Below are 144,179 nucleotides of genomic sequence, written 5' to 3' on the forward strand. Positions count from 1 at the left end.
TAACAAATGATCAAAACATGTTTTGATGTGCATTAAAAATCACACTTGTCACTCAGCCACCATCTTATGAAAGATACAGATTGACAATACTCAGATAAATAGTTCTGAGCAAGAAGGGTTTGTCAATAATGAATATAATTTTAAGTGTTAGAAAAAGTTTTACGACAGTTGGCCTATTTGTCTGGAGTATAACCTTGTACAGAAGTGACACATTTAGAATAAACAATACAGGAAAGAAGAGAATAGAAACTTCTGAAATGTGGTGCTACAGAAGCAGGTTGAAGACCAGATGGGTAGATCAGATAAGTAATGAAGAGGTGCTGGAGAGTAGAAATTTATGGCACAACTTGACTAAAAGAATGGTTAGGTTGATAGCATATGTTCTGAGGCATAAAGAATAGTCAATTTGCTAATGGAGGGAAGAGTTGATTATAAAACTTGTAGAGGGATGCCAATAGTAACCAGGTTCAGATGTAAGTAGTTGTAGTAGCTACATACAGGATAGATTAGCATGGACAACTGTATCTGACCAGACTTCACACTGAAAACCACAATAACAAGCTGAATTGCACACTGAAAGCTGTGTGTGTGAGTGGTTTGATATTGTAATGTGTGCCCATGTTTGTAGTAACCAAGTGATACACGATCCAATCAAAGTAACATTAATGTGGCTCTATTCATAAACCTTTGAACACTAATGGAAATAAGCCTCTTGTGACTCCCTACATAACAAGAAAAAAGAATCATACAGAAGGTGCAACAGTGAACAGCTGATGTGAGTGATCCAAACTAAAAGAACACCATGAGAGTTAGTCAGCACTGCTCCATGCATGTGTAGACATGGCCCCTAGAGGCCAGCCCATGCTGATATAATTGGCAACTGATTTAAGTATACACGTGTAGTGACACTACACTCGCGCAGTCACACTCACATGCACTAATAGCAGGATAGGGCACACCTTTGCCTATGCAAAGAGGGCCTTCAGGTGATGGAGGAGATGCCAGCAGCATGACAAGAGACACATCCATTGGATCCAGGGTGGTAACAGCCAGTGCTGATGGCAGGTTTGGAACTGTGCCAGGCAGGCAGTGGAGCATAGGGCTGGAACATGTGGAGATGTGGGCAGGCGTGAGGGTGGTGGGCCCGTACAGTGCTTGATGACAACACGGTGGAGGAGGGTTCCATCGCCATCTCTGCATCATCATCAGCAGGCATGTTCCAATGTGGAGGAGGTGGGGCTGGACCCACTGACAACGATGGCTGAGATGATGAGGGGAGGAGGACAACGGAGGTGGCTTGACGGGAACAGCAAGCTGTGGCAACAGGCCCAAAGACAGAGACGGAGGACCAAGAAGCTGGAACCCAAGGGTGCCACATGTGGATGAGGCAGCCAATGAGATGGGGATGCCTCTACAGTAGGCAATGGCGGGCTCCATGTTGGAAGATTGTGGTGTGGGCTGTGGTGAGGGGGGGCCATACCCACAAACTCGTAGCTTCAGGCAGTGAGTGATGGTGCTACTGATCAAAGTGGTGCATATCACAAAGATGGCATCCCTGGCAGTAGACAACAGTGACCAGTGGCTGCCAGCTGTGAAGCAACACAGCCGGGCTCCATTCCCCCATAGCTGTGGAGCGACAGGACCTCAGAAAATGCAAAAGGGCACCATCTGGTGAAGAATCCACAACAAACTTTCTGATTTGGGTCTTGAACGTATGCATGAGTTGTTCTGTCTCGTCATTTGATTGTGGGTGGGATGGCAGAGCCATAACATGATGAATACCATGACAGGAGCAAAACAATTGAAAGGTGTAGAAATGAACTAGGGCCCATTATTGAAAATTAGGTACAACGCAACCACACAATAGAAAAAACCTTCAAAACTGTAAAAATTGTGACCTCACCTGACATGATGCACACCAGAGAATGTAAATAAACTGGGACAATATGTCCACAGCCAAGAGCAACAGGGATTCGAGAAGAGACCCCAAAGTCTACACAAATGCATTCCCATAGCTGGTGTGAATTGGGCTAGGGGAACAGAGATGCCATGGTAACTGCCTGTTATCTGGCACACTACTCACGAGCCACAACAAAATGCGCAATTTCGCCATCTATCAAAAAACATGTCTCCTAGATAACAGTTTAGTGCACAAAACTCCCCAATGGCCCTAGTGGAGAAGGCACAGAACCTTGCACTGTAACATGGCGGGAATGGCTACTCTGGGAGTGCAGTCTTCCATGGACAACAGCGAAACACCATCAAAAACAGAGATGCAATACCGTAAGGAAAAATAGTTGCACAGGGGGTCTGAAACCCGACCTGGCAGTTTATGTAGCTGGCCCTGTTGAACAAATCAAACCACTTGGTGGAGAACTGGGTCAGTGGCAACAGCAGCTGCTATGCGCGACTTTGTAATTGGAAAAACCTTGACTGCAGCCTGCATTTCAGTATTGTGATGCAAGGAAAGCAATTCTTCATGATCAAAGAAGGTATCTGGATCCAGAGGAATACAGAACAAGGTGTCAGCATTGGCACGTTTGGACATAGATTGAAAATTAATTTTGTATTTGTAGCAAGACCAGAACAGCATCCAGCATTGTAGGTGGTGTGCTGCCTTGTCAGGCAAGGAAAAGTGAGGGTTAAAGAAGGAAACCATGGGTTTATTGTCAGTAATAAGGTGAAACCTCAGAGCCATACAAAATAAAACATGAAATTTCTGGAGAGCATAAATTATGGCAAGAAGCTCTTGTTTCACCTGAGAGTAATGCTGCTGCACCGTGTCAGAGATTTAGAAGCAAAAGCAACAGGTCGTTCAGAGCCATTGCCATACTAATGAGCTAGGACTGCGCTAAGGCCATACTGTGAGATGTCAGTTGCCAAAACTATGTTTTGGTCTGGATAGAACGTAGCTAAACAAAGGGCCAAGAATACTTTGGACTTAAACATTTGAAACGCACATTTGCAATTTGGGCTCTGGCAAAAAGGTAGTCTTGCATGTAACAAGGCATGCAACAGGTGGGCCAATGTGGTCACCCCTGGCAGGAATTTATGGTAGTAGGCTACCTTCACTAGGAAGGACCGAATCTCCTTCCTGGATGAGAGGCAAGGCACAGACATAATAGTGGAGATGTGGTTTGGCAGAGACCGAACCCCATCCCACAAGACCTCGAACCCCAAACAAACAATAGAAGGTTGAAAGAAATGAGATTTCACGAGGTTACTCTGTAAGCCTGTGGACTGTAAGACAAAAACAAAGCGCACAGATTTTTTAAGTGATTGGCTGTGAAGGAACCCGTGACAACAATATCATCCAGATAATTAATGCAACACAGAACAGGCATAGTCAGTTGCTCTAAAAATGATTGGAAAATGGCAAGGGCACTAGTCACACCAAAAGGAAGGCACAAATACTGGTAGAGACCAAAAGGAGTATTCAAAACCAGAACTTTCCAAAACTCTTCATCCACAGGAACCTCAGATATGCTTCAGACAAATCAATTTTAGAAAAGTGCTGGCCACCCAATATTTTCACCATCAGTTCCTCCAGGCATAGGAGAGGATATGCATCCATGACCAGATGTATGTTGACAGCAATACTGCAGCCACCACAGAGGCAAAGTTTCCCAATGGCTTCCAAACTGAAATCCGTGGAGATGGACATTCGCTAGCAATAACAGGTTGGACCACCCTTAGAGATTGGAGTCTGTCCGATTCTGCTTTCACTTTATCTTTCAAGAGGACAGGAATAGGATGCACATGACAAAAATTAGGCCAAGCCATGGATTTCAAAGAAATTTGAGCACACACTATAAAAACAAACAGACACTGTCTCTGAACACGCCTATATCTTTCCTCAAACCTTCCAGAACATCCTGTGAGCCAATACAATACTAGTGTGACTTCCTATTTTGTATTCTACATAACATTTATAATTTGATAAATATTTCTTGTGAACATGTATTTTTTCAGAGATTTTTAAGAATGATAGTTTTTGATAACATTTATAAAATATACATTATTCAACCTGTAAACTTTTTGTCATATTGGGATGTCACTTACCCGTATTGATATTATAAAAATAAAAAAAATATATGAATAATAACATATGTTTTGTCTGCATTTAAAATAGTATGGTAAATAATAACAAATAATGTAGTTTTCTTATTAGAGCATTTGCTGTTAATTATTTGCCAACTATTATTCATAGTGTATCCTCACAATATGTGAACATATTGATACATAAGTGAAAAAATATATTTTTAGCAAAATTGTGCCTGATGACTGTAAAACTCTGTGAACATCCACAGCTTTGGATAATATAATTTACAAATGAAAATGAATCCAAATATGGCCAGAATTGAGGTGGTATAGCATAGTTTGTTAACTGAGCAAAAGTTCTGTTAGAATGCAATGGGGACTGCATGGAGAATGTGTAAGGGCTTCTCAGCAAAACTTCTGCAGCATAGTGAAAACAACATTGGTAACATGTGGGTAAGCATTATCCTGCAACAGAATGATGCTGTTCGTGAACATTCCTTAGTGTTTGGTCTTTATGGCATGCTTCTGTTATAGCCGTGAGTGACAGGCGAGCAGTGCATGGTAGAGAATAGAGATGCGAAGTCACCAGGTGAGGGAGTCACTGGAGGTATCACTAACAAAGAACAGACAGGACAGACAAACAAGTAGGGGATGACAGACACTACAACCGACCAGGATACAACACGAGGCAGGCAAGAACTGAGGTAATAAACACGGCGAGACAACAACAACACAGGAACACTCCAAACAATGACAGTATGTATCTCACTCAGAGAGGCTCACAGCCCATGCACATGCCAGAGCACAGAGATCCCTAGTGGGTATCCAGGTCCACACCCTTTGGCATGCATTCAACTTCCACACATTCTGAAACCAGGCTACAATTTTTGCAAAGTATTCATGACCACTGTGTGTTACTTGTGGCCCATGTTCCAGAAAGTCATTGAGCAGCAGGATATTGCAGCCAAAGAAAAAGGACATTATGACTTTCGTGAAGCTGGCATGCACAGCCAGTGAGAGTGAATCTGTGTGTGCCCCATTGTTGGCTCTGCCACTTGCTCTATGATGCAAAATGGTGGCACCATGTTTCATCCCCTGCAGAAAATGGGACAGGAAACAGTATTCTTCATTGTGTCACCATTCCAGGTGCTGCAGTATTATTGATATTATGTTCAACTTCTCCTCCCCTATCAGGCTGTGTGGAAGTCACTCTGTCTAGTTTTTCTGGAGCTTCAGATGCTCCATAATGATGGCATGAGCAGTACTGTGACTGATGCCCAACATGAGCTGAATGTCTTCATTTCTAATGGCAACATCAACCACAGCAGTGGCAGAAGGGGTAATGACATGATGAGCTTTTCCTGGCTTGACTACTGTCCTTCGATGAGACCCAAGCTTCTCGAAATCATTTATTCCACATAACATAGTTGTTCACCATACACATTAGATATTTGAGCACGAATTTCACTTCCTGACACTCAGTCGGAAGCCATATTACACTTCAGTGTTCCTCCTTCCCAGTCTCCATAATGAATTCAGATGCCCACACAATTCTCTGACCTCATGGCAAGCACATCTGACAGACAAATGGCACAATGGTGAACATCCATACTCTTCCTTCCTGAGTCCCAAGAGAGGGAGCTTCTATACACACACCTACCTGTACTGCCAATGTCTGTGCCAAGTTCATCATATAGTCTGTCTTGTTTTCATTTGCCTGCCCCTTATATATGTTCCAGTCATATTTATGTGACCACCACCTGTGTATGACCTGAAAATGCAATATCCATTCATAGATGACAAGTGGCAGAACTAGCAATGGATGGTATATCTAAATGTGCCCGAAGCATGTGGAAAACAGTGCAGTCGTTATCATAATGTGGAAATAGAGCAATTTATCTTATGTCCTAAAGGGCATGATTATTGGCTGTCATGTCAAGGGTGGAAGCATTTCCAAAATGGCTAAATTTGTAAACTGTTCAAATGCCGCTCTGGTTAAAGTATAGCATGAATGACAAAATGATACTACCCAAAACGGGCAAAGAAGACAACTATGGTGCACTACGGGCCATAGATGACAGGGGTGAATGACAGTTGTGGAGATGTGTACAGGTGAATGGATGTGCAACTGTTGAGCAACTGCCTGCCCAGATGAACCAGGGGGCTATCAAAAGTATCTCTCATCAACCATTCAGCAAATGTTGCTGCATATGTGCCTCCACAGCAGGCACCTGGTTCGTACACTCAACCTGACTGCTGTTCATTGGCGATGAAGGCTGGATTCTGTATGCCAATACTGCAACTGTTCATCTACTGTGTGGTGACAGGTGGTCTTTTCAGATGAGTCATGTTTTACATTCAATTAGACAGATGGATGCCGGCATGTATGGCATGAAACATTTCAAAGCAAACACCCTGCAACTAAGAGGAAGTCTTATGGTCTGGGGAATGTCATGTGGTATTCCTTGGGTGATTTCATAATTTTGGAAGGCACAATGAATCAATGCAAGTATGCATCTATTCTTGGGGACCAAGTTAACCCTTACATGCAGTTTTCTTTTCCTCTGCATGATGGCATCTACCACGACAAAAATGCAACATGTCACGCAGCTCACAGTGTACGTGCATGGTTTGAAGAGTACTAGATGAGTTACCACACTCCCCTAGCCACCAAACTCTCTCAGTTTAAACCCAATCAAGAAGCTGTGGGACTACCTCAATTGAGCTGTTCATGCCATGGATCCTCAAACTGAAAAACCTAGTGCAGCTAGCCATGGCATAGCTCCACATCCCTGTCAGTACCTTCCAGGAAAACAACCACTTTGAGATAATCCATTGCTGCTCCTCCTATGCTGCTCAGCTGCTGTTATTCTCTGATACTTCCCAGAAAGCATTTTAACTCCACACAGACCTCTATTAGCTGTCTATATACTGGCAAATTCAAGATCTATCTGATACAAATGTATCTAAATTGATAAAAAATCTACTCACCAAGCTGTAGCGTGAGAACATATGTATGAAGGTTAAGGACATTTGCAGACTTTTGGAGTCAGTTTCTCCTTCTTCTTGCAGAAGGGCTGTAGAGGAAGGAAGAGAGAGGAAGAAAAAGGATTGGTGAGGTTTAGGAAATGGTGAGAGTTTGGAAAAATCACTCCGAAACCCAGGTCAAGAGAGACTTAGTGGACGGGATCCAAAGAAAAGCCTTTTTGTCATATATTATGATTTTTCTGGTGTCGGAAGGCACAGAAGTTGAATGCGCACTAGAGGGTATGGACCTGGATACCTGCTAGGGGTCCCTCTGTTCCAGCGTATGCCTGCACCATGAGCCTTGCCGTGTGAGTGTACCATTCTCCGTACCATATGAAGTCAAGGCCAATCGCGTTTCCCATGGTCACGTATTTAGGTGGCCACATGGTGCTACCCCAGCAGTCTGGTACCCACTGTAGTTCCAGTGTGCATCTCAGCTGTACCGTGTTCCAGTTCCGTGTGTTTAGATACATACCGCCATTGTTTGGAGTGTTCCTGTGTCATCGTCTCACTGTGTTTATCACTTCAGTTTATGACAGAGCAAGCTGGGAATCTCTTTACTTCCTCTCTTGTTTTGACATCTGCCTCCTTAAATTCATTTTATTTTCATTTTTTGACTAATTACCAATAACATGTATGAATATAATCTGCATTTGCATAGAAGAGAAAGACTGGCCCTCAGTCGTAAGAAATATAGCACCAGATCTAATTTTGTGCTTAGTTTTGTGTATGTAATAAATTCCCTAATTCATTTCGACCTTTCCTAGCTAATACTTTTGTTATAGGGTGAAACAAGTAATTGTTTTGTGACTTAAATGTTGTTGTTGACTTAAGTTTTGTTTGTATAACTATATTTATTAATTTCATCATTTAAAGAAATAATTTGGCCTAACACTTGTAGTAGAAAAACAGTTAAAAAAAAGAAGTTTATGAGGTATTCAGTTAATTGAATGAGTTTGTTTTAATTGTAATTTCTGTAACTTAAACATCAAACAGTGTATAGTTTCAGTACCTATTATTGTTCATGGCCGATTTTCAGATGAGAAACCTGTCTTGCTTAGACCAACAACAATGCATCAACTTAACCATGAAATAAGTATAAAACAAATAGACCATGTGTTAAAACACTCACAGTGTCTCTCCCCCACCTGGCGGCTTTGTGTCTCCATTCTCTGCTGTGCACCACTCGCTCACAGCTATAACATTGGCAACGAGGTAAAAGATTTGGTAGCATGGAGGCTAAGTTAGTCTGTCTCCTGGAGCAACAGCAGAAGCTCATGCAACAACAGCAACACCAGTTAGACATCTTATGGCAATCCTTGCAGTTGCTGACAGTCAAAGTCACGGCTTGGGATGCCCTACCACACCAGCTCACAGGTATCCCAGTTACTGATGCTTCCCCATGTCCACCATCATTTCCACCCTTTAACAACGCTAAGGAAGACTGGGAAACATACTTGCAACATCTGAAACAACATTTCACAGTGTTTCAGATCATGGATGACTCCATACAGCAGTTGTTATTCTTGTCCTAGGCTTCACTGGAGACGTTCTTTCTGCACTGCAAGTTGCCACCTTTGTCAGACCCCATGGCTCTCTCCTTTAATGAGATATGTGTGCTGCTGACTAACTACTATTCCCAGCAATACCATGTCTTGGCATCTCGGCTTGAGTTCCACCAGTACCATAAACAGCCTGTTCAGTCATACCGTTCTTGGGTCACGGACTTGCAAGGTCCCAGCTGCAAATGTACTTCACTTGCACCAATCAGCATTACAAGGCATTGTATGTGGACTCCTTGATTCGTGATGCTGTCATTCAACTGGCACCCGATGCAGAGGTTCACATGCTTGCTTTGAAACTCGATAACCCCTTGCTGGAAGACATTCTGTGCATAGCCCACTCCTTTGAAATCGCACAAGCAGAGAATGAGCTTCTCATGGCAGGGCCACAGGTGGCAGCATTAGAGTCCTCCCTGCAGGTGCCTCCCTGAGCCATCGGTGTGGTACATACCACAGAGAGCAACATCGTTGAGACTCCTCCTTGTCCGACATCTCTATGGCTTCAGAGCCCTTGGCCACCCCTCATCGGTGGTCACACGGGTCACTTTCATCTTGCCTGCAGTGCTTTTCCACTCACTCTCAAACAGGCAGTACTCATCGCTGGAAGACATGCATGTTCTGTCTGCCGCAGCCACTCAACCTGCTCCTGCCCCTCACCCACAGGGCATCAGGATACCATGCACACGCTGCAATCACTCACCCCCTGGATGCCCCATTGACGTGTAAGTTGTTCCTCACACTCCAAATTTTTAATGTGGACATTCGTTTCCAGGTCAATAGGGGGGTCAATGCCTCCTTGATCAATTTTATTTACACATCAAGTTCCACAGGACCAAATTGAGGAGCAAAACTCCAAAGTCATGGAGCATGTCAGTACATGAAATCACAACATAAAAATAATAACAGATAAAAATAAAATGTTTATGAACCCAAAAAAAGTGAAGCCATAAGTTTAAGTAAATGCTATCAACAGTGTAACATAACAACCAGCTTAATTTTTCAAGGAACTCCTCAACAGAATAGAAGGAGTGACCCATGAGGAAACTCTTCAGTTTTGATTTGAAAGCACGTGGATTACTGCTAAGATTTTTGAATTTGAGTGGTAGCTTATTTAAAATGGATGTAGCAGTATACTGCACACATTTCTGCACAGGAGTTAAGGAAGTCCTATCCGAATGCAGGTTGGATTTCTGCTGATTATTAACTGAGTGAAAGCTGGTTATTCTTGGGAATAAGCTGATACTGTTAATAAGAAATGACAGTAAAGAAAGTGTGTATTGAGACGCCAATGTCAAAACACCCAGAGTAGTGAACAGGGGTCATCAAGAGGTTCACGAATTTACACCACTTATTAACCAAACCACCCATTTCTGGGTCAAAAATATCCTTTTAGAATGGGAAGAGTTGCCATATGTCATAAGCGAATGAAAATAAGCAAAGCAGACTAATTTTTGTTCTGAATGATCACTTACTTCAGATACTGTTCAAATAGTAAAAATGGCAGCATTAAGTGTTTGAACAAGATCCTCAACATGGATTTTCCACGACAGTTTACTATGAATCTGAACACCTAGAAATTTGAACTGTTCAGTTTCACTAATCATATGCTCATTCTGTGAAATTAAAATGTCGGGTTTTGTTGAATTGTGAGTTAGAAACTGTAAAAACTGAGTCTTTCTGTGATTTAGCATTAGTTTATTTTCTACAAGCTATGAATTTATGTCATGAACTGCACTATTTTAAACTGAGCCAATGTTGCACACAACATCCTTTAGTACCAAGCTAGTGTCATCAGCAAACAGAAATATTTTAGAGTTACCCGTAATACTAGAGGACATATCATTTATATAAATAAGGAACAGGAGTGTCTGCAACACTGATCCCTGGGGCACCCCCCATTTGACCATACTCTACTCAAACCCCATGTCACAGCCATTCTCAACACTGTGAATAATGAAGGACCTTTTGCTGTCTATTGTTAAAGTAAGAGGTGAACCAATTGTGAGTTACTCCCTGTATTCCCTAATGGCCCAACTTCTGGAGCAATACTTTGTGATCAACACAATCAAACACCTTAGTTAAATCAAAAAATATGCCTAGTGTCTGAAATTTTTTGTTTAACCCATCCAGTACCTCACGGAGAAAAGAGAGTATAACATTTTGAGTTGTTAATGGCTTCTTAAGCCTAACTGTACATTTGCTAGAAAATTATGTGATACAAAATGATAAATTACCCTTACATACACAGCCTTTTCAATAACTTTAGCAAACACTGATGATGGCATAGAAACAGGTCTAAAATTGTCTACATTATCCCTCCCCCCCCCCCCCCCCCTTTTTATAAAGTGGCTTTACTACTGAGTATTTTAATTGTTCAGGAAACTGACCATCCCTAAAGGAAAAATTAAAAATATGGCTAAGTACAGGGCAAACATGTGCAGCACAGTACTTTAATATTCTGCTAGACACTCCATCATATCCATGAGAGCCTTTAGTTTTCAGTGACTTAATTATTGACTTCCCCTTGTCTGTATCACAGAGTAGTATGTCAGACATCAATCTCGGAAAGGCATTTGCCAAGAGAGTTATATGATTCCCTTTAGAAACTAAATTTTTCTTTAATTTTCTAGCAGTGCTCAGAATCTGATTGTTAAATACTGTGCATATATCTGATTTATCAGAAACTGAAATATTTTTACTACGAACTGACTTTATATCATCGACCTTGTGCTGCTGACTAGACGCTTCCTTCACAACTGACCACATGGTTTTAATTTTATCCTGTGAATTAGCTATTCTATTTGTGTAGCACATACTCTTTGCTTGCTAATAACATTTTTAAGTACCTTACAATACTGTTTGTAATGGGCAACTGTAGCTTGATTGTGACTACTTCTAACATTTTGATATAATGCCCGCTTTGTTCTACATGATATCCTTATCTCACTAGTCAGCCACCCAGGGTGCCTTTTACTGCTATTACAGCGTTTGGAACGTTTTAATGGAAAGTAACTCCGAAAGCGCATGAGAAATGCGTTAAGGAAAGCATTGTATTTGTCATCTATGTTATCGACACTGCAAATATCCTGCCCCCTTGTTCCTTGATGAGGCTTAAGAAACTCCCTATTGCCACTGGATTAACTTTCCTACATAATCTGTAATTATATGTGACATTTGTTTGAGTACAAAAGCCTTTTGGTGTTAAAATTTGTGCGTCATGGTCTGAAAGGCCATTCACCCTTTTTACTGACAGAATGCCCATCCAATAATGAAGAATGAATAAAAATATTGTCTATGACTGTGCTACTGTTCCCCTGCATCCTAATTGGAAAAAACAGCCTGCATCAGTTCACATGAATTTAGGAGATCTACCAACATTCTTTTTCTTGCACAATCATATACAAAATTAATTTTGAACTCACTGCTTATAACTAATTTTGGGTACTTCCTATACAGTGAATCAAGAACCCTCTCTAGCTTGAGCATAAATGCTCTGAAGTCAGAGTTAGGGGACCTAGCCTATAAACAACAAAAATTAGAAGTTTAGTTTCATTAAATTCAACTACCCCTGCACAATATTCAAATATCTGTTCAGTGCAGTGCCATGATTTGTGTATAGACTCAAATGCAATACTGTTTCTTACATACATGGCCACTCCCCCACTCCACAAGCAACTCCTTGAAAAACAGCCAGGTAATCTGCATCCTGGTAAAGGAAGCCTCTGAATTTTCAAGTTATTTAAGTGGTGCTCTGTTACACCAATAATTTCAGAGTCAACATCTATAAGCAGTTCACTAACTTTATCTCTAATACCTCTTATATTTTGATGAAATATGCTAATTACTTCTCTACTCGGAAACGTTCTATCCTCGGAAGGTGAGCCCTTAGTTAGAGGGACTTCCTTTAAGCAGGTATACCTATCAGCTGACTTCAGTCTAAAAAAGGAGCAGATCTAACACCAACTACTACAGGAATTTTTCCATGAGTAGCTCCACCACCACCACCACCACCACCACCACCCACTAGACTGTCACCTACAAGCTTAGCCAGCCTCCCCTTCCCATACCTATTGAGGTGTAGGCCATGCCTAGTGAAACCCGATCTACTGATAGACCCAACTGGCACCAGGGCAATGTGACCCATGCCCTCTGCCATCAGAGTCTTCTGCAGCCCCATTTAACGTGCCTAACAGCCGCATTAAGGTGAGGCTGATCATGATGCTGAAACAGTTGCACGAAATGCACATTAGTGCCACCAGTTTGAGTAACTATCTTTACCAGGTTACCACCTATATCATATTCCCTGTCTCTATCAAGACTATTCCCTGCTCCACCCACTAGCACTATCTGATCCTCCTCCATAAAATTCCTACATAACTCCCCTGTTGTCAGTCACCTGAGCCAACTCTGCACTAGACTTCACACTGCTGGTGACCTGGTAATCACTCACCAACACTTCCTGCAACTGCTGGCCCACACCTCTACCATGTGAACTACCTAGCAGCAGAACCTTCTTTCTGTTACACTTTGCAACTGACTTAGGCTTCCAGACTTATGAGGACTGCTGCATGTTTCCTACACCTACACCTCTCCACTCAGCTCCGACAGTTGGTCAAATCTATTACATATACACAAAATATAACTGTCTAAATACCACCTTCTCCTAGCTGCCTTCTTGCCAACTGCCAGTTCCCATTCCCAGCACCCTTCACCCTTCTCAACGTATCTAGTTCTTCCTTGGTGTATTGTAACTGCATCTGAAGGGCACAGATCATACGCTCCTGCTCCTCTGTCAACTTATTTCTACTACAGATTCTGCATTCCCAGGAGAGGATCTCGCTAGAATGCCCACTGGCTTCCCATTGCATCCCCCCCCCCCCCCCCAATGAAAATACTTTGAACAAATCCCACACTGTAACCCACAACTTACAAACCTATGACAGAGCCCACACTTCTCATCATGGTAACTGAGTACAGCTACTGAAAAAAACTAAATGTCTACATTACCTAAGTTCAGTTACACCAGCTCAACTATTTATAGAAATAACAATAGCGGTCTCAAAATTCTCTCTCTACTAAGAAAGCAACAACTTTTATTAATATTACTAAACCACAACTAATACCAATACCAACAAAACTTCACAAAATTTATTAGCTAAAACCAAAAATGCAAGTGGCCACTGGAACATTCAATGAAGTTAAAACAGTGAATGAAAATTTTACTGAAATGTTTCATCAGCTGAAAACTAAAGAACAAAATTTACCAAACAACTTCAATGCAAAGAAAACTCGAAAACATACAGCTTGCGACATATACCCGCCTGAGTTTCCTGGAGCTGTCTCCCAAGTCTCAACGATTTTTCGCATGTGGTGACTGTTCTATCACACTCCATGGACAGTTCTTGGTCCTGGCCACCTATAAACACATTGCCCAGCTCCTGATCTTACTGGTAGTTGGCCATCCCTTGGGCTCAAGCACTTTTGGACAAAATGCTTTCACACGGTTTGGCTTTTCAATTTCTGACGAAGTTAAGGACATTTCCAGGGCCATCTCATTCCAGGAACTCGGCGATCTGTGCTTGGCCTATGCCTGTCCATTTCAGTCTGACTTAGGGTGTGTTCCAGACTTCCAGGCACACATTGCTCTCTGGCCAGATGCTCAGCTATGGCTCTTCCGAGCTCAACCCATTCTGGTGGCCTTGTGTCTGGCAGTCAAGCAAGAGCCCAATCAACTTCAGGCTGCCGGTATCATTGAGCCCTTGAAAGTGAGTGCTTGGGCGGCCCTGTAGTGGTGACCAGGAATCCCAATGGCTCCCTTTGCCTATGTGGAGATTTTAGAGTTACAATCAATGCACAGTTCCTGGTTTAAACTTATACCATTCACCAGCAGGAAGACCTTCCTGCCAAACTTGTACGTGGTGAGTACTTGTCTAAGATTGACCTGGTGGAGACTTACTGCCAATTACCATTACATGAGGAATCCCAGAACTTGGTTGTCATCAACACACCTTTCAGATTATATAAATACAAGTGGCTTCCATTTGGTATTTCCTCAGTGCCAGCCAGTTTCCAGAGGTATCTGGAGCAGCTCACACAACCCATCATGGCTTCTGTCAAGTATCTCAATGACATCTTGGTCACTGGCTGTACACGCCATGAGCATTTGGAAAACCTCGGTACCTTATTTCACACCCTGCAGTCTGCAAGTTTACTCTGTCAGCTGGAAAAGTGTAGTTTCTTTCAACCAGAAGTTGAATACCTGGGGCCCTGGCTCAGTAAATATGGCATTCATCCATTGGATCACGTATGTTGTGGCCATCAACTCCCTTCCCACTCCAAGGATTCATCTGACCTCCAGGATTTTTTGGGCAAGGTTAACTACTACTAAAAGTTTTTGTCCCAGGCTGGTGACGCCACAGAGGGGTGCCTTTCAACTGGACTCCTGCCTGTGATCAAGCTTTTCTCTTCTTGAAAACTATGCTCAAGTCTGCCCCTTGCCTCACTCCCTTCTCTCCAGACTGCTTATTGGTTGTGGTGGCTGATGCTTTGGCCTACAATGCTGTGGAAGTCCTGGCTCACAGGAATGAGGATGACTCAGAACAGCCCATTGTGTATGCATCCAAGACACTATCCCCAGCACAGAGGAACTATTCTCAGATTGAGAAAGAGGCAATTGTGTTTGCCATTCAGAAGTTTCACATCTAACTGTTTGGGATGAAGCTCACTTTCCTCACAGATCACAAGCCTTTGGTCAGCCTATTTGGCCCACACACACACCTCCCAGAGCAAACTGCTCAATGTCTCCAGTGCTGGGTGCTGTTTTTACACAATTACACTTATGTTATCCAATATAAGCCCACCTCTTAACACTCCACTGCAGATGCCTTGTCACATATGCCCTTGGACCCTGATCTCAAGTTAGACCAGCTTTCACATTGATATGGTCCACCAGGATACATTGGACAGATATTCCATCACAGCTGCACAGGTCATCTCTACCACAAGCTGGGACCCCATTCTGCGGCAAGTTCTCCGCTATGTGACCCATGGTTGGCCCACCTAACTGACTCGCCGGTTGAAAATTGAATTCAGCCCCTGGTGGCACCTCTCACACAAGCTCTTGGTTGTGGCAGGTGTCCTCCTGTTGGCCACGGAGCCTGACGCCCATCATCTCACCCAATTTGCACCACCACATCCTTCGCTTGCTACATCGTGGGCACTGGGGGATGTCCTATATGAAGACGTTGGCTCACCAGCATGTTTATTGGCCTGGCATTGATGGTGAGATCGAATGTTTGGTCCGTGGGTGCATGGTTTGTGCAATCATTTGCACCCTGCCCCATGCCTCGCTGGCCCTGGGACCACATCCATCTCAATTTTGCGGGCCCATTCTTGGGATCAACGTGGTTACTCATTGTGGATGCATACTTCAGATACCTGTATGTTTTGCCATGCCATCCACTACGACTGATGCCATACTTATGGCCTTGTCTCAGGTTCTCACCATCAATGGGCTGCTTCGTACCTTGGTCTCTGACTTGGCCCCCAATTCACGGCAGCCTTCTTCCACACATTCTGTGATGCCAATGGTATCAAACACGTCCACACCCTCCTGTTCCATCCATCCTTCAATGGCACTGGAGAACAACTGGTCAGGAAGTTTAAACAACAGCTGACAAAAGCAGTCAAGTCCTCTGCCACCATGTTGGCCCTCACCTTATTCCCAAGCAATTATCGCACCACACCGACTTTTGGTCATAGTCCAGCCAAACTCCTCCATGGGCAACAATCAGAGACCCTGCTCCATCTGCTGATGCTGTCGCCTTCTGAGCCCCACTTCCGACCTTCTCAGTGCTACACCCTGGGCACGTCTGTGTGCTCCCGCTTGTATGGGGGGCAAGGCTGCTTGGGCTCCTGCCACAGTCGTCGTGACCCATGGGCAGTGTGTGACGACAGTTCAGAGGCACAAGGGGCTTGAGTGCCGCCACCATAACCTACTCTGGCCTCGTACCCCTTTGTGGCACCTCACATCCCCCAATCCCCCACCTTCTTCTGGTGTGCACAAGGCCCTTGAGTTGGCCCCACTGCTGACGGGCACCGGCTCCACCACAGGTTTCGGGGGGGAGGGGGGATGCAGGGGCGGCAGGGGGGGAGAGGAGGGGGGGGGGATCTGGTGTCGGAAGGCACGGAAGTTGAATGCACGCCAGAGGGTATGAACCTGGATACCCACTAGGGGTCTCTGCACTCAGGTGCGCGCCTGCACCATGAGCCTTGCCATGCGAGTGAGCCGCTCTCATACCACGTGAAGTTTGCAGCCAGTCGCGTTTCCCATGGTCGTGTATTTAGGTGGCTGTGCAGCGCTACCCCAGCAGTCTGGTACTCGCCGTAGTTTGCACGTGAATCTCGGCCGTACTGCGTTCCAGTTCCATGTGTTGAGATACATACTGTTATTGTTTGGATTGTTTCTGTGTTGCTGTTGTCTCACCATGTTTATCACCTCAGTTCTTGTGTGCTTGCCAAGTGTTGTGTCCTGGTCGGTCATAGTGTCTGTCATCCCCCACATGTTCCTCTGCCCTGTTTGTTTGTTGTTAGAATACCTCCAGTATCTCTGCCGCCTGGCACCTTCACATCTCCTTTCTCTGCCTTGCACTGCTCACCGGTTGCTCACAGCTATAACAATTATGAGATACAAAAATTCATGCTCATGTAGTACCGAGGACATAAGAATCTTCCTTAATGGTAAATTCCACATGGGCACATTTGCTCATCACCCCCACAGAAAACATACATCCATAAGTACAGTGGCATTAACAGTTCATTTTTAGATGCAATATGTCCAAGAATGATCTAGTGGCCAAGAGTCAAAGACAGTGAGCAAATCTGACAATGGAAGTACCCCAGATTGAATGGCTAAAATGGAAAAAAAAAGATTTTTGAATATGGATATATGTCTGCTCTGCCACCCACCAAGGTCTTTACTTGTGAAACTTTGCATTTGTGTACAATCAATGTTTGATCCGAAGACTTCAGAATCACAAGTTGCTGGACGTAGAAAGAATACTATGTGACTAGCAGATTCTCAAGGGATATCAGTGAAGTATTTTTGGCAAAACCTAAATATTTGATAGAACTGTATATGTTAACACATGAAGAACTTATTGTTGTACTTCACAAAATGAGAATTTCTGTGTTGTAATACATTCTTCCCTTACTTCTCGCTGAAATGTAAATATGGAGTTTCAATTGAACGATTAAAACACAGTGTAAGGAAACAGGGTGCACAGTTGACAAGAGCAACATACATTTTGGTAGATCCACTCTGCGGGAATCTAATATCAAAAGCCACAGTGATCACATTATGAAATGATGCAACAGGAATGTCTACTAAGTGGCCAGACATTGCTATGTATGTGACAACATAGCTGTACATCATGGTGCATTTAGTCTAACGCTGTCCACTTCATTCATACCCTGGAATTCCCGATGACTTGTTCACTCCCACACCCAGCTTAATTAACTGGTTGAAAAACATGGACTTAAAGGTTTAATCATGTCTTATATCATAAGTATATTGTTTAAAATCATTTGCCTTATATCAACTGTATATTGTATAAAATCACCATACGATTAAATAAATGGTGCAGAAGGTTAGTTGTAGGTAACAGAGTGAAGACGGATAATAAAATATCAGCCACCAATAAACTGTTTGGTCTGCGAACCCATTCTAAAACACAATACAGGCTGCAAGCGGAGAAATCCAATGACTTAAGTGACTCTGAAAAAGGGCTAATTGTTATGAACTGGTGCCCAGAAATGAGCATTTTGGAAATGGTGAAGCTATTTGCATGCTACTGTCATGAGTATCTGTGGAAAGTGGTTGAAGGATGGTGAAACTATGAGTAGGCAACAAGGTATTGTGACATTCTCACCTCATTACAGACTGTGATGAGCCCGTGCTATAAAGTAGGATAGGCAGTGAACTGAGACAAAGTACAGTGTTGGTGCAGGAAGAAGACAAGTGTTCTGGAGCACACAGTGAAAGCCTCTAATTGTTTCCATGTTGACCCTGTGACATCGTCAATTGCAATTGGGGTGGGCATGGGATTGTGAAGATTGGCTCACGGATCAATGTAAATATGTCGCTTGGTCACATGAATCACTTTTATTGCTACACCAGGGCGATAGTCATGTCTGGATAAGTTGTTATACAGGTAGACAGCTGCATTAAACAAGCACAGTACCATGGTTGCAGGCTGCTGGGGGCAGTATTATGCTGCAAAGGACTTTTGCTTGGAATTCCACAGGACCTGTGGTAGTAATTGAAGGCAGCATAACAGCAGTGGGCTAACTGTACGTTAATATGGGCCACCTTCATCCCTTCATGCTTGATGTCTCGCATGACAGTGATAGCATCTTCCAATGTATAAGGTGACAACTCTCACAAGGCCATAATTGTGTTACAGTGGTTTGAGGAGCATGATAGGGAACTTATGTTGGTGTCTTTTCCACAAAATTTATCTTTATCATGTGACTAGGGCCTCCCGTTGGGTAGATCGTTCGCCGGGTGCAAGTCTTTCGATTTGACGCCACTTTGGCAACTTGCGCATCGATGGGGATGAAATGATGATGATTAGGACAACACGACACCCAGTCCCTGAGTGGAGAAAACCTCCAACCCAGCTGGGAATCGAACCTGGGCCCTTAGGATTGACATTCTGTCGCGCTGACCACTCAGCTACCAGGGGTGCACAGGAAATGAGTGACTTGTGCATAGTCTTCTTATGGCATATACCTCTGGAGCCTACCAACTACTTGTCGAATTCCATACCACATGACACTGCTGCTGTATAACATTCCAAAGGTTGACCAACATGCTACTAAGCAAGTTGTCATAATATATTTGACTGATCAGTGTATATAATTGTCTATTACACAATATTGTTTCTCCAGTGACATGTACATCTGTTGTCATTAGATCTGTTAACTTTCAAACATTGATTGTACACAAATACAGAATTTTACAAACAACTGACTTTGATGAGTGACAGGACAGACTTACTGCCATATTTTAAAAAGAATTTTTATTCCTTTTTAGCTGTTTGAATGAGGTGTGTCCCCTGTAAAATCATCACTGTCACTCTCATCGGTTGAGTGGACTGATTTAGTTAACTGTTGATATACTGTGCAGTAATATGAACTACTGACATGGCTTTATATCCAGAGATAAGGATTGCACCTTTCGAATAACACCGACCTGGCACCTAAAGACTTTTTAAAACTGAAGAAGCTGTGTTAGTACTTTGCTAACAATATTAGGATCTACAGTAACCCATTGTGGATTCATGAAACTACCAGGCCATTGAATAGTATAATAAAGAATACCATCTTGATGTCTCGGGGTAAAATTTACAATGGATACAATATTATATTAACAGTCAATATATTTATGGTATGAAACAGGTTTTACTTTGTGACTATATATAAAAGAAAGACATGAGTTCAGTGACCTTTTCTGCAAAAAGAGATGCAAAGGCAGTTATTTAGGTAAAATATTTATTTTACAGCTTTAATAAATATCACAATTCTGCATTTCTGTGTCTTTTTCCAACACAGCAGATCTATACAGATTAAAATTAACACATGACTGTCTATGAGTTTCACATGTTAAACCACTTTAGTAATAATGTTGGTAACTTCATCATATTTTCTGCTGCTCAGCCACATTTGTCATCATACTTTCTGCTGCACATTCCTCAGTTCTGAAGCTCTTTAGAGGAAGAGCTTTTCACAGCCATGTATTGGAACAGTTTTGATTTCATGTTTCACATAGTTTCTTTGACTAACTACATGACTGCAAGTGTCTATAATACACCATGATTTTAACTTGGAAATTGTCAGTCTTCTTTGATGGCAAAATGTAAAATTAACTGAAACCTAACTGGTTATCTGTTGGCTCTGTTACTTGAGGTAGAGCACGGAAGACAAATGCACACTGGACTTTACACACATGGTCTCCAAGAACAGCTGCGTGACTGAAAGATCTTGCAAGATTGAAGCAGTTGCCGATCTTCAGAGACTGGCAAATTGGCTGTCAAAATAAATGTAATATTAGACATACAATGCAATATAGTGTTGATTATTCAGTGGAAGGGTTATCAAATTAGCTGCAGATATTTTAAGTTCTTTACATTATATTTCACAAGTGAACAAGTTAAGCACACGCAACTGTCATGTGTTGTGAAATGAACAGAACGTAGTCTCATTTGCAAGAGAAAAAGCAAGTCAAACAAGTACAGCAACTGCTTAGGATAGTTTTTCATAATGCACATCATGTCTGGTTGTGATAAGTCTGACGATTAAGTAACATAGCATCCATTCTTCACTGTGTGATAAGGAGAAGAAACAAGATGTAGACAACGATAAGTAAAAGAATCTTCACAAGACTGTAATTGCTTGGCAGAAAAGCTCTGTCTGAGACTTTGTTCTTTAGGTGATGCAGGTGACAGAATATTCTTGGTAGAACAAGCTCAGAATCTAGGCCAAAGAAGGTAACATGCATGGGAGAACATCAACCAAATTATGAATATAAATGGAATTGCAGAACAAATTGTTTAACATGACTGAAACAAAAAAATCAGAAGTAAAAACAGGATTTCATTTCTTTCCTTGACACAAATAAGTCAAATAGTTACCATACCCTTTAGCATTTTGATTCATTAAGTTTAAGACGTCACCTGTGAGATGATAGAATTAAGCAAGAAACAAACTGTATAACCGCATGGACTTGTTTCCATTTTCAGACATCAATAGTAATAATGAAAAATACTGTTGCAAGGTCATGTAATTGCAGTTTAAACACAGAGCTACTAATAAATAAAACATTTACATTATCTGAAATATACATGTCATTTTCATCATTAAAAAACTGATGTATCTCTAGCTTATGTATTCTATCATCCATTACAGTTATCTAAAAACAATTCATACTGGAACTAAGCATTAATTAAAAAGAATATTACTTGTAATTGTCTGTACTTAGGAGACAGAATTTTCATGGACTTGATAACTATTCAGTTTCAGTGCAGTTTAATTTAATTTTTTCTGTAAATCTGTTGATGAGCAGATGGTGCTCATTAATCATAGTATCTAGAATCAACTAGAATTCACAACAAACATGAAAAATTGACCAAGTAAAGGAGCTAGTTTTACGCTCTTTCATTACCAAAAATGAAAGTTAAGCAGCTGCAATCGCTCCTCTGGAAGTTCTGTCTTTATTACTAGTGACTTGGCTGTGTCAGTTCAATTGTTGTCTGCCAGGCAGAGGATGCAGAACCAGCAAAGATGGTTAACCCACAGTTTCCTCGGAATACAACAAGGCCAAAAACCTCATGTGGCACAACTGGGAACCTCTTGTAGTTGTGTATGATGCATTACACATAATGAACAATACTCGGCAAACCATACTATATTCAAAAAAATCTGTTTTGCAGAGTGTCATAGTGACCAATCAGTTGCTTTGTCGGAGTGCTAGACTTATAGTACAGAAAAGAAAAAAGTACAGATCTAAGAAAATCATTGTGAATCTATACTGAATTAATAAAAAGTTTTATTGTTCCATTGTGAGATTGGGGGATTAAAAGATATCAGTCTCTTAATGGGCAGAAATATTGGAGATGCTGACTGGTGAAATTTTCTCAAACTAGCCATGTACGTGGTACATGAGTGGTGAATGAATGATATAATACTGTTGGCGAAAAAGTGAATCCAGATCAATTTACAGCTTGAATCTATGGTATTTTCCTCCATACTTTGTTAATTAACAGACCAGATTTTGAATGACACAAGTAAGGTTTGTTGCGTTTGTTGTTGGATGTTGCCCAGATATGTATTATAACTGATAATCATAAAAAACCTATTACAATTAAATAGAAATGCATGCAGACATACCCCTTCTGTGGTGCATGTGCACATGACGCAAGGAGATATTCTTTCAGCTGTCCCAACATCTATTGTAGTGTGCCCAACATTGCATGAAAGTCTGTCTTTCCACTGCTCCAGGTCTAAAGATGGCAATGCACTGCACTTAACCCTGGGGTTCCTGTTACAAATATTGTACATATTACTTGTTTGCCTTTTACAAAGAAAATTCATTAAATTTTACTACAGTAAAAGGCGCAAGTTATTCATACTTACAAGAAAGGTTCGGTTAAGTCAAGTACAGATCGCTGAATGTAGTCAGTATTCTCAGCGTTATCACATATCAGCTTAGCAAGTGTTGCTTTTCTGATCTCTGACAACTGGGCTTCTGTAAACCGCACTAATGGATCATCATTTTCATACCTGGAAACATTAATGAAAATTACCATAAAAATGTTGGTTCTAAACTTACGTATTATAATTACTGGAAATGCATGGCTTACCAAAATCTATCACACCGTCTAAGTAATCTGAACTGGTGTCCAATAATACAGGCAAAAGTTGGTCCTACAACTCCACCGACAAGAGGAGTCTCTGCCAAGCCACCAGGAAATAAATCAATATCATCCACATGCAGATACAGCCGCCGAAGCCTTTCAACTACTGGAGATGGTATTTCCCGTTTCAGGTCATCAAAATCACGTGCTAATGACAGGTTACATAGTTGTCGATACTGGTTGTAACCAGGTATACCATGATCTCTACCTGAAAAGTATTAGAAAGCATATATACAGTTGTCGAGAGTTTGTTTCTTCATTTAAGCCAGGAAAAAGTATTGTAGTTTCAATAAAGTACAAACAGTAACTTTGTGTGTACCTCGTTGTATGTTAATAGCAGCTAGATCCATCCCCGAGTATGGCATACGTCTGTCTTCAAACAAGTGGTTTGTAACTTCATTTGTTATGAACTGATCAAGTGTTTCCATGGGAGTTGCTGCTAGGCCTCTGATTAGATCATCAATCATTCCAGCTTGATACAGTACATCGGGATTAAAAAAAGTATCCCTTAACCGTACACCGGGTCTCCTCTCCACATAGCCTGTATCCATTCTGAGAAGTGACGGCCGTAATAAACTGTGCCCAAACCGGAAAGCAGCAGCTGCAAATTCATTCACGATTGTGGCATCGCATGTTGGATCGTAGCCTGAAATTTGTAGACCGTTAAGTTATCAGGTGATATATGATACTTTGTAATACTTCTACTTACAGTTCAAAGTTATAATTAGCAATTATGATGTGTTCACTATGTTGTGTTTTCCTACCTTTGAAATAGCCTTCTGGTTCAAGGGAAAGCCCATGTTTATGTAACCCTTCCCATCCAAAGAGACGTGGAAGAAATTCTCTAAATGTTATATGTTGAGTAATGGCTGACAATATACGTCGTGCAGTATGATAGAGTTTTTCATCATTCCAATGTGGATTCAGAATAGCAAGTCTGTCAGCAAGTCTGTTGTGCTCTCTTAAGAAAAGTGTATGTATTGCTGCAAGTCCAGGCTGTTCACTTGCCCTGGCATCACCTATTCAATACCACAAATAATTAGCCATTGCATGTGCATTTAACATCATTATTGCAGTGTACAGTGAGATAAGGGATTTCACTTTTTACAAACTACTCTTTTGAAACTGTGCATTTAATACACTTTTGTATGTTGTGAATTAACTAAAAAATCATACAACTCAGTAAGCTAATGAGTAAAGAAGAATCACCTGCTCGAAAACAAATTTTTGTTGTTGACTTGCATTCTGGATGTGTTGTGATCTGTGGTAAGAGTGGTTTACCTCGATTTGGATTTTTTGTTACATTCATCTTACCACCAGTGAATGTCCTAAGAGCATTAGCATCACAGACATCTGATCCATATACAAAGGAAGCATCAATGTATGCAGTCACCTGGTTCAGCTGCTCTCGGTACCCTGTTTGCACACATACAAATTCTTCTGTTTTCATTATGTAATATTGAGAGAATATTAAACATTAGCAGAAATGTAGATAAATACCCAGTGTTAGCTGTCCAGGCATTGAGCGCGTAACAGGAATGCACATAGCTTTCCCAGTGGTAATATTTACTTTAGGAAAGTAGGGGTCCCCTTCAGGTACTGGTATGGGAAAACACTCTGGATGGACTGTCTTCATGGCATCACATGGTTGGCAGTCGAGAATGGATTCTCCAACAAATCCTTGAAACACACATTACAATAGCATGTCATAATTTTGATGACACTTCTTTACCTTTCACAGGTATCAATGTACATACTGCTACATACCTTTTTAGTCTCCATTAGTAGTAAACAGTGGATGAACACAGCTACTGAATAAGGTGTTTCATTTTTATTTTTTTAAATTATTGCTTTCAAATACTGATTTGCAAAAATCAATGCCCTTTATTAACACTACCTAATCACAGATTTCATTAAAACTAGTCAGTTGATTTAGGATCCAAAATCTGTAAAAATCAAGCCATTATTCATTTGATTTTAAATTTCTAAATATGAGCAACAACCATAGATGAACTTGTAATTATCATTAATCCTGAACCCTAACAATATATTTGGATCTTCCCACCTGGTACTAATTTCCATGAATTCCAAAGATAGGAACTTTCACTTCAACACTTCTCCACATTCCAACAACCTCTTGCATTTAACCTCTATTAACCCTTTCCACTCCAACAGCGAGTGGCACTCAACAGTGTGAATTTTGTTTTCCATTCTGATGTTGAGCCTCATTTGAGAAGATTTTTTTGTAGCTCACACATGCTCCACTTTTTACACTGTACTAGGCATCAGTGCTCCCATTTAGGGAAGCCTGTGTTAACTTGGTCTCAAATGGTAGCAGTTGTGTCAAGAGAGAAGGTTTCAGTTATTACATTCAAGATAATAGGTGTGAAGCGGCTAGTTCTTCACACAGAGCCCTTTCTGAGGTACAGATTCTAGAGCTTTTAGAGGAATGATGCCTAATTGAAAATGAGAGTGAGAATGATTTTGACAACAATGATTTTGATGATGACAGTGATTCATTTGTAAAAAATCATCATCATCATCATCTCAGCCTTTTACCACATTATGTGGGGTCAGCATTGCTTTGCTGGATCCTTCTCTTCCATAAATGCCTAGCCAGTGCTGCTTCTCTGAGCCATCCCTTCTCCTGTAGGTCCCTTGCTACCTTGTCTTTCCATCTCAGTTTCAGCCTTCCTCTTCTCCTTGATACTTCAATTTCTTGGTCTTCAACAATTCTCTCCACATAGTACTCCACTCTTCTCTGCACATGTCCATACCATCTTAGCCTACTTTCTTGGATCTTCTTCCCCATGGGCCCCACTTTCACTGTTCCCCTGATGTACTCATAACATTCTCATTTCTGCCACTTCCATCTTTTTCTCGTGGGCTTTTGTAATTGGCCATGTTTTGGTAATACACAGCATTGCAGGCCTCAACACAAACTTGTAAAGCTTTCCTTTCATTCTGCAGCTAACCTTCTTATCACACAGTCCTCCACTCAGTTTCCTCCAGTTCATCCATCCACTATTTATACTGTGCTGTATTTCTGCATCCAGTCCTCCATCACTTTGCACCAGTGCCAGTTGTTCTCCTTGCAGGTTAATATGTAGATCTTTGGCATCCTTTGTACACATATACTCTGTTTTCACCCTGTTAATTCTCATTCCCCTTTCCTCTAGAGCTTTTCTCCACTGTTCAAGCTTGTCTTGAAGTGCCTCCTGGGTTGGTTCATAGATTACAACATCATCAGCAAACATCATGCTCAGAGGTGCCTCTTTTTTCACATCTTTGACTGGCACATCCATGACAAGGTCGAAGAGATATGGGCTGAGCACAGATCACCGATGTAGTCCTACTCTCACTGCAAATGCCTTTGTTGCACCTGCATTGCTCTTGGCTTGTGTCATTGCGCCTTCATACATGTCTTCTACCGCCCTGATATATTTTTCTGGCAGGCATTTACTTCTCAGACATCTCCATGTCTCTTACCTCGGCACTCTGCCATATGCCTTCTCAAGATCGATAAAGGCCATATGCAGTTCGGCTTGTACTTCTCTGTGCCTCTCCATCAGTTGCCTTAGTGCAAATATTGTGTTGGTTGTTCCTCTCCCTGGCATAAATCAAAACTGTTCTTCACATACCTCAGTTTCTAGATGCAACCTCTTTTCAGTTATCCTTTCCTAGATCTTTGTTGTGTGGGACATCAGTTTTATCCCTCTATAATTACGACAGTTTCGGATATCCCCTTTCCCCTTATATTCATTTGTAAATAATTAGAGTGAAATGCTGATCGAAACACTCCACCCTGAAAAGTTTCAAAATATATCACAGAATAAAAAGTTTTTTATTGTACCACTTATTTAAGTAAATTTGAATGAAAGAGTACTTTCTTTAATGTATAGACTAATGGTTCGTCAGGGGCCTCACGTTTCCACAAAGAGACTTGTGCAATTCTCTGTGATGTGCTTGCTGCCCAGCGGGGAGGAGGGCAGTGACAATTTAAGTAAGGATGCATGTCCTTATTACAGAGTGCAAAGGATTAACACCCTTCCTCCTCATTTTTCATTATGATTATTTTGTCATTATATTTTAATACATTTCATTTATATGTCATATTTAATTAATTTCTTCACTGTTTTTATGTTTTCATCTGTGTTATCCTCCTTCCTCTCTTTCTCATTGGTCTTTTTTGTCCCTCCAAGTTGTTAATTACCCTATTCATTTGTCTTCCTCCTAATTTATCTGTACTTCTTACTCTACCCTCTGGATCCCTAGAAAGACTGTGCACAATGCTCACCAGTGTACTATCTCTGAGCTACTTGCTCTGATACTTCCTCTTTTACCTTTGGCTACCCTTGTTCTCACTACAGGTGGGTCGCTCTCGTCCTGAGGTCTGAATGATCTGCCCTTCATTTCTAACCTTCCGTACCCTGTCCCTCTCTTGTCTCTCTTCCCTGAGGAAATAACTAATATTTTCAGTAGTGTCATGTACTTTTACATATGTACTGAAAGTACTATATACCTCATCTCCTAAAGGTAAGAACTCACCAACAGTTCTGTCTCATAATTTATTAGTTTTCTTGTTTGAATTTTTCCATTTGATGCAATCTATCTTTTTAAAACAGGTGATGATGATATGATAAGAACTAGAACATAAACTAACAACATATCTTTTATTGTGCAAACCTATTGAGAGGAAGAAGGTTACAAAATTTAACGAAGAAGGTTACAAGATTTAAAAAGTTAAAAGGAACAGAAATACTGGGAATAAAATAGTAATCTAGACTGATGAATAGATGAAAAGGAAGTATTTTCAGTTTTGTTCAGAGAGAGAAAGAGAAAGGTTTGTGATTCTACTTTAAAAGCAGAGGAAAGGTTACTGCAAAACATTAATATGCTGGTTCATATTACATAACAAACACCTGAATTGTGTAACACTAATATGGGAAAAACAGGGAGATAAAAATAAAAGAAAAAAATTGACAGAAGAATAAAATATCCATAACTTGGTGTAGAAACTATTGTATTACGGGCACTCACCTTTGTTGACAGGTGTGTGAGTAAGATCATGATCCAAGAGCTGACCAAACTGCATGAACATCAGAGAGTATTTAACATGTGGTTGACTAGTGTCAGGATGAACGTTCACTGAGATAAGTCGTGGACTTGGCAATGGTTTTCCAGTAACTGACATAGCTCGAGGACTTCCAACACCTGAAGCCAAAACAATAACCTTACTTTGTTTTTCTTTCAGAACAGTGTAGTTCATTTTGAAAGATATACAAAATTAAATCATATTTAGAGATTCATTGAAAAAGTTATGTTGCAACTCAACTGTGAAATTTGCTATCTTATTAAATAATGGTCTAAATCTGTTCAACGTGACAATGAGTTGCTTTAATACTTATTAATTCATTTGTTAATGTATAAAGAAACCACTTTGGAGGAAAACCTTCAAGAATGCAGGACAGTTTAAGGTATACATAAAAGAGAGACATAATTGTCAGAAAGACTCCCCTACACTGTACTAGTGATTTCCTACCATATAAATGTTACCCTTTTTCTCAGGGACAGGTGTATGTATCATGTTCAAATTTATGTCACATATTAAGTTATATGGTCCCTTAGCTGTATAAAAATTTTAAGCTTCTAAGTCAATTCACTCAAAAGAGAGGGCCATTTATGTCACATATTTTGATATTTGAAAGCTCACTCGTCAAAACCTACCTGTTGACCTAGAATCATGAAATTTGGCAAGAAGCAGGGTTTTGCAGTGCAGTCAAAGGAAAAAATCTGAGCAGTGTAAATTTGCAATTATATCACATGAAAAAATTTTTCTGTAATTTGTTACTAGACTCACTGTCTGTCCGTCCGTCCATTAAGACCCCTTTTTCTGAAAAACAGGAAGATGTATCAAGTAGAAATTTATGTCACATACTAAGGTCTGTACTCCCTTGGTGGTATTATAAACGTTAGCTTGTAAGTCAATGTAATCAAAAGATAAGGTCATTTATGTCACATACTTCGATACTAGCAAATTCACCCATCAAAAATTGCAGGGTACTTCCTGTTGACCTAGAATCATGAAATTTGGCAAGAAGCAAGGTTTCACTGTATAAGTAATAGAAAAAATCCAAAAACTGCTAATTTGTAATTATATTGCACAAAAAAAAATTTCATTTATCTTTTGTTATCCGTCGTCAGTCTTGAAACAGTCAGTAGTTCTGTATTCAGGATGAATGAATCCCAATGGTGAAAGTCAAACATCAGGCAAGGAATGATTGTATTGTTCAAATGATGCATTTTGGAATTTATCCATAATCAGATACCCAGGAGCAATTGCTGCATGTAGATATAGCATTCCAAGTTTTGTGTGAAAAACATAATCGCAGATCAAAGTTATCATTGCTTCACCATGTGTTACACTTTATCAATGGTGTAGTACCTCTAGATACGCAGAACTTAATATGTTTGGCCTTCTTAAAATGGAGAATGAGATCATTCATAGAAAATCACTCAGTAATACTTTTAAGAACATTGATTTATGTACATATACTAGTGTCATCTGCAAAAAGAACTAATTCTGCTTGTTGTATATTAGATGGAAGGTCATTTACATATATGTGAAACAATAGCGAACCTAAGATTGAGCCTTGTTGCACTCCGTAAATGATTTCTCCCAAGTCAGAAGAATATCTCCTGTTTACATTGGTTATACATTTCCATCTGCAGTACTTAAAATTTTGCCCCCTGTTTCAAAACATAAATAGATATCTACTTTAAATACCGTCATGATAAGCCGGAGGTAGTAGTCGAACAAATGCTCTTAAGGATTTTCCAAGTTCTGGACGTCGGAGATTGTTGCACCAGCCAGTAGTACTGCGATATCGGCTTGTGTGGTCACATGGCAGAGTCTGCTCATCACAGCGGAATACGCGTGGTATCTCTAGAGTCTCAGAGAGGTCAACATTTGGCAGCACAGCCATCAACTCTCGCAAGTCATGTGGTGCTACCAAGCTGCGCCCTGACTCCTGATCTTGAAGTTGTCTGTAATTCACACAAATTATTAATTTTTCCCCAAAAATGCAAAGTTTCAGAAATGCATTTCATTAAATTTAAGAAAAGTAGCAGAGGTGTAGTTTGGATCTAACTTTTAAAGTGATTGTTTCTAAATTCTCACAAATATAAGGTAAGGCATTTAGTATTTGTACTTCAAATTAATCAAAGGCTCATAATTATTCACAATATGAAAATAATGGAGGAACATTTGTTGAAATACACACATGAAAAAAAGTTTTGAATCACCCTGGTTTGCAGAACTCCTGAAGATAGATGTTTGCTGTAGACACTGTATCACAGACACAGTTCCTTTGACTGTTCAGTGATGTCACTAACACCCCCCCCCCCCCCCCCCCCAAGATGTAAACAACAATGCATGAACAGCGTCTATTAGATGGAGGCGGTCCAACAGCCAATCAGTTCCAGTCATTCCACCAGGAAGAAGGTACACGGCTCATGTTCTCTATAGTTCAACCATGTCTATACGGTCAATACCGCGGTTTGATCATGTTCACATTGTTACTTTGTGCCAGGAAGAGTTTTCAACAAGGGAAGTATCCAGATGTCTCGGAGTGAACCAAAGTGATGTTGTTCAGACATGGAGGAGATACAGAGAGATAGGAACTGTCGATGACATGCCTCACTCAGGCCACCCAAAGGCTACTACTGCAGTGGATGACCGCTACCTACGGATTATGGCTCGAAGGAACCCTGGCAACAACACCACCATGTTGAATAATGCTTTTCATGTAGCCACAGGACATTGTGTTATGACTCAAACTGTGCGCAATAGGCTGCATGATGTGCAACTTCACTCCCAACGTCCATGGCTAGGTCCACCTTTGCTACCACAACACTGTGCAGTGCAGTAGAGATGGGCCCAACAACATCCCAAATGGACCACTCGGAATTGACATCACATTCTCTTTACCGATGAGTGTCGCATATTCCTTCAACCAGACAATCGTTGGAGACGTGTTTGGCTGCAGCCCAGTCAGGCTGAACGCCTTAGACACACTGTCCAGCGAGTGCAGCAAGGTGGAGATTCCCTGCTGTTTTTGGGTGGCATTATATGGAGCCGACGTATGCTGCTGGTGGTCATGGAAGGCACTGTAACGGCTGTACGATACGTGAATGCCATCCTCTGAACGATAGTGCAATCACATTGTCAGCATATTGGCAAGGCATTCGTCTTCATTTACGACAGTTCGCGCTCCAATCATGCACATGTGAATGACTTCCTTCAGGATATCAACATCGCTCTACTAGAGTGGCCAGCCTGTTCTCCAGACATGAACCCTATCAAACATGCCTAGGATAGATTGATAAGGGCTGTTTATGAATGATGTGACCCACCAACCACTCTGAGGGATCTACACCAAGTTGCCATTGAGGAGTGAGAAAATCTAGACCAACAGTGCCTTGATGAATTTGTGGATACTATGCGACAACGAATACAGGCATGCATCAACGCAAGAGGACATGCTTCTGGGTATTAGAGGTACTGGTGTGTACAGCAACCTTGACCATCACCTCTGAATGTCTCTGTATGGTGGTACAACATGCAATGTGTGGTTTTCATGAGCAATAAGAAAGGCAGAAATGATATTTTTGTTGATATCTATTCCAATTTTCTGTACAGGTTCTGGATCTCTCGGAACCGAGGTGATGCAAAACTTGTTTTGATGTATGTATTAACAACTAGGGTAAATGTGACTGATTTATAAATTGAATACAAGAAAAAAAAATCAATCGTATAACACTTTTGAAGACCACTTACACTCCACTTAAGAAACAAGTATAAAATAAGATATGATGTATGGGCTACCTTTTTAGCAGCTCTACTATGTAGCTTGCCCTGCGAACCTCTCAAACTGGTTCCTTCCATTTGCTTCCTGTAATTTCTTTCTGATTATTCCTTCTTTCTTTCACTTACCAGTTGCCTGCATCTCATTATTTAATCTCAGTCTAGCGACACTTCTGTTTTCTCTCTTGCACCTTCTCTCTCTCTCTGTTTAGGATTTTGTATGCTCTTTCTTTGTCTGTGTATCCTGCATAACATTTCTTTACTTTTCCCCATTTACCATCCATCTCCTTCAATCAATGAAGAAGCTGCTAAGAAGTTTCAAAAATCTAGAGAGTCTACACTTTATTTTTTATTTAAATGCCTGTTAGGTCCACTTGAACTGTTTCTGTTTCAGTAGCCAATTAGTAGGTGTTCTTTCCCTGGCTCACAAAGAAATATCTGTTTATCCTGATTAGTACTCAACAGTCTTCGGGGGAGGAGGAGAGAGATACAATTGAGAATGGAGGAAGAGAATGAGTGGGAAAAAATTTGGTGACAGGAATTGTGCTTATGGAGTATGTAACTGGGTTTGGACTTCGGTGTAAGTTGCTGTAATCCTGTACGTAATACTTGGATATATATCACGGCACCAGGCCACTTAAAATATTCCGCCAATGGCACCTGCATTGGCTGGCAACAAGAGGCCACCTGTGGTGGGCCACATGACTTGTGCACACGGCAGAGCATCTGGCGTGCTGTCTACCAGAGCCCTCCTCTCTATAATTGCAGTGTAGAGCACGCACTCACTCTCATATTGTGTTCACACATATTGTAAGCAGCTGCTTATATCAGGACTTAGATTGTTTCTATGTTTGTGTTTATCTTCTCAACTGTTGTTCGCAAGTATGTGGAAGAAGAATAAACTTCGGTCCATTGTGACCGTGCTGTTGTTTGTGTCTTACAGTACAATACATAAGTGTTGAAAAATTAAAACATATATAAAGAGATGTGTGTGTGTCTTCCAGCATAGCTCAGAAGTGCTTTGAACAATTTCAAACTAATGTGGTACATACGAGTTAGGACACCCCTATGACATCTGGGGATGAGGGTGGGGGTAGGGAAAGAAAAGGGTGATATGTAAGCATAGAGCTGGAATACATGAAGCAATTTCAATCAAACACATTTGGTTATAAATCTAGGAAAAATACTGTGGCAGTAGGGCAACCCTAGGAGCAAGGTGGAAAATGTGTTATTTGAACATTTCTCTGGAGCATCAGAAGCAATTTCAACCAGACTCGACACACTTGGAGTAAGAAACCTCTAGCACCCCTAGGGGTGTGAAATGGGGACTTGTAAAAGAAACAGAGAATGAATAATATTAGTATCAAATCCACAGTGTCAGGAGTTTATAGACTGATCAGTGATAGTTATGATGAGGCTTAACCCCAAGGGGTGACCTGTAAAGCATCAATCTGGAATACTTGGAGCGTCTTCAGACAACTTATGACTTATTGTCTGGAAAAAAGCCTATGGGACTGACATTTCATTCCTTTTTCCTACATGATACATAATAGGATAAAAAATAATCTGGAAATCAGCTCATATAAAATAAAATATAACTGTTGTTTGGAGGATAATACCATACAGATAAACAGAATCCAAATTTCCCTTAATGCCATGCACATCAAATTGAAGAAAGAATGTACTGACTGGAAAACAAGAAAAAAGGACATAAAAATTTTGGGTTTAGTGAGATTAGTGTTAAACACTTGGGCAAAATTACTTCTAGGAAATTAAGAATTCTATTTAGTTGGAGTGTAATTAATTTGTATTTTAATGTTTTACAGTGATTACTGAGAGAACAGGATGAAAAATATGATGTTCATTCAATAATTAAATGGACTAACGTACACAGTGAAGGCAGCACATAATACAGAGAATTGAAACTTTTGTAAATGTTAGTTGGCAACCCAGTGAAGAATGCTGTAGTTTGAGCAATTAACATTTATTTAAACATAAATTCTAATGTCTTAGGATGGCATGCTCATGCTCACTCAAAGAGAATACTTTTGAAGAACAGCTTTCTGTAATCCAGTTTTTACTTTAGGAAAGTGTAGAACTATCAAAAACACTCTCAGATGAACAAACAATATGGCAGCAGTTGCATGACACATGTGAGTTTTTATGTGCAGGTGAAAAAGTTTAGAAATGGTGACAAAAGCATAACTGACAAGTACTACTCCAGTACTGATACCAACCCTGGCATTGCTAGCTCGTACTCATTCACTTACTGAAGAAGACCAATGACTTACTGTTCAACATACTGCTAAAAATGATAAGTTAGTGTCGGTACAACTCATTTCATCATTAAAAACAAACTGAACTACCATAGGATTTGTGCGACATGATTTCCCAGAGAGTTTATTATTCATCGCAAAGAACACAAACACTACAGTTGCACTAAGCTCAAAAATCATTTTAGTAGTAAAGTCATATGGTAGGAATGGTTGAGAGACCCTGAAAGGCAGGATAGGTTTTACCTATCATTTGCACCCATAGGCACCTTTCCCTAATGAAGTATGGAAGCTGTTTACAAAGAGTATCTGTTAAGTGTAGTGACTGATGAGTGTGAGTGTAGTGTCATGTTTGCGTTTAAGATGATGAGAGAGACCGAAGGTGACCCCCAAGTTTAATGTCCCAATCTGATAGACGGATCATCATTGACAGTGTCACATGCCTTCACTTCATGATACGCCATGTAGAGATTTGGAATTGAATCCGGGACATCTGGTGCAAAGACTGATGATCAACGACTTCACGCCACCACCCCTCCTGTTCCCTCTACTGTAAATGCAAAGGGGAAAATATCAACAGCGCATGGCTTACCTGGATGGTCATCCACCCAAGTACTGGCCACACCTGATGGTGCTTAACTTTGGTGATCTTACAGGAACCATTGTATCTATCTTGGCATGGCTGTTAACATTTCCATAGTGGCAAGGTGATACAATTCTCTACAGTATTTTACCTGCAATCAAACTTGTATATATCATTTTGAGGCGGAATCCAGGAACTGAGGCATATAGTGGGAGCTCTGTGAATCACCCACCTGTAAGAAATTCAAACTGCAACCACTGGCTAGTAAGGTCATATTAACCATCTTTTGGAGTGCTCAAGGTCCAATTTTCTGTGATTTATGGAGAGGGAGTAACACAATGTCAACAGCCTATGCTATTTAGACAAGATTGAGAACAGCATCAAGATTTGAAAATTTAAAACTTTCCCGGTGCACAGACTGTTCTACAAAATTTTGGGAGAACTGCCAGATGTCTGTAACTTGCTGGTACGATATTTTGGGTCTTCTGGCCACCTTCAGATTAATACTGACAAGCAATATGCTAAGCTTCCCTATTTAAGATACCACCGGCACATGTGTGGTGTTCCTAGTTGGCACTGTGCATGCTTTGCTTCAGCGCACGTGCTTCTCCTGTACCAGATGTAGAAGTATGAAACCAGAATTTGGTTGCAATAATTACATATCTGTGGTTTGAAACTGATAAACAATATTTTATTCAAAATTATCAACATTGCTATTTATACATTTCTCCCATCTCTCTGGCAGGCTATGAATGCCATGCCAAAAAAGCAGTTCTTCTTTTGAACTGAACCAGTTAGTGAGCCATTTTCATACATTCTCATATGAACTGAAGCATTGTTCAGCAAGAGCATGCCCCAGTGATGCAAATAGATGTTATTCAGATAGAGCCAAGTCTGGAGAATTAGCCGCATGCCTTAGTATTGCCCAACTGAATGGCTCGATCATTTCATTCACCCATTTTGCTGAGTGTGATTTGGTATTATCATGGAGCAATATGACTGTGTTGCCTTTTTCCATATTCCAGCCATTTTCCATGTAATGCTTGATTTAAATCAATCATTTTCTGTTTGTAGCAATCAGTGTTAATGGTTTCATTAGGTTTTAGCAGCTCATAATACGTGACAACTTTCAGATCTCACCAAACACAGAGCATTGTATTCTTTCCAAAGCGATTTGGTCTCGCAGTGGGTGTCAATGGTTTGCCTGGATTCATTCATGTTTTACAACACTTACAATTCTCAAGATATATCTATTTTTCCATCACCTGTCACTATTTAATGGAGAAACAACTTTCTTTTGTATCTGACAAGCAGCATTTCATAAGTGGTCTTTTGATTTGCTTGCTGTCTTTCATTCATTTCATGCGGAACCCATTTTCCCACTTTCTGCACCTTTACCATAGCTATCAACCGAAGATAAATGGCTTTCTGCATCACATTCAATTGTTTCATGAGTTCTTTCTGAGTTTGAGTATCATCTTCATTCAATAATACATGCAATTTATCGCCTTTGAACTTTTTCAGTGGTTTCCCACACTTGTCATTTCTCTCACGTCAAAATCACTACTTTTGAATTCTTTGAATCACTCAAAACACTGTGTTTGCCCAATAGCATGTTTGCTGAAAGCTTTGACAAGCATTCAATGTGATTCAAATGATAACACAAAACCAATGCTGTCTGCAAATCGTAGTTCGTAGGCACAAAATTTGACATGTTTACAGGTTTGAAACAGATTGTATCTGTTGTATCTGATGTATGGAACTTATATTACTGTATGTTGACATTCGTCGTCAGCTGTTACAGGAAGCACATGGCTTGGCAGACGCGGTCTCATGGGACCTACATTGATGGCTAGCACCATCTATAGGGAAATTCCGGTTTCATACTTGTACACCAGGGTGTATACGTGGACAAGGAAAAAAAATTCCCGGATTTCCCGGTTAAAAAGACACTTTCTCCCAGATGAAAATACACTTTTTCTGTGTTAAGTGATAGTATATTCTTCCTTGGCACTGTAAAAGTCATCAGTCCTTTGAATGTTTATGGTTTTATATACCGACATATAATTTCCCGGCACTTTAGAAAACGAAACTCCGGGGGAAAAAAAACGTTTTGAAAGACCTTTTATGTGCAGCAACATGTACCCTGCATATTTTCATATTACGAAGGTATAAATTTGAATTCCACCAAATAACGCATGTCACTTTCTGAAGCATTGAAATTGATATTGCAATGCGGTTTTGTAAGCGTCAAAGCTCATTCACGTGATCTTGCTAGCTCATGACAGCAATAGGACACGTGATGTAGTCAGCCAATAGCAAGATCACTTAAGTAGCGCAAATACACAAATAAGAAAAGTTAATGACTTAAATTAATATACATAGCATTCACATATAATATTGGTCTCGAAGATTAATAAGTTGGAAGAGAAGCTAAGCTTCCACATATAATGTTGATCTTTTTTGCGGGTGTTGTACTTTAAGATACACACACAAATGTGCCAGTAAAATTTTTAATAACGACACAAATGTCTCTTCTTCTGGGCTCGAAATACTTCTAAATGGACATCCTCAAAGAGTTGATTTTTAAATGAGTCAAATGCTTTGTGATTTAAAAAATTCATTGTACATTCTCACACATAATTCACCTTGCGTAAAAGGAAATCTGCTTTGAATGTAATGCTTTTCATACCACCATTTGCAATATTTTCCCGCGACCCGTTAGAAATAGGTTCGTTTCAGCATTTGCAAGAAAGCGGCAGGTAACTGGCGTCACCGCGCTTGCGCAGCTACGATGACGCAGGAAGCCCATATGTTTGTACGTGTAAAACATTAAAAGATCTTACATTATATCATAAAAGAAACAAGACATCAAAGGATACTTCAAGAGTGTTGGGATTTGGCAAACCATACTAAAGTGTATAATTCAGCTTAAAATGCACATCCGTATGTAAATTTTCTTGGAGTACCAGTACTCATGTTTGGTTCTTTATTATAGCATAATACCATATGTGCACTTGAAAAGCAGCGAACAGTTGAAACTAGCCAATAGTGTGAAATTAAACATTTTGTTCCAAATAAATTGACTGCCTCAGTAGAAAGGATTAATAAAAGCCAAATCTCTTTAGCAAACCAGCAAAAATAACTTCATTGTTCTGTAAGGCGATTAATGCTTGACTGTCAAAGGTGGAAATAAAATCTGAAGCTATTAACATATTTTAGCCTGCCGTAATTATGTGAATGTATTTTAATTCATTTGATAGCTCCCAGCCACAAAAATCCGTTTCGTTATCATTTAACATGAGAGCAATAAATGAAGAGGAAACAACAAAATCACTGAACATAAACACAGGTCACATGGAGATGACCCACCTCCCCACAGGAACTTGGACTGCTCTGTGCACCAGCCCCGGATCTACGATATTTCCGAACTGGGGCAATATTAAGTAGTGGCGCCCAGCCACACTTCCATAACCAGAAGCACGAGAAGGTACTACTCATATGCGACTCAACTGTGAATGCGCAAGAGCCCGCCCGCAACTGCTCAAACGAATCTAATGTAAACAGTTGTCACGTCACGCTCATCGGAGGCAATTTGTTGTTATAAAGCATTGCATAGTGTTCCTAAAGCCTTTGATACACTACTGTTGGCAGACGCTTGTATGAACACTGTTTTGTTGTTGTATACGGCGCATTTCCTTTGCAACTTAATTTTTATTTTCGTTTTTTTTTTCTCCCGTTCATGTTTTGTTGCTGTAGTATCATTCTGCAGTAATGGGATACAATAATATCCTTTGTTAGAGTATTGGTTCTTACCAGTCAAAATAACAAAAATTTAACTGAAAACTAAAACAATGAAAAATTCCCAGAATTCAAAACAATTCCCGGGTTTTTCCCAGTTTTCTCCCGGATGGAAAAATTCCCGGGTTTTTCCCGGATCTCCCGGGTCATATACACCATGTACACCTGGTAAGTCAGTACGCTGATCTGCATGCCCTACGGGGTGAAAGCTCACTTCTGTGATATCAGAACAATTGTATGTGCATTGTAGGAGCATGGGATGCTGCCAGTTATACAGAGCATGAAGTTTTTTTTATAATTGGGTCCCACACAGAATTTAATTGGAAACCATTGTCTTAGTTCATAAGGGAGTCAGACAACCACATTTCCACTGATTCATTGATGTCTGAGCTCCAAAGGTTAACCTATGGGCCACAATTTTTGTTTCATTATATTTCACTGAAAGACCAGTAGAAATACAGTGTTCAGTGATGACGGACTTATCTACTTGGAGAAGGTGAATATGCCACTGGTGTTCTATAGTGTGATCCTGCACAGTGTGCATTGTTTGCCAAATATAAGATTTGCCACATTCACACACAATCCTGTAAACACCTGCTTTATGCAACTCTAAATCATCTTTAACAAGTCCAAAAGAGCTGATATTTTGGAAGGAGGTCTGAAACATTTCCATTAGATGATAGACAAGCAGTCATTTTGAAGGCCTCATCCTCTTCCTTGTTCTGTCATTTATACATCTGTAGCACTCTCTGTACTTGTTGAGACAAATATCCGTTGTTCACAATCACAGTTTCCAGGCATTCCAGTTGGTTTGGAGACTCTCAAGAGTTTCTTCACCTGAACTTGACACAGGAAAAAATAAAATTTATGATGCAGATGGGGGAAGATGGTTGCTTGCCATTTTTAGATGTCTTGGTGTGATATAAAGGTGATGGCACAATTGGGCATTCAGTGTTTCAGAAGGCCTTCATATATAATCTACATCCTGCACAAATGATGGGCATTGTAAACGCCTTGACCCATCAAGCCAATACCAGCTCAGATGCTGATAGTCTGCAAACAAAACTTGAATCCCTTCAAACTGTGTTCCTGAACAATGAATATTCATCTCCACAAGTACAGAGAGCACTAAATACGTACTAACAACGGAATGAGGAAGAGGACGAGGCCTTCAAAATGACTACTTATCTACCACATATTGGAAATTCAACAATGGAAAATCCAAGATGGAATGTAACAATATTATGAAAAGGATAGTTGCTACTCACCATATACCAGAGATGCTCAGTCATAGAAAGACACAACAAAAAGACTGTCAGAAAATCAGTTTTCAGCTAACAAGGCCTTCATTGGAGATAGAAAACACACACACACACACACACACACACACAAACACACATGACCGCAGTTTCTGGCTAGAAATGTTTCAGCTAAAATAGGCAGAATATTAAGAAGACAAAGTAGTCCACCCTGGTAGCTGAGAGGTTAGCATGACGGAATGCCGCGCAAAGGGGCCCAGGTTCAATTCCCAGCTGGGTCTGGGATTTTTCTCTGCTCAGGGACTGGGTGTTGTGTTGTCATCATCCTTGTCATTGTGTTGTGTTGTCTTCATCCGGCCACCCCTTAAATTCACCTTGCCAAATCCACTATAACCATGCCAACCCTGCGAGGGTGCGGGCCGAAGGCACAAGGAAAAGAAGATTATGAAGACATAAAGTTGTAGTAATGTTTCAGTGCTTTTGAGATCTGTTAAAGATGACTTATGAGTTGTAGAAAGCAGATGTTTACAGGATTCTGTGTAAATGTGGTAATATTAGAGAGAGGAAATGATGCACACTGTGCAAGATCGCATTATAGAACATCACCAGCATACTTGCCTTCTCCGAGCAAATAAGTATGCTATCGCTGAACACTATATTTCCACTAATCATCTCGTGAAATACAATGAAAGAAAAATTGTAGTCCATACATCAAACTTTTGAAGCTCAGTCATCAATGAATCAGTGGAAATATGACTGACTGAATTCCTTGTTAATAAAGATGGTTGCTTCCAGCTAATTCTGCATGGGGCGTGATTATATAAAAACTTTGTGCTCTTTGTAGTTGGTGTCAACCTACAATCTTATGATGTGAAGACAACTTGTTTTGCTATTGAAGAGGCAAGCTTTTATTATGGAGTGCATGCAGAGCAGTACACAGGCTTACAGCGGAAGTGCATGTCTTCAAGCAATGCATGTGCAATGCCAACTAGGAATACTACACATGTACTGGTGGGATCTTAAATAGGGGATCTTAGTGTATTGCTCATCAATATTTACGTGAATACAGCCAGAAGATTCTGCAATGAAATACCAGCAAGTTACAAGACATCCAGCAGTTCTCCCAAAATTTTTTATAATCATCAAGACTCCTCTGAAGACAAAATGTCAAAGATGGAGAGGAAAGGCATGCTTCTCCTTGAAGAGAACACTCAACCTCATACGACACAATTGATGTTGGAAACTACTGGTGAAGTAGGCTGGGAGCTCCTACCTCATCCTTCTTTCAGTGCTGTCCTTGCCCCTTTAGATTTTTAATCGTTTGATTTAATGAAAGCAGCTTTTACGCATGACATCAACAGTAACAAAGAGGTAAAGAAAAATGTACATAACTGGCTTCAATACCAAAGTAAGGAGTATTTTAATTTAGAGGTTAAGGAGACTTGCAAGAAAATGGGAGAAATGCGTAGAAGTAGGAAAGGATTACATAGATAAATAGACACAAAACTGCATTGATTTAATAAACTCTTTTTTTCTGCTGGTGAAGCTATTTTTCTGTTTTATTATTTAATGAGCCTCATAGCATGCGTCTAGCATGCAAGACTTGTGGTGGAAATGAATGTACAATAATTCATTATTTTAAACTCAGAATAGAGTACTGATTCCTGAAAGATCTGGACAAACTCAAAAGGTAGATATCATGTACATTTGGAGCTCGATTGTTAAGGGACATGCAGCCTGTCAGGAAAATAGTTGGCAGAAAAATGCTGCTCATGTCACCATGAATGTTGCCTGATGCCAGAGTTCACATGGGATGGATTTATGGTTCTCAGTTCGCACCATCACACCCACAACAGGTTACGATCCTTTGGTTTGGAGATGGGTGAGGATTTTAAACCAGAGGCACAGGTGATTCTGCAATGACCTCACATGCAGATTTGTTGAGCTGTGCTGTGAAATGGGGAGTTGCAGGGCCACCCTTAATAGTCTAGGAATTCACTAGACACAGGCGCATTCGCTTAAACTGCACATGTTTATGTTTTTTAGGCCATGGTCAGTTATGTGCCATGTTCAGAAAGTGTAATGGATCAGTTACATTACAGGAATGTCTGCTCTCTGTACATCTCCTCCACCACCCAGTCTCTGTTCATCTCCTCCTCTCCCCTCTCTCTGTCCAGCGCCTCTTGGTCTATCCATCTCCTCTTCCCTTTCTCTTACCATTTCCTCCTTCCTGTCTCTCTGTCCATCTTCTCTTCTCCTCCCCCCTTCCTACCCCACTCTCAGTCCATCTACTCCTCCTCCTGTCTCTGTCCATCTTTTAGTCATCCCTTTCTCTGCCAATCTCCTCCTCCCCCTTCCCCTCTCTGCACATCTCCTCTTCTACCCTCTTATCCCTGTCTCTGTCCATTTGCCCCTCCCCTCCCTTTGTCAATCTCTTTCTCCCCCCATACCTGTGTCAACCTCTTTCTCCCCCATACCTGTGTCAACCTCTTCCTTGCCCATCTCCATCTTTCCCTCTCTTTCTCCCCCCTTTCCCTCTCCACATTATCACCACCACACTAATAGGAGGTTTCTGGATCTTATGCCCACAGTATTTCTTTCCAGGTAATAAGTAATGTGTGTACCAAGTTTGATTGAAATCGATGCAGGGGTTTTGAAGGATATTTTTTACCCACAGCTTTGCCCACATACTGAGACCACACTGGTTGCATAGGCCTTAATGGCCGAAAGCTTTAATTGTGTGAATCTTTTTGTTGTGCCTATCGTGATTCAGCATCTCCACTATATGGTGAGTAGCAACTTTCCTTCTCTCATATGTATTTCACACATATTTCTAAGCATATTTCGCCTATATCTCTAATGAATTTCACCCTGCAGCTCAATGTTTATGAAGTCATATCTCCTGAACTATTTGTCGTTCAATGATATAATTTTGCAGGTACATCCACTGGTATACGTGGACACAATCTGCAAAATGTGTTTATGAACAGAGTTAATAGTAAAGAAGTAAAATGTCATGCATGATGTGACAGTTTTTCACACATCTCAGTTTCTATGATGTCATATCTCCTGAACTATGTTTCGTACAATAAAATATTTTTGCAGGTACATTCAGTAATATATATGAATACTATCTGCACAACATGTGGTGGACAGAGTTATTAGCAAAGAAGTAATTAATTAAAAAGTCATGCTTTATGTGGCATTTTTGCTGTATGAACAGTGAAAACGTAGTAAGCTGTAGGCTTTTTTTCCTTTCACCATTTTGTGCGGTGTGTGAGTGAGAAAAGGTCTTGTAAACATTTTAAATAACACAAAGTTTGTTGCATGTCACTAAGTGTTCTCATTTTTAAATATTGGATGAATATAGTCTGGCTATTTATGCATCATGAGTTACGCTTCTTTTTCATCTCCACTCCACACTGTTTTCAAATATAGATCGTTCTTACCACCATAGTGGTTCTTTAGATACAGCAGGTGATTTATGTATGAAGTTTGGTTGAAATTGCTGCAGTGGTTTATGATGAGATGTGAAACATACATGCACACATACACTTTTATAATAGGTATAAATTAGTTATTTGAACGAGCTAAGGCCCACAATTTATTTTTATTGATGGTAATAAGTCCACAGCTCATGGTCTTGCGGTAGCATTCTCACTTCCCGCGCAAGGGTCCCGGGTTTGATTCCTGGCGGGGTCGGGGTATTTTCCTGCCTCGTGATGACTGGGTGTTGTTGTGTCGTCTTATTCATCCCCATTATGGTCAGAGGAAGGCAATGGCAAACCACCTCCACTAGGACCTTGCCTAGTACAGCAGTGTGGTCTCCTGCATCGTCCCCTACGCTCCTCGGAGTATGGGACATCTTACTTACTTAATGGTAATAAGGCCTATGCAGTACCACAAAATGAGAAATAGCTGTATTCAGAAGTAATTATCATCAAAAATCTTAAATTCTCATTTAAATATATAACACAATGTGGTCAAACTACTATCATTAGATCTCTTATTTAGTTTCAACATTGTTCTCTAAATAAGTTACTCCATAGGACACTCATAGGCAACAAATTCTGAGAAGAACATTATAGCACTTTTCAAACAGGTGCTTACTTCCACTGTGTTTTTTATTCAACAGCTAGTACTTTGAGCAAGTAGACTAGACTGCTATGTGGTCATTCTGTCTCCCAAAGTGGCCAATAATATTCTGAGTAAGTTATCTTTTAAAATCTTCTTGCTGTTGGTGATGCCTGAATGAATGGCAAGGTATGTAGTGTGGCAATATGGAGCAGAAACACTACCCATACTCCTTTAGCAGATAAATTTACTCCATCTAGATATTTAGTTTATGATTATGGAATTTCAAGTAAGTAAGCAAAGGATAGACTGCTAAGCACACCTTACACAGATGACCACCAACTCCGGCAACCCAGACGACAACGGCATTCTGGTCCGAGCTGCTGGAGCTGGCAGTCATGTGTGCGTGAGGTATGCTAGCTTTTGTGAATGAGTAGTGTGTGTTTCTCTTTCTTTTTTGCCGAAATCTGTGGCCAAAATCTAATCTGTAAGGGTCTTTTAATTGTGACTATCTGCAAATTAATGTGTTATCTTTATGGTAATTAGCAATCTGTCCTTTTCCTTACACTACTGACATTCCAACCTGGTGTTTCCATTGTTCAATTTGTGATGGAGATGGAAACAAAGGAGACACATTACTTGGTGTTTTGATATGAAGGAAAGCCAATGGAACTCGAGGGCATCATGCATCCCGGTTGGGGCACACATTTTCATCTGTCCCTGTTGACGTATGTCAATGCCTGTAAGCAGCTAAGGGTGTTCATTTCATTGCAATTTCATCATGCATATGACAACTCACATCAATCTACATTTGAAGGCTATGAGTTGTCATGATGATACAAATTGATAATGTGTTGCACACACTGGTATATAGAGCACATCATTTCTTATGCTGACAGCCTGTCAGGCAAGCTTCAGCAATGAAGATGGTTTTTGAATGGGCTGATATTCAATTAAATAAATTCATCATGCACTCCAGTCCAGTGAACAAAATAAGGAAACACAGCCCTCTTACCATACTTCAGTGATAATTCTTGAAGAACTGAACATCACACAATCAATGAGAAACTCAAGATTTCTAGTCTGTCCTTCTGGTATTGCATTTGCATGCCAGATAAGCTTATCAATAGGAATTTGGGATTCCAGCTAACTACACTCTGGAGTACTGTGCTTGCTGCTATCAGGTTGCAATAAGAAAAACAAGAATTTCTGACAGTGGCACAGTCACAGCATGACAGATGTTCTCAATAACTACCAATTTTGTTACAACAACCAAACACAGTGATTCCTCAGAGTAGCACCAGCGATCCTACGCATATGCAGAAGACCACAGTTGAGTTCCCAGTAAAGAGCTGTCGACATGCAACTCTGTCACATGTGGACAACTTCTGGACAAGGTCTTCACATGAAGACTACCACAATGTGGACACAAGCAGTTGTGTTAATTTGAGCAAATTTTGTCGAACTTACACAATATTATCAGGTGTAATGTTTGAGAATTATGTATTCGATAGATCTGCCGAACATCTTACACGGGACCAGAGTATATACAAGTATGAGAAAATTAAGTGAATAATGCCCCTGATGTTTCAGTGTTGTGTCATGGCAGATGACTGTGACGTAGGCAATTAGCAGCATGTTGTGTGAACATTGTCTGAATGGTGCTCATTAGTTACACTGAAAATTTGACACTCAAAAAAATTATCGATGTCCTTCAGCCACAACATTTGCATCTTAGCATCTCTCTAGCACTCTTATGAAAAAACAATACTTCCATCTGAAGGGTATCACATTCAGTTCCCTTCATACTGAGGTAAAAGACTGACTCCACTTTTGCTACATGTGTGTTGCACTGACATGGAACAGTGTGTCACTGAAGCTCCTTTAAATACTGATTGGATTTAGAGGAATGTGGGGAACTATATTTCTGTAAAAACAGGAATATGAGACTTCTGTTTAATGACTTGAATCATCACTATCATTGATGTTATTCAAAGTAACTACAGAGTTCTCCATTCATTTCCTCTAGTTTTCCATTTATTTTAGTAATACATAAATATGTAATGTATTTCTTACCTTTGAAGAAAACTATTGACAAATCTGCTAGATGCAAACTGTAACAGCAGTGATGTAGTTCCTCTAGTTTTCCATTTATTTTAGTAATACATAAATATGTAATGTATTTCTTACCCTTGAAGAAAACTATTGACAAATCTGGTAGATGCAAACTGTAACAGCAGCGATGTATTTGCAATCTCTGCTGCTTGTCTCTTTGGCCGGTTAAATCCATAGGCTGTGCCAACAGGTGACAGTGGATCTGCTACTCGCCCTTGAAATAGATTAAGAATGCCTGATGCATATGTCTGAAGCTTTGCTCAAAAATCAATTGAAAATTTACTAGAATGTTAAGCACTGGACAGATTTGTTCCTTGGTTGAGTCAGAGCTGCCTTTGTTACAAAAAATATTTTACTCACTTTGTTCCCACAGATCAATCTCTTGCTGCATGATCTTATGAACATCTCTCTTTGCCCTGGCAACTGACTCGGCTAAGAGTCTTCCAGAGACAACAAAATGAGGACTTGTGGTACCCCAAGCACGTAGATCCATGTGGTTCATTACATCACTTTTGCACCCACACATGGCATTCCTATAAGATAATTTTACTGGTTTAGATAGCATATTTATGAGTGACTATTGTATCATCATCGAATGAGGTAACTGTTACTACTTACAGGAACTGATCTTTGTCTAGAAAAGCTTCTGGTTGAATTTCTCTTAAGCCATCACTGTTGTCACAAATAACTCTTGCAAGACTCACTTTTCTTATTTCATTCAGTTGCTCTAGTACAGCAAAGAAGTTACTGTCTTAGCATAATTACTTTCACAACATGAAAACAGGAAAACAGTAATACATCATAGATATGTAGTTACCCTTTGTGAAAGATGATGGTGGCAAGTCATTTTCATACCAATAACGATCACCACGCCTGAGATAGTGAAACTGACGTCCCAATAAACAACCAAATGTTGGTCCCACAACAGCTCCTTCTTTGGGAGTCTCACCAAGGGCACCCGTAAATAGATCAATGTCAGTTACATTCCTGTGAACACACAAAATGTTCCCGTCTGTGAAAATCAGTATGCAGCCACAGAAAATGTAAGATTACTTCAAAAATCTCAAAGGGACCCATGTAAATTAAATGATGTGTAAATTAACCTGTAAACCTTCTGTAGAGCTGAAATAACTGCAGGGGACATTACATCTGCTAAGTCACGAAAAGACCTCACATCAGGAAGACTGCAGAACTTTCGCCATTTCGTGTAATCAGGTAATCCATGATCTCTCCCGTGTTGTATTATTTGTGCAGCCAGATCTAGGCCTGGACCTATCAGATATAGGGCACAGAAAAAATTAAATATCTCTAATAAGCAATGACACTATTTTATATGTAATCATTAATAAAAAGTGGACCTTTGCTTGGATCTTGAAACATATGATTAGTCATCACTTCATTAATAAATTCATCTTCTTTCTGTGCAGCACCATGTAGCATACTCTGCAACATTTTATCCACTGCTCCCACTTCATATAACTGAAATGGTGCATAAAATGAAGATGCTATTGATTTCTCTCCAATTCTCCTTCCTGACTGTAATAAAGAACAAGGTAAACACAATTAAGTGACGTTTCCTCCTCAATTCTTGTTCAACAAAATGCTTTATACCACATTCACAGCTGTCAACTGGTAATGTAGTTTTGGTGTATAGTCTTATAGCTAAAAGAACGTGTAAATAGATACCATGTCTAACCTCATCAAATAATTTCATAGTCTTGGGCATCAGGGAAGCTATGAACCACATTGCAGCTGCGGCAACACTGTTGGCAATGCCAGCATTCAAATTGATGTCATAACCTGTGAAGTGTCCTGAAGCTTGAGTTCTTAGCCCATATTTGTCCATGATGTCCTACAACAATATATTACTACAAGTCAAAAAAATTATACTATAATGTACAACAGATAACAATACCACTTTTATACATTTATATTTGACTGTTTAATACACTTTGTTACTGTAATAAATATATTATGAAGTAATGATACGAAAATTAAACTGAATATCGAAACTGCAGAGAATAAATTGATAAATGTGAACCAATTAAGATTTGGCTTCCAAATCTGCAATTCTCTCTTCCAGGAATGAGACACAGGAAACAAATGTGAATTTACAATCAGTATTTTAGTAATTGTAGCAATACTCTGCCTCTTTTAACTTTGGTTTATTTCTTGACTAGTTACGCAAGACAGCAAAATCTCAGGTTTGTGCTATTTAGAGTAAGCATCTAATTTCAATGTACAATTACGATTGGAAATATATCAATTTTCATTTGTCATTTGAAATATAGTAATGATATTTTATTACAATGAAGATAATACAAAGTCATTCTAACCTGTCCGAGGACCATAGGCAGGAACTCAGTATATGAGATGTGCTGTATCTCTGCCCCAACAATTCTCCTGGCCTCCTGAAAAAGTGTCTCATCACCCCAGTGCGGGTTCAGCCGGGCTAGTTCAGCTGCTAGGCGATTATGCTCACGTAACCATATTGTGTGCAGGGTTGCCAGGCCAATATGTTCATTTGCACGTTTGTCCCCAGCTTTGAAACACCTGTGTTGGAAAGCAAACAAAATGGCTTTAAGCTTAATTGTACACAAGACTTGAGTTGTTTTTGTCTCATTGTGACCGGTACTTGTTGTTAACAATCATCACTAGAACTGTAGAGCTGCTGACAGTCTCTAGCATTCACAGTGGCATAGCTTTATTGTTTTGGGGGGTCGGATGGGAGAGTAGGATTGCGGGGGGGGGGCTTTGCCTTTCATTTTACTGTAGCTAAAAATTAATTCTATTGATCCATAGTAATTTAATGCACAAAATTATAAAAATTAAGTTTTTCATTGGTTTACATTTGTGTTATCAGAACACTAATGACATTACAAAGACAGTTTATTGAAGTTATGAATTATATCATGAAATTAATTTTATAAGCTTGTCAAGTTTTAACAATTTTAATAAAACATAATCCAATTGCTAAGAGAATTTTCTGCACTAATTCTATTAAGTGCCTATTTTTATAGGCTAGGCCCCCATTAATTTACATTGAAGTATATAAAAATATGCTTTTGTCTGATACTTAAATACACATAAATAACACAAATGATTAAACCATTTACTAGAAATTCAAAGTACAAGAGGAAGAAGGCAGTCTCTTTGTTTTGCCATATATCACTTATCACAGTTTCGACATCAATCCTTTCTTCTCAATGAATTGTCGTCTTGGCATGCACATTAAGACGTGCCTCGCTAGTTGTATTCCTTATGTATGTTTTCATTCTCTTAAGGGTGGAGAAACTGTGCTCATTCATGGCTACTGTCACTGGTGAGGTTGCCAAGAGCTGTAAAAACTGTAACACATTAGAAGGACCTGATGGTCGCAGAGAGACAAAGCTTCCATTGTGTTCTGAGGCAACTACTGCAGTTGATTCAGACATTGAAGATAAGAGTTTCAACTTAGCTGTTGTCATTGTTAAATCAGTGACTAATGGATCTGAAGCATAAAATGAACGGGGTTTTGTAATTCCATCAATGATACCGGTACCAATGTCTTCAGTTTTTCATGGTAGAAGACAATTAAAGCTATTAAAAAGTTCGCGCAGTGTCAAGAACCAATCCTGCAGTGACATAACGAAGGCATCCAGAATGGGTATGAACACTGACACTTTGTAGTAACCCTCAACATCATTATCAGTATCTTCATCTGCATGATGTCCTTGCTCATTAGAAATGTGTGATTGCTTGATTTCAGCTCTGCTGGCCAGAACTAATTCCTTAGATTCTAAGCAAAGCCAGCTTGAACTACAAGGGGGTACCCAAAAAATAAATAAATACATAAATAAATAATGGAATAACATTGCCCTGGGCTGAGCTTGTGTAGTATGCATTTCTGCTGCTAGGCATGTATAGCACAACTCGTTGTCAATTCAGTGTCGCCTGTGTTGTTGACTTGGCTTGTTCTGTTCATCTGCAGTGATTGTTTTTGCTAGCACTGTTTTGCTCTTGTTTGTTTTTTGTGATGGCAAGTTTAAGTGAACAACATACAGCTGTGAAATTTTGTTTTCTACTCGGTAAAAATGTTGCTGATACTGATTCAGTGTTGAAAGCAGCTTACCAAGATGATCCTATGGTATAAACTCAGGTGTATGGTTTGCTTGATTTAAAAATGGCGACATGTTGACTGATGACAGACCTTGTTCTGGACATACATCAACTGCCAAAATGCCAAAATATTGAAAAGATTCGAGAGTTTGTGCTCACAGACTATTGACACACAGTTGATCAACTGTCAGAGATTAGTGGGTTATCTTGGAGCTTGGTTTAGTGAATTTTAATGGCAGGTTTGGTAACGAAAAGGGTTGCTACCAAGTTTGTTCCTCTGTTCCATAAAAACACGGGAGAACTGCCGGATATCAGTAACTTCCTGCCACGATATTTCGGCGCAGAGTCTTCTGGCCATCTTCAGGTGAATGCCACTGTAGTAGTACTGGCGAGTACGTGCTGAGCTCCGCTATTTAAAGCATTCTAAGGTGACATTGCGCATGCGCTGCTCAGCGTGCGAGTTCATAACGGCTCCGTGCGCTGCGCCTCGCGCCCTCCACTGCGAAAGCCTGGCGTATCGGTGTCAGGTCGATTTCCATCTTTATGCAGATAACTACGTCGACTACGAAGTTTCTCTATAACAGGATTCCAAGCAGAGTTCAGCTGATAACCGCTATCTCAATTGATGAGAGTCTCGTTGTCAGACAATCTTATTTCCACAGATTCATTGATAATCGAGCTCCAAAAGTTTGATGTATGGGCCAAAATTTTTGTGTCATTGTAATTCATGGAATGGTCTATGGAAATACAATGTTCGGCGATTGCGGACTTGGTGTTGTTCCTCTGTTCTGACTTATAATCAAAAGGAATGTCAAATTGAAACATGTCTTGCTTTGAAACAACAGCTTGAAACTGATCCAGGTTTTCTGTCAGAGTTCATTACTTGTGATTAGTCATGGCATTATGGCTGCAACCCAGAAACAAAGTAACAGTCAAACCAACGGAAGATGTCGTCACACCATCCAAAAAAGTGCCGTCAAGTCAAATCAAACATCAAAACAATGCTGATTTGCTTTTTTGATGTCAAGGGTGTAGTTCATTCAGAGTTTGTTTGACCAGGTCAGACATTCAATCAAATATTTTATTTGGAAGTTTTAAGAAGATTGCAGAACAGTGTAAATCAAACAAGACCTGATTTGAGATAGACAGGAGACTGGTTCTTCCACCAGGACAATGCATCTGTACACACAACCCTCTCTTGTTAGACAGCTTTTGGCTAAAAAAAAGTGTGATTCCACTGCCCCATGCACCTTACTTACCTGACCTGGTTCCATGCCACTTTTTCTTATTTTCACAAATGAAAAGCGGCATGAATGGACACCGATTTGAAAACATTGAAGAAGTCAAGAAAAAATGAGGAGGAGCTGTCAGCCATTTCTAAAGACAACTACCAAAAATGTTTCAAACAGTGGAAACACCAGTGGGACAAATGTATTAGTCGTAATGGAGAATATTTGGAAGGGGATAAGGTTCTTTTGTAAACAATTTTTCCGTTTTTCTCTGACTGCCAGCAGTTTCATTTTCAGATCCCTGGCAATGTGGGTTAATTCTGCAAAATCTATATCTTGGTGCAGAAGCTAAAGGCAGATGGACTCACCAAACACAAACAATTCAGAAAGTATAGCCGAACAGATGACAAAATCTCCCATGGTGATGGCTGCTAACAGAATCATGGCAGTGTGAGATGTGTTGTTGTCAAATTCTTGAATCTTCATCTAGTAAGTGTTGCATGTTTCAAATTCCTGTCAAACATTGGTTAACACAGTTAAATGCATCATTTAATATTTTTCTATAATTTGGTGGCCAAAGAAATTACGTATGACTTCCAGTGTTTCTTGTGACTTTCTGATAAGTGGAACGTTGGATGTGTCAGTGAGTATAAAATAGAAATTACAAACTGCACAATGAGAATATACAGCTGAAGGACTGTTGTGTTATATGAATGGACGAGCCCTAAAGGCATTTCCCAACATGGATGCAGCATCATCATAGCCCTGTAATCGTAAAAATGACACATCAACAACAAATTTTACCATGTTTTCAATTGTAGATCTAGCTAATCCTTTGCCATTCACATCAAACACTGGAACAAATTGTAGGAAATCTTCACAGATCTTGAGATATAGGGAAATATAAAGAGCTCAAAGAAAAAGTTGCTCTATTCCATCAACATCAGCTGTTTCATCTGCAAGAACTGTGAAAAATCTGCAAGAACTGTGAAAACTTTGGCATCATTAATGCACAGAATAATTCTTTCAACTATAATAGACCCAAAGTCTGGCATTACCAGCCAGAGTCTGTGGTCCTATGTGCATGAATTCCATTTGTGTGTGTGTGTGTTTTGTCTAACTCTGATAAAGACATTTTTGGTGACAGTCTTTTTGTTGTGCTATCTGTGACTCACCATCTCCACTCTGTGGTAAGTGGCAATCTATCCTTTTCATAACTTTGTCATTATTTCATCCTGGATTTTCCATTGTTCAGTGTTTTACATATTTTGTCTTGCTCACCATCATGTGAACAAAATTGTCACTATTGATTACAGCAGCCTTATGGTTAGTGTTGCTTGCATATACATTGAAATATTCAAGAGCTTGCTTCCCCTTTAAAAACTTGAAGGTTACCAGGGCTCCAACATTTTGATGACTACCTTTAGCTGAACTTGTCTTAGTGAAAAATGGACATTACTTCTAGTAGGCCCTGTCCACTTTGGCAGAGTATACTAACCATATAACTTAGGCTGAACTTACAATATTGGCCACTTTGCAAAGTGAGGGGAAATTTGTAAGTTGCATCAGACACAATAAAGGTTTTGGAAATGTTGTAGTTTCATGTGGTCATCAACTTATTCATTATTTGATAGCGATCAGTTATGTCATACTTAACAACCTAGTGGTGGACTGTCTGAGCTTAATGTGTCAATGAAAGATGTTGATTTTTCTTCAGGATCTGACAAGGGTGATTTTGAATTAGCAATAACTCTTCTATTGTTTGAAACGAGCAAGTGGTGGCAACTGTGGTTCATCATCCATTTTCTCGGTCTGAGAGGACAGAGTTTCTTCTAGTTGAGGGGTTTTGGAGGAGCAGTTTAAAATGTTCCCATTTTTTGTTTTCTAATGCATTGTCTTAGCTCTCAGACTCTAGATTTCACTATACTAGCTCCAATAACACTCGTTTTCGCAACACTGTTGTCTCAACAGTTTAACAACTGGTAATGCAGAGAATCATGTACGAAACAAACTAAAACATTTCCTGGTCAGTGCATGCTCCAACAACATGTCCACCACCTCTATAGTGCACATTGTTCCTGCATCCATTAACATTCAATTATGAGTTCGGTAATATGCTGAGACTGAGCTAGTAAATTTTGTATTTAATTCTCCATTGATGTTAAATTGATATGTGTTACTAGAAGAAAACTGAAAATATGTACTGTTACTATGTTATGGAACATGTTGAAATAAATAAGCTTTAATGTTTTAAAGAACTCTACTTACTATTAACCAGTCTTAATGTACAAAAACGCCAGTTATCAGTGATTCTCATTTGTGCATGTATTCATTTGGAAAGAGTCTGTCGTTAGCATACAACCCGCTTCTTTACATACTGAAGCAGAGATATTGTTAACCCTTGTTTTCTACTCTAGTGTTACGATATTGCGAGCAGCTATGTAAGAAAAACATGTCTATAATTTTACGTTTCAGAGGGGGGGGGGGGAGGGTTTAAACCCCTAATTGCCTGCCCTAATGACACCACTGGGCATGCGTATTTATTATCCATCCATGGAGTCTTAGTGGGTTTCATCCTTAATAATACTGTTACCAAAAAAATAATATTTATTGTGTTCTTATTTGAATGGCTATGATCATTATCATAGCGTTCACACAGTATTTTCTGAAATAAATGTCTATTGGAACTATGAAACATTTAAGTAACAAATATGTACACACTAGCTACATTAGTTATATGCTCAACTGTTTTTAGAACAAATAATAATAGAAATTTTAGTGTCATAACTTACTTGTACAGACCCTCATTACGGCAGTCCAGATTGCTTTCATCAGATGGCATAAGTGCCCTCCCACCTCTGCTGATCTGTGTCTTCATTTGGCCTCTGCTAAATGTTCTCAGCTGATTTGCTTCCTCTCTTGAGCTACCATATATCATGGAGCCATCAATAAAAGCAGTTACTTGATTCACCTGTTCTCGTGGTCCTAATTGAGTTTTTAAACATTTTATTTGTCTTTTCAGGTATAAATTATTAATCTTATAAAGTAATAATATAAGTGGATGATTCCTGGGTATGTTATGACAATTCAGCAACTGCTATGAGATAAATTTGACATTGATATTTCATTTCAAAAATTCTACTACCAATGAAAGAGAGGGAACAATTTTTCACAATACCCAAATTGTATAAAAAGTGCAGTTTCTTGAAAACCAGTGACTTATGATGTTACTACTAGTTATCTACAGCTACTTAGAGCCATAACAATTACTGTCCAAGGTCTGAAATGTTACAATTTTTACTACAGGGTGTACAACTTTGTTTCCGACATTTTTCCCCCAACATCTGAGATCTTAATGAAACAAGTTGGTTACACATGTATCATTCAAAGTATTTTCCATCGCTGGCCACTACTTTCTTCCATCTTTCAGGCAGTGTATGAATCCTGCGTAAAAAAAATTGTTCATCTTTTGAAGCGATCCACGAATCGATCCAATTTGTGACTTCTTCACGAGATTGGAAGTATTGGTCTGCCAGGCCATGCGCCACTGATCTAAACAGGTGATAGTCAGAGGGAGCTATGTCTAGAGAATACAGCGGGTGGGGTAGGACTTCCATTTTAACATTTTCAAGTACGTTTTGACCTCTTTTGGAATGTGCGGTCGAGTATTGTCATGCTGCAAAATCACTTTATCCTGCCTGTCGCTGTATTGCGGCTGTTTGTCTTTTAATGCTCTGCTCAAACACATTAATTGCATTCGATAATGAGCACCTGTGATTGTTTCATTTGATTTTAACACCTCATAGTACATGACGCCAAGCTGGTTGCACCAAATGCAGAGCATGATCTTGGAGCCGTGATTATTCGGTTTGGCTGTCAACATGGAAACATGGCCGCGATATCCCCATGATTTTTTATGTTTAGGGTTATCATAATGAACCCATTTTTCATCCCCGGTCACAATGCAATGCAGAAATCCCTTCCGTTTTTGCCTCTGAAGCAACTGTTGCAAACACACAAACACCGTTCAAGTCTATTGGTTTCAGCTCACATGGGACCCAAGTTCCTTCTTTCTGAATCATGCCCATAGCCTTGAGACATTTTGAAATGTCTTGCTGTGTCACTTCCATTAATTGTGCCAATTCTTCTTGAGTTTGATGTGAGTCTTCACTCAGCAATCTCTCCAATTCTGCATCTTCAGGAACATTCTCTGTTCCACCACTATGCTAGCCTATGAAGTAAAAATCTCTGTCCTTGAAGCATTGAAACCACTCACAACATGTTCTTTCACTAACAGCATCCTTACCATATGTACTTGAGAGCATTCGATGAGACTCAGCCACTGCTTTCTTCATACTGAAACAAAACAGTAACACCTCCCACAAATGATGAGAATTAGGCTCATAAACTGACATTTGCAATCAACAACAACTTTGTGATGCAGACACAAATCGACTAATGTTTGAATGGGGTTATGTTGACCGAGGTCCACGCTAACTGCCTGATGTCTGTGACCTGTTTCTTTTGACCGCTACTTACCGTTTTTACCACCAATGGCAAACGGTGGAAGCAAAGTTGTACAACTTGTAGTCAAAAAATAGAAATTCTTTGAAGTTAATTTATATTCCTATTACATGCAGCAAATTATTGCAACATTTCAGCATTTCGCTGACTGTAGTATAGTTAGAAAAAATGGACTTTAAAATAAACAATAAAAATACAGAGCTACACCTATAAAGATAAAAAATCTAGCCACTGAATAAAGCATGACTATGGAAGTGCTAATTTGTAACCATTGTGGGAAAAACAAATATTGGGGTGGTGGTGGGCATGAGAGTTGAAGAGGAGAGTTGGGGGAGGGAGAGGGGTGGTTAATGCAGTGAAATATGGTAAGAGTGGGAATTGGATGATATACAAAAATAATCAAAACCAGACAATATTTAAGTCAAAATCACAATGTTCAGGTTCTGTAGGCTGACTGATGACAGTTCTTATGATTTTTAATCCTAGACATGGGGTAAGGTCGAAAATAACTCTGTAGATCTATACTGAAATTTTTAGAAATGAATAAAATTTGGCAAAGGCTCTAGAAGGAGCCATACATTACATAAATTATTTTCCTATGTTTTTATGTCCCAACAAATGTTTCATCTCCCTTTACACCTATATACGAGTAGTACTCACAAAGTTTTAATTCCCATACCCAACAAATAAGTTACATAATTATTTTTTAATTTATTTCTTAGGAGGTACATTCTGCAATCCTGGTACCCATTGGGAACCCCATGCCACAGTACCATAGCATGTCACCAGAAAAGCCAAAAAAATGGTGCAGCCTGCTAGTGAAAGGGTATACAGCATGGTAATTCATTTTTAGCAGTAGTGCTGATGCTGCAGCTGTCTCAAGCCAATCACCATGAATTATTTAACTATGTAGATTGGACTGACACAGCTGCAAGATTTCTGCTGCTGCTATACAGCTGTAAGATTTCTGCTGCTGCTGAAAACTAGCAGACAAATCTCCTCTGCCATAACCACACAGTCCCCAAATCCTCCAATCACTGGCACATATCAGCCACTAAGAAACACCCATCCTCATTATGAAATATCATATCAAACATGAGTAACTTAATCAAGCCCTTTGCCAGAGCTTTGCCAACCTATCACTGGGCCCTAGATGTGAGGAATATCCTATCCACAGTCCTCCCACCTCACCTAATCTGGTATTTCACTGCTCACCCACTCCACAGAATAACCTGGTTCAGCCTTAGGCTATACCGTATTTACTCGAATCTAAGCTGCACCTGAAAAATGAGACTTGAAATCAAGGAAAAAAAAAAAAATCCCGAATCTAAGCCGCACCTGAAATTTGAGACTCTAAATTCTAGGGAGAGAATCGATTGCTTATTTTTCTTTGATCTGATAAGTGCTGTTTTCTTTGTTATAGGTGTTCACATCACTCTAAACTGAAAATGTGTTATTGTACTGTGTCATGCATTGTTTGTCGCATTCTGATAATGTTTGTTTACGACCTGTCGCCACTCGCAGCATGGCTTGCTTTTGTGCGCGCTACCGCTGCTTATGATAAGAAAAAAGAGAGGAATTGTTTCATTAGCGAAACAATGGTAAGAGACTGCTACTTGTTGTTACTTATTCTGCTGCTTAATATCTGCAGCATAGTGCCCAGAGTCGATCGCGGTCCTCTGGTTTGGAGCCGTGTGGAGGGTCTAAACCAGAGGCTCAGACGACTCTGCGACTATAATGGTTGCAAATTCATTGACCTCCGTTATTGGGTGGAGAACTGTAGGGCCCCCCTAGACAGGTCAGGCGTGCACTACACACCGGAAGCAGCTACTAGGGTAGCAGAGTACATGTGGCGTGCACACGGGGGTTTTTTAGGTTAGAGGGACCCCCCCTTGGGCGAAACGATAAAATACCTGACGGCTTACCAGAGAGGACATTATCATCGTTGATAAAGAACGTCCATCCTCAGAGACCAAAAACAGGAAAAGTTAACGTAATATTGGTAAACTGCAGGAGTATCCAGGGCAAGGTTCCTGAATTAGTATCTCTTATTGAAGGAAATAGTGCGCATATAGTATTAGGAACGGAAAGTTGGTTAAAACCGGAAGTGAACAGTAACGAAATCCTAGACACAGAATGGAATATATACCGCAAGGATAGGATAAACGCCAATGGTGGAGGAGTATTTATAGCAGTAAAGAATTCAATAATATCCAGTGAAGTTATTAGCGAATGCGAATGTGAAATAATCTGGGTTAAGCTAAGTATCAAAGGTGGGTCAGATATGATAGTCGGCTGCTTCTATAGACCACCTGCATCAGCAACCGTAGTAGTTGAGCGCCTCAGAGAGAACCTGCAGAACGTCGTGAAGAAGTTTCGTGATCATACTATTGTAATAGGGGGAGACTTCAATCTACCAGGTATAGAATGGGACAGTCACACAATCAGAACTGGAGCCAGGGACAGAGACTCTTGTGACATTATCCTGACTGCCTTGTCCGAGAATTACTTCGAGCAGATAGTTAGAGAACCAACTCGTGAAGCTAACGTTTTAGACCTCATAGCAACAAATAGACCGGAACTTTTCGACTCCGTGAATGTAGAAGAGGGTATCAGTGATCATAAGTCAGTGGTTGCATCAATGACTACAAGTGTAATAAGAAATGCCAAGAAAGGAAGGAAAATATATTTGCTTAACAAGAGTGATAGGGCACAAATCGCAGAATATCTGAGTGACCACCATCAAACGTTCAATTCTGAGGAAGAGGATGTGGAACAAAAATGGAAAAAATTCAGAAACATCGTCCAGTACGCCTTAGATAAGTTCGTACCGACTAAGGTCCAAAGCGAGGGGAAAGATCCACCGTGGTATAACAATCATGTACGAAAGGTACTACGGAAACAAAGAAAGCTTCATCATAGGTTTAAGAGTAGTCGAATCATAGCTGATAAGGAAAAGCTGAACGAAGCGAAAAAGAGCGTAAAGAGAGCAATGAGAGAAGCATTCAACGAATTCGAACATAAAACATTGGCAAACAATCTAAACAAGAGCCCTAAAAAGTTTTGGTCATATGTAAAATCGGTAAGCGGATCTAAATCCCCTATTCAGTCACTCGTTGACCACGATGGCACCGAAACACAGGACGACTGAAGAAAGGCAGAAATACTGAATTCAGTGTTCCGAAACTGTTTCACTGCGGAAAATCGTAACACGGTCCCTGACTTCAGCCGTCGCACGGACGCCAAAATGGAAAATATTGAAATAAACGATATCGGAATTGAAAAACAACTGCTATCACTTAGTAGCAGAAAAGCATCCGGACCAGATGAGATACCCTTAAGATTCTACAGTGATTATGCTAAAGAACTTGCCCCCTTTCTATCAGCAATTTATCGTAGATCGCTGGAAGAACGTAAAGTACCTAGCGACTGGAAGAAAGCGCAGGTCGTTCCCATTTTCAAGAAGGGTCATAAATCAGATGCGAATAATTATAGGCCTATTTCGCTTACGTCAATCTGTTGTAGAATAATGGAACATGTTTTGTGTTCTCGTATTATGACGTTCTTAGATAATACAAATCTCCTTCATCATAACCAACATGGATTCCGCAAACAGAGATCATGTGAAACTCAGCTCGCCCTATTTGCCCAAGAAATTCACAGTGCCGTAGACACTGGCGAGCAGATTGATGCCGTATTCCTGGACTTCAGGAAGGCATTTGATACGGTTCCGCACTTACGTTTAGTGAAAAAAATACGAGCTTACGGAATATCGGACCAGGTTTGTGATTGGATTCAGGATTTCCTAGAAGAAAGAACACAACATGTCATTCTTAACGGTTCAAAATCTGCAGATGTAGAGGTAATTTCGGGAGTACCGCAAGGAAGCGTGATAGGACCTTTATTGTTTACAATATACATAAATGACTTAGTTGACAACATCGGTAGTTTCCGTGAGGCTATTTGCAGATGACACGGTTGTCTACAAGAAAGTAGCAACATCAGAAGACTCGTACGTACTCCAGGAAGACCTGCAGAGGATTAATGCATGGTGCGACAGCTGGCAGCTTTCCCTAAACGTAGATAAATGTAATATAATGCGCATACATAGGGGCAGAAATCCATTCCAGTACGATTATGCCATAGGTGGTAAATCATTGGAAGCGGTAACGACCGTAAAATACTTAGGAGTTACTATCCGGAGCGATCTGAAGAGGAATGATCACATAAAACAAATAGTGGGAAAAGCAGGCGCCAGGTTGAGATTCATAGGAAGAATTCTAAGAAAATGTGACTCATCGACGAAAGAAGTAGCTTACAAAACGCTTGTTCGTCCGATTCTTGAGTATTGCTCATCAGTATGGGACCCTTAGCAGGTTGGATTAATAGAAGAGATAGACATGATCCAGCGAAAAGCAGCGCGATTCGTCATGGGGACATTTAGTCAGCGCGAGAGCGTTACGGAGATGCTGAACAAGCTCCAGTGGCGGACACTTCAAGAAAGGCGTTACGCAATACGGAGAGGTTTATTATCGAAATTACGAGAGAGCACATTCCGGGAAGAGATGGGCAACATATTACTACCGCCCACATATATCTCGCGTAATGATCACAACGAAAAGATCCGAGAAATTAGAGCAAATATGGAGACTTACAAGCAGTAGTTCTTCCCACGCACAATTCGTGAATGGAACAGGGAAGGGGGGATCAGATAGTGGTACAATAAGTACCCTCCGCCACACACCGTAAGGTGGCTCGCGGAGTATAGATGTAGATGTAGATGTAGATGATCAATAAGAACCAAATAATAGACTACATATGATAGGAGATGTTCTGAACGAGAGTTTAGCTAAAATGTTTCGCCATTTGAAAATCTTTGCAGACGCCTCTTTTGTACATTACATTCTGCACAGAAATTAGAGTCATCTTAGATTTAAAAATCTAGTCAATTGCCGTGCTTCATTTCTGACTGTATCACTATTAGGCATAAGAATAACACGAATATAAACATGACCTGATATGTATATTCTTCCGCGTTTGCTGATGTCTCACACTAGTTTCGTAGTTTATTAGGCAGACAGGATTTAAATGAGATAGCGGCAAACACGAAATAATACATGGCAAAATGTTTATATTCGTATTATTCATATGGCGAAAAGAATACTGCATATGATTCACAATTCATAAAAGTTCCTATTAGCAACCACGTCTTCTCACAGATAGGAAAAAATTCAGAATGTAGTTTATTTAGTAATTCTATGGAATGTAGAGTTGGCCATATTGACGAACATCCCAAACAGTCTTGCCAGTTGGATTTTCATAGTACATTGAAATGCTGCTACATTCAAAGATGAACAATACGGAATTTGTATTTACTTCATTGGATAATGTATGAAAATGCAGTGGTCGAAACTCGGGGCGGAGAAAAAAGCTTGTCTTACACCTTTTTTAAATTTATTTACTGACTCAGAGGTTTTGGTGCCAGTATTTATCTTTGTGCCTGCAAAGCATGCCTGTGTAGCACTACATATATTCGACGGCAGACGTTAGTTGTGGCGGCACCTACCAACATTTTTCAGAACTTCTGCTTAATTTGTTCTGCTTAATTTGTACTCGATTCTAAGCTGCAAGCGGTTTTTTGGATTACAAAAACCGGAAAAAAAGTGTGGCTTAGATTCGAGTAAATACGGTACCTACTCCCAACACCTTAGCACATGAATCATTTCTGTGGAAGATCCAGGTGCAAGGCATCTGCTAGGCATGCATTCAGCACATCCCATTCCTATCCTATCATAGGCATATCCTACATGATCTGAGACAGCGTCACCTGCAAAAACACTCACATCATACACTAGCTTAGCTATAATTTTTCTTCTGTAATTTATATGCATATGACCACCAACTAACTGTCCAGGCAAATAAATGACGAACACCAAACTGTGCCCAAGAACATAGCTGATTGTCCAATGGCAGAACATACTGTTGACACAACATCCTTGATATAAAAGACTGCTTCACCACTCATGCGGATCATCCACCCACTCTCCTCCCACCCTACACTAGACTTATATGAATTACAACATGTACTTTCACTTCACAGTGCTCTTGATCTTGATCTGTGCTCGATCCCTCAAAATCGCCACACTCACCCCTGTAGCATTGCCCTGCCTCCTCTCCCATCCCTCATCCTACATTCACTCTCTCCTCTCCACAGTCTTTTTCTTCCTTTTTTTTTCTATCTCCACCTTCAAATTGGCTTCTTTGCTTCATCACATGCCACATGCAACTACCCTGCCTCAGCCAGGATGATCTCACTGTAGCCAAATCACTATCTTAACCCTTGCTGCCTCTCCTTCCCATGCATCAATGAACCTTCTCTCTTCTCTCCACCATTTTTCTCTTACATACGAGGATTGCCCAGAAAGTAAAGCACCGAATTTTTTTCTCAGCCAAAAGCAATGCTATGAATGCAAAAGGGTATGTTGTATGATATGAAGTCTCCTGAGTAAGCGTGCCAAGTTTCTGTCACTTCAGACAGATAGCATAGCTGCAGGATAGTTTCAAAATGGTGTCTGTAAGTGATGTACATTACAAGCAACGTGTTGTCATTGAATTTCTCACTGCAGAGGAAGAAACTGTGTGGAATATTCACAAATGCTTGTGCAAAGTCTATGGAATATATGCTGTTGACAGAAGTACAGTTAGTCACTGGGCAAGGAGGGTGAGGTCATCAAAAGGCAGTTCAACAGAGCTCCACGATTTGCAGCGGTTGAGAAACCCTCCACAGCTGTCACACCTTACATGTTGCACTGAGATGATATCATTTCCAAGGACAGATGTGTTACAACTTGGCAGTTGGTGCTGCATCTGTCAATCAGCAAAGGAAGTGTGGATGCAATTATCCCCACTCCGGGATATTCAAAACCGTACGCACGATGGGTCCCATGGGGTCTAATGTTGGATCACAAATCGCACAGAAAAAACATTTGTCTTCATTTGTTGCAAAGTTTTGAAGCTGAGCAGGAGGCCTTCTTGTCCCAGATTGTGACAGGTTATGAAACCTGGGTTCACCATTTCAATCCCGAAACAAAACAACAGTTGATGGAATGGTGCCATTCCCACTCCCCACAGAAGAAAAAATTCAAAGCAGCTGCTTCCGCCAGTAAAGTCATGATCACCATTTTCTGGGAATGTGAAGGTGTGATTCTCACTGATGTGATGCCAAGAGGCATCCAGAAGCATATGTCAACATATTAACAAAACTCAATACATGCTTCCGGCAACTTCGGCACCACAGCAACCCAGGAGATGTTTTGCTGCAACATGATAGTGCTCAGCCCCACACAAGTCTGAGGACTGATGAACACATCACAAAACAGGGTTGGACAGTGTTACCCCATCCACCCTACAGCCCTGATCTAGTCCCCTCAGACTTCCACTTGTTTGGGCCATTAAAAATAATGCCACACGTGGAAGACATTTTGAGGACAATGAGGAGGTGACTCACACAGTGAAGCACTCGCTCTGCCACCAGGACAAGGATTGGTACCGACAGGGCATACAAGCCCTTGTTTCACACTGGAGAAAGGCCATAGAATGGGATGGAGATTACTTGTAAAAATGGGGTTTGTAGATAAAACACCATTCTTTTGTGTGTGTAATTCTCATTATGTTCAATAAAGAATTGTTGAAGAAAAAACATGCAGTGCATTACTTTCTGGGCAACCCTTGTACTTCACAGGACACAACCCCTCACTTCAGCTGAGCTGTTGAGCAGATACAATTATGCCAGGTGTATCACTTAACACATTTTGAATTAAAACAGCATACATTTTGTAATTGGACCAAATGTTGGGAGGAGGAGAAGGGAGATTGGAGTTTAACATCATGATGACACCACTGTTAGTAGAGATGGACCAAATGTTTTCCTGTTTAGAAGACTAAAATCATTACAAGCCAACAAGACTGTAGACTATAGCCACAACAAATTTATATTAATTTTCTAATGAACTTCTATTTATCTCTCAGTTCATTCCTAGTAACTGCTTTGCTTTTCTTTATGTTAAATCATAATGATTTTATAAGGCTTGCAGTTAAAATTTGTATAAATTTATTCAGTTTGCTTTGTGAAGAAATTTCTGTTTCAGGCTTGAGAATCTATTACTCACCCAGTGTGCAGCCAATTCGTGGTGCAGCTCCTGAACGAGAGTACTCTTGACATTTTTCGCCTGTCTTACTATATACTGGGTCATTGTCAGGAAGGCGAATGGGAAAACATTCTGGATGAAAGTCACTGATACTCACACCACAGCATTTCAGACGTTCACCTTGGTAACCTTTAAAAATGAAGTGAACATTTTTGACTGAACAGTACAGATAAGTCATTGAGAACAGCTATAATTTTGAAAACGAAGGTCAGTATTGGGCATGCTGAAGTACATTTTAAAATGGGCTGTTTGACAGGTAGTGTTAAAATTATGCTATCAGATTTGTAAATGACATGAGCAAAGAAAAAGTCATAATTCATAACAGATATTAAAGGCATTCACTTTGTTTGAATTGCAGTTCTTGATAGCCTATGACTTGGGATATAAAAACTTGGGTTGTGGCTCAAGTTATTGAGTTTCTTCCTTGGAAACGAAGTTAGTAATGTTGTATTTAACAGGATATAGAACATTAATTTACAGAAGGGCAACTATTAGCCCTCTGAGCCATGTAAAAAGAGAACTACAGTACAATGCAAGAGCAGCCTTACATATTATATGTACCCCTCTGAGCCATGTAAAAAGAGAACTACAGTACAATGCAAGAGCAGCCTTACATATTATATGTACATTTACAGATGTACACATTAGTACATATTAGTCCTCTGAGCCATGTAAAAATAGAACTACAGAACCACATGGGAGCAGCCTTACATATTATATGTACACTTCCTTCAGTAAAGATAAAATGTTATTATTATAAAGCAAATGTCCACACATCAGTAAACAATCCAAAATATTTAACTGAAAAGGCCTGAAATGTGCCATGCACAGATTATTGTTAATAATTACATCTCTCATATTCTACACAAGGCAGAAGGCACAAGATAACATTTTCCAGAAATTGATAACATACTATGGACTTAATATCAATTTTTAAAAATTTGACACTTTTTTGTTTCTGCTATACACGGAGTAACAGAAATGTGGAACACAAATTGCAGGACACATTCCTCACAGGTAGACCAAGAACTTATGTTGTATGAACATGGGTCTGGAAATGCTTTTTGTTTCCATGTTACAACTCATTTTCTCCAATTCATTAACAGTGGGAAAACACAAGAACAGGAACATTAAAATCATGGAGCATATGCACTCTTGATGACATCTCGTTATGTTATGCACCACCAGTGTTTTGTTTTATATGTTGCTGTTGCCATGCGACGTATGTCATTGCTTATTTGCTGGTAACATCAACTGTTTTAGTGATCAATACGGTCATTGCAAGATCATGGATTACTACATAATCATAGATTTGGCTCATGTAGTGGCAGTGTACACAAACACAGAGATGACAGATGCCTATTTGATGTATGGATTAGCTGACAGTGATGATACTCACGCTCAACGTTCATACCAAGAGAGATTTCCAGGACAAAGGTGCCACAACAGGAAAACATCTAAAACAATTAATCATCAACTTAAGGAACATGGGGCATTTAATCCTGATACTTGCAACTGGGAAGGCCTAGAAGGACGAGGACAACGCAATGGGAGGCAGCAATTCTTCATACAGTTGATGACGAAGTACAAGACATGTAGCTGCAACACTGAATGTTCACCACATGACTGTCTGGCGAGCGTTATATGAGGACCAGCTGTATCCATACCATTTACAGTGCTTACAGGTACTATCAGCAGCTGATTTTTCTGCATGTGTACTCTTCTGCGAATGATTTATTCAACAAAGGGTCAACCCTAATTTTAGTGCAAGGGTGCTATTCACAGATAGGTGTCATTTCCACAAGATCAGATTGTAAATTTCTGCATGGGCAGATGTCAACAAAAATATTCTGCCAAAGTTTGTTCCGGCATTTTGGTGACATTTTTTACAACAGGCTCAACAGATAAAGTTACCATAATTTCCTAGTGATTTTTATACCGGTACTTGATCTGTTATCAGATGTGCCTTTAGCTGTGAAACAAAACATGTACTTCAGACACAATGGTTGTCCATTGGCTTCTAAATAACAGATTTGGTGACTGATGGATAGGTAGAGATAGACCAATTGCCTGGCCTCTACACTCTCTGGACCTAAACCCAATGGACTTTTGTTTGCAGGGGCATTTGAAAGTCCTTGTGCATGGAACCCCAGAAAAAGATGTTCAGAGTCTCTGTGGCCGTATTGTGGAAAGCTGCGAACCACATGCTGTACTCTAGGGATATGTCAGTATTGTAGAAAGCTGCAAAACCACATGCTATACTCCAGGGATACGTCAGTAATGCACACAGAGACCATATTGAACATCTCTTGTGAGAAAGAGTTGTATGCGGTATGCCGGTGCGTTCTGTTCATGTGTGTGTCCCATGATTAATGAGTGGAAATAGGGGAATAAAGCATTTCCAGACCCATGTTCACATAACATCATTTCTTCATCTATATGTGAGGAATGTGTCCTGCAATTTGAGCCATACATTTCTGTTACACACTGTACATCATTACACAAATATAGCAGAAGCCCTTAAGTTTAATCTGGAGCAGAAAGGAATTTATTGGCTGCAAACTAATGCAATGCAAAATAAACTGATTCCTACACTATCTTATCCACTTCTTAAATTCTGTGAAGTTATACCATCAAAATAAGAGACTGATGGCGTACCTTTGAATTTCCCACTGCATTAAAGATACAAATACAAAATATTTCAATTATTCTTCTAGATGTTTTCTGAGGGACTGTAAACAGTGTCATAAGTGTGATCACAGCCTGGATTCCAGCCATTCTGTGAGGTATGGACGGAGTCATACTCATTTTAACAGTTTGAGTTTGACTCTTTGTGCCTGATATGGCATTTGATGTGTATCTGTTTTCCTTCATCTGTGCGTTATTCTGATTCCCTCAGTCATGTTGTGTCATGTTGGTGACATGATCATTGAGAACTTAATGAAAGGAGGTACATCTACTGGTCCTTGGTGCATCTGTTATGAGAAGAGTGGGTGAATCACTGGGACAATATGCCTCTTTCGAACAATTCATATGCCTCTTTCGAACAATTCATACTAAGTTACTGTTATGTGCCATAGTATAATTCTATGTTGTTGATGTTATGGCTGATCATAAAAGTGGACTGGGACTAACAAAATGACATTTTAATTTGTACTTATTGTTTCATATAATGCTTGAAATCACTATCTGTCAACATTTTTTGCAAGTGCTTATACTGTTAACCTTCAAATGGCAGCTATCACATCATGATTTCATATTCTGCTATTTGGTTTCTTTCATCCTGACTGACATTTATAAATGCCCTTGTTCTCAGTGTATGAGCTTTATTTGCACTCACAAACAATGTAATCTTCCTGACATAGGAAATATCAGATATGGATGGAATCATTCATTGTGTGAACATGTGGAGCTACACTACAAAAGAGTGGTAGCTCGAAAGCTAGTTAAGCCTCTGTTCTGTGTGCCATACATCACCAGCTACAGGTGAGTGATTGCATTTTCTTGATTTTGTTTCTCAATGTTTGTTTTAACAGGAATCCCAAAATCTAACCACCCACGTACTTAATGCTAGGGGAGGAGGGAGGAGGGAGGGGGGGGGGGGGGAGGGCTGCAGGCACAAGCTACACCTACAGCTACATAAATTGTTGCTGTTTCATGGGGAGACAGAAGCAGAGTATCTTCTGAAACAACATACATATCTGTTAGCAGAGTCTTATTTCAAACTGCAGATGTTCTGCTGTATTAACCAGTTATGAAAAACTAAACATCTATACAAGTATTAAGTATTCTGTTTCAGAATAAATGAACATAACAGGCAAAAACACTGTAATAATACCCCACAAAGTCAATGAGATAAGGATCCCTACCTGTCATCTGTGGGGTATGTGACATATCGTGAGCTATGAATTCTCCCCATACAGCGGACAGAGTCATTAAATGAGGATGTGGCAGATCAGCATCTTTGTGAACAGCTAAAGACACTTCACGTGGGCTCGGCAGTGAACTGGAATCTGCAAAATGGAAAACAGAAATGTATTCTCTAAAGATAAAATCCAGAATTAAATTATGTGTTATGAAGGTGTAGACACAACATTTCCACACAATGCACAAGGATTGAAGTAAGTATCATATGGCTGGCAATGACATGTCATTATATTTGATAAAACATAATTTTTTTATTGTGAGTTGAAGTCAAATAAACAATAAAGAGGAGGAGGAGCAAAAGAAGATGAGGAGACATAAGCAAAGATAGAAAGGAGAAGTCACTATGAACACACCAGGAATAATAGTAAAATGAAGAACTTTTGTTTCGAATTCCAACATGCCTTTCAAAGTAGTGCTGGTAGTCATATTCTTAGATGTGTATAGTATTCAAGAGTTTTCATGCACAAAGATATTAATAATATGAGAAATAATTAATGTAAATCAAAGTGAAAATCAAAGGAATTAGGTGATGAGAAATAATTAGTGTATATCAAAATGAAAATCTGAGGGATTTGGTGATGAGAAATAATTAATATAATTCGAAATGAAAATCAGAGGGAATAGAAGAAAATAAAGTAGGGAATTGTCAACAGATGATACAATTCTCTTAGGTCTTTCTTCATAACTCCAAATCTTTGAATTTCTGTCTGCCCCTTAGCTGTAGGGTTAGTGCATCTGACTGCCATGCAGAGGGTCCAGGTTTGATTCCCAGGTGGGTCAGAGATTTTCTTCACTCTGGGACCGGATGTAGTGCTGTACTCATCAGAATTTCATCATCATCAACATGTGATCACCTAATGTGGCGTCAGCTGAAAAGATCTGCAACTCGCCACCCGAACTTCGCAAGGTGGGTACTCTTGGCCACCAATGCCCAATGTTGTTTGATGGTATCAGTGAAACATCTATGTGTTTATTTTCATTTTTTTGGGAGGGGGCATGAGTGTTAAGGGCAGGTCGATTGTGTGTGTGTGAGTGAGTGAGTGAGAGAGAGAGAGAGAGAGAGAGAGAGAGAGAGAGAGAGAGAGAGAGAGAGAGAGAGAGAGAGATCCGAGTTGCTACATGAGAAATAAATTATTTTGCAATGAAACTGTCACTCATGAAGCAAAATATGCAACTTTCCAAACAATTCATAGTAAATTACTGTTATGCACAGTAGGATATGTCTACATTATAGGTGTCAGGCCTTAGCCCTTGAGCAGGTGCACCATATTTCCATTAATTTAGCAGGCGTGTGGGTTATTTTATAGCCTTGTACATCATTTACACAACACAGTCTCAAACTTTGAGAAAATCATGTTTATTTTGGGAATACAGTTAATAAGCATTTTAATTCTATATTTTTTTTGTGAACTGACTGATTATTTGAAATTTTTAGGGTAAAATTTAATTATTTCATGAAATGTTAATACAAAGTAATTCACTTGTGGTTTACTTACTTTATTTTTCAGCTTTGTAGATGTCCCCTACAATTTAAGCCTCATGAAGATAAGCCACAGATGGAAAAAAAGACTTTAAGTCATTACAGTTATTGCAAGTGTAAAGCAACTGTCAAATGTTTCTTACAAACAAACTTTTTGTGTTTATCACATATAATGGTTGTTGATACATAATTTGCTCAGCCTCAAATTACACACCTTCATGTTTCTTGTTTGCTAATTCTTGGGAAGCAGATGGACATATGCCTTTCTGTTCCAAAGGTTCTCAATGTTTAATCAAGGAAGTCAAAAGTTACTAGGCAGACACATTATTTTGGATCTTTCAGTCAGATAGGGCTTCATGAATGTCATTGATAAATTCTTCAAAAAATTTTTTCTTATATGATGTGGTTTTCTTTTATTTCAGGAATACAAAATCTGTGCACTGATTCCTGCCACATTCATGGGAGAGTAAAAGACACATCGGCCATCACCTTGTTATGCGAAAGACACTGTACACATTATATAATTGATCCACGGTATAAACCCCTCTTTTGTCACATTATAGTCCTTTATTATTCCAAGCTTGTTTGTTTTATCATCAAGTTTTCACAGTTCATTCATCATTGAAAGGAATATCACTGATTTGTTTTTCTTTGGCACATATGATGTGAGAGTGATGTCTTTTTGCAATCCAAAAATTGAAGACCCATATTTTCGATTTTTGCCTACCTGAAATTCAGCATGTATTTCTCTTTTGTCGTTCTTCAGTGTGCCTATACCAGTAAGCTGCTTCTCTAGGAGAGATGTTGCCAAAGGGTAACTGGTGTACCAGTTATGTAATGCGACATTACTATTGCTTCCTTCGACGTCAGCAATCAGGCACTTCACTACGACACGTGGCTTGTTTAAGGTCTAATATGGGCCGTCCTCTTGTTTCCCACAGTATACTTCCAGACTACTTGTAAAAAATGTTTTTCATCAAACAGAGCAATGATATTGATTCTCAATCCCATATTTTGTTGACTTGTTGCAAATATACTGTATGAAACTGCAGCACCTGTGAAAAACCTCCAATTTCTCATCCATATTGGCTGAGATTGCATGAATTTCTACAATTGAGAACAAACAGTTGCAAGAAAGGATGTTTTGTGGCGGCGTTCGTAGCGACAAACACTTCGCTGTAGAAACGGCTTACGAAGTCACCGCCACACTTTTAATAGCGGGCCGACCGGTCCGCTGGAACAGTGAACAGAAAGATGAAAACCCAAACACTCTGATTAAATAAAAGTCGGTACTTTTCTTTATTAACGAAGATACAGAAACACAGTAGTGAACTCCGTGTCTACAGAAATCTGTCTAGTTCGAGTCGGAGCGGCTAGGTCAGCGTCGGCTGACGACAAACAACAACTCTGCTGCGATGAACACACAACTGACTAGCAAGTACACAAATCAGTGGCGAGTATACAACTGAGCGGCGAATACAGAACTGTCCTAGCACTCGCGTCTCCAGCGCTTAAGAAGCCAGAAGCCAGCGGTAGCGCACGCAGACTTGCGGCGATTTCCTGTATCGCTGGCGCTGCTTATGCGGACGGCGTCCGGACTTTGATGCTGCCAACCTTTTGGCAGCGGGCTCGGTTGGCATTACTGGCTAGGATATAACAGGATGAATGGCAGATAGTTTGTGTGTTTTACTTCTTTCAGAACATGTGCTCTTGTCATCAAATTCCATACATTGAAGTAAAAACAAAAATCTCTTCTAACTTGTACGTGATCTTAGGATTTGCATTCCTTTCCCGTCTGAGTTCCATAGCTTCAGTGCATTATTGCAATGTCCTTTCTTTATTCCAATAAGATGTAGACATCCCAGTAAAGCAAGTATTTCAGATCGTGATGTCAGCTAGATGGTGCAGTGGTTAGCACACTGGATTCACATTCAGAAGGGCGACAGTTCAAACCTGCGTCCGGCCATGCTGATTTCCCTAAATTGTTTCAGGCAAATGCTAGGATGGTTCCCTTGAAAGGACACAGCTAACTTCCTTCCCCATCCTTCCCTAATGTGATGAAACCAAAGACCATGCTGTTTGGTCCCCTCCCCCAAATCAACCAACCAATCATGATGTCTCCTTTGCTTCTCTATAAAGAGATTACTGTGATGATTCACTTTTCTTCTGTATTTGTAGATTTGTATGAGTGACTATATTATCTTATCATACGGTTGTCCATTGTTTTATGAGAAGCAGAAATCTCGCTACTCAGGTCATCTGCACTGCTTCTAGGACCAGGAAACACTTTCACTTTATTCTTATTTCTAACTTTACTCTGGTTGAAGTATTCAATTTTCTTCACTTTGTATCGTTATCTTTGCCAATAACAACTCCAAATTTCCATTCTCATTTGAATCACTATTGTCACCTTCAGTCACAGTCAGTATGTCTTGTTCAGAATAACTGCCATGTTCACTTTCTTGAATTATTTCCACCTTCTTGTCCGATTCCCCACTGCCACTACTGCACAGTTCATGATTTACCCATCTGACATGTCTGACAACTACTGCATAATTTTGGCTCTTTCTTCTGGTGAAAATTCCCTGAATAAGTGATAAACTAAGTAATTTTTTCAAAGCTACTGATCTGGTATAAATATCTATGCACATCTACATGTATATACCAAATATGTATTTTCTTACAGGACTAGGCACATGGAGTACTTTGCACATCGGTAGCATTCTGCCAACAGATTCACGGAACCACAGGCACACAGAAAGTGACAGAGTGAAACTAACTACAACAGTTGGTCCAACAGTAGTGGAATAGCTAGTGTGCCAGTAAACTCTGAGAAAAAGCAGTGTTGCCAGTAGTAAAAAACTCTATATCCCAGTGTGTCTGCTTGAGGATTAATGTAAGAGTGAACTTGACTAACCAATTGCCTTTTGAATTTGTGCTGTTGTACTAGTTAATGTCCGCAGCTCACAGTCCCGCGGTAGCGTTTTCGCTTCCCGAGTACAGGATTCGATTCCCGGCAGGGTCAGGGATTTTCACCTGGCACGAGATTAACTGGATGTTGTTGTGTCGTCTTCATCATCATAATTCATCCCCATTACGATCAGAGGAAGGCAATGGCAAACCACCTCCACTAGGACCTTGCCTAGTATGGCGGTGCAGGTCTCCCACATCGTTCCCCTACGCGCTGTCAAGGAGTATGGGACTCCATCATCATCAGTAGTTACTGGATCAAGCTGTGCTTGAAATCATTATTCATCAACATTTTTGCAACTGTTCATATTGTTAGCCATACAACGCCAGTTATCACATCATAATCTAACATTCAGCTTTGGTTGTTTTCCTTCGCTCTGATTGACATTTATTCATTTATCTATTTTAAATGTGTGAGCCTTATCTGTCCTCACAAACAATGTAATCTTAATGCAGCTGGGATCCTTACATAGTGTGATACACTATTAGGAATAGAGATAAAATGAAGAATTTCAGTTCCCAATTCCAATGCACTTTGAAGAGTGATATTTGTAATCAGGTAGTTAAGCATGTGTAGTAATGAGGCATTGGAGTGGCTAATAACGTAAATAAAAGTAAAGGAAACAGTAAAACATATGTAATAGTATGAAAAATAATTAATGTAAACCTAAAATAAAATCAGAAGGGGTTAGATGAATATAAAGTAAGGTGTGACTATGGTAGACAAACCTGTAAAATTATGATAGAATTGCTGGTTACAAAATTATGAGATAAAATTGCTTGCTATAAAATTATGAGACAAGGTGGCCAGCACAGTGAACACAAAGAAACGCCATTGCATGTGACAAATATATCATGGAAGACACAAAAAAGAATATAAAATATAAAAAAGAGATGGCAGGTAATAATTTCAGATAACACATTGACAGAACAAGAAAAAGAACGTTAGAAAGGATGTACATTTAACATGGAAAAAAAAGTGTCACTGAAGCTGTTAGGAAGAGTATCAAGTTAGGAAAAAGTGACAAGCATGTACTGCAGATAAAGCACAGACAGGGGAAGGATAAGAGTGCCAGAAAAGCAGTGCAGAAAGTGGAAGATAAGTTGGAGGATGAATAATTGCACAGGAAGAAAAAATGGAGGTGAAGTAAAAGAGAAGTATCAGACTGTTAATTCAAACTCTGAAAGAAACAAAAACATTATGTATGATACAAATATGTTCTCACTTTCAAAATTCAGAAACTTTGGTAGTGACAATTTAGTTCATCAAATTCACAAAAACAAAGTAATTTGATCTCTTTTCCTCTACTCATGTTGATATTAAATTTTGGAATGAGATATTTACCTGCTGCACCCCCTCTAGGAAGTGATACTCCATCTGCATATTCAGCAGGTAGAAAACGTAGATATCGAGTATTGGCATTGCCCCAGTGTGGATTTTGAACGTTGTTGCAGTATCCAGAAAATGCACGGTATTTACGAGGTTGACAAGGAAAGTCAACTTCAAGAGGACATCTCTCCCCAAGTGATGTGCTGCGTATGTCCATGAGAGGCAAACCGTAGGTTATTTGGTTGCCATTTAAGCGGAACCTGAACCACACAGAAGATTAGGTAAACACAATGAGCAATTTAAGCTACAATATAAATTTATTGCCTATGCACACTGACTACCATGAAAAATCAGACTTCTTATAGGAAGGAATGACAAATGATTTCCACACTTAATGAAAATTAATTAGCTGTCAACTGATGATGTCTTGAATAATATAATAGAAAAAAAGACAATATTTTGAAAATTATTTTTAGCACTGTTAATGTCTGCAGAAATAGTCTTTACCAGGAATATGTATTATTTAGTTTTCATTTTTTCCCATAGTATCTATCAGATTCCAACTTTGTCTTAAACATGCAGGGTACTTGCAAAATACATTATCACTAAAATATACAAAGTACACCATAAAATTTGTTCCTTCTATTTTACATTTTATGTTTCCACAAAATTTGAAAAGGGAAACTAATAGGTTAAAGTTAGATAGTGGGAATTAGTGAAATTCAGTGGCAAGAGGAACAAGACTTCTGCTCAGGTGAATACAGGGCTATACATACAAAATCAAATAGGGGTAAAGTAGGAGTAGGTTTGATAATAAATAAATAGGAGTGTGGGTAAGCTACTACGAACAGCATAGTGAATGCATTATTGTACACAAGACAGACACGAAGCCCACGCTTACCACAGTAGTACAAGTTTAAATGCCAACTACCTCCGAAGATGATGAGGAGATTGAAGAAATGTATGATGTGATAAAAGAAATTATTCAGATAGTGAAGGTGAATGAAAATTTAATAGTCATGGGGGACTGGAATTTCACAGTAGGAAAAGGAAGAGAAGGAAAAGTAGTAGAAGAGTATGGAATGGGGGTAAGGAATGAAAGAGGAAGCCACTTGGTAGAATGTTGCACAGACCGTAACTTAATCATAGCTAACACTTGGTTTAAGAATTGTAAAAGAAGGTTGTGTATGTGCAAGAGGCCTGGAGACACTGGAAGATTTCAGATAGATTATATAATGGTAAGACAGAGATTTAGGAATCAGATTTCAAATTGTAAGACATCTACAGGGGCAGATGTGGACTCTGACCACAATCCATTGGTTATGAACTGTAGATTAAAAACCGAAGAAACTGCAAAAAAGGTGGGAATTTAAGGAGATGGGACCTGGATAAATTGACAGAACCAGAGGTTGTAGAGAGTTTCAGAGAGATCATTAGGGAACAATTGACAGGAACAGGGGAAAGAAATACAGTAGAAGAAGAATGAGTAGCTTTGAGAGATGAAATAGTGAAGGCAGCAGAGGATGAAGTAGGTAAAAAGATGAGGGCTAATAGAAATCCTTGGGTAACAGAAGAGATACTGAATTTAATTGACGAAAGGAGAAAATATGAAAATGCAGTAAATAAAGCAGGTGAAAAATTCAAAAATGAGTTCGACAGGAAGTGCAAAATGCCTAAGCAGGTATGACTAGAGGACAAATTAAGAATGTAGAGGCATATATCACTAGGGGTAAGATAGATACTGCCTACAGGCAAATTAAAGAGACCTTTGGAGACGAGAACCCCCTGTATGAATATAAAGAGCTCAAATGGAAAACCAGTTCTAAACAAAGAAGGGAAAGCAGAAAGGTAGAAGGAGTACATAGAGGTATTATACAAGGGTAATGTACTTGAGGGCAATATTATGCAAATGGAAGAGGACACAGTCGAAGATGAAATGGGAGAAATGATACTGCATGAAGAATTTGATAGGACACTGGAAAACTTAAGTCGAAACAAGGTCCTGGGGGTAGAAAACATTCCATTAGAACCACTGATAGCCTTGGGAGAGCCAGTCATGACAAAACTCTACCATCTGGTGAGCAAGATGTATGAGACAGGCGAAATACCCTCAGACTTTAAAAATAATGTAATAATTCTCGTCCCAAAGAAAGCAGGTGTTAACAGGTGTGAAAATTACCAAAATATCAGTTTAATAAATCATGGCTGCAAAATATTGCATACTTTACAGACAAATGGAAAAACTGGTAGAAGCTGAGCTTGGGGAAGATCAGTTTGGGTTCTGTAGAAATGTTGGAACAAGTGACTTATCTTAGCAGGTAGATTAAGGAAAGGCAAACCTACATTCCTAGCATTTGCAGACGTAGAGAAAGCTTTTGACCATTTTGACTGGAATACTCTCTTTCAAATTCTGAATGTGGCAGGGATCAAATACAAGGAGCAAAAGGCTATTTACAATTTGTACAGATATAAGACGGCAATTTTGAGAGTCCAGGGACATAACAGGGAAGCAGTGGTTGGGAAGGGCGTGAGACAGGGTTGTAGCCTATCACCAGTGTTATTTAATCTTATGGTAGTAGTAGCAGCTTTATTCAACTGTAGATCTCTTTTTACATGTCAAAGTATTTACAAGCTTAGATCAATTTAAAATAAACTAATTTGTATACACATATATTTACAGACTTGGTTGGTTGGTTGGTTTGGGGAAGGAGACCAGACAGCGTGGTCATCGGTCTCATCGGATTAGGGAAGGATGGGAAAGGAAGTCGGCCGTGCCCTTTCAGAGGAACCATCCCGGCATTGGCCTGGAGTGATTTAGGGAAATCACGGAAAACCTAAATCAGGATGGCCGGACGCGGGATTGAACCGTCGTCCTCCCGAATGCGAGTCCAGTGTTTACAGACTTCTAGTAAGACATAATCATTAGATTTACTCCTGGTATACAATACTTTTTTTAATAAATGACTCATTAAATAATGTAATGCCTCACCGTACACTCATATCTCACTATGAGTCACTGCACGCACTATACACACATTGTTTCATAGGACTTCACTCACTACGCGCGCGCGATACTAACATCTCTTCCTCCCTCTGAGCTCAACATCTCGCGCCCACCCACCCACACACACCCACACACACACACACACACACACACACACACACACACACACACACACACACATTTGTGATCTCTGGGCCATCTTCTGTACCACAACTTCCCATTTGCTATCCTGCAAAACTGAGACAGCATCCATCCGTAATGAGTGAGATGTTGAGCTCAGAGAGAGGAAGAAATTTTAGTATTGTGCTACACATAGCTTGCAGGTAAGTATTTCTAGAAAGGAAAAAGCATAAAGTGAAGGTGTTATGTGGAATGCTGGATGTTTTATAATCATTATTATTATTATTTATTTGTGCAATGTTTTTTATCATACCCCTACTCTGTTTTATCTAAGTAATCCTACAATGTATAAAATGTATAGGATAACAGGTATTTTTATCTGCCTTTTTAAATTCAATGCCACACATAGCAATATTAATGACATTATGAAACAATTATTGTACGTTCTGAAAAAAAAAAGTAGTGGATTTTGTCATATGGCACAGTACAGGGCTGAAAACATTCTTCAGATGTCAAATGTCAAATAGTTCGGGTAAAGTTGTTGAGAAGAGACAGTTGATTGTGAGGAGAAGAGAATTAGGCCTTTCTGTCATGTCTGATCCAGTCCCAAGATGAAGACTCCCACTATGCAGAAGAGTGTACATTGAAATGAGCCTTAACTGCTCACTAAAACTTGGAATTCAGAACTGGTTAGATGCCTTCCAGAGGTAGAAATTATGACTCAGGTTTTGGTCTAGCACACAGTCTTATTTATGTAGATGCAATGAATGCCACTCTGGTTTCGATACCTGTACACAAATTGTCCAATTATGCTGCTTCAATTCCTAAAGGCCGTTTCAAGATTTTTCTGTAGTATAAAGGTCTGAAACTGGATTCCGTGAATCTCGCGATGCAAAAGAATACCCTGTTTGAGTAATAAGAAGCTAAACTGGCACCCAACTACAGAAGTGGCATCATTGCTAAAGAATGGAATTAGGCAACATTTTTAGAACCAAATACTTTGTAATTGATAAAGAATTGGTCAGGGTTTACAGGTATCACACTGCAAAATATTTCGCTTAATCCTGACTTTGCCTCACTTAAGATGAAACCGAGCGACGTGGCGCAGTGGTTAGCACACTGGACTCGCATTCGGGAGGACGACGGTTCAATCCCGTCTCCGGCCATCCTGATTTAGGTTTTCCGTGATTTCCCTAAATCGCTTCAGGCAAATGCCGGGATGGTTCCTTTGAAAGGGCACGGCCGATTTCCTTCCCCATCCTTTCCTCACCCGAGCTTGCGTTCCGTCTCTAATGACCTCGTTGTCGACGGGACGTTAAACACTAATCTCCTCCTCCTCCTTAAGATGAAGTTTTTTTACAATAATTACCATTATTTTTTCTCTGGTACAGTTTCCGTTATAGATGAATTCGCAATGTGGCAAATGCAATAAACATGCGACAGAAAAGAAAGAAAGAAAATACTTTTTAGACGTTTTACATGCAGGTAGAAGATATAATAAGTCAACCGAGTTAACATCACGTTACCTGCATGTGAGCTCTCTCACTTTCGTTGAAATCACAGTAGGTTGTCTACAGTATTAGCGGCGAGATTTTCCAAATGGATTTTCGATTTGAGAAGATATTGGCGACATGTTGACTTGTATCTAATGAGAATGTAGACAGTAACGTAATTGAAATGCACATTCACCTAGGACCAAACAAAACGAAATATTCAAGTTCTTCTCCAACAATCGATGTTTTCTTTATGGTAATTTGAGCTCGCCTACTGTACGTGAAAGATGTGGGAGGGGAACGGAACAGTAGAAACGACGGATGTGTATTTTAACTGTAACAGTTTATGTGGCAAGTCACATTGATGACAATATAAAAACGAGATATTATGCATATTTTCTAACAGGCTTCTCGCGTGACGGATGTAAAATAAAACAGAAAAGCTGCTGAAAAATTTATTTTTATAGTGTGTATTTGATTACATTGGAAAATGTTGTTAAACAAATATCATTTATCCAACATCGCCGAGAACTGAAATTTTATTGAAAGAAATTAATATTTTCTGATGTAATGTCCCTGCTTAATTAATGTCACAGGGAAGTCTTCCCTGTTAATTATTTTTTATAGCCCCCACAAAAGGAGAAATTTTAAACACAGCCGTCAGATAGTGCTATTATTAAGTTTTTAAGAGAATTATTTAAACATTTCATCAAAGTGCTTAAAAATACTGTGCGCAAATTATTTTCAGTTCGAGGGCTTTATAGTACCGTTATCGATATAAATCAATACTTTGGTATTTAAGCCCGTGATTATTACGAGAAATCAGCAGACTGTCACGAGAACGAATACAAATTGCTTGAGGTTGCAGTGGTTCCGTCATATAGACCACGATCATTTGCTTGTCATCGTTTGCTCCGTCCTTGACGCCTTCGTCGTTGACGAGGCTGGCTTAACCGTTCCCTCCTCTAACGTACTCATTCAAACACGGTCGACGAGACTCCAATCGGCGCGTAGCGTGCCGCCAGACTCGTTGTTGTGCGTGCGGTTGCTTATAACTAACACATTATTGACTGACAGCGTGAAGTTGGAGGGCAATTTGAATAGGGGGCAAAAATCTACGTTCAAATGGACGCTCACCATGGTGCAAAGAGACTCGATTTCCTGACCTTCTAAATAAAGTCTTACCACTACAGCTCGTGCTTTACGTCCCACGTTACAAAACAAAATATAAAAAACGACACCCATGTTCATTGAACAGTATCCATGTCAGTGTTAAGCTAGAATAAGTACTAATCTCTGTCAATTTCATTTGTTACATGTTGATCTTGCCCATGATGAGACAACTATGAAACCCAGAAAGGACATTATCAAATAGATCCTGGTATAAAAGAGGGAGGAAGTGGAGAGCATAAGCAACTATAAGGAAGAATTTCCCCCTCTTACTACACCAGATACCCTTGCAGCCATACAGCCTGGATCGATACACTAAAATATACGGCGTTCTTGTAAAACTTTCTTGTTTTCAGCAAAAATGTAACTGTAGAATCATAGAAAAGACTTGTGAAATGTAATGTTATTGTCAACGTGCGACTGAAGATGTTTTTTGTACGTAGGAACAATGACACTGTGAATCGTCGTAAAGAACTGAACTATAAATTTGATCTAAAAGACGATGTAATGTAATTTCCAGGTATTTGATCAAAAAGACGATGTATGTAATGTCCATGTATTTGCATCTTAAAGACGATGTAATGTAATATCCATGTATTCGATGTAAAAGGTGTTGTAACGTAACATCCATGTATTTAAGGTAAAGGACGATGTTGTAATTTTTGTACCTAGTATGTCAGTATTTTGTGTGCCCTAGTGTGTACGTTTTGTTTTCCTTGCTAAGTACCAGTGCCAGCAGCAGAACTATATAAACTAAGTGATGAAGAGAACTACATTAAAGAAGTGAACAAAGCCATTTAAGTACGTGTGTAGAGGAGTCAAGAACTACCAGTGTGTAAAGCGGTTGGGCTCATTGCCCGCAATTTGACATTTCTTCGGACGATTCGCCCAAGGGGGCAATGTAAAGGAATTATATAAATTTTTTATGAATATATAGACAGTAGTTCAACTACCAGAGATTAATGCGTAAAGCATTTGCTGAACAAAAGAAGCTTTACGCTCTTCGTTTATTAGTGTTAGAATAAGTTATCTTTCGCTGTTATCCTGTCCTAGTGTTAAGAAGTGTTGTGCCATTTCTTACTGTTAACATTAGATGAAATAATGAAAGTGATTTTGAAGCAGAGCGATTTCGTCTTTTGTGATACCATGAGTCCCAGCTCCTGAAATTCTGGAAAATTATTACTATTATTTTAATTTTTATGTAGAGAATTTTGATGGAGGCGACGATGCTCACGGCGACGCTGCTCAACAATAGAGGTAGGTGAATGTGTTCATCTTTTTCCTTTCGTGGCCGCTACCGTCAGTTTCAATATATTTGCCGCGACATTCAGATCCTGCAGTCTTTCTTTTCATTTAATTTCGAAGTCCACGCATTTACGTTCTAAGATGAATAAATGCATTTAACTGTAATTCTTTTTATCCAGGCCACGGGGGATGATTATACTCAAAATGTACGTGCCTCTATCCCGTTCGTTATGTTCGCATACATTCGAGTGTGTACAAGCGTATCTATCCGTTGTTTCTGCAGTTTTCTCCCACCTCCAGTTCCGTTTGTGGTGGTTCTTCTGTCTTCAGCTATGCCTGTCCTCAGCCAATTGAAAAGTATGAAAGTCACATGACTCGAAAGCAGCGCATTTGCTTCAGGAAATACGAAACTGCCAAGACGTCTAAGTGATAGTTTCATACCTTCTGCGATATGATTATCGCTCTCGCACCTCATTTGTGTTTATTTGGACCCACTTATACAGCAGACATTCAAGATGATAATATGTGTATGTTTATTAGATTACAAAACACAAACTGTTTCACTGTTTCGAAACAGCGTATCGAAACATTACCTTCTACTGTTTCATTTGTTTCGAAACAGTTACGTGTCTCAGTTTGCCTATCTCTAGTAGCTATATTTCCTACACAGTATTAACGCTTATTATTATTATTATTATTATTGAGCACTCATTCGCGAATGTACTTGCCCTCTTACTTGATGTAGGCAGTCGGCTGTATTCTTTAATAACATTATTTGTAATATTCAGTGGCTTAGTTTCCACACTTGATCTTTGCCTGTGCCGCAACAGCGCTTCACGCGAAATATTTATTACGCGACATCCACAATAAAGTTTATTTCAAAATTTCGACGTCCGACTGAATAAAGATTTTTCTAACAACAACAATAGCAAAACATAATAATATAAGAGGACGCGTTACAGCCCCTTATTAGAAAATTGGTTAAATATGTCGGGCCCATGCCATATAGGACTATCAAGCCTTATTTAATCTATGGAAAGAAGGGCAACTCAATATGTTACAGGTTTGTTTGAACCACGGGAGAGTGTCAGGGTGACGCTGAAAACCTAAAATGGCATGCCCTTGGTCGCTGACTATCGCACGATAGTCTTCTTACAAAGTTTTAAAAACCTGCATTATGTGAGGAATCTAACAATATACTACAACCCCCTAAGTAAATCTCCCCATCTCCCCACTCCTGTGGGGACCGTGAAGAATGGGTTAGATTAATATCGCCCACAACGGCAATACCCGTTCCACACGCGAGTGAAACGTGAAGAAGCCTTGACAATAAGTAGTACAACAGGACTGCCTTGTACCATGCACTTTACTGTCGTTCGCAGAGTACAGATGTAGGGCTTGTCTTCAGCCTGTCTTATGGCTTCTGTAAACTATCAAACCATTTGTCAAACTTCACTAATCTTGTCAAATATTTGACGCTTTGTCTGAAGGGTTTGCCAACCATAGATCATGGTTGAAGTGATGGAGAAAAATTTTCATTGGCAACAGATGTGGCAAGATGGCGGACGTTGTTTGTGTTGTTTAACGAAAAAGAGTTTTATTACAGTTTATCTCACGCTGTCGTAAGGTTCCATAATCGTGGAAACTACAGTGACAGATAAAACAAAAGAGCACTGGCAGTAACAAAAATGATAGAGGTATTACACGTTTCTCAGCCATATACAGAGGGGTCAAAAAAAATTATTCAATGTTTAAAAGTCCATAACTGGCAAACTAATTGACGGAGTTGTCTCATCTTTGCTAGTGTAATAGTTTGTAGTTCCGGCAATCGCCACACAAGCGTTGTATTGCGTTGTTTTGTTTTGTCAGATGACAGTCGTCAGGTAGTGTTTCGTTGTTAGGCGCACCTAGTTACTCGAGTAAACATGGTTGTCGCAAGGCTTACATTCGATGAAAGGAAGTCAGTTTTGAAGTGGTATTTTGAGTACGAAATAATTAATAAGGTTCAAATGGCTCTGAGCACTATGGGACTTAACATCTTAGTTCATCAGTCCCCTAGAACTTAGAACTACTTAAACCTAACTAACCTAAAGACATCACACACATCCATGCCCGAGGCAGGATTCGAACCTGCGACCGCAGCAGTCCCGCGGTTCCGGACTGCAGTGCCTAGAACCGCACGGCCACCGCAGCCGGCCATTAATAAGGTTCAACGGCAATGGCGAAATGAATATCAAACAGAGCCACCGACACGTTTAACGATTCGTCGCATTCGAGACAAATTCGAAGCCGAAGGCTATGTTAAAGATGTACACAAACAACGATCTGGACGACCTGTAACAGTAACAAGTCCAGCTAACTCCCGTCCTGTGTTACAACAATTCACTCGCTCACCACAGAAGTCTGTGAGATAGTGTGCCCGTGAAACTGGAGTGAGTCGCTCAAGTGTTTGGCGAATTTTGAAGACAGCAAAGTGGAAGTGCTACGCCCCACGATTGCTACACGCAATGAACGAGGACGACCCAGATCGTAGAATGGAGTACTGCGAGTGGTTTACTAATATGGTGCACAACGATGAAGAATTTGCGGAGATGATTGTGTGGTCTGATGAGGCACAGTTCAAACTCAATGGTACAGTAAAACGCCACAATTGCATCTACAGGGCCGCCGAAAGTCCGAACGTCCATGTAGACAAAGCCGTGCATTTGCCAGGAGTAAATGTGTGGTGTGGGTTGTCCTACTGGGGCTTGATTGGGCCATTCTTCTTTGAAGGCACAGTTACCGGTGAGGTGTACCTTCAGAAGCTTCAGACATCCATTTTACATGCCATCCGAGACTTATATGGAGACGGAAGAGTTTACTTTCAACAAGATGGTCGGCATCGTTTGTGTGCGGATGTTAATGGTGACCATTTCGAACACCTACAGTGATCTTTAAGTTGAACTTTAAGCTACACTTTCACCAAAAATGAGACAACTCCGTCAATTAGTTTGCAAGTTATGGACTTTTAAACAGTGGATACATTTTTTTGGACCCCTCTGTATTATGCGGGAACACTTTAAAGGAAATCAATATTTTATGCGCAATATATAGGCGTGACGGCAATAAAATAAGTTCTCCTGTTCGTCCACGAATGATGTATACATGTCCGCACGTTGTGGTATTCTTTCATACTCTGTTTCGTCCATTCCCTGGACCAATGACTTCTTTCTTTTTCTCCTTTGTAAACAGTTCGAAGGTAAATGCAAGAAATGTTTTCTCTGCATTGAGAGCTAGTCTACGAGGGCACGGTGAAAAGTAATTCCTCCGAATTTTTATATGAAAACTCTAAAAACTTCTTAAATTAAACAAACGTTATTAACATTCTGCATCTTTATTCTTCATGTCTACGTATTTATTTCTCAAAATTGGCCTTGCGACGAACACATTTCTCCCAACGAGAGACCAGTTTGTTGATAAATCACTGTAGAACGTTTAAGGAACCATTTGCACTCGAGCACAGACAATATTTAATTTAGTTAACTTAGATTATATGTATCGATTTTTTAAGACAAGAGAATGCAAAATAAAGCAATTAACACCGCTCTCTTGTCACAGCGAGTAGGCATCAACACACTCTCATGTCATTCGTTGTCCTAGAAGGACTTAATATTTTGTGCGGCTCCACAGTTAGCCATATTGATGTTTATTAGCAGAAAAGAGGCGCAGAATTAATAAGTCGCTCTCATTTGTGAATGATCTGCAATTATTTTCCTATAATTTTACGTAAGTGTCAGTTATATCGTAATGTATATGTTAAAATGAATATATGTTTTATTTAATCGTATGCTTTTCTTTGTTTTAGTAATTTTAGTCACTCCATTTTCATGATTGAAGCTCAGGTCAGATATCAGACTTTGTCTACAAAAAATATATAATGAGCCCTGGCTACGTTCCGTACATCTTCGGACGTGCGAAGCTCGATAAATTCACGGCGTAAATTTTAATCTCTCAATTACTTACTCAAGCAAACAAACAAGTATTATTATTATTATTACAAATTATTACTATTATTATTATTATTACTATTATTATTATTTTAATTTTTTTATTTGCTAAAAATGATTGACATTGTTGATGGAGCCATACTCTCACTTCTGCTTGCACCACTTCATCACTAGCAAAGTGAAGTCCTCGAAGATGCTCTTTAAGTTGTGCAAACAAACGAAAATCGGATGGTGCCAGGTCGTGAGGATGATCGGTGACAGTGAACCCGAGGCTTCGGATTGTTGCAGCTGTGCACCGCTCGCGTGTGGTGTGGCATTGTCATGCTGAAGGACAGCGTGCTCCACGTGTGGACGAACTTTTCAAATTCGAAACTCGATTACAGCACTCATAGTTACATTCCACACCGCCATGTTACACTCTACAATTCGGAGCTCTCTAGCGGCAGAAGGCTGAAAATATGGTGACATGAAGAATAAAGATGTAAAATGTTATAAACGTTTATTTTATTTAAAAAGCATTAAGAGTTTTCATGCAAACAATTCGGAAACATTACTTTTCAGTACAACCTCGTACAACCGTAATAACCGGCCGAGCCATCCATCGTTGTGAAAAATGTGTTGCATTGCAATGTGAACATTTAGAGAACCGCCAAGTTCAGTAAAGCAGTTTTCTTTCGAAGTGATAATCAAAACGTTATGATTCCCCCTCGTACGTAAATAAAGAAAATAAGTCAGTGCACTAACAGTACAACGCCACCTGTTTACAGTACACACTAACGAGAGACGGTGGGGCAGCAATGCTGACGTCAGGACACTTGCTAGTATGCGGTTACATGTTGCATTAGTCACGCTGCACTTTATATAAAAATGACATGGAACTAGTTAGTTTATCGAATGTTAATTTAGTTGGTATTTAAATGTGGCTGCATGCTGACCATTTAGAGATGAACTCACGTAACAGAAAACAATATTTAGTGCACTAAAAAGGTAAAAGTTCTAAATGAAAATTCGTCTACGGAATAACACGAGTCCTACAGAGGGAACTGCTAGAGCTTACTTTCAAATTTAACTTTCCTGTCTGTGAGCATTTAATATCACTGCGTAAGTGATCAATAATATCACCATCAGCGTTATTCGCTGCTTTCTGAGCTAAAGTCGTTTTGAATTAAGAGTAATGAAGGACATTTATTCTCCTAATATTGCAATTATGAATGTGGTCTCTAAATGGGTTACTTGAATCAAATTTCACGAGAGGAAGTACATTGATGAGCCACCTGCTTAATAGCTAGTTTGTCCGTCTTGGAACGAAATACAGGGTGAGTCACCTAACGTTACCGCTGGATATATTTCGTAAACCACATCAAATACTGACGAACCGATTCCACAGACCGAACGTGAGGAGAGGGGCTAGTGTAATTGTTTAATACAAACCATACAAAAATGCACGGAAGTATGTTTTTTAACACAAACCTACGTTTTTTAAAGGGAACCACGTTAGTTTTGTTAGCACATCTGAACATATAAACAAATACGTAATCAGTGCCGTTTGTTGCATTGTAAAATGTTAATTACATCCGGAGATATTGTAACCTAAAGTTGACGCTTGAAACCTCCGACGTTCAGTTGCGTGCTTCCCACGCCCGGGTTCCCGGGTTCGATTCCCGGCGGGGTCAGGAATTTTCTCTGCCTCGTGATGGCTGGGTGTTGTGTGCTCTCCTTAGGTTAGTTAGGTTTAAGTAGTTCTAAGTTCTAGGGGACTGATGACCATAGATGTTAAGTCCCATAGTGCTCAGAGCCATTTGAACCATTTTGTAACAAACACGGGCCACGGTCGGCAAGCAGCATCTGCAGGGACATGTTTACGATGACGACCGTGTTTACGATTGTGGCTGTAGTGCACTGTTGTGGTTTGGTCTAGCTGTCGCAGTGGCCGCATGTAGCGCTTGCTGCTATTGTTATTCTGCATTCGTCTCCGCACGCAGACCAACTGTAGTTCACCGTGTTACCAGACGTCTGTGATAGTGTAGTGTTGTAGGAACTGTGACCATGGTGTATTCGAACTCTGAAAAGGCGGAGATGATACTCATCTATGGCGAGTGTCGACGCAATGCAGCTGAAGCCTGCAGGGTGTATGCAGAACGGTACCCGGACAGAGAGCATCCAACGTGCCGCACATTACAAAACATCTACCGCCAACTGTATGCAACAGGTATGGTCGTAGCACGCAAACGGGTCCGTAACAGGCCCGTCACAGGAGAAGCGGGTGTGTTAGCTGCTGTTGGCCGGCCGGTGTGGCCGTGCGGTTAAAGGCGCTTCAGTCTGGAACCGCGTGACCGCTACGGTCGCAGGTTCGAGTCCTGCCTCGGGCATGGATGTGTGTGATGTCCTTAGGTTAGTTAGGTTTAATTAGTTCTAAGTTCTAGGCGACTGATGACCTCAGAAGTTGAGTCGCATAGTGCTCAGAGCCGAGCTGCTGTTGCCATGAACCCACACATGAGTACACGGGACATTGCGAGAGCCGGTGGACTGAGTCAAAATAGTGTCATGCGCATACTGCATCGTCACCGCTTTCACCCGTTTCATGTGTCGCTACATCAGCAATTACATGGTGATGGCTCTAATCATCGAGTGCAATTCTGTCAATGGGCATTAACAGAGAATGCGTTGCAGTTCTACCTGTTTACCGATGAAGCGGGTTTCACAAACCACGGGGCAGTGAATCTACGGAACATGCATTACTGGTCCGTGGACAATCCTCGCTGGCTCAGACAGGTAGAGCGACAGCGACCGTGGACTGTAAATGTATGATGCGGAATCATTGGCGACCACCTAATTGGTCCTCACTTCATTGCAGGGGCCCAAACAGCTGCAACATACATCGCGTTTCTACAGAATGATCTGCCAACGTTTCTCGAAAATGTCCCACAGGAAACGCGTCGACGTATATGGTATCAGCATGATGGTGCAGCTGCACATTCCGCAATTAACACTAGGCTGACCCTTGACAGGATGTTCGACGGGCGTTTAATAGGACGTGGAGGACGCATAAATTGGCCAGCCCGTTCTCCTGATTTTACACCTCTGGACTTCTTTCTGGGGGGTACGTTAAAGGAGAATGTGTACCGTGATGTGTCAACAACCCCAGAGGATATGAAACAACGTATTGTGGCAGCCTGCGGCGACATTACACCAGATGTACTGCGGCGTGTACGACATTCATTACGCCAGAGATTGCAATTGTGTGCAGCAAATGATGGCCACCACATTGAACATCTATTGGCCTGACATGTCGGGACACACTCTATTCCACTCCGTAATTGAAACGGAAACCACGTGTGTACGTGTACCTCACCCCTCATGGTAATGTACATGTGCGTCAGTGAAAAAGATCAGTAAAAAGGTGTTAGCATGTGGACGTAATGTGCTGTTCCAGTCTCTTCTGTACCTAAGGTCCATCACCGTTCCCTTTGGATCCCTACGTAATTCGGTGCTCTCCGATACACACGATCGAACAGCGGAGGAGTGGTACTCAAGCGTCAACTTTAGGTTACAATATCTCCGGATGTAATTAACATTTTACAATGCAAGAAACGGCACTAATTACGTATTTGTTTATATGTTCAGATGTGCTAACAAAACTAACGGGGTTCCATTGAAAAAAACGTAGGTTTGTGTTAAAAAACATACTTCCGTGCGTTTTTTTATTGTTTGTATTAACCAATTACACTAGCCCCTCTCCTCACGTTCGGTCTGTGGAATCGATTCCTCAGTATTTGATGTGGTTTACGAAATATATCCAGCGGTAATGTTAGGTGACTCACCCTGTATATCACTGACTCTGTGTATCAGGGATCCGACAGTTTATTGGTAAGTTTGTGGGGATATGTGGCATTAGATGTCATATCATAGGACACGCTGATTTGTGTAGGCGATGGCAGCGCCCGATAGCGTCCCAGATAAGCGCCTTAGTATTTACATCAGTCGAATTTGGTCGCCGAGACACCAACGTGAGTTCAGTGTAATGCTCCTCAAACTAGTGTAGCACGGCTCTGGTTCCGAGATGTGGACAGTTATACTGTTGAAAGATGTCGCGGTGGGCAGTGGTCATAATGTTTGACTTATCAGTGTACGTACTGCGATACTGTAGTTACAATATCAAATTCCTTAAGCAGTTTTTTTAATAGGTGATCGAGGGCGACTGTTATTTACGTGCGCCCATAGATTGCCCAAGTGGGTTTAAGACACATTGAAAATAAAAGTAGCGGTTGTTCGAGTTGGATTAAAAATTAAAAGATATAACACGCGAAATGGGACAATTCGGCGGGTAACGCCATATTGTACACAATGTGGAATGCATAATGTAAAAAGTAGACGAATTCAAGATTTTTAATTCAAGACAGTTTGGAAATAAGCTCTTGTATTGTTCTACATCCTTATATTTCCACATCATCCAGTGTGTGAACGACTTTTGCTTTCGCTTCTTTGTTAATGGAAACACGTTTTTTAATTATAGGTCCTACAAAATACTGTAATACAAATATGGTACCGGAAAGATCACATCAGCAATAACGACACGTAGACTGCGAGGTGCAGGCGGAGTCAGTTACAGAGAGACAAAGGAAGGCTGCGGTACTTACGCATGCGCAACGTATCTGGTGGCCTCCTCGGCAACCAGCGCCACCTTGGTGAGGTTCCGCGCCCAGCTCTTGCTGGCGTGTGAGGCGCCCATGAACCAGGCCGCGCTTCCTGGCAGCTGCCGCACTCCTGCAAATACAGCTCATGTCGTAACGGGGACTTCAAAACTAGTCTGCTGCTTGCCACAACGATTGAAGTTACTCTCATGCACCACCACCACCACCACCACCACCACCACCACCACCATCATCATTTCAATCATCATCCAACCTGTTTAATAAAACTGGAACAACTGAAATGTTCCCAACATTCAGTTTTTGGTTGGCATTGAAGAATCGTAGGATCACACAAAGAATATCAATGATAGGACTTCGCCTTTCCTAAAAACGTCAGGCGCACTTTCTCTGGTGTCTCGGCAGATATTTGCAATTTTGTTTTTGCAACGTGTAGCTGGAGCCGGCCCAAACCAATACTGCTCGTGACATGTTTTATACGACCGCTAGTGTCAACGGAAAGCGTCAGTTCGTTTCCAATTACAAACAAAATGATTTTTAAAGCGGATTTTTACGAGCCCCTAAGATAGAGCGATCCCAGGTTAGTCTACTTTGATTTCTGTTTTGTAGATATGTATTAACAGGGACACTAAAACACGGAGAGTATCCAGTGCTCCAACAGCGAGACACCGCGCTGGATAGCGCTGACTGGTACCGCCAAGCATGCAGCGCTCCAAAATCGTTGCTGGACTGCTCTTTATTCTTCGTGCTGTACTGTCCCTGTTAATAGGTAGGTATCGACAAACCAGATATCGCATTAGACTAATTTAGGATCGCTCTATCGAATGGGGTCGTAAAATTCCGGTTTAAAAATCATTTTGTTTGTAATTGGAAACAAATCGACGCTTTCCACTGACACTAGTGGTCGCATGAAACGCGTCACGAGCAGTATTTTTTTGGGCCGGCTCCAGCTACACATTGTAAAAACTAAATTGCAGATATCTGCCGAAACACCAGAGAAAAATCAGCCCGACTACTCTTAGGACAGACATCCTGTATACTGATAAGCATTAAATTTATTCTGACATCATACGTATCAAAAATATACGTTCTGGTACAGAACAATATAAAAGCATTTTTTGTCTACCTGAAGGCAACTTTTGGACCAGTGTAATGTCTCAGAAGCAGGCGGAAAGGAACTACAAGTATTGGGGTGTATTGTGATATATTTGGTAACCATGGCGTAGGGGTAGGGTCGTTGACAATGAAACAAAGTCGTGGATCCTTGGTTGAGTACCAACCACTGCTTCGATTTTGAATAAAAATCATTACTGCCAATACAAGGGGCCATCCTCAGTCACCAACGCCTTGTCAAGAGAGACAAGCAGATGTACCTTCAGGGAATTTACTTGCTCTTTGGCAGGGAAACTACCCATAAATGACGAAGAAAAAGCAATGATCTACGGCATGAGTTTGCAGAAGCCAATGGAAACCACTGTATTAAATATACACTGTTTGATAAGAAAAGTGAACGATCCAGAAGACATGTTCGTTTGTCAATATAACTTTGGACGCGTACACTTCATCACCAGATACATAAATGATTAGAGCTGCAATTTTCTGTGACAGATGTAACGGTCACATGAGTGCATTAGTGTTGTTCGTGTTGTTACAAGGCCTGGTAGGTATACAAGGGACAAGAAACAGCGTCAGATATTGACTGATCACTGCGAAGGACACGGAGATGTCATCGGAGATGCCATCTACTCCTGTGAGATAGTGTTGACAGCACCAGACAAAGTTTCAGAGGGGATCCATTGTGTTCTCGTTTTAGCCGGCTGGTCGAACGTGCAATATCTGTATTTGTGGGGCATTCAGATGTGACAGTGGCCCAATGTTGGACAGCTCGGGACGTGATGACAGGTGTACTCGTTGTCAGGGTTCCAGTCGACCACGTCTGACCACCACAAGAGAGGGTCATCGTGTTGTGCACCAATTTCATCGTAACCCCTTCACATCTGCATCTAATGGACTCCCTACAGTTTTCGGTATCACCCTGCGATAGTAACAACCGGTAGAGGGAATTACCGTCCCATCCATAGGCTGTTGTTAACATGAAATACAAACAAACGACTGCATATGGAGTGCTGCCGTGACAGGGAAGCGTGGGCTGTTGATGAATGGCGTCGCACTGTGTTGAGCAATGAATCGAAGTTCTGCTCTACTCTGGATGACAATCATTGTGGCATATGGCGGCGATTCGCGGAGCGGCCCAATTTTTTTCAATGTTTTGGAGAATCACAGCAGTGTAACTTCTGGTGTCATGGCGTGGGGAGCCATCGGGTAAGACTTCAGATCACGGCTGGTAGTGCTGAGGGCACAACGTTACGTCTTCACGTACTTCCTGCGTCCTCATGTGTTACAGTATCATGGTGCCATTTTTCAACAGGAGAATGCAGTCCCACCCATGGCATGTGTCTGTCTGAACAGCGCGTGATGTTGAGGTACTCCTGTGGCCAGCAAGATCTCTAGATCTGTTCCCAATTGAACGAGTGTGGGACCAGCTCCGACGTCAGCCCTTCCCATTGCCATTATCCGGGATATCAAGGACCAGTTACAACAGTTGTGGGCCAGCTAGCCTCAAGAGAGGATACAATAGCTTTATGGCGCCCTTCACAATCGAAACAGTGCACGCATCTAAGCTAGAGTGTGTACAACGCCATACTAATAAGCGGACCCATACTGACTAGTTCTCTGCAAATTTCACTCGATTTTTTAATCACTGAAAGAACATCAGATACCCTATCTACCTGTGAAGTTTCATTTGATTTCATCCCCCTCTTCTGGGTGCTTCACTTTTTTCTGTCAGGCAGAGTATGTGAAGCGTGTCTCAGGAAATGTGGCCTGTAGCTCAAGAACTGTGAGGTTGATCTCTTCTTTGGCAAAAGATCGCTGATTGGTCTCCCATCTGGATCTGCAGGAGGAGATTTCCAAGCGGAAGATTATCAGCTTTACAGTCCTACTTTACAATCAGCAGATATCAAGATAGAATGAGTGAACGAGGGAATTGAACAGGTAATTCAGTATGTAAAAGGAGACAAAAAGATGTAATGGCCTGGATGATTGGAACTTTCTAGTAAAGACGCAAGAGTTACAGGAGAATACGGGCACGGCTGTAGGACAGAGAGGGGAAAGACGCCTTGGGTTCTCCCAGAGAATGAGTTTACTGTTGTATCCTCCCCTTGTTGACAAGCTGCGCTTTGTATCACTGATTTTGGATCTAGAGATGAGTTGTGCACCAGGCCAGAGCCGGTTATTTAATGAAAAATAGTGAGTGAGACATACGGTGTGTTAACAATGCAGTTTCGTAACAGAATACACTCGATTGCTCAGTCAAACAGTGGTTGTGGACACTCCCCGTACGATATGGGTAAGCCATTTTCCAGCTACACTCCGGGAAATTGAAATAAGAACACCGTGAATTCATTGTCCCAGGAAGGGGAAACTTTATTGACACATTCCTGGGGTCAGATACATCACATGATCACACTGACAGAACCACAGGCACATAGACACAGGCAACAGAGCATGCACAATGTCGGCACTAGTACAGTGTATATCCACCTTTCGCAGCAATGCAGGCTGCTATTCTCCCATGGAGACGATCGTAGAGATGCTGGATGTAGTCCTGTGGAACGGCTTGCCATGCCATTTCCACCTGGCGCCTCAGTTGGACCAGCGTTCGTGCTGGACGTGCAGACCGCGTGAGACGACGCTTCATCCAGTCCCAAACATGCTCAATGGGGGACAGATCCGGAGATCTTGCTGGCCAGGGTAGTTGACTTACACCTTCTAGAGCACGTTGGGTGGCACGGGATACATGCGGACGTGCATTGTCCTGTTGGAACAGCAGGTTCCCTTGCCGGTCTAGGAATGGTAGAACGATGGGTTCGATGACGGTTTGGATGTACCGTGCACTATTCAGTGTCCCCTCGACGATCACCAGTGGTGTACGGCCAGTGTAGGAGATCGCTCCCCACACCATGCTTCCGGGTGTTGGCCCTGTGTGCCTCGGTCGTATGCAGTCCTGATTGTGGCGCTCACCTGCACGGCGCCAAACACGCATACGACCATCATTGGCACCAAGGCAGAAGCGACTCTCATCGCTGAAGACGACACGTCTCCATTCGTCCCTCCATTCACGCCTGTCGCGACACCACTGGAGGCGGGCTGCACGATGTTGGGGCGTGAGCGGAAGACGGCCTAACGGTGTGCGGGACCGTAGCCCAGCTTCATGGAGACGGTTGCGAATGGTCCTCGCCGATACCCCAGGAGCAACAGTGTCCCTAATTTGCTGGGAAGTGGCGGTGCGGTCCCCTACGGCACTGCGTAGGATCCTACGGTCTTGGCGTGCATCCGTGCGTCGCTGCGGTCCGGTCCCAGGTCGACGGGCACGTGCACCTTCCGCCGACCACTGGCGACAACATCGATGTACTGCGGAGACCTCACGCCCCACGTGTTGAGCAATTCGGCGGTACGTCCACCCGGCCTCCCGCATGCCCACTATACGCCCTCGCTCAAAGTCCGTCAGCTGCACATACGGTTCACGTCCACGCTGTCGCGGCATGCTAGCAGTGTTAAAGACTGCGATGGAGCTCCGTATGCCACGGCAAACTGGCTGACACTGACGGCGGCGGTGCACAAATGCTGCGCAGCTAGCGCCATTCGACGGCCAACACCGCGGTTCCTGGTGTGTCCGCTGTGCCGTGCGTGTGATCATATTGCTTGTACAGCCCTCTCGCAGTGTCCGGAGCAAGTATGGTGGGTCTGACACACCGGTGTCAATGTGTGCTTTTTTCAATTTCCAGGAGTGTATATCCATTTTCCCACGGTTGCCTGTTTGGTGGGGGAAGTAGGCGCGCGCGCCTGGCCAACCTAGTTTTCCGGTCGGCCGGCCACCAAAGGCAAAACTCTTACCTAGCGTCAGCTACACTTCGCGGGAGAGCCGTAGCCTCTCTCATCAACAGTCTATTACAGCCACAGTTCAGAAAAGTTCTCCGTGGACCAGTCACTCCCTCCGCGTTGTTTTGCTTTTCATATGGGGAATAGCATCTCAATGCTGTTTTCTTTCAGTTCTCAAACAGGAAAGTTGTCAGTTGCAGCTTAATTAATCTTATAGGTCCTGTTTGGTTTTCTGTCAATGAATTTAATTTACCTTAATTTGTCATCTCAAACGCTACAAGTGGCACTCTGTACTTTACAGCTGATGATTTGTAACATGGACTTTTTGTTTTATTCCAGCCCCTGCACTATTGTGCAAAGTGCACTGCTTGAGATCCTGGTCATTGGAGCTGTTATTTTCTACCGAATTCTAGCAAACTCGGAGCAGCGAATTGCAGTTTCGGCGTTTGTTGTTGACTGAGGAAGACCTAGGTCGGAACCAGAGGATTCGGATTTTTTAATAGCTTCTGCGGCAACGCGTCTCAAATATGTGGACGTCTAGTGTATGTATATCTATTGATGTGCATCGCAGAGCAAAGCCGATGGCTTGATCGATGACCAGGGGAAGGTGAGGCTAAGTGGCCAGGTGGAAAAAGTGGCGATTGCATATTTTTTACCACGGACAGTGCTGCTGCTCGCCGATAAGTGGTCAAACTATAGTCGAGATGGCGGAAGAAGCTTCCTGACGGCTTGCAGCTATGTTATCGGCTGTCAACTGCGAAGCGCCAACGGCTGCAGGCGAAAACAGTAGTCGTCTGCAGGGCTGTGACAAAACTGAGGGTTGCCGTAGGGGCGTTACCAAAATGGTATTACGTTATTGGTTGACGAGGGCCCACGAATCTGTCACTCCTGGCTCACTGCAACTGTCAGGGATCAACTTAAGCCTACTCAACTGTAGATATAATATACACCATCATTGTAATCAGTGAGTATGACAGAGGAAGCTTGTCCGTTTTTTTTTAGTAAGAACTTTTCTTATTTTTATTTGTCTGATGGAAAGTAAGTCGTTTATACTATTCTTATCACGTCACTTGTCATATAGCAATACATTTTTACCATGTCATGTTCAAACAACGTCTTTTGGCCCACAAATATAGTTCTTGGATGTACCCAAATATGGCGAGAGGTATGTACCTAATGCACTGAGGAGTGTTGTCGAACACGATCGTTTTGGTGTCCAGGTGTTGTGGTACGGGGAGGCATTGTTCTGTACGGGCGTAGTGACGTCCAAATACACTCCTGGAAATAGAAAAAAGAACACATTGACACCTGTGTGTCAGACCCACCATACTTGCTCCGGACACTGCGAGAGGGCCTGTACAAGCAATGATCACACGCACGGCACAGCGGACACACCAGGAACCGCGGTGTTGGCCGTCGAATGGCGCTAGCTGCGCAGCATTTGTGCACCGCCGCCGTCAGTGTCAGCCAGTTTGCCGTGGCATACGGAGCTCCATCGCAGTCTTTAACACTGGTAGCATGCCGCGACAGCGTGGACGTGAACCGTATGTGCAGTTGACGGACTTTGAGCGAGGGCGTATAGTGGGCATGCGGGAGGCCGGGTGGACGTACCGCCGAATTGCTCAACACGTGGGGCGTGAGGTCTCCACAGTACATCGATGTTGTCGCCAGTGGTCGGCGGAAGGTGCACGTGCCCGTCGACCTGGGACCGGACCGCAGCGACGCACGGATGCACGCCAAGACCGTAGGATCCTACGCAGTGCCGTAGGGGACCGCACCGCCACTTCCCAGCAAATTAGGGACACTGTTGCTCCTGGGGTATCGGCGAGGACCATTCGCAACCGTCTCCATGAAGCTGGGCTACGGTCCCGCACACCGTTAGGCCGTCTTCCGCTCACGCCCCAACATCGTGCAGCCCGCCTCCAGTGGTGTCACGACAGGCGTGAATGGAGGGACGAATGGAGACGTGTCGTCTTCAGCGATGAGAGTCGCTTCTGCCTTGGTGCCGATGATGGTCGTATGCGTGTTTGGCGCCGTGCAGGTGAGCGCCACAATCAGGACTGCATACGACCGAGGCACACAGGGCCAACACCCGGCATCATGGTGTGGGGAGCGATCTCCTACACTGGCCGTACACCACTGGTGATCGTCGAGGGGACACTGAATAGTGCACGGTACATCCAAACCGTCATCGAACCCATCGTTCTACCATTCCTAGACCGGCAAGGGAACTTGCTGTTCCAACAGGACAATGCACGTCCGCATGTATCCCGTGCCACCCAACGTGCTCTAGAAGGTGTAAGTCAACTACCCTGGCCAGCAAGATCTCCGGATCTGTCCCCCATTGAGCATGTTTGGGACTGGATGAAGCGTCGTCTCACGCGGTCTGCACGTCCAGCACGAACGCTGGTCCAACTGAGGCGCCAGGTGGAAATGGCATGGCAAGCCGTTCCACAGGACTACATCCAGCATCTGTACGATCGTCTCCATGGGAGAATAGCAGCCTGCATTGCTGCGAAAGGTGGATATACACTGTACTAGTGCCGACATTGTGCATGCTCTGTTGCCTGTGTCTATGTGCCCGTGGTTCTGTCAGTGTGATCATGTGATGTATCTGACCCCAGGAATGTGTCAATAAAGTTTCCCCTTCCTGGGACAATGAATTCACGGTGTTCTTATTTCAATTTCCAGGAGTGTATTTGAACACAGTAACACGGAACACTCACGGGACATCGTTACTGGAACGCTGTACTCTTTCCCCACGTGCGTTTCTTCAGAGGCGCATTCTACCCTGATTTCACTTTTATAGATGACGATGCGCGACCGCATCCAACAGCGAAGATGGAGGTGCTGGTGGAATGAGAGGATATTCGGCTGTCCGTTCCCCCGACTTAAACGAAATGCCGTCCAGCACGTGTGAGATGCGTTAGGAAGATATATTGCAGCACGTCGACATGTACTAACGCCAATCCAGCAGTTGTCAACTACGCTGGTGGAGGAATGGAACACCCTGCCACAAGAACTCCTCACCAACCTTGTGGGAGTACGATGCAGAGCCTGTAACGCTGTCCGCCGTGATCGTGCCCCCTACTGAGAACCGTGTCCCTCCTTTTGTAATGTGCAAAGGATCACAAAAAATCGTAGTGACTTCGGTGTAATTACTATCTTTGAATAAAAGTGTCATTTCTGTTCGTCCCACCGCGTATTTCTTCCAGTTGTTTTTGTGCTGTACTGTAGCAGTTCTTTGCACATATGGTCCAAGTTTCATCGAGGTATTTTATTTGGCAGTGACACATGATTAGAGAGTTACTTTCATCCCTAAGTTTTACACGCTAATGTAGTGTGAGCAACTTTGAGGTCTTGCACGTGTGCCTATGCAAGAACTAAATATCTTACTGGCTTACTAATGTTTGACTCAGTACTGTCAAATATCGCCGTGGTACATCACAGTCGGCAAGGCACATCGGTACGCCAGACATCAGCAATATCTCGCCGCAATTCGCAAGAACGAATGGGAGCGGCTAAAGCTCTCTCAGCACAGCAGTGCCCTCACAGGGAGGTCAATATAGAGCCCAGTCCGTGAACTCAGCTGAAAAAGTCGACTTCGTCGAGTAGGACTAGAGAGTTATTCAACTCTCAGATGGAAACGTACTTTTGTAAATGCTGAATACAGTACTTCAAGAGAACATTTTGTTAGTGCATGAAGCGATGCTTCGATAGTCTACAACAGTTGTAAATTTTGAAGTACTGCTGTGTCAAGAATTGTATCAAATTAAGTGACTGTTTCTATCATTCACGTAATAAATTGAACTAATATTTTATACACTGGTGTCCAAAATTAAAGCAACAAACAGAAATTTTGCAAGGTTGCGTTTATTTTGGCGGAAAATAGTATAAACAGGTGATAGTGAAGTAGAAACAATGTAAACAATTCAGAACAACAGCAACGTTCGTAACGGTAGACAAATATGTTCTTCCTTTTTTTCATTTTAACGGATTTGCACACATATTCCGACAACGGGTTAATGTGCTCAGTAGGGGGTGTTACCACCACAGGCAGCAATACAGACCTGATAACATCGGGGCACGCTCTGAATGATGCCTCATGTTGAGGCAATAACGCCTGTTCTTCCTGCAGAGCTGCTCGCAGGTCTTGAGGAGTGGCTGGGGTATTCAGACGTGATACAGTCCATCTCCGTAGTGCATCCCAGACGTGCTGTATCGGTTTCAAACCGGAAGAGCTAGCAGGCCACGTCATGTGTGCAGTACAGGGTGATTCAAAAAGAATACCACAACTTTAAAAATGTGTATTTAATGAAAGAAACATAATATGACCTTCTGTTATACATCATTACAAAGAGTATTTGAAAAGGTTTTTTTTCACTCAAAAACAAGTTCAGAGATGTTCAATATGGCCCCCTCCAGACACTCGAGCAATATCAACCCGATACTCCAACTCGTTCCACACTCTCTGTAGCATATCAGGCGTAACAGTTTGGATAGCTGCTGTTATTTCTCGTTTCAAATAGTCAATGGTGGCTGGGAGAGGTGGCCAAAACACCATATCCTTAACATACCCCCATAAGAAAAAATCGCAGGGGGTAAGATCAGGGCTTCTTGGAGGCCAGTGATGAAGTGCTCTGTCACGGGCTGCCTGGCGGCCGATCCATCGCCTCGGGTAGTTGACATTCAGGTAGCTACGGACAGATAAGTGCCAATGTGGTGGCGCTCCATCCTGCTGAAATATGAATTGTTGTGCTTCTTGTTCGAGCTGAGGGAACAGCCAATTCTCTAACATCTCCAGATACTGTAGTCCAGTTACAGTAGCACCTTCGAAGAAAAAGGGACCAAAAACTTTATTGGCTGAAATGGCACAGAAAACGTTCACCTTATGCGAGTCACGTTCATACTGAGTTGTTTCCCGCGGATTCTCAGTGTCGTCGATTCACTTCTGCCGTACTCAATAACACAAAAAGCTTTCTGTTGAGCGGTCGCCATCTTAGCATCAACTGACGCTGACGCCTAGTCAACAGCGCCTCAAGCGAATAAATGTACAACTAAATGAAACTTTATAGCGCCCTTAATTCGCCGACAGATAGTGCTTAGCTCTGCCTTTTGTGGTTGCAGAGTTTTAAATTCCTAAAGTTGTGGTATTCTTTTTGAATCACCCTGTATTTTCTGTTTCCAATAAATAAAATCCACCATCCGTGCTGTATGAAATTCAACATTATGATACATCAGTACGAAGTCTGGGCCCACAGCACCTCGTAAAACCGCACATGAGGTGTTAAGATCTCGTCGCGATACCTGGCATGAGTTAAACCTTGTTGATTGACCCGTACAATTTCATGAAGGGCTATTCGAGTGCTCAACATAATTCCTCTCCACACCGCTAGGGATCCTGCTCTATATCGATCTCTTTCCACAACGTTCGGGTCACGAAATCGTGCTCCACGTTCCCTCCAGATCCGAATCCGTCGATACTCACCCTTCAGATAAATTCGGGACTCATCTGTGAAAAGAACATTGGCCCACTGTTCGACCGTCTAGGTGGCATGCTTACGACTCCGCTCTAGGCGTTCCATTCTGAGAAGACGCCTCAGAGGCAGACATACAGCCAGTCTGTAACAATGAAGGCCACTCTACGGAGGCCTTCTGTACACCATTTTCCTCGACACGACACGTGCAGGTGATGCTGCGAAGTCAGAGGCCAGTTGCCGCGCAGTACTAAGGCGGTACCGTCGTGCGCTTACAGCCAAATAACGGTCCTCTCCTCTGAATTCGCACGTGGTCGGAACGGTCCTGATCTCCGGTATACAGTTTCAGTGTCTATAAACAGTCGTCATATCCGAGAAACAACAGAACGATTCTCATTAAGCCATCTGGCCACACCAGTTTGGGACTGTCCTGCTTCCTTTCTTACTATGGTCCTTCACCGCAGACAGTCCGGTGTGGATCTTCTCTGTGTCATACTGCACCATCTGAACTGTGTACACAGCGATTGTGGATGTGAGGCTACCCAGCAAACACTGCCTCGTTTCGTAGGTGCCCTGACGTAATCCTTGGCGTGGTTGTTCGTCGACCGGAAAGCCATTTTGCGTGCAGAACACGATCGTACGTATATCTGTTGACAGTTGGTATGATTATATCGTGACTTAGACACGGGACATCTACATCTACATTTATACTCCGCAAGCCACCCAACGGTGTGTGGCGGAGGGCACTTTAAGTGCCACTGTCATTACCTCCCTTTCCTGTTCCAGTCGCGTATGGTTCGCGGGAAGAACGACCGCCGGAAAGACTCCAAGCGCGCTCGAATCTCTCTAGTTTTACATTCGCGATCTCCTCGGGAGGCATAAGAAGGGGGAAGCAATATATTCGATACCTCATCCAGAAACGCACCCTCTCGAAACCTGGACAGCAAGCTACACTGCGTTGCAGAGCGCCTCTCTTGCAGAGTCTGCCACTTGATTTTGTTAAACATCTCCGTAACGCTATCATGCTTAGCAAATAACCCTGTGACGAAACGCGCCACTCTTCTTTGGACCTTCTCTATCTCCTCTGTATACCCGACCTGGTACGGATCCCACACTGATGAGCAATACTCAAGTCGAACGAGTGTTTTGTAAGCCATCTCCTTTGTTGATGGACTACATTTTCTGAGGACTCTCCCAATGAATCTCATCCTGGCACCCGCCTTACCAACAATTAATTTTATATGATCATTCCATTTCAAATCGTTCCGTACGCATACTCCCAGATATTTTACAGAAGCAACTGCTACTAGTGTTTGTTCCGCTATCATATAATCATACAATAAAGGATCCTTCTTTCTATGTATTCGCAATACATTACATTTGTCTATGTTAAGGGTCTGTTGCCACTCCCTGCACCAAGTGCCTATCCACTGCAGATCTTCCTGCATTTCGCTGCAATTTCCTAATGCTGCAACTTTTCTGTATACTACAGCATCATCCGTGAAAAGCCACATGGAACTTCCGACACTATCTACTAGGTCATTTATATATATTGTGAAAAGCAATGGTCCCATAACACTCCCCTGTGGCACGCCAGAGGTTACTTTAACGTCTGTAGACGTCTCTCCGCTAATAACAACATGCTGTGTTCTGTTTGCTGAAAACTCTTCAATCCTGCCACACAGCTGGTCTGATATTCCGTAGGCTCTTACTTTGTTTATCAGGCGACAGTGCGGAACTGTATTGAACGCCTTCCGGAAGTCAAGGAAAATGGCATCTACCTGGGAGCCTGTATCTAATATTTTCTGGGTCTCATGAAAAAATAAAGCGAGTTGGGTCTCACACGATCGCTGTTTGCGGAATCCATGTTGATTCCTACAGAGTAGATTCTGGTTTTCCAGAAATGACATGATACGCGAGCAAAAAACATGTTCTAAAATTCTACAACAGATCGATGTCAGAGATATAGGCCTATAGTTTTGCGCATCTGCTCGAGGACCCTTCTTGAAAACTGGGACTACCTGTGCTCTTTTCCAATCATTTGGAACCTTCCGTTCCTCTAGAGACTTGCAGTACACGGCTGTTAGCAGGGGGAAAGTTCTTTCGCGTACTCTGTGTAGAATCGAATTGGGCATCGATGGGAATAGAGGTTTGTTGCTTTCATTCTGGACACCAGTGTATATTTTAGTTGAGATGAGCCATCACCCAGAGCAATCAGATAATCCACAGTAACAGCCGGGAGATTGTAGTTTCGTCCAGTCATAAAAACTTTTGCCCGGAAGGAATATTAAGAAATAACCACTCTTTGCACTATTAGGTCACTGGAGGCAAACTAGCCTCGAGGGCTTCAGAGCAGCAACTGTTTCTTCGTATTTACTATTAAAAACAGTCTTGATCACGATTTATTTATCAAGGTGACCGGTTTCGACCACTCCTGTGGTCATCTTCACACCTACAAGTTGTATACAAAGCTATAATTATAGGGCTACATACATTAAAGAAAATACATAAAGCTATAAAGCAATAAAACGATGAATTACCATTGAGTGGGAACCTCTTTCTGTTGGAGAATCACTACTGGAGACACCGGTGCACGTCTTACTATATATAATGGAGGCTTCGTCCACTTTTGACGGCATGATGTCATTACTAACCAATGAGTTATAAGTCGAATAACAATGTTAAATTTCTTAGTTAAAAGATCATTGTCAAGAATTATAAATAAATACACACTAAGCTTAGCTTATTAAACAGCTATTGTCAATTAAGAAGCGTTAAAAGTATTTAAATATATAAGATAAATGAACTTCGGTTTGGCAGTACATGGGTTGCCCTCTCAAGGCCTGTTAGTGATCCATTTGGAACCACTGGTTGCCATGGTGAAGTTGGACGCCGTTCCAAAGATGAGGCAGCAGGCTTCTTTCCACTGAAGTTGTTGTAAAGTCGGTAGGCAAACTAGTGGTTGCCATTGTGAGGACAAACGCCAGTGAAAAGATGTGGCAGCAGGCTTCTTTCTAACGAAGTTGTTGCGAAAGTGGAATGGTGAAGACTGTCACGTGAGACGATGTATTATTGAGCAGCAACATGTCTTTATGAAACGATTTTCAATGAGTAGGCTGCAATAATCTTTAGCTGACATGTATACTAAGTGCTGCACAAATACGATACGAAGTAGTTGTCCATATCAATGAAATATGGTCTATGAAGTTCGTATGTAAATTACATGTGACAATTTTTAAAAAGCTTTGCTATTCCTTAAGTTGTATGCCAGTCTTATAAACAAATAAAATAATAAAAATGGAAGGAATTTAAAATTATAATACTATGAGCCATAGTGTCAAAAATAAAAGGGTGTGAAATAGCAATTATGCAGTCTCAAAGTCGTTATAATTGTAAAAAATTTTATAAAACAAAGGACAGAAGAGTGAACATTTTAAAGTAGATCATCGAAAAGCTCAAAGAAATGTTTGTCTTTGATTTGAAGTTGTTCTTTTAAAACAGATAATGGATTACTTTTGTGAAGTGAAAAGATTTAAATTTCTTCTAAAGTGTTTAGCAGTAGTCCTTTTGGCACAGTATGTAATATTTTCAAATTGTTGGAAATGCAACCTTCAGAATGATTGTATCCATCAAGATGTTGACCAAATATTGATTTGGTACGTGCAATATCAGTAGTATGTTCCTTGATACGTGTTAGAAAGTTACGGCCAGTTTGGCCAATATACTGTTTCTCACAGTCATTACATATTATTTTGTAAATGCCTGACTTTTGGTATATATTTGAGTCCCCATTATGTTCCACGACAGCGACACGTTTTAGGTCACAATAATCAGTAGTAGATCATTTCAGATGTCAAGAGAATTACCGTTGAGCTATGTGTGCGTGGCTGTGACGAATCGTTACTGAGAGTAGTCAGATCACGTAACAGTTTTGCTTCCTCTGGGTTGTAGCCGTTTGTAGAGAGGGCATGTTTAATCAGGGCAATTTCGAGTGGCAGTTTAATGTCCATTACTACTGACCTTACGACTTATCTTAGAAGAAAGATTAAGGAAAGGCAAACCTACGTTTCTAGCATTTGTAGACTTAGAGAAAGCTTTTGACAATGTTGACTGGAATACTCTCTTTCAAATTCTAAAGCTGGCAGGGGTAAAATACAGGGAGCGAAAGGCTATTTACAATTTGTACAGAAACCAGATGGCAGTTGTAAGAGTCGAGGGACATGAAAGGGAAGCTGTGGTTGGGAAGGGAGTAAGAGTTGTAGCCTCTCCCCGATGTTATTCAATCTGTATATTGAGCAAGCAGTAAAGGAAACAAAAGAAGAATTCGGGGTAGGTATTAAAATCCATGGAGAAGAAATAAAAACTTTGAGGTTCGCCGATGACATTGTAATTCTGTCAGAGACAGCAAAGGACTTGGAAGAGCAGTTGAACGGAATGGATGGTGTCTTGAAGGGAGGATATAAGATGAACATCAACAAAAACAAAACGAGTATAATGGAATGTAGTCGAATTAAGTCGGGTGATGTTGAGGGTATTAGATTAGGAAATGAGACACTTAAAGTAGTAAAGGAGTTTTGCTATTTGGGGAGCAAAATAATTGATGATGGTCGAAGTAGAGAGGATATAAAATGTAGACTGGCAATGGCAAGGAAAGCGTTTCTGAAGAAGAGAAATTTGTTAACATCGAGTATAGATTTAAGTGTAAGGAAGTCATTTCTGAAAGTATTTGTATGGAGTGTAGCCATGTATGGAAGTGAAACATGGACGGTAAATAGTTTGGACAAGAAGAGAATAGAAGCTTTCGAAATGTGGTGCTACAGAAGAATGCTGAAGATTAGATGGGTAGATCACATAACTAATGAGGAAGTATTGAACAGGATTGGGGAGAAGAGAAGTTTGTGGCACAACTTGACCAGAAGAAGGGATCGGTTGGTAGGACATGTTCTGAGGCATCAAGGGATCACCAATTTAGTATTGGAGGGCAGCGTGGAGGGTAAAAATCGTAGAGGGAGACCAAGAGATGAATACACTAAGCAGATTCAGAAGGATGTAGGTTGCAGTAGGTACTGGGAGATGAAGAAGCTTGCACAGGATAGAGTAGCGTGGAGAGCTGCATCAAACCAGCCTCAGGACTGAAGACAACAACAACAACAACTACTAGACATCGTGTAATATTTGTGAAGGGCCCCCCTATAATTTGTCGATGGAGCTCGGGTGTAGCGGCAGCCGCAGGCGGACTCACCCCTGGAGTGGATGGCGGGCTCGAGCCGGTCGAAGCGGTCTGCGAGCGCGGCGCCGGCCCTGGCCACGTGTCCGGCCACCTCGGCGGCGGGGATGGCCGGCATGAGGACGCGCGGCGCCGCCGGCAGCGGCGAGATCTCCACGGGAGGGTGCAGGTGCTGCGTGTGCGTGTGGCCCGGAGACGCGGCCGCCCCGGGCGGCGGCCACAGCGCCGTCGCCACCACCACCACCACCAGCACCACCAGCACCAGGCGCCACCTGCAACACCACCAGTCCCTCCCTGTACACCTGCTGCTCTGCACAGTGGATGCATCACCAAGGCAGACACGTAATGCTCGAGCTTACACCCTAACCTGCATATGTAAGTAGGCTGTTTATGTTTTCTTATTGGCAACGTTACGTAGCGCTCTGTATGAAAATCACTGGCTGTGCTGTGTGCAGTCTGTGGCTAGTTTGCATTGTAGTCTGCCATTGTAGTGTTGGGCAGCGGCAGCTGGATGTGAACAGCGCGTAGCGTTGCGCAGTTGGAGGTGAGCCGCCAGCAGTGGTGGATGTGGGGAGAGAGATGGCGGAGTTTTGTAATTTGTGCATGAACTGCTATATATATTATGACTATTAAGGTAAATACATTGTTTGTTCTCTATTAAAATCTTTCATTTGCTAACTATGCCTATCTGTAGTTAGTGCCTTCCGTAGTTTAAATCTTTTATTTAGCTGGCAGTAGTGGCGCTCGCTGTATTGCAGTAGTTCGAGTAACGAAGATTTTTGTGAGGTAAGTGATTTGTGAAAGGTATAGGTTAATGTTAGTCAGGGCCATTGTTTTTTAGGGATTATTGAGAGTCAGCAATACAGCGAGCGCCACTACTGTCAGCTAAATAAAAGATACAAACTACCGAAGGCACTAACTACTGATAAGCATAGTTAGCAAATGAAAGATTTTGATGGAGAACAAACAATGTATTTACCTTAATAGTGTTGAAAAATCATAATATACATAACAGTTCATAATATCCAGTATTACAAATTTCAAAACTCCGCCATCTCTCTCCCCACATCCACCACTGCTGGCGGCTCACCTCCAACTGCGCAACACCACACCCTGCTCACATCCAGCTGCCCAACACTACAATGGCAGACAACAATGCAAACCAGCCACAGACCGCACACAGCACAGCCAGTGATCCTCATACAGAGCGCTACGTAACGCCGCCAATAAGAAAACATAAACAGCCTACTTACATAGCCCCCATGCTCCCCACAAAAAAATTTTACAAATTGTTTTGGGCAGTGGCCAATAATGATTTGAAAAAATTTTTCATAATTACAATAACAAAGAAATCAAATGCACACACTTATCAATACAATGTTGGTCAAAGGCTAAAATTTTCTCACAGACCCACAGGGGACGTTTCAATGTCAGACACTCATACCGGTACCAAACGTTGTATGTGTATTCAGTATTAACCGAAACACCGACTTGGTTCGTACTATGTGCTGTCGTCCAGTACAACATGTGTAAACGGTAATTAAAAGTAACACCAGAACTACGGAGCACAGAAAAACCGTATTTCCGAGACTCTGTTTCGTAGATTTCGCGTGGGTGAGCTGGTAGAGCGTGCGGTCGTCGTACCGAGAGTCTCGCGTTCATACGGCACTGATGAAAATTTGTTTTAACTCTTTACGCATGAAACTCTTATATGGGAGGACATTTTCCTGACATGTAAAAGGACGCTACGGAGTTTGTAGAACTGTTCTTTTGGCAGTCTGCTTTCACTTCGTTGGTTAAAAGGCATCAGCGAATCACAAATTTAGCATTGGAGGGCAGCGTGGAGGGTAAAAATCGTAGAGGGAGACCAAGAGAGATGAATACACTAAGCAGATTCAGAAGGATGTAGGTTGCAGTAAGTACCGGGAGATGAAGAAGCTTGCACAGGATAGAGTACCATGGAGAGCTGCATCAAACCAGTCTCAGGACTGAAGACCACAACAACAACAAGTTAAAAGTAGCAAACATATAGAATACATTTGTCTAGATTGGTGTGCTGTTTTGTCTGACATGTGCAACACAAGACACCACCCGTGATGAAACAGCTGGTGCATTTTTAGTTTCACAGGATAAACATAATCAGTGGAATGTAGAATACAGTAACAATTACATCACACAGTCCCATGTAACACTCTCACGCATAATACAGCAAAAATTGTCATCATTGGGGTACGAACCAAGCACCCTTGGTACGACGACCTAACGCTGTACCAACTTCCTGACAGAAACTATACATATTATTCACCCACAGTTATGCTTCTCCTGTGCTCTGTAGTTCTGGTGTTGCTTTTAATTAACGTTTACGCCCGTTCTGCTGAACGAGAGCACCTAGTACGAAATAAGCCGGAGTTTTTGGTTGATACTCTGTCGACAAACAACGTTCGGTGTAAGGTGGCGTGGCCTCCTGACCATTTCTTACATATTCCCACCTCACCATTGTATTCTGCGTATCAAGACGTTACATTCGAGCCCAAAGTCGATGGGGTAGAGTCAATTTTACATATTTCCATTAAATCGATATGCAAATCTAATACATAAATCGCAAGTGCACTCCGAGATTAAAAGGTCGAGGCTGGCGTACACAAACATTCAAGACACGATGGCCACAGGAGTTTTTGTTTGGTGGAGGCAACCAGCCCGCTGGGAAGTCCGTAGGACCACCCACAGACCAAAACAGTTTCGCCAGAGAAAAGGGAAAATGGCCTGCGTGTTCACCTTAAAAGCAAAACCCGCTGTATTATTTGGGAGAGCCCCAGCATACGCATTTTTTTGACGGACCTAGTGCGCAGTTTCAGAGTTCTCACTAGTGGACAGTAAATGCCTAACGCAGATGCTATATATTCCCAGATTGTTTGGGTCAGCCATTCTCCTGTTTGTAAGAGCAACGCTGATTGGTGGACTATTTCTGATGCGATGAGCTAGAGGAGTGAGGGAAGGACACCGGATGATATACCCTTTCGCTTTTTGCACGGAGGGATGTCGTTCCGGTGACGCTCTTGTAGCGGGAGCGAGTGCGCTCGTGCGTGTATGCAGAGAGCGAGGAACAAAGTCTCTACTCAGTACTGCACTGAGAGAGCACCTCTGTCGCTAGCGAATTGGAGTGATACTCTATATTGAGTCGCTTGCGATTAAGCGTTTGTTCACTGTGTTGGCAGCAACACTTAATGTGTGGTGTGAACACAGACAGAGTATTAGTTAGCGCCTGAGTGCGAACATTGAGTGGCATTGAGGTCGACTAGTTATCTGACCGGTGTACCACACCAATAGTTAGACTAGGGGCATATTCAGGGTGTTTCAAAAATGACCGGTATATTTGAAACGGCAATAAAAACTAAACGAGCAGCGATAGAAATACACCGTTTGTTGCAATATGCTTGGGACATCAGTACATTTTCAGGCGGACAAACTTTCGAAATTACAGTAGTTACAATTTTCAACAACAGATGGCGCATCAAATGATGTGAAAGATATAGAAGACAACGCAGTCTGTGGGTGCGCCATTCTGTACATCGTCTTTCTGCTGTAAGCGTGTGCTGTTCACAACGTGCAAGTGTGCTGTGGACAACACGGTTTATTCCTTAGAACCGAGGATTTTTCTGGTGTTGGAATTCCACCGCCTAGAACACAGTGTTGTTGCAACAAGACGAAGTTTTCAACGGAGGTTTAATGTAACCAAAGGACCGAAAAGCGATACAATAAAGGATCTGTTTGAAAAATTTCAACGGACTGGGAATGTGACGGATGAATGTGCTGGAAAGGTAGGGCGACCACGTACGGCAACCACAGAGGGCAACGCGCAGCTAGTGCAGCAGGTGATCCGACAGCGGCCTCGGGTTTCCGTTCGCCGTGTTGCAGCTGCGGTCCAAATGACGCCGACGTCCACGTATCGTCTCGTGCGCCAGAGTTTACACCTCTATCCGTACAAAATTCAAATGCGGCAACCCCTCAGCGCCGCTACCATTGCTGCACGAGAGACATTCGCTAACGATATAGTGCACAGGATTGATGACGGCGATATGCATGTGGGCAGCATTTGGTTTACTGACGAAGCTTATTTTTACCTGGACGGCATCGTCAATAAACAGAACTGGCGCATATGGGGAACCAAAAAGCCCCATGTTGCAGTCCCATCGTCCCTGCATCCTCAAAAAGTACTGGTCTGGGCCGCCATTTCTTCCAAAGGAATCATTGGCCCATTTTTCAGATCCGAAACGATTACTGCATCACGCTATCTGGACATTCTTCGTGAATTTGTGGCGGTACAAACTGCCTTAGACGACACTGCGAACACCTCGTGGTTTATGCAAGATGCCCGGCGACATCGCACGGCCGACGTCTTTAATTTCCTGAATGAATATTTCGATGATCGTGTGATTGCTTTGGGCTATCCGAAACATACAGGAGGCGGCGTGGATTGGCCTCCCTATTCGCCAGACATGAACCCCTGTGACTTCTTTCTGTGGGGACACTTGAAAGACCAGGTGTACCGCCAGAATCCAGAAACAATTGAACAGCTGAAGCAGTACATCTCTTCTGCATGTGAAGCCATTCCGCCAGACACGTTGTCAAAGGTTTCGGGTAATTTCATTCAGAGACTACGCCATATTATTGCTACGCATGGTGGACATGTGGAAAATATCGTACTATAGAGTTTCCCAGACCGCAGCGCCATCTGTTGTTGAAAATTGTAACTACTGTAATTTCGAAAGTTTGTCTGCCTGAAAATGTACTGTTGTCCCAATCATATTGCAACAAACGGTGTATTTCTATCGCTGCTCGTTTAGTTTTTATTGCCGTTTCAAATATACCGGTCATTTTTGAAACACCCTGTAGGAGTCCTTGACTTCATCAAGGCTTAGTGAGAGTTCGATTGGCAAAGGTCAATCCAGATAGAAAGAGATAGTATTTTTATTTTTCAGCGGCAACGACGTAGGCAGCAGTCGTCGCAGCTCACGGTATTGTGCGCTACAGCGTAGGCGAGCCCCATCTTTTCTCCATTAGAAATAACATACTTCATTCACGTCACTCCATTACATTTCTCATGCGACAACCTCGACCGTACTTAGAAAAATTCAGTCGGATAATTATTCAAGTTGAGTAGGCACGGCTCTCAGCCATTCTGCCGAGTAAATAAGATTCTTAAAGAAAAGGGATAAAAGAGCTTCCCCACACTTTGTATACAGTGTGTCACAAAAAGGTACGGCCAAACTTTCAGGAAACATTCCTCACACACAAATAAAGAAAAGATGTTATGTGGACATGTGTCCGGAAATGCTTAATTTCCATGTTAGAGCTCATTTTAGTTTCGTCAGTATGTACTGTACTTCCTCGATTCAACGCCAGTTGGCCCAATTGAAGGAAGGTAATGTTGACTTCGGTGCTTGTGTTGACATGCGACTCACTGCTCTACAGTACTAGCATCAAGCACATCAGTACGCAGCATCAACTGGTTAGTGTTAATCACGAACGTGGTTTTGCAGTCAGTGCAATGTTTACAAATGCGGAGTTGGCAGATGCCCATTTGATGTACGGATAAGCACGGGGCAATAGCCGTGGCGCAGTACGTTTATATCGAGACAGATTTACAAAACGAAGGTGTCCCGACAGGAAGACGTTCGAAGCAATTGATCGGCGTCTTAGGGAGCACGGAACATTACAACCTATGACTCGCGACTGGGGAAGACCTAGAACGACGAGAACATCTGCAATGGACGAGGCAATTCTTCGTGCAGTTGACGATAACCCTAATGTCAGCGTCAGAGAAGTTGCTGCTGTACAAGGTAACGTTGACCACGTCACTGTATGGAGAGTGCTATGGGAGAACCAGTTGTTTCCGTACCATGTACAGCGTGTGCAGGCACTATCAGCAGCTGATTGGCCTCCACGAGTACACTTCTGCGAATGGTTCATCCAACAATGTGTCAATCCTCATTTCAGTGCAAATGTTCTCTTTACGGATGAAGCTTCATTCCAACGTGATCAAATTGTAAAATTTCACAATCAACATGTGTGGGCTGACGAGAATCCGCACGCAACTGTGCAATCACGTCATCAACACAGACAGATTTTCTGTGAACGTTTGGGCAGGCATTGTTGGTGATGTCTTGATTGGGCCCCATGTTCTTCCACCTACGCTCAATGGAGCACGTTATCATGATTTCATACGGGATACTCTACCTGTGCTGCTAGAACATGTACCTTTACAAGTACGACACAACGATGGAGCTCCTGCACATTTCAGTCGAAGTGTTCGTACGCTTCTCAAAAACAGATTCGGTGACCGATGGATTAGTAGAGGCGGACCAATTCCATGGCCTCCACGCTCTCCTGACCTCAACCCTCTTGGCTTTCATTTATGGGGGCATTTGAAAGCTCTTGTCTACGCAACCCCGGTACCAAATGTAGAGACTCTTCGTGCTCGTATTGTGGACGGCTGTGATACAATACGCCATTCTCCAGGGCTGCATCAGCGCATCAGGGATTCCATGCGACGGAGGGTGGATGCATGTATCCTTGCTAACGGAGGACATTTTGAACATTTTCTGTAACAAAGTGCTTGAAGTCACGCTGGTACGTTCTGTTGCTGTGTGTTTCCATCCCATGATTAATGTGATTTGAAGAGAAGCAATAAAATGAGCTCTAACATGTAAAGTAAGCGTTTCCGGACACATGTCCACATAACATATTTTCTTTCTTTGTGTGTGAGGAATGTTTCCTGAAAGTTTGGCCGTACCTTTATGTAACACCCTGTATAAATGTCATTAACAGGATTCCTATCCATAAGAGGTAACCTCCTATTCCGAAAAGAACCTGGAAATTTGTGTATCAGTTCGTAAATAAAAGTTTCATTTGATTTTTCTTAAATTTTGCAATAAATAATGTTTTCCATTCGTTTAATGTTTTTCTTACACTAAGTAGCAATACTCCAGTACCCAAGTATCCCACTAGTTACGTAAGAAAATAGAATATTTTTGTGTCTTTTCCTTACAGCGGACGACTCCAGAAGATATTTATTGCTGAAAGTTTTTCAGGCATTTCTTTTTGGTACGTTAGGAGCGTCTGTCTGACTTCTGTAGTAGTGTGGGGTGGAAATTGCTTCTTGCACGAGCCAAAGATCAGATCAATCCATTGCGCAACTCGTCAACATAACACCCACACACTGTCATTGGTATCGATCTTAGTCTCTGACGACTAGAAGTTTGGATGTTAGAATAAGAACCTCATTTCACATTAGGCAATTCAAGTGAGGAATAACGGCCGGCAATAGTAATCACGGAAGTTACACGACTCTATGTTACTAAACTGCTATCCACGAACCAGCTACCAGTTGCAGGATGCCTATCCAACGGCTTCCAGGAGCAATAAAAAATTCATTTTCAGTATTTCACATAATTATTGAGCGAATTCAAAAATTTTAAATGCTGTCATAACCTTCACTCTAAGAGATAACCTTGTGTTAAAAGTTTAACTCAATAAGAGAAGTATTACAGTTACAAAACGTGTGTTTGTCTCAAGGCAACGTAACAGACGGCTCGCTAATACACCGTCTGTATTCAGCCAGTGTCTGAGACTAAGAGTGATTAGTATCTTCCAACAGACTTTCCACATAATTGCAGTCATTTACGAAACTTTATTTCGCTGACGGCCTTCACAAAATCGTGAAAAGGAATATAGTTTTTGGCCTGCTACGCTTTCACTGTTTATACAGTAAAACTTCATTATCACAATCGACGTTTTGACGTATTACTTCTTTACTACCGAATCTACTCGGAACACACATTGCACACAGTAACTACGCACATATAGTTCACAACATATGACTCCATAAACATTTAAATGTGCGAAAATCTAGCTTTTGCTTAAAATGGAGAGCAAACTGCCTAAACTTTTTCTCGCTTACAAGCTTAAATCCCACTATTTAACACATTAACTCATTCTTGAACTGATCAGACTGTTGAATCTGTTTTATACATGCGAGTTCGATGCTTTAAAGATTCGGTCGTTTATTGGTAATGGTATCACAAACGTATCAACATAGAAATTATGGATAACAGAATAAATACTGTAGCTGATCGATGAAAGAGGGTAACACGAAAATTTTGAGCGAAAGTATGGAGCACAACAATGTAAGTCACTTAGATACGAAATCAGTAGAGCAAAGCAGATAAACCGAAATAGTTGCAGGAAAAATTCGAAGAAATTGAAAAGGACAGGACAGATTCAGCATACATATAGCTGAAAATAACTTTCATAAAACTTAAAATCAAATAACTCAACTTTATCAGTGCGGAAGGATATTCCTGTTACACACAGAACTGGTAGCGCTTAGGCGGCAAGAGTACATTAGAATCCTGTGCTAAGGAGATGAACTGTCTGCAGAAGTGATAAGAAGAAACGAAGATCTATTTAGAGACCGGGAGGAGCTTTAGAAGGCTTGCGATCAAAGAAGGCAGAAGGGATACATAACAGCCCTTCGCAAATTTCTAAAATATTTGTAGTAACAACCAAACGGCTATTCACTTTAGGGTATAGAATTTATGAGACTGGAGAGATTGGTGGACTTTGGATGAACATCATCTACACAATTAACAAGACAACAAAAGCAAGAACTACCGCACATTCGGCTGACAGCTCATGCATCCAAGTTACTGGCAAGTATAATGTGCAGAAGAATAAAGAAGAAAATTAAGGCTCTATTGGATGACAACCAGTTCGGCTTTGAGAAAGTTAAATGTGCGAGATGCAGTTCTGACGTTACGCTCGACAATGAAAGGAAGACTTAAGAAAAATGAATATACGCTGATCCGACTTGTCGAGCTAGAAAAAGTGCTCGAGAATTTAATGTCTGAAATCTTCAGAAAACATAGATATGTGCTCTACTGTAGGGGAAGACGGATAATATACTATAGCTGCAAAACCCAGAACAACAAGAGTCGAAGACCAACGGAGAAATGCTCGCATTAAAAAAGGCGTAAAACAGGATGTAGTCCTCCTCCACTACTGTTCAACCTGTTTGCGAAAAAGCAAAGAAGGAAGTGAAAGAATGGTTCAGAACTGGCGTGTAAGAATATCAGAGATAAGATTCGCTGAGGATAGTGCTATTCTCCTTGAAAGTGTGGCAGTTTTGTATAAGCTGGAATTCTGAGATGAAGAGAGTTGCGCAGAAAAAGAAGAGAGAAAGAAGAACCGAAGTCATACAAGACAAAATTTGTATCGCTGTATGGTCCTGCAAATAAGGTCATCAGCAGTGTAAAAGCTGAAGATACGGGAAGACGCTTTGTAACTATACGACTAGCACTTCAGGCTGTTTTGATTTTCACCACCATACTTACAAAATGCACCGCGTCCTTGCGACGGACATTTCGTAACACAAATTTAATCATTCAGAACTATGTACACAAACAACTAACACCGAAAGAATTATCGACACGGTGCTAAATGTGTAGTGTAAGGCAACAGAGAACGCATAATTTCTATGCGAATATTTTTTACGTGCAATTTATGCTTAAAAAAATGGTTCAAATGGCTCTGAGCACTATGGGACTCAACATCTTGGGTCATAAGTCCCCTAGAACTTAGAACTACTTAAACCTAACTAACCTAAGGACATCACACACACCCATGCCCGAGGCAGGATTCGAACCTGCGACCGTAGCAGTCCCGCGGTTCCGGACTGCAGCGCTAGAACCGCACGGCCACCGCGGCCGGCATTTATGCTTAAGTTATTATTTGCGAACACGTGTCAAGCTATGTAACAATTTCTTAAACTGTGCGTTGATTTACACCTACTAACCAGTTTAAAGGAAAATGATGGGGATGAGTCCTTTAAGAAACTATAACTGCTGAACACTCGCTCGTTGCCTCTTGAGGTAACGCAGGAATCCGACAACCGTTCAGCGACGGAACTGCAGCTGCTATTGTACATTAGCCTTGCCGTCTCCCACGCAGACTCTCACTACGACGTTCAGGTCGCGGAACGAGAAATATAACATCGGGAGGAGATTTGCATCTGGTGAAGATGGTCACCGCGACAAAAGTTCAAGGACGCTGTTTCACAAAGCCGCCGCTTCCTCTCCGGGCTTAACTCATCGCAGCAAATGTCGGGCAGTACCATTACGAAAGGCCAAGGACCAGCGGAGTGGAAATCCCGTTAATCAGGCTTCCCAGTGGACCGAAGGCAACTTGCAGTACTCGAAATAATGGTTCGTGCACGCACCTCAGTTCCGTGCGAATCCTTTCAAAGCTAGTACAGGGCTTGATCCTGGAGAACAGAAACCGTTCGCTATTGAGGCTTTGAAGCCTTTCCATTGACGTGTTTACGGAACGACGGAGACAGTTTTTGTTCCTTTAGTCTTAAGTTTTAAGACTGATCTGATGCAGAAATCCCCGCTGGTACTGAGCGAGTTCGCGTAGTGGTTAGCGCATTAGACTCGCCTTAGGAAGGACGATGCCCTAAATTGTTGCCTGTTTTTTTTTTTTTTTTTTTAAACACTCGACAACCTGCGGTTCTTCCAATTTATACAGGAATCGTTTTGATTTCGTGCCTTTCTGCTATTTCTTTAGCTCTAATCTGCAGTTCGTACCGAGCGGGGTGGCGCAGTGGTTAGACACTGGACTCGCATTCGGGAGGACGACGGTTCAATCCCGCGTCCGGCCATCCTGATTTAGGTTTTCCGTGATTTCCCTAAGTCACTGCAGGCAAATGCCGGGATGGTTCCTCTGAAATGGCACGGCCGACTTCCTTCCCTAATCCGATGAGACCGATGACCACGCTGTCTGGTCTCCTTCCCCAAAACCAACCAACCAACCAATCTGCAGTTCGTAATCAGTAAGTTACGGCCAGCATTTGTCCTGGAAATGTTTTGCAGTTTAAAATATGGTTTCGAAATCTCTCTTACCATCACGTAATCCAGTATCTCCAGGTCTCTTCCACATATACGTTCTTCCATGATTCTTAATCCAAATCTTTGCTCTTTACAAAATTCTACCAGGTGGATTTCTCTTTCATTCCTCCATCGCCAACCCTCAGTCCAAATTCACCTAAAAAATCGCTTGCTTTTCCTGTTATCGAATTCAAGTTCCCCTTAACTACCTGAATAAGTTATTTTCTCCTCATACATTCTTCCAATCTCTTCATCATCTACGGAGCTAGTAGGCATATAAATTCGTACTACTTTCGTGTGTGTTGGTTTAGTATCAAACTTCGCTATGATAATACGTTCACTATTCTGTTCATTATAGCTTACCCGCGTTTCTACACTACTGGCCATTAAAATTGCTACACCAAGAAGAAATACAGATGATAAACGGGTATTCATTAGATAAACATATTATACTAGAACTGACATATGATTACATTTTCACGCAATTTGGGTGCATAGATCCTGAGAAGTCCGTGCCCAGAACAACCACCTCTGGTCGTAATAACAGCCTTGATACGCCTGGCCATTGAGTCAAACAGAGCTTGGATGGCGTGTTGAGGTACACTTGCCCATGCGGCTTCAACACGATACCACAGTTCATCAAGAGTAGTGACTGGAGTATTGTGACGAGCCAGTTGCTAGGCCACAATTGATCAGACGTTTTCAATTGGTGAGAGATCTTGAGAATGTGCTGGCCAGGGCAGCAGTCGAACATTTTCTGTATCCAGAAAGACCCGTACAGGACCTGCAACATGCGGTCGTGCTTTATCCTGCTGCAATGTAGGGTTTCGGAGGGCTCGAATGGAGGGTAGAGCCACGGGTCGTAACACATCTAAAATCTGTTCAAAGTGCCGTCAATGCGAACAAGAGGTGACCGAGACGTGTAACCAATGGCATACCATCACGCCGGGTGATACACCAGTAAGGCGATGACGAATACACGCTTCAAATGTGCGTTCACTAAGATGTCTCCAAACACGGATACGACCATCATGATGCTGTAAACAGAAGCCGGCCGGAGTGGCCGAACGGTTCTAGGCGCTACAGTCTGGAGCCGCGCGACCGCTACGGTCGCAGGTTCGAATACTGGCTCGGGCATGGATGTGTGTGATGTGCTGAGGTTAGTTAGGTTTAAGTGGTTCTAAGCTGAGACTGATGACCACAGCAGTTAAGTCCCATAGTGCTCAGAGCCATTTGTTTTTATAAACAGAACCTGGATTTGCCATTCGTGCACCCAGGTTCGTCGTTGAGTACACCATCTCAGGCGCTCCTGTCTGTGATGCAGTGTCAAGGGTAACCGCAGCCATGGTCTCCGAGCTGATAGTCCATACTGCTGCAAACGTCGTCGAACTGTTCGTGCAGATGGTTGTCGTCTTGAAAACGTCCCCATGTGTTGACTCAGGGATCGAGACGTGGCTGTACGATCCGTTACAGCCATGCGGATAAGATGCCTGTCGACAGCTAGTTATACGAGGCCGTTGGGACCCAGCACGGCGTTCCGTATTACCCTCCTGAACCCACCGATTCCATATTCTGCTAACAGTCATTGCATCTCAACCAACGCGAACAGCAATGTCGCGACACGATAAACCGCAATAGCGATAGGCTACAATCCGACCTTTATCAAAGTCGGAAACATGATGGTACGCATTTCTCCTTACACGAGGCATCACAAGAACGTTTCACCAGGCAACGCCGGTCAACTGCTGTTTGTGTATGAGAAATCGGTTGGAAACTTTCCTCATGTCAGCACGTTGTAGGTGTCGCCACCGACGCTAACCTTGTGTGAATGCTCTGAAAAGCTAATCATTTGCATATCATATCACAGCATCTTCTTCCTGTCGGTTAAATTTCGCGTCTGTAGCACGTCATCTTCGTGGTGTAGTTATTTTAATGGCCAGTAGTGTATTCTTCCTGTTCGTAACACAATTTAATCATTCAGAGCTATGTACACAAACAACTAACACAGAAAAAATTATCGACAGGGTGCTGAATGTGGCGATACCCGTGTGCTCACATGCCTGGCAGTCCTGTTATTCCTTCTTCTGCACTTCACTAATCTCCAATATATCTAACTTCAACCCATCCATTTCTCTTTCCAAGTTCTCTACTCTATCTACCAGATTAATGGATCTAACATTTTGCGCTCCAACCGGTAGAACACTAGTTTTGGTTGTGCAGCTGATGAGATACTCCTGAGTAGTATTCACCCGGAGATCCTGTTATTCCTTCTTCTGCACTTCACTAATCTCCAATATATCTAACTTCAACCCATCCATTTCTCTTTCCAAGTTCTCTACTCTATCTACCAGATTAATGGATCTAACATTTTGCGCTCCAACCGGTAGAACACTAGTTTTGGTTGTGCAGCTGATGAGATACTCCTGAGATCCGAATGGAGGACTATTTTACCTCCGAAATATTTTTTCCAAGAGGATGTCATCATCATTAAACCATAGAATAGAGCTGATGCCCGTGGAAAAAACAACGGCTGCTGTTTTCCTTTGCTTCAGACGTTTGCAGTACCAACACAAAATTGTTTAATTTTACAAGGCCATCTCAGCCAACCATCTATACTGTTACCGCCGAAACTTCAGAAAAGGCTGCTGATAGCGAGCGTTACGGACGGTGGTTGTAAAAAATCGCTTGAAATCAGCGGAGGGAGTCAGTCGTTAGTACCAAAATCTACCAGCAGTCCAACTAGCAGAATGACTATGCCCAAGGAATAGCGTGCAATAGTCTAGCAGCTTCTCATAAGCGACGGACTTCTGTAGTCAATGATACGACGCTTGAGGCGGTGTAAACAGTGACGCCACTGGACAGTGAATGACTGTAAACGAGTGACACGGAGTGGTGAATCACGGTATACCCAGCGACGATACGGTGGAATTGTCTGCGCTTGGCGAATACGTGAAGAACGCTATCTACCGTCACAGGTAGTTCCAACAGCGTAGGACGGAGGTGGTGGTGTTACGGTTTGGGGGGTGTGGTTTCCTCTACATTTGCATCTACATACATACTGCACGAGCCACCCCCACGGTGCGTGGCGCGGGATACCTTGAACCACTACTGCTCATTTCGATTCCTGTTCCACTCGCAAATAGAAAGAAGGGAAAACGACTGCCTAGTTGCCTCCATAAGACCCCTAATTTCTCTTATTTTATGTTATGTTTGTGGTTCTTATGTTAAATGTACGTTGGCGGCAGTAGAATCGTTGTACATTTAGGTGTCAATGCCTATGTCAGTAGCATCTCGCAAAAAGAACGCCGTCTTCATTCCAGGGACTCCCGTTTGAGTCCACGAAGCATAATCGTAATACTCTCGTTCCGGTCCAATCTACCAGAACAGATTAGGATGTGGTCCTGTTATTGCGCTTAAGGAGACTCTGGATGCGAAGGATATGAACAAATTTGATAGCGTTGTGCGTTGTCTACTGTGGAGGAAGAATTCGGAGAAATGATTATTTGTATCAGCAAGGAAATGCACTCTGTCATAAATCATCTCCTGCGTGGGAATCGTTTGTTATTTCTGAAATGGGTTAGCCTGCCGAGAGTTCCGACGTGAAGCCAATGGAACACTTAAGATCAAATAGAACATAGACTTCGTTCCAGATCGCACCGCCCAACATCAGTTCCTTTGCTGGTTTCGGCTCTTCAGGATGAATGGACTGCAATTCCCCCATAGATATTTAGACACGTCATTGAAAGTGTTGCCAGCAGAGTTCAAGTTGTCATGAAGGGGAATGGCGGACGCACCCCGTGTTAATTTCCACTAATAGGTGTCCAGATGCTACTGATCACATAGTGTAGATAAGGAAGGAAGAAACAAGACAGACGCAGTAGCAGAGACTACACAAGGGAAAAGAACTTCGTATAAAAATGAGCAGCCGGGAATCTCCAAAAATTATAAACTTTGCGACCAGAAAAAGATGCATGAGAAGCTATGTTTGGAGCACAGTCTGTATAATAGAGGGACGTGGACAGTGGGAAAGACAGAACTGAAACTATTAGACTCCTTTTAAATGTGAAGTTACAGGAGACTGATAAATATTCGACGGATCGGTAGGCTTAAGGGTGAAGAATTCTTGAAACGCTTCATAGAGAAAAAGTCCCCAGTGAAAATCATAACGCATCGAAGGGATAGAATGGTTGAGGTCATGTCACGACACGAATCGCTACTGGAAAGTATAGCTGGAGGAATGATAGGCGGCATACCTGGATGTGCGTATACAAGGCATGTCATCGGTTATGTTGCATGCAGCAGTTATGGTAGAATGGAGATGATAGCTGGCAAGTGGTAGGTATTTGTGCTTGCGTGTTGTGACAGTAACGCCCTGTGAAATGACGCCCAGGGCCAGCTGGACGGGCCTTCCAGCAGCTGGGCGGCGCGTGATTTGCGAGCCTCGCGGGGTGCTTGCTGCTCCTGCTTTCGTCACGAGGAGCGTTCCCAGGGGTCTCGGCTGCGACTGAACCGAGCTCGTGACCGCTCACCGCTCTCCGCTCTCCGCTCAGATAGAGCAACAGCACGGGCGTCCCTAATTAGGCAGCGCGGCTCTGTAAACCCTCTGCGCCTTTCTAGTCGCGCTCCCAAACAACTGCACGCACAATCAGATTACGCACACATTTCTCAACACCTTGTGAAGCGAGTTACAGCATAGAGGAACTGTTGTGTTCCCGATGAATGCTCGTGTTGCAAACATTTCGTAGATAATACAAAGATGACGTACGTCCTCCTGAGGACATCGCGTCCTGGGGGGCGGGGGACACCACAGAGTTTCATGAGGCATCCCGATGAAGTCGAACGGTTTCGCAGTTATTTTGAATATATGTTCCTGTAGGTTAAGTACACACAACTGTTGAAGGAGGTTTTTATTATTATCATTATCATAATTATCGTTATTTTATTATTAGTATTGTAGGTTGGTGTATAAGTTCGTAGCGTTTTTCCATAAATCTAATAAACACAAAAGATACACATAAGGGAATCTTAGTTATCAATAAAATATTCTCCAGTCTGAGGCGCAAAATCAGGTGAATAAGGCGAGTGCGGAATTACTTCCTTTATAGCGTTTTTTGTCCGTCTAACAGAATGCGGGCGGGCATCATCGTGGAGTAGCCTCACTCCGCTCAGTGTTCCAGGTCGTCGTTCCTGGACTGCGCCTGCAAGACGTCCCAGTTGTTGACAGCAAATGCAAGTAGTGATGGTTACGCCTCGAGGAAGTAATTCGTATAACACTACATTATCGCTGCTCTAGCAGATGCGTAACATTATCTTTTGTGGACGCGCAGTTCTTTGTACGGGAAGTTTCTCCTCTGTCTGGGCTCAACCATTCCTTTCTTTTCCTGATGTTAGCGTAAAGACATTGATTATCGTCAGCACTAACACCACAGGATATGAATGGTCGGTGTTGTTCATGAGCCATTTGACGACGAGCAGGGAGAGACGCACGTATTGACACCCGCTGATTCTTGTAATTTTGCCTTAGAGCATGCAGACCTATACACCCGATTTTTTAACTTTTTTCCCCATTGCAAACAAATTTTGCATTGTCGTTCATCATTGTGCATTAATACGTTTAAACGATCTTCATCAAACCCTGAAGATCTTCCTGAACGTGGGGAGTCACTAATGACAAAACGAACCTCCTTAAAAGGAGAAAACCATTTTCTTGGTATGCTCTGTCTCATAGCATTATCCCCATACACAGCACAAATGTTTCTGGCTGTCACCGCTCCTGTCACCTCTCTACTGAACTCAAACATAATACGTTGGAAATATTCCGATTTCTCCACTTGGTACTCCATTTTCCAGCGTCCACAGTTCCACTCACTATCTCAAAATGATAAAACGATAATATGTAAACTCAAACAGCAACTAAGAATTACAAATAAAAAAAGGCAGTCAATAAATAAACCCATAAACCCATAGCAAACGAAATACCAACATGCAAAAAAAAAAAATCGTTTCGAATTTATGCACCAAACTAATATTATTCTCACTCTTGTGTGCCTTCAGAGGACCACGATCAATTTTAATTCTTCCTATCCTGTTGTCGTCTCTTCCTTTCCCTTCAGTACTCCTTCATCCTTCACTATGTTGCTTTATCTTCTCCTCAGAGATTGAAAGCAGCAGGGAAAGAGAAAATAGGTTCAAAAGGGACTAACACATCTCTTTTTCTAAAGCTGTTCCTATCAATTTTTTCGTCTTTTTTTTATGTTCAGGATCTATAAATGTTTCTTGATCCCTTGAATCCAGTTGGTTGTTCACTTCTTTCATCAAAGATATTTTAGGATCTGTTTAGTTAATCTGTTCTCACCCGTTCTGTATACGTGATCAAGAATATTTTCCTTATAATTTTTCTCTCCATTGATTCTACTTATCCAACATGTAATTCAGTATCGGGCATTCTATGGCATACAGACAGCCTGGTTTCAGCGCTCTAGGGAGTACTTTATTTTAATGTTCTTACAGAAAAATTTTTTGTTGTAAATGTTCTTGGTGGTACCATAAATGGTTTCTGTTTTCTGAACCTCTTCCTCTTAAGCAGATTTTTCTAAATCCCTTTCACGGATTATTTCTTTGAAATACTTAAATTATTTTTACTTTTACTATTTGACCAAAATCAGTGGCTAAAATTTTTAGAGAATTCATTATGTTTGTGTTAAATTTTGTTCTCCTACAGAGATCCTTAAGCATGTTCTGTTGGCTACCACTTCCTAGAGATTACTTTGCACCACCGCACTCGTTAGACTGCCACAAACGATAATAGTAAGGGAAAACCAGCCAGTTTACTGGAGCACCTGTATTCTTTATCTCCAGAATTTAAGGTCTAATTTTATGTTCTGATTTTCTTGTTTTGATTCGTTAGTTGGGCATATAGCTTACAATCATGACGACGATTGTGTTCAGCCAGATCTTTTTCATCAGTGCACAGTGTGTACCACCGGAGATTATCTCAGAAAGTCCCAGACATAATTGTAGCTGTTACGAAGATGTTTCGGTTTTGCTTGTCTTCCGGCTGTGTACACATTTCCTCTAGATCTTTTTTGACTTTCGTGCCCCACGTTATTCTTGTTTTGGTTTCGATTCAAATATGTTAAAGATGTGTTTCGTCCATTATGAATAGTTCATTCTTCTTACGTACCCACAAAACCGAAGTCTCTGTTTGTGCGCTCTTTCCATATTTTTTTCCGTTTTACAACAAATCTCTTATTTCGACCGTTTTATGCAGATACAACTTTTTAAAATCTTTTGGCCAAGTGTATTGTCTAAGATCTTTCTCTCCTTTCTTTCTAAAACCGATAGTATACGTCTGTCAGAGAGGGTGAGATAAGGGATGCATATGCTTTTACGACATTCTTAGAATGATGAATTTTGGTATATATAAAAAAGCACTTTCTGCTGCAAATATTTCGTCTGTCTTCAAAAGCTATTTCCATTCTTCTGGCTCTTTCAAGACTTCTTTTCTTCGTATAGGCGATTGGCTGAAATGCACTCGCCTAGATATTTAAAGCTATTCACACGTTTTATTTTTACGTATTTGGTGTCTAACTGCCGTTGTATTGTCCCTGATATTTGCCATTACTTTTTTCCTCAAAAGATATTTGCAAGTCAATTCGCTCTGCTAACTCTTTCAGTAGATTAATTTGTCCAATTGTTGTTCCAAAATCTTATGTTATTATGACTACATCGTCTGCAAAAACTAAGTAATTTATTCCCACACCATTCTACTTACTCACAATCCGTATAGGGTGGAACGTGTCCCGAAGTTTTAATTCTGTGCGCCGTTGATGTATTATTTATTCCAATAAGCAGCTGAAGAGTAGTGGCGAGAGCCCTTCTCCCTTCTGACATCCTGCTGTGATTTCAAAGAGTTTCGAGAAACATCCTTGAAATTTTATTTGGCTGATTGATTTGAGGTAGGGGACCAAACAGCGAGGTCATCAGCCCCATTGGATTAGGGAAGGATGGGGAAGGAAGTTGGCCGTGCCTTTTGAAAGGAACCAACCCGACATTTGCCTCAAGCGATTGATGGAAATCACGGGAAACCTAAATCAGGATGGCCGGACGCGGGCTTGAACCGTCGTCCTCCCAAATGCAAGTCCACTATGCTAACCACTTCGCCACTTCGCTCGGTGAAACTTTATTTAAGACCTTGTATAGTCATGGTCGCTTTTATAAACCCCAGTAGGTTTTTCAACTACACCATCTGACGGTGTCTTGAGTAGAGTATTTTTGTTGATGGAGTCATAGGCCTTTTTGAAATCATCCTCTCGGCATTAAATATTGTATTATTGTTTTGAGATTCTGTTCTTGTTCTGATGACGACTGACTATCTCGGTACCCTGCTCTACGTTCTACTAGTTTATGCTCGGCTGGTCATGTTAAGAGGTGTAGCAACATGGTCTTGTAAGTTTCTGGGAGTAATGAGAGGCCATCATAATTATTCGCCTTTGCATTGTTTCCTTTCTTATGCATAGGATGAACTTTGTAGTCCTTCTCTCTAATACGTTTGCTACAGATTTACGCAAATTATCTGTTGATCACTCATGCACAAGATTCTGTAATTTTACTGTTATGTAGTCTTCTGTATCAGCACTGTTGACTTTTAGACTGCAGATATTGTGCAATCCGGGGAGGATATGGCCCATTTTGGTCTATTGATTTATTACATATTATTGGATTTATTTATAACCAAGCAGTTTGTTAACACATTCGCCATGGCTTTGCGGTTTCCTTCGTATGACGCTCCTAAGGTTCAATATTTCCCTTTTTTAAATTTCTATAATATTTATTATTATTGTTATTATTATTATTACGGCGAAAAGTCAAAAGCCGGCACGCCAGTAGGGAACTATAGAGGAGACATGGCTGTGAGAAGTCGTCAGCCAATCGCACGCTGTCCGACCCCTCTCCAGGACGACAACGTGACAGCAGCGGCTCCTATCGACCGGCCCAGATGAATAGCAGCTTCAAGACTAGCAACTTAGATAGAAGCGTCTACACCGGTTACTCCGCTTGTACCTTATATGTAGCACAGACTTGAAAGTGTTTATAGAGAAGAAGATATAATATTTCGTATGCCGCCCTTTGCTTGCGACACATCTGTGTAATTGCAAAAGTTAAGTATAGTATCTTTTCTTTTTGTAGTAAATCTCATTAATACGCTTTGTTTGAATGTTTGTCTAACGATCCGAGTATGGAGGCTTCCTAGTCACCAGAATTATTGTTATTTATTATTACTATGTAACGACGGAATTTCAGTAATTAACGAGCGTAATCTCTTAAAAAAAAAAAACACGAACTTATGAGTGAAATTAAATTTAAGAGTTTTTAAAAGTGGTCATTACCAACATTTAAAAATTCATTCCAGCGCTCTGTGAGCTTTTTATTCCCAGCTGTTAGGAGTTCTTGACTTTGGTGTCCGAGCCACTCGCTTGTGGCATCTCAGTCTTTGGGTGAGATGCACGGACAGTAGTCACCCTTTGTGATATCGAGACTGGAAGCCAGATGTGGCAACATGTGCCAACCCAAAGTTCTGATCATTTTTCACCTTTCATCAGTAGTACGAATCGGGCGCTTGGACTCCAGCTGCTCGTACAGTGGCTACCAGAAATTAATTTTGTTCGGGAGCGACGTTGCCTATTACATGATCAAATGACTGCAACTACTGTACACGCCTGCGATACACGCCACTCTCGCGACGGCCTGGCTGTGCTGGCAGCCTATGCGAGCAGCTTTAGGCGTTCTCACAGTTACTTGTGGTCGGTCGTCGCTCACTCGACACGGTAAGAGGCGTCGAGAGTAAACAAACATCAGATGACTGACTTTACACACCGTTATTAACAGTGCAGCAGTGTAATTAGGAAACAGTTACTGTACATGCTAATCCTTTATCAAGAATGATTTCCGCGTCAGAATGAGACGCTAACTGTCGACTATTGTTTTCGGCGCTGGTATGTGGGACAGTACACTTGCGTGTGTGCAGAGAGCGAGAGTTGTCCGCGGCAGAACAAAGGAAGGTCCCGGCTGGGGAGGGAAGTGGACCGCGGCTGGCCGCTTCTGGGTCAGCGCGCCGCCCGCCCACGCCCCACGCCGGCTCCCAGCAGAAGACGCGGCCAGAGGTGGCCTCGGTGAGGCGTAAATACCGGAGCTCGTTTCCCGATCCTCTCGAGACCCGCTGACTGCCTCTCGCATTATAACCTCTGTGGATCGCTTCTGAGATGAGCTGCCAGTAGGTCTACGATCCTTGAGGCAGTATACGTCCGAGTTCTGACCCTACAGATATCCGAAGAGGACGAGTACTGGGGGCCCGTTTACTTAGCGCATCCGCCACAATAATCGCATACCTATTTCTGGTATCCGTAGCTACTGCGCCTGGTGACAAGACGTGACACAGAGTTGATGAAATTAGTTGGTCTGCTTCACACAGTAGTGGAAGAAGACTTAAGGGGCTCCGGAACGCCCTATACTTGCAATGTTAAAATAACGCTTATAAATTACATCTTTCCTCACAAAGTATTTGAGGTAGGAAGTTGAACTTTTTACAGATTATTCATTGGAATATGGGCTACAACTTAACACAGGGATTTTACAAAATTTTAATTCAGTTATTAAGGATGATTTTTTTTTCAATTGTAATGAAAATTCACAACATTTTTTTTGCAATTTTTTTATTTATATATTTAAAAATATACAGTTGTTTGGAAAAAGGCTGTGTTAAATTATGCAGAAGATACTGTGTAACATTTACTGAAAGTTTGAAACAAATATGTTTGGAAGATCCTTAGAAAACATGTAATTAGTATGAGAAAATAAAAGTTTTCGGAATCGAGCGACAAAGATTGGATTAACTTTTTAGTGCATTCCAGGTCCATAGGATGGATTATCTTCATCCTCTGCAAATTCCTCCTCCAGCTTCCTCTTGTTCCTCCTCCTGTTTACTCTTGCTTGTATTTCTAGAGTCTTTACAGCCCTGTCTGCAGCCCGAAGGCGTTCCGGTGTCTAAAGCAAGCATCGCTCGTACCATGTTAGAACCTATCTTCATTCCCATATTTCTAAATACCTTGCACCTTACAATGTTGCCATCATTGAAAGTCGCAACAGCAACTTTACTTTTACTCATTATTATACTTCAACAAAACAGGGACTCAAGAAACAGAATTAATTACGAATATTTTCGAGATAACGACAGAGTAAATAAACATGAAACAATCGACAATCGCACCAGCGATATATATTGAACCATCACAGGTTAGCCACAACACATACTTTATCTCAGATCACTAAAATGTACCTGATGAACACGGACGTTAATAATAACACCATTTGACAGCAGTTTAACAGCGCCACAGTGGGTCACGCCTATGTAGAACACATTTCAAAAAAAAAAATTAAAAATAGTTGTAGTCTTCGGAATTGAATAAATTATATATCTATTAAAAGGTAATAGTCTGCAGATTCAGAAAACGCAAAAAAGTAAAAATTGAACTTTTCATGATTTTGAGCCTTTCCGGAGCCCCTTAACTTATCGTGCACTCAAACATGCGGATGTACTGAGCGAGCGCACATGACAAAGTAAAATATAGGAAGTACCGGATGGTTATAATTGAAATGCAGCTACTCGCAGAGGTCCAGCGAAAGCTATAATTGTCGTATGGTAGAGGAACCTGGTAGATATGCTAATGCGTTAAGGTGGAGCTGATTCACGCTAGAAAAAAGTTAGTTCCAACTTGGCCACTAGGTGCAAGTCTGATGCTGTGAATGCAAGAAAGAAATTCAGAAATGGTTCCATATGTAATTGATTAGGAACAGGACATGGGCAGAAAAATGTGGACAACTGAGAAAGGCATAATGTTGATTTTACTATTAATCGACGCCCATACGATTTGTTCAGTATGACCACCGGAGTCTTCGACGAGATGCTGCGTACGTAAAACAAGTGATCGACAGTTGCTCACGGCAGTTCGGGTGGAATCTGAGCAACGTTTTTCTGTCTACTGGCCTTCACAACAGGTACTGACCGAACATGTCCCTGGTAGGCGCGTTCCATTAGATATCCTCACAACCAATAGCCACATGGATTCAGATAAAGTGATCTTACAGCCCATGCATCTGCAAAACCTCTGGAGATAACACGTCTGTAGAAGCTTCCACTAGACCGCTACGGTCGCAGGTTCAAATCCTGCCTCGGGCATGGATGTGTGTGATGGCCTTAGGTTTAAGTAGTTCTAAGTTCTAGGGGAGTGATGACCTCAGATGTTAAGTCCCATAGTGTTTCAGAGCAATATGAATTATTTTAAGCTTCCACTATGCAGATCTTTCACCGGGCAAGTGACATGAGGTATTACCCATCTCTCTTACATTAACAAAAACTCGTCATTAACTGCCACCGGTATAGGACGCCCTCCTCTTCCAGGTGCCACACCAAGCTCACCCTTGTTTTTGAATTTCATTGTCATCTCGTTTAAACCATTTAATGACTTCGGGTCTCAGAACTCATTCTCAATGGAGCACTGTAATTTCTGTCGTTCTAATAAAATTGTTCCGCTAACAGCGCACGGACTCTCTTCTAGATAACCATACTGTCCACTCAGGTTATGGCTTGTCAAATGACAGCGTGAAAGTCATACCGTCATAAAGCGTACAGCGCCAGATTTGCGCCTGGTGGCCAAAACTGGAATTAACTTTTTCAGTGTAAATCGCTTCCGCATTGACCCATTAGCATGTCTACCAAGTTTCTTTTGCATACGATAATTACAGCCCGCACTGCTCCTCTGTTAATTATAACTACCCGGTAGCTGCGGGAGGCGCGTTAATGTGTACCAAAATATTCAGTTGTTTTAAGGTAATGTAATTATGTCTCAACATAAAAGCATACTGAATGTGTGCTTTTCCTCTGTTCTTTGACGACTAGCGAGTTCTCGAATCAGGAGCGCCTGTAACTATTATGCCACATTGTGTTGTCATCAAAACCTTACTGGTCGCAAGTAGCCGTAACCGTAAGGGCATGAAGGTGGAAAGGATATAGATGCCGACTGGAAAGTTAATCAGTGAGTAGATGTTACACGTAAAATATTCATAGGTATTATTGTTTATTGTTCTTCGACATTACCTACGAAAGTATCTCTGCTATAATCACTTCATGAGTATAACCCTTCTGCAAAGTACATATAGTTAGGCCTGCTGAAAATATATGGAATACTGTTCCAAATTCTCAAACAAAAGAAGTCATTTCTGAACTCAAGTTATTTGATATATATGAATATAATGTTCTCTCGTGAAATTTTGATCTGTCCTTCCACCAAGTTCTGTATAGAGTACTTTTACCAGAAAAACACACATGAAACTGGTGTGTTTTAGTATTAACAATTTAGAATGTGAAATTCACGCATCATTAATGTTACATATTTAACAAATTTTTGTAGCAAATGTGCTATGGGAAACTTTTTATCCAAGCACTACGAAATCAAGCAGCTAAGCTTGTCTACTATTGCAATTCTCCTATGATTGTTCTACGAAGGGATTACAATTGTCCGTTAATCAAACAGAGACCCTTCCCAGAATACGCTTGCAATGTCTGGTACCTATAGGCAATCAAGAACAGTGGATGTCAGTGTGAACTATCGCTGACAGAGAGGAGAGATTGTTGTTAGACCTACCGCTTCAAAGAAAAATGTGACTTTTGAGTTTAATGTACTTGATAAAACATAGCCTCAGTAGTGTGCTTAGTAAAATACTCATCGTAAAGTTTCTATTGTCAAACAACATGTAAATGTAGTTTCAGTTGTGGAACGTTTACAAAATATGTTCCATGGTCGAATGCAAGCTTGTACGATCCGTTGAGTCTACTTTATTAATGTTCCTTACTACAGGACGGGTTTTTGAATACAGAACACCAGCGGGAAGTTATAATGGTAAAATCACGGTGGAAATATAGTAATGCTTTTCAGTGGATCCTGCGGTCGCACTGGTGGTGAAGCTGACCGCATTCAGTGGCGGAGGTTTGGTCTCCAGCACGGCAAGCCATTATTTTGGAGGATGATGGTCCACTCACGCAACAAGTAATGTTCAGATTAGATCGATGGCGATGAGGATGAAATTATACGTCATCCCTTATCTCTACAGTCAGAGGGTTGGGTCGCCAGTCCATTATAGTCCGCACTCCAAAAGCAATTACGGCCCGTAAGCTTTTCCCAAGTACCCTTCGAGGAATTGTAGTTTCTGTTCGAGGAATGGTATATGCCTTATTGAGCACCATTAAGAATTCTTATGTGATGATAACCAGAAAGGATTTAGATTGTTTAAGATGCTTCTGAACATAATTATGGGGGTATGTCACTGACATCATTCTGGTGTAGAACTATGGAACATGCTGTGTGCTCTAGTATTTTGACGTGTGTGGAGAACGAAAGTCTTCTCCATAGAAGTCACCAGGGATTCCGCAAACAGTTATCTTGATGAATTCATCTCCATCTGTTCGTCATGACAGCAAGGCCATCGTAGTCAAAGGTGTTACTTGACTTCCGGAAGGCATTATATGCAGTTCCATACTGTCGTTCCGTGAGCAAAATACAAGCTTCCGAGTATTGGATCAGATGTGTGACTCAGATTTAGGATTTCCTTGCAGGCAGAACTCAAAAATGGTTCAAATGGCTCTGAGCACTATGGGACCCAACATCTATGGTCATCAGTCCTCTAGAACTTAGAACTACTTAAACCTAACTAACCTAAGGACATCACACAACACCCAGTCATCACGAGGCAGAGAAAATCCCTGACCCCGCCGGGAATCGAACCCGGGAACCCGGGCGCGGGAAGCGAGAACGCTACAGGCAGAACTCAAGACGTCGTTCTTAACGGAACGAAACCGCTAGATGAGAAGGTAATTTCAAGAGTACCGCACAGGTGTGTTGTAGTGTCTTTACTCTGTACGATGCATAAAGTGATGTAGTGGATAAAGTGACAGGCAATGTGAAGCTATTCGCGGTCGATGCTGTTGGCAGGGTTGTAACAGCAGAAAACTGCGGCACATTTCAGGAAGACCTGCAGAGGTTTGGCGTTTGGTGCAGGGAATGACAGCTGAAGCTGGACATAAATAAATGTAACGGGCTGCGCATAAGCGGGTGAAAAATTTCAGTAGTGTTCTATTACCCTACTGGCGACAGTAACTACCGTACAATATCTAGGACTAGCCATCTGGAGTGATCTAAAGTGGAATCACCATACAAAACAAATATTGACAAAAGTGGACGCAAGTCTGAGAGTCTTAAGGAACTATAATTCGTTCATGAAACAAGTGGCTTACATAAAAGTTGTAAGACAGATATTTGGCGATTACTCATTAGTCTGTGACTGTTGTCCGATTGGGTTAATAGAATGAATAGAGAAAATCCAACGAGGAGCAGCGGGTTTCGTAATGGGATTACTTATGAGTGGGTGCTGAAAAGTGATGACTCCGAATTTTTTATTACGTTCTCAATATCGGTTGAGGTATTAGATGTCAAGCATATTACTCGGTAGACTTTGCCGCTTCATTGACGCAAGTTGCAACCCTCTGATGCTAAGGGGTTGTGAATTGTAGGGTGTAACGTAACTTGTGTGTCAATGCGTGAGAGACAGTTCAGAAAACCGAAAGCACGAATTCGAAGAGTTTGTCCACGCGTGGAGCATCGTCTCCTTCATCACGACATTGCCAGACCACACGTGAGCGCCGAGACGTCTGCAATAATCCGAAGCCTTGGATTCACCGTCATCGGTTATCCTCGATACGGTAACGACTTGGCCCCGTCCGATTCTTACAGAATACCTTTGAGGATTTCGCTTTGATAGTTTTGGAGTGGAGCAATGAGAAGTGGGGTTGTGCCTCCAGCAACAAAGTCAAACATTCTACAGTGACGGTATCAACGAACTGGTCTCTGGTTGGGAAGAATACTCTTCGCCAGGATGGCTATGTTGAGAAATAAATACACTCCTGGAAATGGAAAAAAGAACACATTGACACCGGTGTGTCAGACCCACCATACTTGCTCCGGACACTGCGAGAGGGCTGTACAAGCAATGATCACACGCACGGCACAGCGGACACACCAGGAACCGCGGTGTTGGCCGTCGAATGGCGCTAGCTGCGCAGCATTTGTGCACCGCCGCCGTCAGTGTCAGCCAGTTTGCCGTGGCATACGGAGCTCCATCGCAGTCTTTAACACTGGTAGCATGCCGCGACAGCGTGGACGTGAACCGTATGTGCAGTTGACGGACTTTGAGCGAGGGCGTATAGTGGGCATGCGGGAGGCCGGGTGGACGTACCGCCGAATTGCTCAACACGTGGGGCGTGAGGTCTCCACAGTACATCGATGTTGTCGCCAGTGGTCGGCGGAAGGTGCACGTGCCCGTCGACCTGGGACCGGACCGCAGCGACGCACGGATGCACGCCAAGACCGCAGGATCCTACGCAGTGCCGTAGGGGACCGCACCGCCACTTCCCAGCAAATTAGGGACACTGTTGCTCCTGGGGTATCGGCGAGGACCATTCGCAACCGTCTCCATGAAGCTGGGCTACGGTCCCGCACACCGTTAGGCCGTCTTCCGCTCACGCCCCAACATCGTGCAGCCCGCCTCCAGTGGTGTCGCGACAGGCGTGAATGGAGGGACGAATGGAGACGTGTCGTCTTCAGCGATGAGAGTCGCTTCTGCCTTGGTGCCAATGATGGTCGTATGCGTGTTTGGCGCCGTGCAGGTGAGCGCCACAATCAGGACTGCATACGACCGAGGCACACAGGGCCAACACCCGGCATCATGGTGTGGGGAGCGATCTCCTACACTGGCCGTACACCACTGGTGATCGTCGAGGGGACACTGAATAGTGCACGGTACATCCAAACCGTCATCGAACCCATCGTTCTACCATTCCTAGACCGGCAAGGGAACTTGCTGTTCCAACAGGACAATGCACGTCCGCATGTATCCCGTGCCACCCAACGTGCTCTAGAAGGTGTAAGTCAACTACCCTGGCCAGCAAGATCTCCGGATCTGTCCCCCATTGAGCTTGTTTGGGACTGGATGAAGCGTCGTCTCACGCGGTCTGCACGTCCAGCACGAACGCTGGTCCAACTGAGGCGCCAGGTGGAAATGGCATGGCAAGCCGTTCCACAGGACTACATCCAGCATCTCTACGATCGTCTCCATGGGAGAATAGCAGCCTGCATTGCTGCGAAAGGTGGATATACACTGTACTAGTGCCGACATTGTGCATGCTCTGTTGCCTGTGTCTATGTGCCTGTGGTTCTGTCAGTGTGATCATGTGATGTATCTGACCCCAGGAATGTGTCAATAAAGTTTCCCCTTCCTGGGACAATGAATTCACGGTGTTCTTATTTCAATTTCCAGGAGTGTATGTAGGGATTAAGAATAAAGATGTAGAATGTTAATAAAATTTGTTTTATTTAAAAAGCCTAAAGATTTTGCACACCAAAAATCGGAGGCCTTCGTAGAAAGCTGGAATGCGTTATGGAGCAGCTCAGCTAATTCAAGTGGCAGACGCTACATGAGAGGCGTTGTGGATCACTATTGGAATTCCGAGAGAGTAGGTTCCGAGAAGAGCCGGTCAACATATTACTTCCTCCCACATACGTCTCGCGAAGTGACCACAGCAAGAAAATTGAGAGATGGCACAGTGGCTTATCGAGAGTCATCTTTCCCTTGCACCAATCGCGAATGGGAAAGGAAAGGGTAGAAAAGGTAGTGACACTAACAGTATTCCCCGTCACACACCTTAAGGTGACCGGTTGAGTACAGATATATGTGTAGATTAGAAGCTTCTACATCGTATTAGAATGGTGTTCATGTTATTTGTGCAGTCCGTACGCCGCTGTTGAGATAATCAAAACACGTTTAGTTTAGCATTTCGAGGTGTGCGTGCTCTTTTGTAAGGCATTGTCATGCATCTGGTTGACTGGGTGCCAAGGAATTTGATTCCCTGCTTTCTGCTATTTTAGTTCTTCTGGCGCTGTTAAGGGCGTATGAAAGCGTCCGTGCCGCAGCGGACTTTTCACTCTGCAGTGACGGGCGACGTGAGTGTGGAAGCAGCCCTGTGTCCGGTTTGGTGACGGCGCAGGAGACGGGCAAGTTTTTACCTCCGCTCGCTCTCCGTTTAGCAGTCCATAAATTATTTATAGTCGCGGCAAGTCGCAATTTACTTGCGTCGCAGACTCGATCTTGGCGGTGCCGAGGCAACAATGACTGTGATACGTGATTCACGGGAGGTAAGAAGATTGCTAAATATGGGCCTGAACACCTCGTCGGAAAGAACGGAAGCCTTTTAGAGATGGTGGGGAGAACGATCGACCACGTATAGAACCTGATGGTTATGAGAAGATCATCAAATGATGTTATGGCGTACTAATATTTACTACTTGGCCTGAGTTCCTGGTTCTTCTACACGCCTCAGTCGAGCCTTTCTGGCGGTAGATAAAGAGTTTCTGGAGAAGCTACTCTTTTCATCACACCATAGATTGAATGGATGGCAGTCTCGTTGGGGCGCTATGAGTACTGCGACGAATTCGCGTAGTATTTTGCCACTGTTGAGGATAGACTCAGTATGAACAATTTTGATCTTCCTCGAGGTGTATGCACCTACTGACACGTTACTGACTATATCGAAAATATATCAATCACGCGGAATGTAAGAATACAGCAAATCATGAGATGGGAGAATACAGTTCTGCTTATATAGAAGGGATCGAATTTAGACAGTTCTTTTCCAATCTGCAAAGGATCGTTGTAGATCTAGATATATTAACTATAGTTAATATTATTGCAAATCGCGTATCAAGCAAGCAGTTCTTTGGACTATCCACCAAATATTAATGGGACTGGTGAATGAATTCAGCTGAGAAGGATAACAAGAATTGTTAGTTCCACAGAAGAAGGATTCAAATTTGAAAATGCAGTGTAAATTAAAATAGTGAGGCTGTTTTTGTATAAACTGTCCATCCCCATGGGAATGTATAGACTCGAGGACCGCCGAGGCACACGTGTTGTGGTGTACACCATAATATACTCGTACGTGTTTTCCCAAAACAGGAATGATCATTCAAAGCAAGAAGTCTGGGAAACACGGGCTTTAAAATGCGTACCTCAGGAGCTACGAACACTTCATCTTGAAGCATTTATCCTCTACTGGAAGCTCTTTCCTCCACTCGTTTTGAGAGGCGGCAGTCTGGACCGAAGCAATAAAGAAATGTTCAGTCAGCACGGGCTCTAGACTGCATACCGTAATAGATCTGTACAAGAGATTTTGTTTCCAGTAACGAAGATGTCTGAGAGAAGTATACTGGGTGCCGGTACCTTGTTCCATCATCATACAACACAAGCAACACACCACACTACACACACTGTAATAATAATAACAATGATAATAATGCAAACAAGAATAATAGGAAACATCCTGCACACTCTCTAAGTTTACGGTTTGTGTCCAGAGTAAGCGACCGCATAGGTAGAATTCTTCGGGAGAATGATTTAAGGACTACATTTTTCAGTCAACACAAGGCCAAAGACTTTTTACGAATTGCAATGGACGCCCCTGACCACCTCTATTTTGCGGGAGGGTGTGAAATAGCGTGTGGTAGTGGCTAAACAGGTACCGATGAAACTGCAAGCATAGTGAAAGAACGCCTTAAATAATTCGAAGACGCGTTTAAGATAAGACGTAAAGTCACCAGCAGCGGAACGCCAAGAAGAATATGATCAGGTTATAGATTTTAAGAACATACGCATGCTAGTCAGAGAAAGCAATATTTATAGAACGAAAGTCTATGAAACACTCATGAATATAATTTCAGCCGAGATGAAGGCTAAAGGCTTCCATCTTCGTGACTTCTCGGTATACGAAATTAACACCCAGTCACGGTGAGCGAGGAACATGAACAGCTACCAGGAAACAACCGAGTCAGTACAACAAACATAATATTTTGGATTCATCCTCTTTCAGTGATTACGATGGTTCATCAATTAGAGCCGGAAGATTTTTTACCTAGTAACTCAATTTCTCCGAAAAAGCGCAGCAAGAGAGCATTTTATAAGAAAATGCAACAATGTCTTAAAATGTTATCGTAATCTAGTCTTTAAGCGATATAATCTTACGTTGAAGGCTTAACACAGTAAGTCAAGTATCAGAGTTAGAAACTGTGCGTATGGCTTGATGCAGCATAACTCTAGGCGCGCAATTTACCCGGACTATATTGATCCACTATTTGGGAATGAGAGCAGTAAACGACTTTCCACAAGCCTTACACGTAACTTCAAACCTTATAGAAACATTTTCTCGCTGACATTCGCCACAAAATAATGATATCAAAAAAGTTAATCATTTAATACAATTTTTGCTGTTGATACAGTAAAACTACAGCATCGGGTGTGACGTCTTAATTTACTACTGCTCTACCACTAACGCTCTGCAGACAGTAGCCACATTTACCACCGAACGAATCTGCACAATTATATCAGTGTACGTCGCATAGGTCAGGAGGTGCGACGCCATAAAGATTGAGACGCGAGAAAAACTGACGTTCGTAGCTGTTTTATGCTATATGGGAGTCAGATTCTTTAATGAATCGGGGGCTGGAAGCATTACTCGTTGAGAAATAATCATCTCAGCGCTGTGACTGCTGTCGAAGCACTTCACTGAAAATTTCTCTATAGGTTGTGCAAGGTCGAAGTTCTCGGAATATATACGGTGGGCGAGAATGGAGGAGAAAATGAACAGGTGACAATCGAGAATTCAGATAACTTGAGAGAAGGTCGACAGCAGTCTTAGGATGTACGTGCTTCTGAGAAAGCAGAGAATGTCAGAAAAAATACCGCCAAGTCTGGCTCCGGATTCGTCGACACGGCTCCTGCTGTGTGCCCATGCGAGCAGGCGGAGGTAAATTTGCTGAAGGCTCCTTCCTCTTCCCTGAGCTCCGCGTCGTTTTGTTGTGCGGCAGCGCGTAGGAGTCGCTATGCCAGGCGAGATACACGACGACGCGTCCTTCGTCACTGTCTACAGGTACAGCCGCACAACGCAGACCGCTGCGCGCTGTAAGGCAGAGGAAGCAGCCTGCCTCCGCTCTAACGATTGTCTGCGAGCTTCTACAGGCGCTCGATCGTGTTCACTTTATCGCTATACAGAAGAACCTCTTCTATTACAAAAGAATACACAATGTACACGCAGTAAGTCTAAGCATTGTGCTGCTACTATAGGAAAGATATGAAGGACGCTGTACGCTATGCAGAGAGAATCTACGCTAGTTTTTACACACGACACAAAACCACGGCATGACAAAATTACAGTGTTGTTGTTGTTGTGGTCTTCAGTCCTGAGACTGGTTTGATGCAGCTCTCCATGCTACTCTATCCTGTGCAAGCTTCTTCATCTCCCAGTACCTACTGCATCCTACATCCTTCTGAATCTGCTTAGTGTATTCATCTCTTGGTCTCCCCCTACGATTTTTACCCTCCACGCTGCCCTCCAATACTAAATTGGTGATCCCTTGATGCCTCAGAACATGCCCTACGAACCGATCCCTTCTTCTGGTCAAGTTGCGCCACAAACTTCTCTTCTCCCCAATCCTATTCAATACTTCCTCATTAGTTACGTGATCTACCCATCTAATCTTCAGCATTCTTCTGTAGCACCACATTTCGAAAGCTTCTATTCTCTTCTTGTCCAAACTATTTATCGTCCATGTTTCGCTTCCATACATGGCTACACTCCATACAAATACTTTCAGAAATGACTTCCTGACACTTAAATCTATACTCGATGTTAACAAATTTCTCTTCTTCGGAAACGCTTTCCTTGCCATTGCCAGTCTACATTTTATATCCTCTCTACTTCGACCATCATCAGTTATTTTGCTCCCCAAATAGCAAAACTCCTTTACTACTTTAAGTGTCTCATTTCCTAATCTAATACCCTCAACATCACCCGACTTAATTCGACTACATTCCATAAATTACACTGAGGTGACAAAAGTCATGGGGCACCTCCTAACTGTTGTGTCGGACATCCTTCCGCTCGGCGTACAGCAGCAACTCGGCGTGGCATGCATTTGGCAAGTCGCCGCAAGTCCTCTGCAGAAATATTGAGCCACGATACCTCTATAGCCGTTCATTCTTGCGAAAGCGCTACCGGTGCAGGATTTTGTGCACCGATTGACTTCTTGATTATGACCCATAAATGTCGATGGGGTTCACGTTGTGCGATCTGGGTGGCCAAATCATTCGCACGAATTGGCTCAAATGGTTCAAATGGCTCTGAGCACTATGGGACTTAATATCTGAGGTCATCAGTCCCCTAGAACTTAGAACTACAGGGTTATTACAAATAATTGAAGCGATTTCACAGCTCTACAATAGCTTTACTATTTGAGATATTTTCAAAATGCTTTGCACACACATACAAAAACTCAAAAAGTTTTTTTAGGCATTCACAAATGTTCGATATGTGCCCCTTTAGTGATTCGGCAGACATCAAGCCGATAATCAAGTTCCTCCCACACTCGGCGCAGCATGTCCCCATCAATGAGTTCGAAAGCATCGTTGATGCGAGCTCGCAGTTCTAGCACGTTTCTTGGTAGAGGAGGTTTAAGCACTGAATCTTTCACATAACCCCACAGAAAGAAATCACATGGGGTTAAGTCGGGAGAGCGTGGAGGCCATGACATGAATTGCTGATCATGATCTCCACCACGACCGATCCATCGGTTTTCCAATCTCCTGTTTAAGAAATGCCTTTTCCGTAAGATTTTCCAAACCGTCGGCTGTGGTACGTTTAGCTCCCTGCTTGCTTTATTCGTCGACTTACGCGGGCTACGCGTGAAACTTGCCCGCACGCGTTCAACCGTTTCTTCGCTCACTGCAGGCCGACCCGTTGATTTCCCCTTACAGAGGCATCCAGAAGCTTTAAACTGCGCGTATCATCGCCGAATGGAGTTAGCAGTTGGTGGATCTCTGTTGAACTTCGTCCTGAAGTGTCGTTGCACTGTTATGACTGACTGATGTCAGTGCATTTCAAGCACGACATACGCTTTCTCGGCTCCTGTCGCCATTTTGTCTCACTGCGCTCTCGAGCGCTCTGACGACAGAAACCTGAAGTGCGGCTTCAGCCGAACAAAACTTTATGAGTTTTTCTACGTATCTGTAGTGTGTCGTGACCATATGTCAATGAACGGAGCTACAGTGAATTTATGAAATCGCTTCAATCATTTGTAATAGCCCTGTACTTAAACCTAACTAACCTAAGGACATCACACACACCCATGCCCGAGGCAGGATTCGAACCTGCAACCGTAGCGGTCACGTGGTTCCGGACTGAAGCGCCTAGAACCGCTCGGCCATCCCGGTCGGCCGCACGAATTGTCCAGAATGTTCTTCAAACCAATCGCCAACCGCTGACGTGATGCATTGTCAACCGAAAAAATTTCATCACCGTTTGGGAACATGAGGTTCATGAATGGCTGCAAATAAAGAGAAGTCTTCCGAAGTAAGAGTGATTTCAGGTGTGCCGCAGGGGAGTATCGTAGGACCGTTGGTATTGGCAATATACGTAAATGACCTTGTGGATAATATTGGAAGTTCACTGAGACTTTTTGTGGATGATGCTGCAGTATATCGAGAGGTTATAACAATGGAAAATTGTACTGAAATGCAGGAGGATCTGCAGCGAATTGACGCATGGTGCAGGGAATGGCAATTGAATCTCAATGTAGACAAGTGTAACGTGCTGCGAATACATAGAAAGAAAGATCCTTTATCATTTAGTTGCAATATAGCAGGTCAGCAACTGGAAGCAGTTAATTCCATAAATTGTCCGGGAGTAGGCATTAGGAGTGATTTAAAATGGAATGATCATATAAAGTTGATCGTCGGTAAAGCAGATGCCAGTCTGAGATTCATTGGAAGAATCCTGAGGAAATGCAATCCGAAAACAAAGGAGGTAGGTTACAGTACACTTGTTTGCCCACTGCTTGAATATTGCTCAGCAGTGTGGGATCCGTTCCAAATAGGGTTGATAGAAGACAGAGAGAATATGCAACGGAGAGAAGCGCGCTTCGTTACATGTTCATTTAGTAATCGCGAAAACGTTACGGAGATGACAGACAAACTCCAGTGGAAGACTCTGCAGGAGAGACGCTCAGTAGCTCGGTACGGGCTTTTGTTGAAATTTCGAGAACATACCTTCACCGAGGAGGCAAGCAGTATATTGCTCCCTCCTACGTATATCTCGCGAAGAGACCATGATGATAAAATCAGAGAGATCAGAGCCCACACAGAGGCATACCGGCAATCTTTCTTTCCACGAACAATACGAGACTGCAATAGAAGAGAGAACCGATAAAGGTTCTCTAACTACCCTCCGCCACACGCCGTCAGGTGGCTTGCGGAGTATGGATGTAGATGTAGATGTAGATGTACACTCCTGGAAATGGAAAAAAGAACACATTGACACCGGTGTGTCAGACCCACCATACTTGCTCCGGACACTGCGAGAGAGCTGTACAAGCAATGATCACACGCACGGCACAGCGGACACACCAGGAACCGCGGTGTTGGCCGTCGAATGGCGCTAGCTGCGCAGCATTTGTGCACCGCCGCCGTCAGTTTGCCGTGGCATACGGAGCTCCATCGCAGTCTTTAACACTGGTAGTATGCCGCGACAGCGTGGACGTGAACCGTATGTGCAGTTGACGGACTTTGAGCGAGGGCGTATAGTGGGCATGCGGGAGGCCGGGTGGACGTACCGCCGAATTGCTCAACACGTGGGGCGTGAGGTCTCCACAGTACATCGATGTTGTCGCCAGTGGTCGGCGGAAGGTGCACGTGCCCGTCGACCTGGGACCGGACCGCAGCGACGCACGGATGCACGCCAAGACCGTAGGATCCTACGCAGTGCCGTAGGGGACCGCACCGCCACTTCCCAGCAAATTAGGGACACTGTTGCTCCTGGGGTATCGGCGAGGACCATTCGCAACCGTCTCCATGAAGCTGGGCTACGGTCCCGCACATCGTTAGGCCGTCTTCCGCTCACGCCCCAACATCGTGCAGCCCGCCTCCAGTGGTGTCGCGACAGGCGTGAATGGAGGGACGAATGGAGACGTGTCGTCTTCAGCGATGAGAGTCGCTTCTGCCTCGGTGCCAATGATGGTCGTATGCGTGTTTGGCGCCGTGCAGGTGAGCGCCACAATCAGGAATGCATACGACCGAGGCACACAGGGCCAACACCCGGCATCATGGTGTGGGGAGCGATCTCCTACACTGGCCGTACACCACTGGTGATCGTCGAGGGGACACTGAATAGTCCACGGTACATCCAAACCGTCATCGAACCCATCGTTCTACCATTCCTAGACCGGCAAGGGAACTTGCTGTTCCAACAGGACAAAGCACGTCCGCATGTATCCCGTGCCACCCAACGTGCTCTAGAAGGTGTAAGTCAACTACCCTGGCCAGCAAGATCTCCGGATCTGTCCCCCATTGAGCATGTTTGGGACTGGATGAAGCGTCGCCTCACGCGGTCTGCACGTCCAGCACGAACGCTGGTCCAACTAAGGCGCCAGGTGGAAATGGCATGGCAAGCCTTCCACAGGACTACATCCAGCATCTCTACGATCGTCTCCATGGGAGAATAGCAGCCTGCATTGCTGCGAAAGGTGGATATACACTGTACTAGTGCCGACATTGTGCATGCTCTGTTGCCTGTGTCTATGTGCCTGTGGTTCTGTCAGTGTGATCATGTGATGTATCTGACCCCAGGAATGTGTCAATAAAGTTTCCCCTTCCTGGGACAATGAATTCACGGTGTTCTTATTTCAATTTCCAGGAGTGTAGAAATGCTCTCCAAGTAGCCGAACATAAACCACTTCCCTTCAGTGCTCGGTTCAGTTGGACCAGAAAAAACAGTCCATCCTATATAAACACAGCCCACACCGTTATGGAGCCACCACCAGCTTGCACAGCGCCTTGTTCACGACTTCGGTCCATGGCTTCTTTGCGCCACTCTCGAACCCTACTATCAGTCTTACCAACTGAAATCGTGACTCATCTGACCAGGCCACGGTTCGCCAGTCGTCTTAGCATCCAGCCGATATTGTCACGAGCCTGGGAAAGGAACTGCAAGCGATGTCGTTCTGTTAGCAAAGGCACTCGTGCCGTTCGTCAGCTGCCATAGCGCATTGGACACAAATTCCGCCGCACTGTCGTAACGGATACGTTCGACGGATATCCCTCATTGATTTCTGCGATTACTTCACGCTGTCTTGCTCGTCTGGCAACTCTAAGCAAACGTAGCTGCTGTCGGCCGTTAAGTGCAGGCCATCGGCCATTCGTTATCCGCGGTGAGAGGTAATGCCTGAAATTTGGTATTCTCGGCACTCTCTTGGCACTGTGGATCTCGGAATATTGAATTGCACAACGATTTCCGAAGTAGAAAGTCCCAAGCGTCCAACTCCAGCCACCATTCGTTTTTTTCCTCTCCTCCCTCCTTGTTTTTCCCCCTCCTCCAGGTCCCCCCCTCCCCCCATCTGCCTGTGGATCGGGAGTGCCATATTTGTGCCGCCATTTTCTTGCAGTGTTTTACGGTGTGTTTTTCCAGTGAGTGTTCCGTGTTGTGTCTTTTGGGAAGTGTAGCGAACAGCCACCATACTGTCGCTGGGTGTGATTTTTTTAATCTCTTGCGAATAGAAACCAGACTGTCGCCATGTTTTTTAATTGTGTGTCTACTATGTTACTTGTCTGATTCCTGCGTATTTTATCAACATTGCCAACCCCTTTTGCTTTCTGTTTTAACTTTCCGCAATTTTACGCCATTTTACACATTAAATCACCATTTTTCCTTGTTTCTTTCTTCTTCCTTTTTTTTTTAAAAAAAAAGTCTGTAGGCTGTAGAGCAACGTAGTAAGCTGCTGCCAGCCCGCCCCCTTCGGGGGGAATTGAAAATCAATAAAGAAAAAAAAAACTTTTATATTGTTTTCTGTCCTCCCTAGATCCGATGATGGCGGCTTTAGTTTCGCCAAAACCGGTAATCATGGAATAAAAAGAATTCCTCCGATCTTGGCTACCAGTTTATTGTTTTACAAGCCCAACTTTTACCAATAAGCAACCTCCATCTCTAAACTGAAATTATTGATTTTTTTTCCAAAAAATCCATCTGCAACTGCTATAATCCCCTGTTTAAATTCAAATTTTTCGACCCATAAATTCCTATAGAAGCAGAAATAGGTGATAGACGGTATCATTACTGATCGTTGCAACAATCATTCTTAAATTCTCCTTTCGCTCATTATCAGAGGTCCTTGGATGGACAAAGTACAGTGCCGTCAGATGAAAGATATGTTTTGTTTTGTGATTCTAGATTTTTCCAAGGTTAACCATGCGGTGAGTGTAGAGGACTTGAGTGGTATTGCTCACGTATTATTTTAATCATTGCAAGGTAATGAAATTAGTCAAGACGATCATACGGAGTGTCTTCGCAGATGTGTCACTGGACTAATGAATGTTTGACTAATAGAACCCGTTACGTGATTCCGGTCGCCTAATGTTAACAATCATTTGGGTGAGTCAGGAGAAGAGGAAGACCATGCGACAATTCTTCTGCCACCAACACGTTTCTCGCGGAGGTCTCACGAGAATAAAGTAAGAGAGATTAGGTGACGTACAGAAACATATAGACAGCATTTTTCCCTCGTTCAATATGTAAATGGAATATGACATAAAATCACTACTACAGGTATAAAATATCCTCCACCATGTACCTTACCAGGAGCTCCGGCGTATACAGCGTGTTTCATAAATAGAGGGCACGTATTCCCTTTAATTATGCAAACAATAAAAAAGGTTCATTACGACATTTGTCTGGAAATGCTTGATTTCCGGCTTATGGCGTCCAAATAGTGAAATTCACCGGAACATTTTTCTTCCCACAGGTAGTCGCCGTGAAATTTAATTCCGAAGCGACGGGTATACTGACTGTGGCACAAGTGCATTTAATGTGTGCTGCTGTCTCGTG

At 41.9% G+C, this 144,179-nt stretch overlaps 1 protein-coding gene across 1 annotated transcript; it reads right to left on the minus strand.

Annotated features, from left to right (window-relative positions):
- Positions 1-20,196: 20,196 nt before the first annotated feature.
- LOC126115034 (uncharacterized) lies at positions 20,197-105,369 on the minus strand (the record flags this gene model as incomplete). The annotated part of the gene is made up of 24 exons (XM_049915077.1): positions 20,197-20,718; positions 22,578-22,728; positions 22,824-22,970; positions 23,051-23,312; positions 23,424-23,750; positions 23,869-24,123; positions 24,314-24,520; positions 24,605-24,784; positions 28,145-28,318; positions 29,892-30,151; positions 46,151-46,289; positions 46,436-46,608; positions 46,694-46,802; positions 46,893-47,062; positions 47,179-47,347; positions 47,434-47,611; positions 47,772-47,927; positions 48,412-48,628; positions 54,195-54,387; positions 64,095-64,262; positions 68,003-68,146; positions 73,856-74,100; positions 89,496-89,622; positions 105,168-105,369. Coding segments are annotated over 24 exons (4,518 nt in total), but the record flags the coding sequence as incomplete, so codon positions are not given.
- Positions 105,370-144,179: the final 38,810 nt, after the last annotated feature.

This window comes from Schistocerca cancellata, chromosome 1 (genome assembly GCF_023864275.1).
Source record: "Schistocerca cancellata isolate TAMUIC-IGC-003103 chromosome 1, iqSchCanc2.1, whole genome shotgun sequence".
NCBI classification, from domain to species: domain Eukaryota; kingdom Metazoa; phylum Arthropoda; class Insecta; order Orthoptera; family Acrididae; genus Schistocerca; species Schistocerca cancellata.